This window comes from Symphalangus syndactylus, chromosome 19 (genome assembly GCF_028878055.3).
Source record: "Symphalangus syndactylus isolate Jambi chromosome 19, NHGRI_mSymSyn1-v2.1_pri, whole genome shotgun sequence".
Taxonomy (NCBI): domain Eukaryota; kingdom Metazoa; phylum Chordata; class Mammalia; order Primates; family Hylobatidae; genus Symphalangus; species Symphalangus syndactylus.
In genome coordinates, this window is record NC_072434.2 from 39,836,381 (window position 1) to 39,980,559 (window position 144,179).

The 144,179-nt window shown below is 40.4% G+C and overlaps 3 protein-coding genes and 1 long non-coding RNA gene across 9 annotated transcripts; 2 read left to right on the forward strand and 2 right to left on the reverse strand.

Moving 5' to 3' along the window:
• Nucleotides 1-2,094: 2,094 nt before the first annotated feature.
• Nucleotides 2,095-51,271, reverse strand: DHX9 (DExH-box helicase 9). Of its 2 annotated transcripts, XM_055233494.2 has the most exons (28): nucleotides 51,127-51,271; nucleotides 47,895-48,027; nucleotides 47,119-47,259; nucleotides 37,898-38,009; nucleotides 36,471-36,583; nucleotides 35,717-35,865; nucleotides 33,310-33,356; nucleotides 31,650-31,786; nucleotides 31,251-31,340; nucleotides 30,996-31,157; nucleotides 30,777-30,854; nucleotides 29,715-29,906; nucleotides 23,330-23,471; nucleotides 22,884-22,966; nucleotides 17,417-17,573; nucleotides 14,989-15,089; nucleotides 13,678-13,891; nucleotides 13,408-13,502; nucleotides 13,051-13,124; nucleotides 11,778-11,930; nucleotides 10,528-10,688; nucleotides 9,314-9,425; nucleotides 8,501-8,662; nucleotides 8,279-8,406; nucleotides 6,491-6,720; nucleotides 6,224-6,339; nucleotides 5,038-5,238; nucleotides 2,095-2,791 (listed from the first exon to the last, which is right to left on the reverse strand). In XM_055233494.2, the coding sequence occupies exons 2-28, from the start codon at nucleotides 48,003-48,005 to the stop codon at nucleotides 2,410-2,412; spliced, it is 3,843 nt and encodes a 1,280-aa protein (XP_055089469.1). In that variant the 5' UTR covers nucleotides 48,006-48,027; nucleotides 51,127-51,271; the 3' UTR covers nucleotides 2,095-2,409. The 2 variants fall into 2 exon arrangements, with proteins under 2 accessions (XP_055089469.1, XP_055089471.1); XM_055233496.2 differs by lacking the exons at nucleotides 35,717-35,865; nucleotides 36,471-36,583; nucleotides 37,898-38,009; ... (1 more) ...; nucleotides 47,895-48,027; nucleotides 51,127-51,271 and adding an exon at nucleotides 34,174-34,310.
• On the forward strand, nucleotides 50,791-60,375 carry LOC134731942 (zinc finger protein ZIC 5-like). The gene is made up of 2 exons (XM_063613590.1): nucleotides 50,791-51,271; nucleotides 60,292-60,375. Exons 1-2 carry the CDS (start codon nucleotides 50,791-50,793, stop codon nucleotides 60,297-60,299), a joined length of 489 nt encoding a protein of 162 aa, XP_063469660.1. The 3' UTR covers nucleotides 60,300-60,375.
• On the forward strand, nucleotides 51,361-53,365 carry LOC134731982 (uncharacterized). The gene is made up of 2 exons (XR_010114755.1): nucleotides 51,361-51,604; nucleotides 52,617-53,365. It is a non-coding gene; the product is annotated as an uncharacterized lncRNA (long non-coding RNA).
• On the reverse strand, nucleotides 60,067-101,356 carry NPL (N-acetylneuraminate pyruvate lyase). Of its 5 annotated transcripts, none has more exons than XM_063613782.1 (14): nucleotides 101,266-101,356; nucleotides 99,753-99,857; nucleotides 98,812-98,866; nucleotides 96,657-96,826; nucleotides 87,340-87,413; nucleotides 84,863-84,950; nucleotides 78,926-78,983; nucleotides 75,972-76,047; nucleotides 74,023-74,115; nucleotides 72,141-72,289; nucleotides 71,971-72,017; nucleotides 68,611-68,695; nucleotides 65,045-65,084; nucleotides 60,067-61,808 (listed from the first exon to the last, which is right to left on the reverse strand). In XM_063613782.1, exons 4-14 carry the CDS (start codon nucleotides 96,749-96,751, stop codon nucleotides 61,624-61,626), a joined length of 990 nt encoding a protein of 329 aa, XP_063469852.1. In that variant the 5' UTR covers nucleotides 96,752-96,826; nucleotides 98,812-98,866; nucleotides 99,753-99,857; nucleotides 101,266-101,356; the 3' UTR covers nucleotides 60,067-61,623. The 5 variants fall into 5 exon arrangements, with proteins under 5 accessions (XP_063469852.1, XP_063469853.1, XP_063469851.1 ...); XM_063613783.1 differs by having other exon boundaries at nucleotides 96,657-96,740; nucleotides 101,175-101,297; XM_063613781.1 differs by having other exon boundaries at nucleotides 101,175-101,293.
• Between the last annotated feature and the right edge of the window lie 42,823 nt (nucleotides 101,357-144,179).

The following is a 144,179-nucleotide window of genomic DNA, read 5'->3' on the forward strand; positions in this document are numbered from 1 at the left end:
GAATTACCTGAGGTCAAGAGTTCAAGATCAGCCTGGGCAGGTGAAAACCCGTTTCTACAAAAAACACAAAAATTAGCTGGGTGTGGTGGTGGCAGGTGCCTGTGGTCTCAGCTACCCACTGCTTACGAGGCTGAGGTGGGAAGACTGCTTGAGCCTGGGAGGTAGAGGTTGCAAGTGAGCTGAGATTGTGCCACTACACTCCAGCCTGGGTCACCCTGCCTCAAAAAAGAAATTAAACAGTGGTTGACGTCTCAAGGTATTATTATGTCATAAAATACTCTATATAGCCTTCTGCTCTTTTAAGTCTCATCCAAGAAAAGGAATGATTTCTGGATCTTATAATGGATTCTTTGGTAACTGAAGTGGATTCCCACTTACAGTTATGACAAGTACAAATGGCACTGAACTTTTCCTCCCATGTAAACTAGTGAAACAGCTGCTTTCAGACATTAGGTAAAAGGCAATGCAGAACTGTGATCCCCCAATAAGGAAAACAAATGAGACAAGTCCACGGCTATGTGGAAGCACTTTCTGGGTCATGGCAGAGGGACAAAGTACCAAGCAGAGCACTGCAGTTAAGAGACAAACTGGAGTTTAGGGAGGACAGCTGGAATATGTGGGGCACAAGACGGGGGGAGCTACATATGGAGCTCCTCAGGTCTTGAGCTGAATATGGTAACATTAGAACTATGCCTTAGTGCTTCTTTCAACCTTTAGAGAATGCACTTTGACAACTTTTGGCCATTTTTCAATTTCACATTTCTAATTGAATTTGTTGGAGGGATGAGTACCATTCAAATGAACCATTATTGATTTTATACCTTTTATGGGAGTTTTCACAACTTGCAAAGGGATAGAAAGCTCATGATCCATCGATGGTGCTAGTTCAGTTTGGCTAGCTACAGCTGTACAGCAGAAATGAAGGTAGAGCCAGAGTGAGTGGCTAAGGGAGTTTAGCCTCTGCCCTGACGGCAGTTAAGAACCATTGGTTTAAGTCAGGAGAGGGGGTATGAAACTGGATTTGTTTGGGAATGTTTACTGTAGCTGTAGTGATCAGATTGAGGCAGGCCTGTAGGCAGGATCAGTTAAGAAGTTGCTGTGGCACTATATGTCCAAACTAAGACAATAGAACAGAGGCAACTGATCTATAAAAGTATATTGAAAGACGTTTTGAGCTGACTAGAGGTGGTGGCTTAAGCAATTAAGCAGCTGAAACTCCAAAGAGCAGAGCAGAGAACACAGTACTGTCAGGACATAGGGTAGGTTGGGAGGGGAAGGAGGTCAGTTTGGAAAGCACTGAGATTTTTTTCTGTGGGATATTTAAGCAGAGATGGATGTTCAGTATGCAGTTGTTTACATAGCTCAGAAAGGAAATCTCGGTTGGAGACAGACTTGTGAGTCTGCAGATAGGTGCCATCAGCTTAACAATAATTGCTGAAGGTGATCTAAAACATATATGCAGGATAAAGGACTTTGAAAAGGAAACCAAGACAAAAATACGCCCAAGATCATCCACATGGTTGAGAACAGAATTAAGACAAACCCAGTTCTGTGTAATCCAGTACCTTTGCCCTCTCCACTGTACCTTGCTCAAATGAGAAATCTGAAAATTCACTAGAAACTGTAAAGTGTTATAAATGTATGAACATCTCTATTAAAACAAAGTAGCTTAACAAAAAAACCTTTTGCAACACAGTAAGGTAGGTAAATGTGTCACATCGGTGAAGCTTCATTTACCTTTTATTCAAGAGTTCTATGGATTGATTACATTGCTTTTAATTGTCATCGTGGAAACTAACTTAGAAAAGAAAATGCTGGGCTTGGTCTTATTCAAAGACAGAATACGGGAGGAAGCCAAATGTTCAACCCTAGGTCAAAAGTTTTATTCAGGTTTATGTGGCTTGTGCACTTGCCAGTATTTACTTCAAAAGGTAACAATTCAATTTCAAGGTGATTTATTCTATTACAAGTAGTATCACTTAGTATACTTTTGAAGCAGGGTACAACTTCTCTGACATTTAAAATGAACAGATGTAACTGGCATTGTAAAATTTTCTAATATACAAGGTCAACAAACAAACTACATGGCAAGTATTCGGTGTAATACTTTATTTTCTACTGTATTAAACGAAAGCCAGGAAAATACCAGGTTATTTAAAGGCAAATCTTTACTCCTTAAAGAAAAAATACAAACTGTGGTATTTTTAAGAGACTGTTATATTTTACATAATATAAACAAAATCACTAATGCATCTATAAGCTTGGTTTCCTTAAACTACAATGAACCACAGAATGGGTGAAAATGCATTTACTTTTTGGTGGCAAATAAACATACTGGAAAAAACACATAACACATAGCATGCCTTTTTTTCCTTACTGTCTACACACAGGAACTGACATAACCGAGCTTTAATAGCCGCCACCTCCTCTTCCCTGTCCGAAGTAGCCAGTTCCATAGGCCCCCCTACCACCTCCTCGCTGGAATCCCCCAGATCCTCTGTAGCCTCCACTAGGCCCTCTGTAGTCTCCTCCAGAGTTGCCTCTAAAGCCACCTCGGGGAACTCCTCTATAGCCTCCACCAACACCTGCACCATATCCTGCCCGAAAGGAGTTGGCGCTGCCACCATAGCCTCCGCTACCATAGCCTCCGCTACCATAGCCTCCGCTACCATAGCCTCCACTGCTATAGCCACTGCCATAGCCTCCACCACTGTAACTAGAACCTCCCCTTCTATATCCACTTCCATTGTCATATCGGGCCATCTTGGGAGGACGTGGACCATCTCCATACCTAGGAAAAACACAAAACCATCACTTTAGCAAAGCATTCTTATTATTTCCCAACGACTCACCAAATGTACACATTTAGTTATATTTGAAAATTTAATACATAAAGGGAATGAAGCCAAATGCACAAATAGAAATTGAAATAAAATTGATCTGCTATTCTAAAACAGTCATCAATTGTATCCATCTGTTTTTCTGAAGTTTTTTCTGATTCAATCTCAAAGGTTTTGAATTTTGGCAGTATGTCATTAGAACTTTAAGACAGTCCTCTTACTCAGTTCAATAACAGTGTTCCAAGAAGGCAAGCATTAGGAGCTGCCAATAAACTATTTGGTCTTTATCACCAAATGTTTTCCTGCAATAATTCTGAAATATGATTTTGAAAAATGTCCTTGGTAATGCCTAAATCTGTTTCATGTGGCAAATAAGGAAAATAAAGCTAATGAAAAATTGCAGAAATGACCGTCAACAACTTCAATTAAACATATCCCCAATCTGCTTATTACTCCTGTGCGGCTTTTCTTCAAGAATAACACTACCAATTCAGCAGCTAAGTCAGAAATATGGCTGTGTGGCTGGGTGCAGTGGTTCAGGTTTGTAATCCCAGCACTTTGGGAGGCTGAGGTGGGTGGATCACCTGAGGTTAGGAGTTTGAGACTAGCCTGGCAACATGGCGAAACTGTGTTTCTACTAAAAATAAAAAAATTAGCTGGGCGTGGTAGTGTGTGCCTGTAATCCCAGCTACTCGGGGGGTTGAGGCAGGAAGATCGCTTGAATCCGGGAGGCAGAGGTTGCAGTGAGCCAAGATGGCACCACTGCACTCCAGCCTGGGCAACAGGGCAAGACTGCCTCTCAAAAAAAAAAAAAAAAAAAAAAAAAAAAAAAAAAAAAAAAAAAATGAATGTAATCTCTCTTCCTTCTTTCATTGCACTATTCCATTTTAGTCCATCACGAATTCCTATTGATTCTACCACAAATCTGTCTAATCCAGTCACATCTCCCCATTGCAATTCTATCTACTACTGTAATTTAGGCCACTACATATTCATACATCCTAAACTCTCTTCATATATCCCTTTCTTTCTAGTTTCCGGACTATTATTCTTCATAGGAACAGATTATATACACAGAGGCTCCTTGCTTACCAGCCCTCCTACCAAAAATATTCTGTCTTCTCCTAAACACCCATGAATATGTCATTTGTTATCTGCCTATGACGCTTATTGAATTATTCTATACATTTAGCCACCTAGGAGGGACACAGAATAGCACAGTAAGAGCACTGTTTCAGGAGCCATGTTGCCTGGGTTTGAATCTAGTTCTATCTAGTTATTAGCTGTATGACCTTATGTATGGTCTTAACTTATCTGTGCCCGGTTTCCTTGTTTCTATTAAAGAGGATGAGGATAACAATCTACCTGCCTTACAGATAGACCAAATGCAATACATAATTTTTGATGACGAATTAGAGGTCATTTTTGGGTAACTGGAAGAATTTTAGTACATTAGTATATTATAGTATTACTAAAACACTTCAGGTTTTGGGGTGTGATTGTGGTATTGTGGCCATGTTCTTAAAAGACATGAAGTGTATTGACGTAAAATGTGGTAATGCCTGCTGCTTCATCACAAATGATTAAGCAAATGTACAAAACGCTGAAAATTAGTGAACCTAAATAAAGACTATATGGCTATACATTGTATCACTTTTCTGCCTTTTGGTATCTTGTAAATAAAAATTAGTGGGCAAAGAAAAAAATTTTAAAACCTGAAGCAAATAAAAATTTTAAGAATTAAGATAAATTTCTCATTTCTTTGCTTTAAGATATCCATGCTCTAGTTGTTTAAGATAAACAAAAACACATACACATTTGATAAAGAAGCAATTTAACATCTCATCAATATTTTTCTTTAGAGATGCCAAAACAGTACCATGGAAAGGGCTATCTGGGCTGTGTCACTTCCCTGTCATGTGACCCACTCTGAACTATATATGTGTATTTGTAAGATCCTTTTCTAACACTACCAACATGCAATGATGCAGTAGACCAATTACTAACAAAAGTAAATGACATTCTTTGTTCTGAGTATGTTAGCTGGAACTAAACTCTATCTATAGCTCTATCTATAGCTCTATCTATATCTAGAATTTTACTTAATAGGGCTTCTATCACTAACTTTAGGAATTCTAGGCCTACATAAGATCTCTCCCCTCTACTTGGTTCAATGAGAAGTTAATATGGTACTCACCGTGTACTGCCAATCATAAGGTTGATACCAGCAGCTGAGGGTCTAGAGATTTGACGGATCATGTTCAGCATACGTTCATTTACGGGGTCCAACTGGCTGATGATAGCAGGTTGTTTGGTTACTTCAACAACCAGAGCCTCCATGGCTGCCCGGAGACCGGTGATACAGGCAGCAGCTTCATGAGATATTTGCAGTTTAATCCTAAAGTGGCGAAATACATTAAAAATAAGAGAGGGAGTATATGTACAAAAAGACCATTATCTCTCAACTTCATACATGGCATGTTATAGAATAAATTTAACTTCTTAAGCATTAATATTTAAAAAAAACTACTTATAATGGCCCCAAACTTAGGCAAACAGATATGAAGAGTAGTAATAATCAGCACTAGCCTCTTAAAATTCACTGCTAGCTATGAGCAGGAGTCTTAAGCCATAAAGTCTATCAAGCCAAATAAAATGTAATAAAAATACATGTAATATATAATAAACAAAAAACAAAGTCCAGCAATATGGATCATTCAGACTTTTTTTTTTTTTTTTTGAGACAGAGTCTTGCTCTGTTGCCCTGGCTGGAATGCAGTGGTGTGATAGCTCACTGCAACCTCCAACTCCCAGGTTCAAGTGATTCTCCTGCCTCGGCCTCCAGAATAGCTGGGACTACAGGTGTGTGCTACCACACCTGGCTAAATTTTTTGTATTTTTTGTAGAGACAGGTTTCACCATGTTGTCCAGGCTGATCTTCAACTTCCTGAGCCCAAGTGATCTGCCGCACCCAGCCAGATCATCCAGACTTTAAAATAATGAATTTAAGAGACCCAGAATGCTGGCATTTTCTAGGTTTTCAAGAATATGATGGCTGAGCCTACTGGCTGTCCATTAAGCTCTATTCCATTTTTGCCCAGTGCTTGCCACTAGTTTTGAATCAATATACTGAGTATGTGAAAGGGTACTCAAGCTTCACTTAATCTGATTCCATAGTGGTGGTGTGCCTAGTGGTAGACATGGCTCAAATTCCTAATGCATTTGCTTCTACTAGTATCAATTTAACATTAAGTATATAATTTAGATATAATTAGTATATATTTAAGTTATAATTAGTATAATTAAGTTAAGATTAGCAGCTGAATTCCATCATATTGTAATTCTAAGAATTCAGTTTGGAGTTCACATCTGAAAATCCATACCAGTCATCTACAAGCACAATCTGCCCATCAGATTGGACTTTCTTGGAGGCAAAGAGAAGCAACTGCAGGGGGGTGACTAAAGTCATGCCTTTAGCAGAGATGGCTCGAGTTCGAATCTGCAAATGGAGAAAGAGACAATACAAAATGGTTGACATTCCAACTTCCAAATACCGCTATATACTGTGCTTTGAAAATCAAAATTCATGTTCCTAATGATTGTAAAGACAAGTTCAACTTTCAATGTAAACTTTTCTAGTCTTTTCTTACCTTTTCACCAAACACAAAGAAGGGAGATGGGTACTTCATGTCTTGGCTACTAAAAGGACAATTAACAGATGATTTGTGGATAAGTGCATTACGGCCTTCAGTGGTGAGAATCTTCCTCTTTTCCTTATGATAGCATACATTGGGGTATACACCAAAGGCCAGGAGGGAGATGACAACATCCAAATTATTATCTGGTCCAGTGTTAGTAAACACTTGTGTCAACAAACAATCTGTTAAGAGGAGCAGAGTGAAAAGAAAAATCAGATAACTGGCTGATCTTCACATTACATGCAAACTATTCAAGATAATTCAGAGAACTGACACTTCCTCACTCTTTTCACATAACCTGTCTGTAAAACTTTCTCTTCTCAGAATCCTTATACCCAGATTAAGTTCAAGGAGAAATGTTACTGAGTTTCCACAGTAAGAAAACGAAAACGTCTCTGTTCTCTTATAGACTCAACCATAAATAAGCCTGGGGTGATTACTTTTTTTTTTTTTTTTTTTTTTTGAGACGGAGTCTCGCTCTGTCACCCATGCTGGAGTGCAGTGGTGCCATCTTGGCTCACTGCAAGCTCTGCCTCCCAGGTTCATGCCATTCTCCTGCCTCAGCCTCCCAAGTAACTGGCACTACAGGTGCCCACCACCACGCCCGGCTAATTTTTTGTATTTTTAGTAGAGACGGGGTTTCACTGTGTTAGCCAGGATGGTCTCGATCTCCTGACCTCGTGATCCACCCACCTCGGCTTCCCAAAGTGCCGGGATTACAGGCGTGAGCCACCACGCCCCACTGGGGTGATTACTTTTTAAAGTCCCCCAATCAACCATCTACTCTGAGAATAAGAGCTTGACTGATAGGACCACAAAGTATTTATCTGCTACTCTTAAATAGCTGTTAGTTGTAGAGAAGATGGAAATCATCTAAGAGGACACCTACTGGAATGAAGGCTGATTTTTTACCCAGTCTACACTTTGAGTACTTAGCTACTGACTGGAAAGCATGACAGTCAACCGCTGAAAGCACAGACATATTTTGTTCTAGACAAACGAGTTCTAGTCTTATAGCCTCCTAATTGGATGAATTAAAGACAATTTATACCTTGGTGCCTGTTTCATTACCTGTAAAATGCATCTCAAGACTCTAGCACATAAAGTTTTCCCTTATAATTTTGAGGAAAAACTAAAATTTCAGCTGGCTTATGACAGAAGAGAACCACTCACTACTTTGTTTAGTTATTCCAATCACAGCCTTTAAAAATTTACCATCTTGCCCAACTACCTTCTTTCTCTCAACAGTCTTATTTCTGGTTATGCATTCCAGTTCTCAATGTTTTAGGAAATAATTCTATATTTTAACCTAGTTGGAAAAGAAAAGTACTATCATCTCATCTATCAAGAGCTTGACTGATAGGACCACAAAGTATTTATCTGCTCAGAGAACAGGTCATCTATCAAGAAACATGAGTTGGTTTTTTTCCACGTTAGATGTCATAAAGTCCTTTAATCATCTGTACACCGAAAGTATAAATTAAAGCCATTTAAAATTTAATGTGGTAGAATTTACTTCAAGTCTAAATGCTAACAAATTACTTCGCAAACCACTATAAGGTTATCAGCAAAGTACTCATTCTGGGAACTAGACCAGTGTTCACGAGAACTAAGAAATAGTTGGGAATATATAAAAATCATAGGGTCTAAAATTTGAAACTAAAATACACTTTGCTGTCAATTTGCAGGTACTATATAAATGTCACTTTAAAGATATCTTAAGAATGGAAGAAGTCTTACCTTCTGGAAACCCAGAATTGATCAAAATCTCTTTGAGCTGAACTTTGGCTTCCCAGGTCATTCTTAGTGTAGCCATATTAAGTCTTTTGTGCTCACAAAAACGTATCTCTGCTTCTTCTCCACCCATTCTAAAATAAATTGATATGAGAAATCATTCTCTAAGACCAGAGAACTAAATACAAATGAGAAACTACAGACAGCTCACCCAAATCTTACTCATACCTAGCATCATCCCAGGCTTGGAATACTGATAAAAGGGCTACGTGATCAGAAAATCTGTTTCCAGCAAAATTTCGATGGATATAGCCCAGCCGCTTTCCTTCATTGATGAAAGGCTCTGGAAAGCAGGTAGCAGCAGCAATGGTACAGATAGCATCTCCCACGCTGAAATACACAAAGACAGTTAAATCCAGACTAGATCACAATGTTGTTGCCAGCAGCTCAGGTAGTACTGTCGACTAGAGGATGCAGTCTTTCTTTATGGCTATGATTCTACTTTTATTTGCAATGAAATTGGCTCAACGAAGAACTTTTTAGCTGCTCTCTTCAGAATCAGAAAGAAAAAAGTGCTCTGATGCTCTAATGGCCACATATTTAACATAAATTATGACTAAGTATATTTTTCCTTTTATAGTCTCTCTTCCCCATCATACCAATTCTCTTAATCTTCAACATTTTCTGATAAAATAAACCTCTTTTCCTGACGCTGCTCTTTCAAGACCAACTATTAATAACAAGGGACCCTCCCACCCTGGCCTCCCAAAGTGCTAGGATTCAAGGTGTGAGCCAATTGCCTGGCCTGCTTGCTTTTAACTTTTGAGAAATCAGTGCCCTTTTCCCCATGTTGGGCCCGGATATCCATCTACTGGAACTGTTCATTTTTTTAGTGTTACACTTCTCTAAATATCTAGGTATGTTACTTCCCTGAAGAACATTTAGGATTTTTTTCATCTATCTGAGCCAATACTGCTTTTACAGGGAGGAGAAGATTCTGAAATTATTCTACCACTTAACGAAGAGAAACAAAGCACTTACTAGAATATACACCCCATTATCATCATTTTGCCAAAACGAGGCTCAATGGGGAGTTTAGCCAGGATTCGTCCCAAAGGAGTCAACTCATCATTGGCATCTAATGCATCAAGCTCTGTGGGGAGATAGTTCTTTGTGAGTAGAAACAAATGAACACTAATTTTAGGCAGACAAAACATTACTCTAAATTAAGGTTAAGATGGTTCAGAGTTCCTCTTTTGTCAAGCCAATCGCTAATACCATGTCTACAGCCAACAATTCTCTGTACTCAAAAATAGAACAAAATCAAAATCTGGAGCACCCAACATAAAGAAGGTATTACAACTACATCCTATAGGTTATAAAAACAAATACAATTCATATGAAGTCTATAAATACAGTATTAACTATAATAGCAGCATAAGTTTCTATATGCCATAAGAAGTCTGACACCCAGCTGTTAATGTTTAAAAAAAGGTAAAATCTAGAGAAAATTCTGAAGTTAACATAGTAGATAAATGCTAGATTCAAAATTCAAATTCAGATCTAGCTCCAATGCCCTTAATTTTCACTGTACTATTTTCACTGCTTCTATAACAAGTTTAGCAAGAAAACATAAATGTTCCAGGCTGGATGCAGTGGCTCCCGCCTGTAATCCCAGCACTTTGGGAGGCTGAGGTGGGTGGATCACTTGAGGTCGGGAGTTTCAGACCAGCCTGGCCAAAATGGTGAAGCCCTGTCTTAGTAAAATACAAAAATTAGTCGGGTGTAGTGGTGTATGCCTGTAGTCTCAGCTACTCGGGAGGCTGAGACAGAAGAATGGCTTGAACCTGGGAGGTGGAGGTTGCAGTGAGCTGAGATCACGCCACCGCACTCCAGCCTGGGCAATGGAGCAAGATTCCATCTCAAAAAAACAAAAAAGTTCTAAGAGATTCATATGAAATACTGTGGGTATCATGAGAAAGTTATGTTCTGATCTTAAGTACACAGTTAAGAGATGCCTTTTTAAGTTTTCTTTTCTTTTTTAAAGTAAGGCTCACATTGTCCCTTTCTTCCTTCTCATTGCTCATTAGAACAGTAACTATACTAACTACCTAAGGTAAGACTGGAGGCCTTAATATTATCACAGCCCTGTTGACTACATCTTCATCTTGATTCATTTGTTAAGTGTTATCTGCCAGGATAAGACAGATGGTATGATTAATATCTGTGTCAAGTAGGTCTGTATTTGTAAGTACCTCTAAGAGTGTGTTCTGCTTCAATCACAGCATCCAAAGGGGGAGGTTCAATTGCTTTGGCCAGAAATTGGCCAATTCCTCCTAGACGCAGAAGTTTTATGCTAAGAGCAATTTCATGCAATGGTGTTCGGAACATCTCTGGTGTCATGTGGGTTTCAAGTCTAAGAGAAAACAAGCATAAAATAACCATCCTCCTTGTGTATACACAGATGTTAGTTTAATGAACTTTTTGCAGCAAGGTAATCAGGGACACAGAGCTGCCCTTTCATCATCCTTTCATTTTACAGTTACCACCGAACCTTTTATCATTCACTATACACACTGTTGACAAAATTTAATCTGGTTGCATAGTGGTTTCTGACTTATCCTCACAGCTTGATGGCCTTTTAGGCTGAGAAGAAAAATGAAAAAATTATCCAAAATCTCCAACGTTATTAGCTCCACCCATGGTCTCTTCAGGCCTTGCCTGTTGACAAACGTGGGTTAAAAACGACAATGACACTTTTTGTAGGATGATTACTCATACTAACATTTCTCTACAACCTCCCCACCTTCCTAGTTCATGTAATTTTAGTGCCACTAGAAAGGCTCTTATAGATGTAACTCTTTAAAATCCAAAACTTTTTGACTTCTGACACGACACTTAAAGGAAATGCTCATTAGAGCGTTTTGGATTTCATGTTTTCGGATTAGGGATGCCCAATTGGTAAATACAATGCAAATATTACCAAGAAAAAAAATCCAAAACCACTTCTGGTCCCAAGCATTTCAGTTTTAAAAGAGATATCTGACCTGTATGAATTAACAACTGCAAACACTTATTGGGAGATCATGATGTGCCAGACACTGTTCAAAGTATTTTACATTATTAACTCATTTAATACTTATACCAACCCTATGGGTTAGGCATTATTTACCATATTCTTTTTACAACGGAGGAAACAAGAGACGTTAAGTAACTTAATATTTTATAGAATGAGGGAAATGCAGGCCTAAGGAGTAACCACTTAGTGTTATACAATGTATTAGGCACAAATAATATTAAAATCTAGGTCTCCGTATTTCTAATTCTGGCTTATTCTCTATAAATGATTTGTGATGAAGATCCTTATGAAACATTTACACCTGATTCCAACATGGCTAGCAAGACTTAGATCAGCTTAAACTGGCAGGTTTACATAACTGCACACATCTGTCCCTACAGAGAACAGAACAAAAATCCCTTACTAAAGGTCAAGAATGGGTCTTACCTCTCAAAACGAGCTCGGCTGCACAGGTGAAAGCAGAATCCAGGCCGTACTCGGCCAGCTCGCCCTTTCCGTTGCTCAAGGTTTGTTTTTGATGCCCATACGGTAGCATAGTTGGTCATATTGTTGTGAGCAGTGAAGAGTTTCACTTTCTGCCTACATAGGAAAAAGTTGTTAATTCTAAGACTCATGTATTATCAATAACTATTACATATCCACTAAGTAGTGAATGCTTTCCACTACGTAGTTAAAGCCATACCTGCTTGTGATGTCTATTCATGAATGGCACAAGTAAGAATCAGCAATCTGACTGCAAACTCCTAGTTGTCAACCTACTAAAAGGCAATGTAACATCCACCTGCCACTTACCAGCTGAACTGCCTTGGCCAAACTTTCCATGCCATTATCTACCTTATAGAGTTTTTTTGGTAAACATTACATAAATTAACAAATGCAAAGCCATTTAAATGGAATATGGCACATACACAAAAGAAAGTAATTATTTAAGTCATCTCTATTCCAAAGTTTAGTGTAACTTTTAGGATATCTGTATCTAGTGATGCCTGTGTGGTCCTTTTGAACCCCCAAGTAACCTCAGATTCCTTCAATGTTACATACAGAGACAGCTGCCACTAAACTACTGGGATTAGCACAGAATGCTATTCATCATTTCCTAAAATGGATGTTGGCAGCAAATTGTTTTCATTGTCAGGACAGACTAAGGAATTATATAGAGAAGTCATGGGGCACAAGTTGGCCAGATATAACCAAGTTTCAACTTTTTTGTCCTTTCAATTTATCAATTACCATGTAATTCCTGTATCTACACAGAATGTCTCCTGGTATATTTTCCAGGCTCATCTCATACCAAAATGAAGACCTTTAATCCTTAAAGGAGTGTCCTTCAAGGTAGGATATTTGTCATGTGCTAAACACTGGTCATCTTTATTCATCAAACAGCATGCTATAGTACGGCAGTGATCAATGGAAACACCCAATGGGAAATAAGTGAGACACCAGCAGCCAAGAGCAATGAGAAGTAATCATCAGTTAACAGTTTCAAGCTTTGTCACTTTCTACCATAACTGATTTGCAGTAATCAACAGAAATAATTACTCTTAATTATCAATTACCTATAATGCTATATAGACGCAAATAATTTTGGAGATTTAAGAACACAGGAGTTTAAAAATAAAGTGTTTTTGATTCTGTTAACTGGTAAGAAGTTTCCAGTTAGTAACACTGGAACAGGCAAACAGGTTTCCCAGTAACTTACTTGCAGGAGTCAATGACATAAACAACATCGTTTATGGTAATGCTTGTTTCAGCAATATTTGTGGACAAAATAACCTGTGAAGAAAGAAAAATTACACTCCAGAAAATATTCTTATTAGTTACTTGAAAGGACTGATTTGCTTATGTAACAAATGACAAGAAAATTACAGAAGTCCTAAAAAGATCACCCAATAACTGATTAATGAACGATCTACTAAGCTCAGAAAGAGAAAGACTCCTTTTTTCTTCCTCAATTTAGATGGGTTACCATTTTTTGGGTAGCTCTTTGAAGACCTGTAACATTTGTTTAGTATCTATGTCACCTTCCACTCCCATCATTGTAGTGTTTAATATTTACCTTGGTTACTCCAACTGGTACTGGATCAAACACTTTGCGCTGTTCCTCTCGAGGAATCTGAGAATGCAGAGGTAGAATCTGATACCGATGGCTTCCTATATAACAATACAGAACAATCAGGGACTAAAAACAGGAGCTGGTTTCAAACAGCTCTCCATTACACCTTTTTTTACTCAAAAGTAAAATTTTGTTTTCACATACTGGCTAATGCACTAGCAAAACATTCATTTTCACTCTCAAATATGTGAGAATTCAAACAAAGACTCATACCAAAATGTGGATTCATTTCCAAATGCTTCTGCATAGTATAAATCAGATTCCAGCCAGGCAAAAAAACCAACACAGCTCCAGGAACATTAAGGGTTTCAATGTACTTAAGTAGAGCTTCGATGAGTTCAAAAGGAGTTTCCTTTTCGTTCAATTGAGACATGCTCAACCTTGTTTCTGGACCATATTCATCACCACAGATCAAGTTGCAATTTGCCTGTAAACAACAGGGAGACATATTTTTGGATTGTCTCAGTTACTACGGCTCATGAGATAAGTCTTCTAGATTTCTTCTAGTGACTCTAATTACTTGTAATGTCATTATTTATTCTAGTTGACTAGTCACACACTATAGAATACAGAAGAAATTTAATTTCCAAAAATGTAGAGCTTACATCAATATACTGAACTTTTCTAACTCATATTTCTCACAGGATAGGACTAAAATTCAAACACAAACTTAAATTTGACTCAAACCTCTCATAGAGCCTTCTACTGAGTATATTTCTATTAATGAAATAATGTGGTATTTTCCAAAAAGTTTACATTAGAATCAATGATAAAACAAGTTGAGAAACGGTTGTTGCAATTGGTCTTTTTCCTAAATTTTCTAATCTGCTGTTCATTTACATCTTCAGATCTTTTGATTAAAAAGATATAATCTTACGTTTTCTAGCAAATTCTGCATTGCTGGCTGTCTCAGTCTATTTCCAGATAATCCATTTTTATACTATCGTTGTCCAACTCTCAAGCACTACAAAGTAAGTCTTTTCTTTCCTGTTTCTCCTAGGAAATCCCTCATTGCTCCCTGATTTAATACTCTGTCCACCTGATAATGTCATCTCCCGTCTCCTGTAGCTAAAGCTATAGCTGCTGTTTCTTAAACTTTATTGTATATACAGATCACCTGAGGATCTTGTTAAACTGTAGATTCTGACTCAGCAGATCTAGGGTGGGGCACAGGATTCTGCCTTTCTACCAGTTTCCCAGGTGCTGCAGCCTACTGAAAAACTTTGAGTAGCAAAACCTTATACAACAGTGTTGTCCCTAACCATGCCTGGCCTTTAAACATCGTATTCTTTCTTCTTTTTCTTTTGATCTTTACGCCAGAAATAATTTGTGATAGAAATAGCTTGTCACTGAACCTGGAATTTTTTTGCAGTAAAATACATCAATTAATCCAAAAGCCGACATTACAGTCAGTTTTTAAGAAAGTTTGCTGTAATGCTAATACATTGCCATGTTATATTAACTCATTTTTTTCTCGCATTGACAATTTGCCCATAATGGAAATTCTTCTTGAAATTCACTTACATCATCATCCTCACCACCATCATCATCTTTATCCTTCTTCTTCTTGTCTTTTGGTGGAGGAATAAAGTGGGTCATCTGAATGCAGTCTTCCAGAAAATATTCTGCCAGGGACAATCCAGTCAGGTTAAGTACTATCAACTTTCACAATGGAGCAGACCCAAATTCATTTGCTAATTCATAGTTCAAAACTACTTTAATACCCCTCTAGTCTGATTCTTCACAACTGCCAAAAAATTCCAGTAGCAATAACCTTATTTTCCGCATCAAAATCAAGTGTTTCCCTCTCTTAGACCTCGAAGGAGGGTGAGGTGTCTTTTATACATGTTCCCACAGAGCCAGTTGGGGTATCCTCTGTGTATTAACATTCAGTCAAACATTTATCTATACACTTCCATTGTGTGGGAGTTATACATGGAAAGAAGTAACTTCAATACAATCCACCACAGTCCATCCTTCCTCTGTCAGTATGCACACACAAAATGGCTTCTAGTTAATCTGAAGAAGGATCTCAATGCAAGGACTGGAAGATCTGTTGATCAATTATGCCCGAGATTCTCAGATGGCCCCAGAATGTCTTTATAATCGAAACACCCTCTATATCCAAAGACTCCCAAAGTGCCAGTCTCATCACATCATATTAAGGGCATATCCTATCAATGTGACTTACTCCTCATGATGTTAAAACTTCATCACCTGTGGTAGTGCCTGCCAAGTTTCTCCGCTGTAAAGTTACTCATTTTCCCTTCTTCCCACACTGTAGTGGGAGTTCAGTCCCACTTGTTTGAAAAATGGGGAGACCATTTACATAAATTGTTTAAAATTCTTCTGTAGGAGACATTTGTCACTATTCTTATTAAACCACTTATTTACATATCAATATAGACACATAAATATTTTATATTTTGGTAATCTAATACCATGTTTTTTTTTTTCCTCAAACTGTTCCAGCTTTGGCCATTGGGAGCTCTTTCAGGTTGGCTCCTGTGTCCCTTTATTCCCATCGTCATGGGCTTCTTTTAGGCACCTCCTTACTTTAAGGGACAAGATATTCCAGGCTCATTTTTGTATATTGTTTCATCCTAGAAGCAGCCATTTCTCCAGGAATATCTGGCTCCTTTAATTGGAGAACGGCATTAAAAACAAAATCTGGATGTGGGGCATATCCCTATCTACTGGGTGTCACTGCTTCTACTCCCACTCAGCACACAGAGCTACAAAAAAATGTGTATGTATACTAACACATGTATCCACACCTATCTATAATTATTTCTATACCTATCCATTTGTATCTCCATTTAGCTAAACACAAGTTCATACTGATCTCTGAGTGTAATCCAGTACCATATGGTTTGTTCTAGCAATCCCACTTATCCTTAACTTCTCTTTCTAGTAGTAAGAAACTGAGCTCCCACCACTTGCCATCCATTTACTTGTATGTCATTTCCAGTACACATGTACAGCAGTTTTAGAATTAACCTGTACCCCAGTGAATTATACTGGCTTAGCATGCTGGCATAGCCATAACATCACTTTATATCTATCTACACTGTTTCTCTCTTGTTTTCATGCCCTCAATTAGAATGTGCCATAATTCTTTTTTCCCCCCCACAGCTACCAGATGACTATCCTAGAAAACTGTGCTAACAACTCCTAAACACAGTAAAGAAGGCTGGGCGCAGTGGCTCTAGACTATAATCCCAGCACTTTGGTAGGCTGAGGCAGGCTGACTGCTTGAGTCCATGAGTTTGAGACCAGCTTGGGCAACAGGGTGAGACCTTGTCTCTACAAAATATACAAAAATTAGCCAGGCGCGGTGGTGTGCGCCTGTAGTCCCAGGTACTCAGGAAGCTGAGATGGGGAGGACTGGTTGAGCCTGGGAGCCAGAGGTTGCAGTGAGCCAAGATTGCACCACTACACTCCAGTCTGGGGGACAAAGTGAGACCCTGTCTTAGAAAAACAAAAAGATACTCAAGAACTCTCACTTATCAGAAATACATAACCTTGATACACTTCCCTTAATCTTAATTCAAAATCAAGTTGCTCAGGCTCTAAAAAGGATTCTTAATTTGATCCTGGCTGCTTAAACTTTTAATAGTAATTGCCATAATTACCTATACACCACAGTGATTTCCCTTTGACTATACTTTATACTTTTTAGAAGTTTGGCTTTATAATTAAAGGCCTGGAAACTTACTGGATATGCAAACTACTCAAGTAGTAAATGAAACCTGGTCTCACTTCTCAGACTGTACTCACTACTGTATAAAATTACAGACGAGAAACCCCTCAAAAATGCTATGATACATTTGATACTATAATTTGTCCTGCATTTTAAGTATTCTTTAAATTGTAACTCTAATCTCCAGGATTAAGAAAATACAAACCCTATTGCACAAAAGATGTTCCTATACCACCCCCACAGTATTACCTTGAACTGGGTAAGTCCTCCCATAAACTTCAATGATGGGGCAATTGAAGAAATATTCACAAAACATGCTGGTATCAATAGTAGCGGACATAAGAACAATGCGAACTTCAGGATAAGCCTGAACAACATCACGCAGTACTACCAAAAGGAAGTCAGTCTATTAAAAAACAAACACAAAATTTTCGAAATTACGTTAAGTTTATATAACAAGCTATGCAGTTATACAGCCACAAGACATCAATTAAATTCAGTTTCTTAGATGACTCATAGAAGTGCCAAGATAAAGGACCACAGTGGGTCTTTTATCAATTTTTAAGATAACAATAACAATTTTTAAGAACAGTTGTAGCCTAATAGTTGTGGAGATTAGAAATGAGTGCTATTGGCCAGGCCTGGTGGCTCACACCTGTAATCCCAGTATTTTCGGAGGTCAAGGCGGGCAGATAATCTGAGGTCGGGAGTTCGAGACCAGCCTGACCAACATGGAGAAATCCTGTCTCTACTAAAAATACAAAATTAGCCCAGTGTGGTGGCACATGCCTGTAATCCCAGGTACTCAGGAGGCTGAGGCAGGATAATCACTTGAACCCAGGAGGGAGAGGCTGCAGTGAGCCGAGCCATGTTGTCCAGGCTGATCTCAAACTCCTGGCCTCAAGTGATCCATCCGCCTCGGCCAACTATATTTTTAAATTTCACTTACTTTATGGGCATGCATATTTTATGTTGTCTTGGGATTTCCTTTTTTACATACAACAGCATTGCTAAGATTCATCCACACATTACTATACTCATCCTTTCTGATGACAGTTTACTGTCCCAGTGTATGAATATATCAGTTAATTCACTTACTCTTACACATATGTGGCTTCTTTTCAAGATTTACTAATGTGAACATTTGCTACTATGAGGATTCTTGTTCAAGTCTAAACAGGAGTGCTAAACATATCCAAGTTTCTGTAGGTTAAGTGTGGGTATGGAATTGCCAAGCTATAGGGTATGTTAGCTGCTGAACTTCGGGAGATAATGCTTAACTATTTTCCTAAGTGGTTCCATTATTTATATATCCCCATGAGCAGTGGATAAGTGATCCTGCTGATACACATACTCTCCAACATTTTTAGTGTCATTTTTTATTAAATAAATGGATATAAAGCAGTGTCTTGTTGTGATCTAGATCTATACTTTCCTATTAGTCCCAATGAGATTATCTCCATGTTTATTAGCCAAATATTTCCTCTTCTACAAAATGCCTGTGTTTTTGCTCATTATTCTACTAAGTTGTTTACTTTTCTTACTGATTTGTAGAAGTTGCTTATATATTCCTATACTAACTTATTGGAATCTTTGAGCTTGTGGTTTTCCTTAAAGTAAGGAAATAACCTTTTGATTAAACAAATAACCTTAATTTTAACATAGAATAACATATTGATCTTTTATTTCAAGGTTAGTGCATTTCATGTTTTCAGCAATCCTTTCAGAGGGTCTAAGACTATGCTGCCCAATACAGTAGCATTAATCTGAATTGAGATGTACTCTAGTAAAACACATATCAAATTTTGAAGACACCATATGAAGAAAAATAATGCAAAATATCTCAAATGCAACTTTTAAAATTAACTGCGTGTTGTAAATATTTTAGATATTCTGGGTTAAATATGTTTAATTTCACCTTTTCACCTTTTTAAATGTATTATTAGAAAAATTTAAATTATCTATGTGACTTACATATTTCTTTTGGGCAGCACTGTCTAGAAGATGCTTATTTATATTTTTATATTTTCTACTTCAGTGTTCGAAAAACTCATGCGTCAACACGTTTAAAGTTCTCAATCTATATGGAGTTGATTTTTGTACTTAGTTATGAGGCAGGAAACCGATTTCAACTACTTTGAAATAAACATTAGTTTCCAGTTCCATTTACTTAATCGCTCATTCCCTTTCTCACTGATCTGAGGTGCCACCACTGTCTCCTAACAATGTTGCATGTAACATGTAACATACAATGTGCTTTTGTGCCCTGTCTTATCCCATCTGTTAACTCATGAACCTCACTGTCTTGATTATTTTAGCTTCAAAACAAGTCTTGTTATCTGTAAACCAAGATTCTCTGTTCTGCTCTTCTTTAGAAGTACAAGCTATTTGGGGCCATAAATCAATCTTTTTAAGTATTTATAATCACCTCATCAAGTTATATGGAAAACCTTCCTGGGATTTTAATTAGAATTGCATTCAAAATGTGGACCAACTTGAAAATAATTGATATGCTATTAAATCCTTCTATATATAAAACGTGGTCTTTTCTTTTTCAGTGTTTTGTAATAAAACTTATTTTTCTTGTAGAGATCTTGCATTTTTTTTTTATTCTTAGGTACTGAATACTTTTGACTACTGCACTGGGATCTTTGTTTGTTTTTCTAGTTATTTGTCTAAGTATAAAAAATGCAACTGCCTTTGGTATATTAACCTTTTATCCAGCCATACTGTTAAATTCTATTATTTGTAGTAAATGGTCTGTAAGTGCACTTGGGTTTTCTATGTAAGGTGACAGAACTAGGTAAGATTTATCTTGAAAGAGAACATGAAAAGTTTCTGCAGGCTGGGCACAGTGGCCCACACCTGTAAATCCCAGCACTTTGGGAGGCCGAGGCAGGCGGATCACCTGAGGTCAGGAGTTTGAGACCAGTTTGGCCAACATGGTGAAACCCCGTCTCTACTAAAAATACAAAAATTAGCCAGGTGTGGTGGAAGGCACCTACAATCCCAGCTACTCGTAGGAGAATCGCCTGAACTTGGGGGCGGAGGTTGCAGTGAGCTGAGATGCAGAAACTTCACTCTAGCCTGGGCGGAAGAGTGAAACTCCAAGACAAGACTGGACTGGACAAGACCAAACCAAACTGGACCAGACCGGACCAAACCGGGCCAGACTGGACTGGACCAAACCAAACTGGACCAGACCAAACCGGACAACACTGGTCAGGACCAGATAAGACCAGTCAGGACTGGGCAAGACCGGACCAAACCAGACAAGACCCCGTCAGGACCAGATAAGAACAGACCAAACCGCGGCAAACCAGGTAAGACTGGTTGGGATCAGACAAGACAGGACCAGACCGGGCCGAACCAGATAAGACTGGTCAGGAGTCAGGACTGGCCCAAACCGGACAGGACAAGACCTATCCGCACCAGATTAGGCCAGACAGGACTGGACCAAACCAGACAAGAGCAGACCAAACCGGGTAAGACTGGTCAGGACCGGAGAAAAACGGACCAAACAATACCGGACAAGGTTTCACTGTGAAAAGTACACAGACCTCAAGAGACCCACGCACCTCAGCCTCCCAAAGTGCTAGGATTACAGGCGTGAGCCACTGTGCCTGGCCCAGATTTACATCTTAAGTTGCTTAAGCTGACCAAAACTTACTGTTTTAGAAAAATACCAACGATAATCCATGACATTATTCCAGTGTTTGGAATAATTTAAACCCTAAGAACATTGTTACATTAACAAGCAAAGATAATATCGAAACATTTGTCAATTAAGTTAATCAGGAAAAACCTATAAAGTTTCCAAGAGATTATAAAGGACAAAAGAGCAAAAATTTTGCCCTACTGAAAAGTTACATGATTTATAGTCATGATAAACCACCTAAACCAGTCTTATTTGCTTTAGCTTAGTTTTGACAAAACTGAAGACGTTTAACAAAAACAGATATAAAAGTAAGAGGAGAAAATCTTTAAGAAATGCTTTGAGGTCAGTAGGGTGGATCACCTGAGGTTTAGAGTTTGAGACCAGCCTGGCCAACATGGTGAAATCCTATCTCTACTAAAAATACAAAAAATTAGCCAGGACTGGTGGCAGGCACCTGTAATCCCAGCTACTTGGGAGGCTGAGGCAAGGAGAATTGCTTAAACCTGGGAGGCAGAGGTTGCAGTGAGCCGAGATCACGCCATTGCACTCTAGCCTAGGTAACAAGGGCAAGACTCCCCCTCAAAAAAGAATTAAAATAAGTGTTACATATTATCATAAGATCTAAAATCCAAATCCTTTTATTAACCTTATTTTTAATTTTATTAAATAGAAAATACATCAAATAATGTCACATTTCAAGCATAACAGTTAAATTTTTTTTGACTGTTATGCTTGAAATTTGGAAATTCCCAATCCCTGGACACTACTGATTTGTCACCACAGATCAGATTTGCTTTTTTCTAAAATTTCATATGCATAAAATTATATGGTAGGTATGTCTCCTCTAGCTTATTTCTTTTAGAATAATGTTTTAAAATTTATCCACACTGATGGATGAATCAGTACTTTCTTTTTGTTGCTGAGTACTATCCAATTTTATGACTTACGATATTATGAAATATATATTTTGGTCTTTGACCCCCTTTCCTGGCATACAACTCCTAAAATACTTAGAAACTCTGAAGTGATGTCTTGTGTTTGCTAATGATTGACTGAACTTATGGCTGGTAGCCCCTGGATAACTTCAGGATGGGGGATGGGAGAAGAAAAAAGAAAAAGAAAAAAAAATAGAAATGCTTTGAGTTATGGTTGACAGTTTAAATAAGCATGCTGCCCATGCACTGAAACCTTTGAAAGTCACTATACTACTTAGCTTGGATATCATTTCATATCATTTAATTGCACAGCAAGTTGATTTTACAGTTTTTGTCAAGGACCAAATGAAGGAGGGGTTGGAAATAAATTCTAGTTTCTTCCTACTTTTTGGCATGATTCTCATTAACATCTGAAAAGACCAGAGCCGAAAACATCTAAGAGGACTCTTAATTATAAACATTATAGGCTGGGCACAATGACTCATGCCTGTAATCCCAGCATTTTGGGAGGTTAAGGAAGGTGGATCACCTGAGGTCAGGAGTTCGATACCAGCCTGACCATCATGATGAAACCCAGTCTTTACTGAAAATACAAAAATCAGTCGGGCATGGTGGTGGGCACCTGTAGTCCCAGCTACTCAGGAGGCTGAGGAAGGAGAATTGCTTGAACACGGGAGGCGGAGGTTGCTGTGAGCTGAGATCGCGCCACTGCACTCCAGCCTGGGTGACAGAGCAAGACTCTGTCTCAAAAAAACAAAACAAAAAACCATTATAAAATCTATCATAAACTTCCAAATCAAAGAAAAATGAATCATAAAAATTCCATCAGCTATTTAGTCATAAATCATTAGTTCAATTGCTGAATTATGCCAGCTATTACTGATTAACTGCAGTTATACTTTACAACATAGGTCTTCACCTCCAGAATGCTTTCTATAAAGTTTAACAACAAATAAAAAAAAAGATTGAATAATCTCGCTAAAAAAAGATTTTCAACGTCTTAGTGACTGAAGTTCATGGTTTTGATAATGATAAAAACGGGGGAAAGGGAAAACAAAGACATTCTGATTTCTCTTAGAAATAGCAGAATTAAGTACCTTACTGTACCTCTCAAGTTACTTACATTAATATCTCTTTCATGTATCTCATCTACAATTACATGACTGATTCCTCGAATGCCTGCTTCTAATTTTCTTAGGAGCACACCTTGAAAAGAAAATCAAAAACAAAAGTTCAAAGTAGTAAATCTCTGGACAATTATCTATATTTCAACTAAAAGACCCCAGCATCATTTTAGAAAATAATTGCATGTACATTTAAACTATTAAAAAGCGATAGTGTACTATGAAATATAGTTTTTTTCGCTGATTTTATGATTTCATTTTCTCTAAGCTACAAGATCTAATGGGTATATCATACTTTCCATGAAGGAAAAAACTGCCAAAAGTTTTATTTAAACAAGAAATCTGAGACTGGCTCATTATTTCTTTCGTCATTCTGTTCTGCTATCAAATTTTCTTCACAACCACAATATAAACCCCAAATGAAAAATCAAAATACATTACTGACCTACAGTACAAAACATTATACTGGCATGAGGACGAGGAAGTATAGACTCAAATCGAACACTGTAGCCACAGCTTTTTCCAGGCTCTTCTCCTCTTTCAAATGCAACTCGCTCTGCCACAGAAACTGCACTGATTCTTCTGGGCTGAGACAGAAAAAAAGAAAAGTGACTTAACAACTACAAAGTTAGATACACTTGTTTATTAGCATTTTTGGATTATTGTAGTAAATCTGTCCTACTGCCAGCTGAATAACAAACAATAAATGTACAAAAAACACTATCTGATTCTATGGCAGACACTTAAAAAATGTTTTTCATTTTGCATATAAAATGATTCTATAATTTGTCATTGCCTCCAACTCTTAAAATAGTATTCAAAGGGATTTTCCAGTAGGAAACAGGGCATAGCATACGTAGGGGGGTTTGCTTTTGTAACTGATAGCCACACTAAAAACACAGTTTTAGAAAATTATTTAACTGAGACGTATGGGAATCAGGAAGGTGAACAACTGCCTTCTTTGCCATATGTACTGTGATCACCTTCTGCTCACTTATTAACTCAGTAATCAAACATTCAATGCACTTTTGCATCAGGTGCCAGAGAAGGTGCTAGAGATAGGAAACTGAAATCACTGTTTTTGATGAGCTCACATAGCAGGAAAAACTGTGTGAATTGCTATGTCCAACAATCAATCTGCAAAACTCTAAGGGGAATGCTATAGATTAATGTTTTAAGTGTTGGATCTTTTTATGAAAACTCTTCTGAAGTGTTCCATGTCTTCTAAGTACAAAAACAATCTTTACTTGGTGGATAGTATGAGGACATGCCTAATGTACAGCTACAGAGGTACACGAAGATTTATATACTGCATGCTTTTAAGGTGCCTTGGATTTGATTCTGTCTGTAAGTTCCTGATGACAGGCTAGATTTCAGTTCCTTGCTTGTGTATACTATCACCTGGCTCATATTTATCCTGCCCATAAAGATAAAAGATTGAAAGCTACTTTGTTAAACACACTGTGTAGAATTTTGGTAGCTTTTACTGACCACTATCTTCTTTGTACTAAACAATCCTTTCAATAATCTTATTTAGCAATGGATAAGGATTTTTCAAGCTATGTCTCCATTTTCTTGAATTTCTCTATATTTCATAGAAATTATCAAAGTTCTGAAGGTTTAACTCCTGTAAGTCAGATCAGCTGTTTAAATATCAACATGTCATATATATATGCACTTTCATCCAGAGATTTAATTAGTGAGAACAAAATGAGATACAGACACAGTGCTCTGCACCTGTCACCCTGAAAAATAGCGTTACATGAAAGTAGGAGGTCTGTATCTGTCCATCAAAAGAGTTCTACATACTTGAGTCAAGGAATGTGAAAATATTATTTCACTAAAGGTACAAAATGTAACCACCAAGTTTTCTGCATCCTTTCAAAAAGTTGCTTGTATTCTACAACCTATCATCTCCCTTTTCTACTACTGTCTTTCCTATAGTTTTTTCTTTTTTTCTTTTCTAACACTTTACTAACAGCTGGCTTCTAGAAAGACTTAAAATATTAGGATATTTGACTCTTCTGAGGTGTGTTCACATGCTACTGGTACTCAGAGATTGCTTTGTCACTTTGGGGTTATTTTCAAGTCTACGATCTTTGTGGTTTCCAGATTACTCCTAAACTGAATATGCGCAGGAGATGGTCAGTTTCCCAAGCGATTATCTATTTTAGTTCTTAACTACCCACAAAACACAAATGTCTTAAATCCCAAGAAAGACATGATAGAGGTTTTAAATACTAATACAGGAGGTGCTAAAAAACCATGATCAGAAGCACTTTTTTGCTGCATTTCTCTAAGTACGACTAGAACATTAATATCAAGACAACTATTCCAACAGCAAAGAAGTAAATGACCCCGTAATCTCTTTCCCATATTTTGTATGCTTCTCTGATTTACTAACTTCCAGTTTCCTCAATAGCCTTTGACTTAAAACAAACAAAAAACATTTAAAATACAAGTGTTTTTCATCCCTAGTTGATTTGACTAGAAATCTGTCATTTTTCTTGAGGGGAGTGTGGCAAAATGCATAAAACTTAAAATATGCATACCCTCTGACCCAACAATTCTGTGTCTAGGAATTTAATCCAATTATGTTCATCCCAGCACACATATCAAAATATCAGAAACAATCTTTAAGTCCGGTGCGGTAGCTAGCCAATGAATTCCAACATTTTGGGAGGCCAAGGCATGAGTAATGCTGGAGGCAACAAGTTCAAGACCAGCCTGGGCAACATCTCTACAAAAATAAACATCAGTTAGGTCTGGTGGTAGAGGCCTCTAGTCCCAACCACTTGAGAGTCTGACGCTGGCCGGTTGCTTGACCCAGGAGTTTGATGTTGCAGTGAGCAATGATGGTGTGTCACTGCAATTCCAACAAGAGTAAGACCCTGTCTCTCAAGAAACAAGAAATTCCTCCCAGGTTCAAGCGATCCTCCCATCTCAGCCTCCAAAGTACCTGGGACTACCCTGGGGTGCCATCACACCTAATTAATTTTTGTATTTTTTGTAAAAATGGAGTTTCGCCATGTTGCCCAGGCTGGTCTTTAACTCCTGCACTCAAATAATCCACCTGTCTTGAACTCTCAAAGTGCTGTAATTACATGCGTGAGCCACCAAGCCTGGCCTGGGTTTTGGATTTTTAAAAAATTATTCTATTCTTAAAATTTCCCTAAGGTGTATGTATTACTCTTGTAGTACACAAAAAGCAGTAAAAAAAAAAAAAAAAAAATTCTTCTAATTCTTAATTCTTAGCTCATTAGAAATATTCACAGGACAGGCATTTTGTGTGGGATAACAATGCCTAACGTGAGTGTATCAATGAATATTTAAACCTTTCTCAGACTGCACGCCATCTTACAGTGTATGAAGATGCTCTACTTATCCCTTAAATAATCTATCACTTTTCCCTTGATCTTCTGTGCTTCAATAATTATTTTATATATTCTGCCACAGTGAATAACTACAAGGCAAGGCTCATAGGTAAAACAAGTTCTATCTATACCTGCAGGGCCACTTCTATTATAAGGAATAGATACATATTCTATATTCCTCAAATATAAATAAGAACATAGAGACATCTAGAAATCATATTTGTGTAATATAACAGTAAAAACCATGGCAGCATATATGCCTTATTTATGCTTCAGAATACTAGTAAAATCTTTTCCTGCTGCATTCTAGTAGATTAAAAACACAAGTTCAAAAAGGTTATTTTGCCTAAGGACACATAAATGACTTAAGACTTCAAATTTCCTTTACTCCCAATACAATCCTTTCTCCAAGTATTTTACTTTTTATTATTTTAACTATGTTACACTTGGATTACTAAATATGTTAAAAATAAAACAATAACCGGCAAAAGTGAGACTAGTTAGAAAGTACCAGTGATGAAAGCAAAGGATAATATTTTTCCAACAGAAAGGTGGAAGAATAGTTCCAACTGTCCTCCAGATATGTGCTTTTCTTTTAATTTTCATTGCATATATCTGCTTATCTCATTTTCTCTTTAGAATTTTACTACTCTTGCCTGAAGTCCAGCCATAGTAGCAGGTAATTTCAAGTGCTAACCTTTTCCTCACACTTCTGTCTGGTTTAACTGGTAGCTCTAATAATATGTACTGAGCAGTCACTGAAATCACTATGTACCAGGTGCTGGGTAACACTTTCTATACCATAAGAGGTTGGAGATCTCTCCCAAACTGTTATTTTGTAGTATTCTAGAATCCATACCTTTGATGTACACCTCTTGCTATTTACCAAGAACTACAGCGATTTCTTCCATCTTTCAAAACTGAAGTTCTAAAAGGTCCCAACTTTGCTTTTTCACATCTGAGCGTTAAATACACAGTAATATGACTAAGCTGCCACAAAATACCAAGATTCCTAATGCACTAGATACTACAAAATGTATCAGGCTCCACCATCTCTATCTTTTAAGGTTCTGAATGTATTTTATATAAAGAACCTCTCTTATCCTGAAATGATGGTACTATGGGGTAAGTACAGGATTGATAAAATTACATTAATATACTTGATCTACATCCTACAATTACAATTCACCTCTTTCAAATAACTTTAAAGGTAGAAGACAGCTATTTCCTACTTAAAATTTTCTGCATACAGCCCACCGGTTTTAAGTGGCTTGAGTATAGATATCCCGAATGATAGAATTCAGTGAGTTTGGTTGAGAATTTACACTAAGGCTGATGTCATGGTTTGAGCTACTCATTCTGTTATACTCCAGTCCATAACTCTAAACTTGTGCTCTGTGAACTGAGATAATACACTTAAAATCAGGAACATAAAAAAACTTTCTAATACTTAACTGATGACTTCATGTGGTTTCCTATAGATGGCTACAAGTGCAAGATAAGGAAAAAATGATTCAACAGTGGTATTACTACAAAAATAACTAATGCTATGTCAGACTGTGCCAACAGAAGTACAGTATATTAAAAACAAAAATAATAAAAAACTGTATTCTATAATAACCAATCAGCGTGCTCAGGCCTACTTTTCATATTACAGGTAGGTGCTGATGAATTTGAGTGTGTTTAAATCTTAGACTTACTGTACCTTCATGGCTGAACTATAAATGTTTAGTTGAGACTTTCGAACTAAGTACATACTAGGACACAATATAGGTTTTTAAAATTTTGAAGACTTGTTACAGGTAAGAGGTATGAGACTGATTTTGGGACAAACACTAGGACAAAAACATGCAAGCCACAGAATGTAGATGCAATATGAGTTGTAAGTAATTCACCCCAAATCAGAAGACACAGGTTTGCTAATACATTTCCATGCCACTGAACTTTTTAAAAGACAGTGAGACAAAGCACTTCTCACTTGGGCAGGAACTTTTACTCTATTTATGACATGCAGACAACTTGAGACTCCTGTCTTCAGCTCGCTTGTTAAATTCTGCACTTCTTTTTGCTATATGCTGGAATTGCTTTTGAGATTAGAAATGCATAGTGGTAGGAAAAGGGAGAGGAAGGGAAGAGCAGAGCAGAGCAGAGCTGAGCTCAAGGCTTCTCTTCTGTAAAATTGCACACTCTTAAACAATGTTCTTCCTGAAAGATGAGGTAAGAATTAAGAGTAAGAATATTTTATTGGAGTATGATGACATCTGGGGCTGCAGCCTTCACTGTAAGTCAAAAAATCCATAGCCAGTTTTAGGGGTGAGTCGGAAAATCAAAGAAAATTTTGTGAACAAGCTAGGAATCCTTTCCCAAAAAAATGTCAATTTATCATATTTTTTCAAGCCTAAGGTATCATCAGCCTTAGGATGCAACATGATTCCTTCATAGCAATTTTTTTTTTTTTCAGGAGAAAACCCAATTCTCACATAAAATATACAATTATACTAATTATACAATTATACAATTATAAAAATGTATCTCACTTTCAGAAATGTTAAAAAGTTTCAGATATATGCTTTATACATGCAAATGTAAATGAACATGCACACATTTCAAAGTTGGTAACTCTCCTCTGAAAACTGATTATGTTTCCCAGGTTAAGCAACATTAACCCATTGGGGAAAAAAATAATTTCTAAGTCAAGATGTAAGCCTACCTGAGAGGTAGGAACCTGGCTATTTGCAATGCTCTCCCACAAAGTGCCAGAAGTACAGGGTAGAGCCAACGGAACTGCTTTAACCTCAGAGCACTTAGAAGAGCTAATCAGTTCTTCCCTAAGTACTGGGACAAACTTGCAGGCGCTGCTCACTGCTAGTAAGGTAATACAGTGTTAGTTAAAAGGAAGAATCCTAAAAGGCAGATTGCTTGGTTTTTTAATCCTAGTTCTACCACTTTCTGTGTTAACCTTGGGCATTTTATCTTCTTTGTGCCTTAATTTACTGAAAGAGAAATACTATGTGAAATAGTACTTAAATCTTAGGGTCATTATGAACTTTGAGTTTTTTCTAAAAAGCTACTGCTTAGAATAGAACATGGCACACAGTAAAAGTTAACCATTACCTGTCTGACTGGTTTTTATTCAGTATCAAGGTGGTAAGATAGAGATGACCAAGATTTGGATGAACTTTAGGACAAAGAATTCTTAATCTCGACAGTCTGATTCTAGGCCCAGAGACTCTTTAGACAAGATAAAAAGAATCCCTCACATAGTCCAGTTTAGCATACTAGTGTAGCATACTGGAGATTAGAAAAAGACTAAGTTCTTTTTATGTTTTTTTTTTTTTTTTTTTAATTTAATTTCAAGGGCACAATGCTCTCTCAATCTTAAATAATTACAAAAATTAGTTAAAGAACTAGAAATAGTCTGGTCTCTAGGTATTTCATGGTTGGTTTACCACTTACCTGAGTTACTACAATGTTACACTCTGCTGCTCGGTCATTCTGGATAAAGTCATCTAGAATGAACTGGGGAACCTGTGTGGTTTTCCCACATCCAGTAGCCCCTCTAATAATGACAACCGAATTTTGACTGATTGCTTCCAGAATCTCACTTTCAAATTTCTTCACAGGCAGTAACTCTCTCTCCTGCAAGATCTGCATTAGAAAAGTCACAGTTTAGTCAAATGTCACCAACACATTAGAAGCAACTGTCTTGATCCTTTAAAAAACTTCTATCTCTAGAGACCAGGCGCGGTGGCTCACGCCTGTAATCCCAGCACTTTGGGAGGTTGAGGATCATGAGGTCAGGAGTTGGAGACCAGCCTAGCCAACATGGTGAAACCCCATCTCTACTAAAAATACAAAAATTAGCCAGGTGTGGTGGCGCGTGCCTCTAATCCCACCTACTTGGGACGCTGAGGCAGGAGAATTGCTTGAACCCAGGAAGCAGAGGGTGCAGTGAGCCGAGATTGCACCACTGTACTCCAGCCTGGGCAACTGAGCGAGACTTTGTCTCGAGAAAAAACAAAAAAACCAAACTTCCACCTCTATAAAAACTTACTCATTTCCATTGGCTTAGGGATGAAAATGTTTTTTTCAAAAAAGAATGTGTATATATTTATATCTCTAATAGGAACTACTTCTTTTCACTAAACTTCTGAAGAATGTATCTTTTGGTGTTGTCCAAAAACTAAATTTTCTCATTGTCCCTGAACATTGCACATGCATTCTTTTTATCATTTTAATTTTTTATTTGGAAAACACTAAAACAAAAAAACCAACAGCAAAAGGAGTTACTGCCTTAAATTTCTCCACTTTTATTAAATTACATTAAGAAGTGAAATTCTCTCACAGGCCCTCAACTCACAGCCACTAACTTCAGGGGTAACTACGATTAGCAGTTTGGTACATATCTTTTGATATGCCCTCCTTAAAAGGGCAAAATGTATTGCTCATTGACTTTTTACCCATACCTAGAACATTCTGAAGCTCTGAGCACTATATGTCTAAATAATTCAGACTTACTCCTTGCAAATCATGATCCTGTTCCAACTGGTACATCAATTCATTCTTGAGGTCCATGCTTATTTGCTCTGGAGTAGCCTGTAAAACAAAAAGCCAACATAGTCAAACAAAAACATAATTCAGCTTCAAAATAAATCCATTTTTTACCTAGACATACTAATCAAATATAGTCAAGAGTAAAACACAAGAGTCCAATCTCAAAAACAATATTGCACTCACAAAAGCCAGAGGCCCCTCATCAATGTTGCTACTAGTCCAAGGATTCCAGTTGGATTGTGGAGGTGACCAAGGAACCACACCCACTTGGTTTTGTCGCTGAGATGGTTCAAACTGAGCCAATTTGCCAATGTTGAGTGCAACTGGCACAGAAGGATCTTCAGGCTATTAAAAAATAAGAAAAACAAACAAAAAAATATGATTTGCTTGTCTACTGAGAGTTCTATGTAAATGTGAACTAAACAGCTTTATGCTTACCGGGGGCAAAATCTCAAGATTTAGCTCTTGAATGATGTTTTGCAGCTGATGCTCTAAATCTTGAGAGAGGTTTACTTTGTAAGGCTCCACCTATGGAAAAAGGATAACACATAACAACACTACTCAAATCTACTATAATGGGGCTAAGACTATACAGTCAACATTAGGCCTACAATATTCCTAAACCAATAGTCAGTTCCCTTTAGTGAGAGAATTACTTCAATGATTATTTACTCACTGCCTATTATGAACATCATGCCAGACACAGAGATGATTAGCAGGGCCATTTTCATTTCCTGAGGTAAGATTCTTAAAATTAAACTTCTTTAGCCAAATACTAAACAAGAGCTAAACTGAATCTCACACTATCTCATAAGTCTATTAAATCTAAAGACTCACTGTCTCTCCTTCCTTCTTCTTTGTAAGTCCAGAGTAAGCTTCAACCACTCCAAGATGGTACAGTTGTCTGACAAGTGACAGGGCACAGGACTGTGCTGCCAATTTCTTATTTGATCCATGTTCTCGTGCAAAAATCCCTATAATGTAAGGTCAGGATTATCAGACAGAAAGAAATCACCTGAGTAAAGAAACATCTTATCACAAGAAACTATGGGCTTACGTACACAAGAAGCCCTAAAATACAGGGTATGCCATGGCTTCTAGTTCCTTTTTATTCTATTAATATCTGCTAAACAAAAGAAATTGCCAAACAGCGTATCAACTAAATAACCAACAGTTTTGATTACTGGCTGATACTAGGACTCATACAAATCAGTATTAGGAAAGCAAATAACCTATTTCAACGAAGTTGTTCACTGTTAATATCAGACATTAAAATAGGGGAAGAAAACATAGTTTGAAAAGACTAAGAGTAAAAAATAAACCAGTAAAAGTAATTGGGTCCAGAGTGGTTACCTAGACCAAGATTTGGGAAACTTTTTCTATAAAGGGTCAATTAATATATTTTAGGCTTTGCAGGCCATATAGTATCTTGTCGCAACTACTCAACTCTTCCTTTAATGTGTGAAAGCAGCCACTGACAATAGAGTTTGACAAACCACAGGCCTGGGAATGGCTTCACGTTTTTCAAGAGTTGTAAAAATAAAATGAAAATAACAATGTGTGACCTGTAAAGTCTAAAATATGAGTGTAGCTGTTATAATACAACAGTTCTTATAAAAACAGGCAGTATGTTGGATTTGGCCAGAGGGCTATAGTTTGCTGACCTCAGCATTAAACTAAAGCTAAGTTACTCATATCCTTAAAGAAAATATTAATAGAAAGTTTTCTCTCCTCCAGTATCATTCATCTTTAGGAGAGATGAATATAAAACAAAGGGGTACAAAGGTATCTTTCTGCCTAACTAGCCAAATTAACCTCAATAAGTGAGCTGACAGAAGTTAGCCTGCCTTTATCCTCTCTCCCTTAGTACTACCCATCCACTCAAAATAACTCATTGTATACATAAAAATGAAAAAATGTTTTAAGACCGGGCACAGTGGCTCACGCCTGTAATCCCAGCACTTTGCGAGGCTGAGCCAGACAGATCACTAGGTCAGGAGATAGAGACCATCTGGCTAACATGGTGAAACCCTGTCCCCACTAAAAATACAAAATAATCGGCCGGGCGTGGTGGTGGACACCTGTAGTCCCAGCTACTGGGGAGGCTGAGGCAGGAGAATGGCATGAACCCGGAAGGCGGAGCTTGCAGTGAGCCAAGATCATACCACTGCCCTCTAGCCTGGGTGACAGAGCAAGACTCCGTCTCAAAAAACAAGAAAGGTTTAAAATTATTTGACACTGGCAGACTCCTAATCATCCCACTGTGTCTTATCTTTGAAAGATTACACTAACATGTCTGTTTTCACATGCAAACTGGGAGACTTTGCCTCTAATTTATATAATTACTAATATTCTAATATTCTAAGATATACCCTAGATGCTGTCTTATATCATGTGCTCTTTCAATACAGCTTCTGTATATGTGGCTCAATACTTAAAATGTGAAGATTCCTTCTCTATACAAAGACTTGGAATATTGGGGAAACAGTACACTTACTTCTGCCCAGCTGCTTGATATAAATGGTCATTTCTGCAATAAAGCTCCTGTAACAACATATACAAGCAAGGTTAGAAATTTCACTGTTAGAAACCGGCAAATCCAGGTCTCCCAAGTCAGGCAGGCTTTCCAACTGCTTAGGCAAATCACAGAAAAAAAAAATTACCAACATTTATTTCTGCCCAACCCTAGAACAAATGAAGTATATAAACTTCAAATAATATACAACATGGCATAAGACAACTATAATCAAAGTTGATGAGCCAATTGTTCATGAAAGGAAAACGTTAGGGTATTAGATTTTATATTTACTTACTCTTATTCCAAAGGCTGGAGTCTCAAGAGCTAGAATACATTCAATGAAAAGGAATTTTCCACTTAGCTTGGAGCCAAGAAATAAAGTAGGCCCCGAATGTTTTACATTACGGTTATAATTATTTTAAGATTCCTTTGCATAGGCCACCCATTAATGACTGCGATCTATTAAGCTAATATATGCAAACTCACACATGCACCTACACTTTGCGCATATCAATGGCTCCTGAGGCAGAGTTCTCACATCTGCCTGCAGTTGGAAGCAGCCCTGGATGACAAAAAACTTAGCCTATTTTTATCACATTTATTTAAATCAGGTCCTGGAGAACAAAACACATGTTGTAACATTATATCTAAAACTGCTAGCAGAGTCTAAAAAATGAATTTAGGTTTTAGCAAGGGAAAAACTGCCCTTTGATAACTATGCATTCTGGTCCTTTCACTGCTCAGATACATTCTAACCTAGACTTGGTGGTGTGAATAAAAGCTGGGTGAGGCTTAAGAAAAAAATAAATGTTAGACTCCTTCCTATACCTCGTGTGAACTGACCTTCAGGCACAGCGGCTTCAGGGGTCAAAGGCCACTGGCTTTCAGGGGAACAACATCCACCCTTTCATTAATGACATCGATGCCAGTATGTTTCTCAGCCAGGCTTAAAGTCAGCACTCAATCTCATTCTCCTCCACCTAGGGGGAACAGCGACACCAGAAATCAGTTTACAATAGTTTCCCATGTGATTGCTTAGTTCAGCCTAAGCAGCAGCACATGTGTGTATGAACACAGATCTCTGGTGTTGCTGTCTGTTATGCCTTTAAATAAAAGGACATACAAAGAGCAATGCTGTCCTGGCTCCCCCAAATGTCTGTGCCTCCCACATTGTCTTTTCCTGAATTCTTCACTGCTTTGTATCAGAAATCTATGATAAGATACTGATAACAAAAAATGTCTGCAACGATGAGCTTCAGGCACACTTAGGTATCTCATTGTTCTTAAAGTCACCAAGTGCTACCAAGCCCAATCCGTTCAGAAAGACAAAATATGAAAGAAAACAAATCATCAACAAATGTATCACTCCTTTGCAACCTGACGGTTTTAAAAAGGCTGACACCAGAAATATCTGAGAATTCAGGATTGAACAAAACAGTGGGAGGAAGGGGGAACCATGCTCTAAATATCATTTTGATCAGTGACAAAATTTTGTATTAATATTAATTATTTCAGGGTCGCTAGATGCATCCAAGGGAGAACACTTTGATTTTCGAGAAAAATATTTTTAATGTATTTGGATAATTTATTTCGTAAGTACGGACAGCAAACGGAATCATTCAAAAAGGTTTCCATTACAACCTCCCCTCCGTTCTAATAAAAATAACATCGCTCCCCAGAAAAGTCTAACCCATATGAGCCTTCCTGGGAGTAATAATTACTACACCCTGGAATGCTCTCAGGAAGAACAGCAAGCAGGCTGAGAAACATACTGTTAAAATGACCTCCCTTTATATTCAGTTTTATACATTTAACAGGAAAAAAGGACACCCCACATGCAAAGACCAAGGCTGTTCCTTTTCGACCTTACGATAAGCCCTTAAATTTCACTAGGACTCCTAGAAAAGCTGGCAGTTTTCAAAGCTTAAGTGAAATGTGGATGTAGATGCAATACAATTTACTTCTGGGACTCAAAACTTAAGTATCTAACCTGACCCATTAAAGAAATAGTAACTGCCTCTAACAATACGAAAGTGAAAAAAAAAATCACCACCTTTGGCTGGCTTTTAAATCAACTAGGGACAAACCAGCACTTGTGGTTATGACTTTTGCCTTTCAGATTCAAATGAGCATCTTAAATGTGTAGCACGACAAAAAAGATTTACGCTGAACTTCTTACACAGCTAAAATGCACTCATATGAAAACCATGGAAACTGCACAATACAAATCAGGAATTATTCTTCTGCAAATTAACGTTATCTTTTAACAATTCACTTCTAATCCACACAATTAACCAGACAACGTACAAAAATAGATTATATTCAACAGTGAATATCCAAAACCACCTTAACTTACTACAGAAGGAAAAGAACGAAACAAGCAAACCTGTTGTGATCAGGACCCACTTGGGTGTACTTATATTCTCCTTGGATCTTTTCTTTCTGAAAATATTGGTTTAGACGAGCTTTAGCATTTTCCAAGGTCCAGTTTCCATGAAGCCCAGCATTTAAATCCACTTCTTCTGATTCTAGAGTCTGTAGAATCAATGATAATTAAATTTGGCTCTGTTTAGTTATACAAACTTAAGGCACAGAAATTTTTAATGTCGTCTTTGTACTATCCTTTATGATGCAAAAGCTGTTTTTGATAGTTTATAGTCCTAGTCAAAAACTGAACCAGAATTAGTTTTTATTGCATCTAAAGGCCCTATTATATAAACAAGCTATTAGTTAATAAATTGCATTTAAATTCTTCCTAAAAAAAAAAATGACAACTTCTTTGTGCTTGTTTTAACACTCTGAATACATGAAGTGGAAAAATAAGCTATACTACTAAAGACATTTTTTTTTACTCTAAATGCTCATAAAATAAGGTCCCCTGAGATAATTACATTTCCTATAAATCTGAAGAGGAGATCTTTTTATTACTACCAAGAAAAAATGCTTTTTCCTCCATAGGCAATGTGAATAACAAGAGTAAATGAGTAGTTTAGCTTTATGATGACTTGTGCTAATAAGCAGTCTCAAATAACCTTTTAAAAGATGCACCCCAATTATTAACTTGTGAATATCCTAAGCCTTGGTGTTAACTAAGTCCCAAATCACATTCTCAGAGACGTAACCTAGGGTGCTGGCCTTACCGCTTGCACTTCTTGTTCTTCCTTTCTTGAGTAGTAATCCTTCAAGTTGGCTCCTCGGTCCCAGGTGGGCCCAGGAACACCATAGCCAGAGGCCCCTACCTCAGAATTATTTTCTGTTAAAAGAAAAAAAATTGTTCTCTTAATGAGTCATAACTGTAGAAAAATCCTAAATACACGAAAGAATTATCCTAATTTATGGCCGGGCATGGTGGTTCACATCTGTAATCCTAGCACTTCCGGACGCTGAGGTGGGTATCACTTGTGGTCAGGAGTTTGAGACCAGCCTGGTCAACATAGTGAAACCCCGTCTCTACTAAAAATACAAAAATTAGCCGGGCATGGTGGCGTATGCCTGTAATCCCAGCTACTAGAGAGGCTGAGGTAGAGAATTACTTGAACCTGGGAGATGGAGGTTGCAGTGAGCCAAGACTGCACCACTGCACTCCAGTCTGGGTGACAGAGCAAGACTCTGCCTCATAAAAAAAAAAAAAAAATTATCCTAATTTATATTTTGGCCCTCCATGTTTAGAAATTCATGGTTTCAACTCGGAGAGGGGGGAAGCTATCTCAGTGTTGAATTACAGGAAATGGCTGATAATTTAGCATGTATTATCAATATAGCTTTCTTTTAAACTTGTTACATTTGTAACAACACATTAAATGATAAAACCATTTCTTTGATAAATATGACTCTGAAGAGATAGCTACCCGCTAGGACTAGTGATGGAAATAAGGTAACTATTGATGAAAATTCCAAATAAGCAAAAACAGCAGCCAGCACTGACTATTAACTCTAAGTTTATTACGTGCATTTAAAAAAGTTTATCCCTCAAAGCAATCATATGAAGTAGACACTACTGCTATTTAATAAACAGTAGATATGAGACTTAAGCAATATGACCCAAATCCTAATCTACCATATGGTAGACATCCCAATAAAAGCTGTGACTATACAGTAAGTCCTCAATTAATGTCACTGCTAGGTTCTTGGAAACGAAGACTATAAGCAATGTTGTAAGATAATAACATTGAAGGAAACAGTTATTCAAGGACCTACTGTAAGTCATTCTGCAATGGCCTGGATCCACAGGGTAAACAGACAAGTCAACAATATATTTAGTAAGAATAAGGAACAAGAAAAGGCAATTCATAAGATTCTTTCACCAAATATTCTAGCCTGTGCAAAACCTATTTATTCAGAGAAAAATTTAGTAAAAGCTAATGACAGCAAAGAACTATGCTGTATCACATGTTCTATGAAAAAAATAAATGATCTGGTAGTATGTGCAAATTTATGAAGGCCTTGGGTTGTCTCTTAACATCAAGAGTTTACTGCAGTTCTTTCTACCCAAAATGAGAAACAGAGATGGTGATCAAGATTGTGTACATCTTATTCTCCACCACGTGCATGCATTCAAGTCCCTTACCTGCTTTGAGAGCCAGATGTGGAGGAAGAGGTCCTCCCATGGTTGTTGGTAAATCTCCTTCAGCATTTGCTGTAGTGTCAGGAGTATCAGTAAGTGGGGGAGGAGATGCTACCTGCAAAAGAAAAAGTCAAGGCAGTTGTCAGTGCTTTTGCCTTCACAGGGACTAGTAAATTATTTTAACATTTAAAAGAGACCCAGGTGTCATACCTCCTTTCTTTGTAATATTACCATCTTTGTTTAGAGGTTAAGTCTCTAGAGCAGTGCATCTCAAAATGTCTGCAATGAAGAACTGGCTGTTTCCCCTAATCCACTGGGAACAACCTGTCACAATACCGTATTTCTAAATGTTTACTCATTTCTGTACTTACCACCTCCTCACAAACTGTAACATTTTGAGTAACACTGCTCTGGGGCTCATTTTTATTTAGTACAGTGTTTACTATCTTAATACCTTTTAAAGCAGTCAAGAAAGTATTTTTCTACTCCATTTCTTAAGTATTTTATTGGTCATTAGTGTTTAATTTTATCAAATGCCTTTTCAAAAACCTTTATTAAGATGATCATGGAGTAGATATTTTTCTCTTATAAAGTCATTAATGCGATGTATTAAGAAAGTTTACGGGGTTTTGCCTTGGATGTGCTGTTACATAAAATATATTAATTTTCTAAACTAAGGAAAATTCTGAATTCTTAAACCCATCTAACCACATGGGTTTTAGGATGAAGAACTGAGATCTATGCAACCTTTTCCTTAACTAGATGGGATGGAATATTTCTGTTTGCAAAGAACATTTAAAAATTTTACTTATTTTTACTTTCTAATTCAGCAATTTCTGATTTTACTGCTATTAATTTCTCCTGTTTCATTCTGAGATGAAAGCTAATTCATTCAAAAAGCTGCTTTTTGTGCAATAGTATAACTAATATTATTTTGAATAAATGACTGTTCCTCTGACCACTCCAGAGTTTTGACAGACACTGTTATCTAAATAGTCTATGATCATAATTTAAAATTTTCACTTAGATCTAAATTGAAATTTCCAATTGTCTATTAGGGTTTTTTGGGCGCTTTGTTACTTTTTCACATTACCACTTTGCTTCTGCCAACATATACAGCAGCATTTCTAATGCTAGGTGTTACTAGTACATTGTGAATTTTTTTCTTTTCTGCTTTCTTCTAGAGAGCTTATACCTTGAAGGATAGTGTTCCTCCAAGGTTGGGGTTATGGAGACAAAGTAGAACCTACTCAAGGGTCAGCCCTAATAACCAAGGCACAGGAAAAATTCAGTGGGCAGTCCTGGCACCACAATGCTAACTTGTCCTCCTCTTTCTACCACCTTGCCACTCCAGGACCTCAAATTCCTCTCTACCTCACTCTCTATCTACACCAACCTAAAAGAAAATTCCTAACCTATGAGAACTGACGTGTCTGATGTAACTTCTATTTTCCAGTGATGGGGAGGATTTCCTTTTTTAACATTTCAAAATCAATTAAAATAGGTGAGGTATAAGAGTATTGAAAGTGTCACAGTGCATAATCTTGGCTCTGCCTAAGGAAGAGTCAGCAATATGAGAAAATACTTTTTCAAGGTTATAAAATAGTATACACAATATATATTTTATCACATTAAAATATACATTTAACTATCTAAACAAAAATACACAGATTTTAGCAACATTGGCAATGCTAGTCCATTTATTTCTTTTTCTATTCTCACAATCTGTTCCCATTTAAAAACTTTTTTTTTTTTTTTTTTTTGAGACAGGGTCTCACTCCAATCACCCAGGCTGGAGTGCAATGGTGCAATGACAGATCACTGCAGCCCCAACCTGTTGGGCTCAAGTGATCCTCCCACTTCAGCCTCTCGAGTAGATGGGACTACGGGCAGCCACCACCATTCCCAGCTAATATTTCTATTTTATTTTTGTAGAGATGGGGTCTATGTTGCTGAGGCTGGTCTTGAACTCCTGGACTCAAGCGATCCTCCTGCCTCTATCTCCCAAACTGTTGGTATTACAGGTGTGAGCCACCATGCCATTTTTCTTTTTTTGAGACAGGGTCTGGCTCTGTCACCCAGGCTGGACGATTTAGCCTAGGTAATAGTCAAGTACTGATGTATTCATTACAAAAAGACACAAGTATCTGACAGAATACCCAAGCTTGTAGTAGTATTATGAATGAATACTTAATACTTAACGATATGGTTCCACATTCTACCAAGAGGAAGATTAAAAAAAATTAAGGAGCAGTCAGAGACAGAAAGGTAATTAGAGAATCTGGTGCCAGAGAAGACAGAAAAATTTTGTTGGGTTGGAGAATGTGATCAATAAAGCTGAACGCTGATGAAATTAAAAAGGGGGGGGGGTGGGTACGTGTGTACACTTTACATCGAACCAATTTTTTTGATATGGCAAAAAACACAAGTAAAAATAAAGTTATAACGGGCAAACTGAGAAAAAATATTTGTGACACATCACAGATAAGGAGTTAATATTGCGAATATATTAACACAGAGGAGAAGACCAAGAATCCAATAAAAAAAAACAGAAGATATATGTAGAGGCAGTACACAGAAATATATATGTAAATGATCCTTAAAGCCCAAAAGATGTTTGACTTCACTCATAATTTTAAAAAGCAAATTAAAAGAATACTAAGGTATCTAAAACTAGTGGTGAGGTTATAGACCAACGTTTCTCAACATTAGCACCACTGACATTTCAACCGGGTAATTATTTGTTGCAGAAAGCTGTTCTGAACACCATAGTTTTTAACATCCTTGGCTTCTACCCACTAGATGCCATCAGCACACCTTCTTCAAGTTCAAACATCTCCAGACATTATCACATCTCCCATGAGGGGTAAAGTTTATAAAACCATCAGAAAAATGTAAACATTAATTGGATATTTCATTATATTAAGACACTATTCTTAAATTTTTCTTTTAGGTTTGATTATAATACTTTTTTTAAAAAAAAAATTATGTTTTAGTTAAAAACTGAAATATTAACAGATGAATAAGATGTCTGGGATGCTCCAAAATAATCTAAGAAAGGGGAGTAGTTAGAAATGAATAAAATTGAAAGTGTTGCAGCCAGATGACGGAAACATGGAGTTTCACTATATTATTCTTTTATACACATCTACAATTGTCCACAGCAAAAAAATTTTAAAATATCCTCTACTTGCTCACTTTTGGCAAATGCAATTTATGGCATGAAAGGGTAAGTTCCAGATGAAATAACTGATTATGAAAAAGGATTTCCCTAGAATGAGGAGGTAAGATAAAGATGGTAGCTGGTAACAGTTTGGTTACGTCTCCCTGCCCAAATCTCATGTCAAATTTTAATCCTCAATGTTGGAGGTAGGGCCTGGTGAGAAGTAACTGGATCATGAGGTGGGTTTCTCATGCATGGCTTAGTACCACTTTCCTTGGTACTGCTATCCTAGCAACAGCGAGTGAGTTCTCTTGAGATCTGGTCATTTAAAAGTGTGTGGCATCTTCCCCTTTACTTTCTCTTGCTCCTGCTATGTAGGACATCCCTGCTTCCCCTTCACCTTCTGCCATCATTCTAAGTTTCCTGAGGCCTCTCCAGAAGCCAAGAAGATTCCAGTACCACGCTTCCTGTAAAGCCTGCACAACTGTGAGCCAATTAAATCTCTTTTCTTTATAAATTATGCAGTCTCAGGTATTTTATAGCAATGCAAGAATGGACTAATAATACAGTGGGGTTAAAAGTAGAAATGGGTTGTTATAATTTTTTTTTTCCAAATTCATCCATTCATTTATTCAGTCAACCAAAAAACATTTAAGTATCTGCTATAGACCAGGAACCATTCTAAATGTTGGAGACACAGCAACAAACTAAAAACAAAAAAATCCCTGCCCTCACGAACTTACATTCTAATACAATCAAACAAAAATAAATTACGTTGGAACAACATCTTGGTGACATTTTAGGCTGGTTAATTCTTTGTTGTAGGAGGATGTCAAGTGCATTGTAGGTCATTAGCAGCATCCCTGGCCTTCACCTTCTAGATGTCAGTGGCCACCTCGAGTTACAACAAAAATTTATCTCCATACATTGCCAAACGTCCCTTGCAGGGACAAAATGGTCTCCAGTTGAGAAACACTGAGTTGAAAGTAAGTGTTATGGAGAAAAATGAAGCATTGAAGGAGTTTAGGAAGTAACCTGAGGGTGACAGTGAATTTGTAATGTTAAATAGGACAGCTGGGGAAGAGTCCTTCAGGTAGAAGAAACAGGTATGAAAGTTTTGGGGCAGAAAGATGAGGGCACATTTGAAGACCTATGAAGAAGTACAGCTACTGTAGCTGGAACAGAGGAAATAAGGAAGAAAGTAGGAAATCCACGGAGCATTTAATAGAAAACACCTGAGCCATGTTAAAACACTAATAAAAAAAATCACATAGGGGATTACTTCTGGTTGTAGCCAAGTAAGTTCCTGTAAGACTGACCCTCCTGCGGGTAACATAAACTTTAGGGGGAAAAAAATACAAACACACACACAACACACCAGAACTATATGCAGGCAATAAAAAATGAACGAAAAAAAGCAGGTAGATTCTTGAGAGAAGTTAAAATGGGGAAGCATGGAGTATCAAGGGTCTAATTCCAGTTTACTGTAGCTTTTAGCCCGAGAAGCCATCCCAGGCAGCTAAACCTCCAATGAAACCATCTTTTTGGCCTGAAGAATCAGAATTAGAGTTCAGGGAAAGCAAAGCTGCTAGAAAGGAGGGAATGCTGGAAAGGAAACAGCCAGAGAGGAGGAGCCCCAAATTCTGTATATGAAATCTCTGGCTAACCCTTGAAAACCATTCATGTACAGGGCAGATTCCAAGCTGCCCAGCAAAGGAGACCTGAAGGACTCTTCCATGGCTGTCCTAAATGATCAGAAAACTGAGGTGAGATCTGAGTTAACATCCAAAAGACAGCATTTGCAGTTTGAGTCCAAATTAAATGCCTGATTAAAAACAAAACGAAACAAAAAAACCAAATCAATGCTCTCTGGAGAAGCGTAACATTATTTAGAGTCTCCACAGCATAATATTCCAATGCCCAGAATCCAATAAAAAATTATTTGATACACAAAGAGGAAAATGTGATCCAACCTCAAGAAAATATACCTATCAACAGAATCCAACCCTGAGATGACTCAGATGTTAGTAGCAGTAGGCAAGGATTTTAAAGCAGCTATTAGAATTAAGGAAATCCATATTTACATTACAAACATACACTTATAACGAATGAAAAGAAATGCCACCAGAGAAAACATATACAAAAAAAGAATAAGCTGGAGATTTTAAAAGTGAAAAAGGTAGTGTCTGAAATACACTGGGTGGGCTTAGCAAAATGGAAGGGACAGAAAAAACTATCAAAGAATGTGAAGATAATCAATGAAAATTATTCAATTTGAAGAACAGTGGAAAAAATGATAGGAAAAAAAAGAGAGCCTCAGGGACCTGTGGGATATCAAGTCTTAAATATAAACACCAAGAGGAAAGAAGAAAAAATAAAAAATACCTTAAATAATAGCCAAGTCTCTCAAAGCTGGTGAAATACATAAATCTATGGATTCAAGAATCTCAGCAAACCTTGAACAAGTTAGAAAACACACATACAGGCCGGGCGCCGTGGCTCACGCTTGTAATCCCAGCACTTTGGGAGGCCAAGGCAGGCGGATCACGAGGTCAGGAGATCGAGACCATGGTGAAACCCTGTCTCTATTAAAAATACAAAAAAATTAGCCGGGCGTGGTGGCGGGCACCTGTAGTCCTACTCTGAGAGGCTGAGGCAGGAGAATGGCATGAACCAGGGAGGCGGAGCTTGCAGTGAGCCGAGATTGCGCCACTGCACTCCAGCCTGGGTGACAGAGCGAGACTCCGTCTCAAAAAAAAGAAAACATACATACAAAAAAACCCATGCCTGGTCACACAGTCAAACTACTAAAAACCAAAAATAACAGGAAAAGATCTTAAAAACAGAGACTACCACATTACATATGCGAGAGAGTGATTTGATTATAGCTGACTTCTTACAGAAAACAGGAAGTAGAAAATGTCGTATTATCTTTAAAGCGTATCTGGTCTCTGGCTGGGCACAGTGGCTCACGCCTGTAATCCCAGCACTTTGGGAGGCCGAGGCGGGCAGATAACCTGAGGTTGGCAATTGGAGACCAGCCTGACCAACATGGAGAAACCCCGTCTCTACTAAAAATACAAAATTAGCTGGGCATGGTGGCACATGCCTGTAATCCCAGATACTCCTGCCTGAGGCAGGAGAATCGCTTGAACCCAGAGGCAAAGGTGGCGGTGAGCCGAGATCATGCCATTGCACTCCAGCCTGGGCAACAAGAGTGAAACTCCATCTCAAAAAAAAAAAAAAAAAAAAAAAAAAAGTATTATCTGTTCTTCAATCCCATTTCCCCGGCATAGAACTCCTAAATCCTTATAATCTCCTAAGTGGAGACTTTTTGTATGCTAACGAGTTGACTGCTGGCTAGCAGGCCCTAGGTAGCTTCAGTGTGGGGGATGGTCACCGGAACCACCAAGCAAAGATTAGAGGGCTGAAACTTTCAGTCCCACCTCCCAACCTCTGGGGAGGTGAGAAGGGCTGAAGGTCAAGTCACCAATGGCCAACGATTTAATCAATACTGAATAATGAAGTTTCCATAAAAACCAAAGGGCAGGGTTTGGAGGGCTTCCAAATGGCTGAACACGTGGAGGTTCCTGAAGAATGGTGTTCAAGGCAGGGCATGGGAGTTCCCTGCCACCTCCGCCATATATTGCCCTGTGTATTTCTCCAACTGTATTTTGTAGTATTCTTTATCATAAACTGGTAAATGTATGTTTTCCTGAGTTCTGTGAGCCACACTAGCAAATTAACTGACCCCAAAGAGGCAGTCATGAAAACCCTAACTTGAAGCTAGTCAGTCAGAAGTTCTAGAGGCCCAGTCTTCCAGGTGGTGGCTGAAGGGGCTGGGGAGTCTTGTGGGACTGAGTCCTCACTCTGTGGGATCTGACGCTATCTCCAGGTAGTGTCAGAGATGAACTGGAGGATACCCTGCTAGTGTCTGCTGCAGAACTGATTGTTTGCTTGGGGTGTGTGGAAAAAGCCCCCCAACCTCCACCCCACATTTAGTCACAGAATCTTCTGTGTTGATTGTTGTGGTATGAGAGAAGAGAAAAACTGTTTTTTTTTTCCACTTACATACCAAAAGGGGGAAAAAAAAATCCGGCACCCCAGAATTCTATATCCAGTGAAAATATTCTTAAAGAAGGTAAAATAAAAGTATTTTCAGAAAGAGAATAAGAGAATTTGTCACTAGCAGATCTACAAGACCGTAGAGCCTAAAAGATAAAGAATAGAGGGAGACTTCAAACACGTAAAAGATATCTGCAAAACTGCTTTCTCAATCAGAAGGCATTTTCAAGATGATCTTGCCCAATCCCTTCATTTTACGGATAGGCAAACCAATGAAATTAAAGACTGTAAGACACGATAATCACCCAGCAGTTAATCTACTGGAAAGTAAGTCTATCGAGTTCTTAAGTCAAAGGAATGGAAGGAAATAAGATTTCTTTCATAACGAGTCAGAATACTGTCATAAACAATTCAGAATACAAAAATTCAGTAACAGGACCCTGTTAAAACTGGCATAGACAGGCTGGGCACAGTGGCTCATGCCTGTAATCCCAGCACTTCGGGAGGCTGAAGGGGGCGGATCACTTGAGGTCAGGAGTTCAACAGAAGCCTGGCCAACACAGTGAAAATCTGTCTGTACTAAAAACACAAAAATTAGCTGGGCCTGGGCCGGGCGCCGTGGCTCCCCCCTGTAATCCCAGCACTTTGGGAGGCCGAGGTCAGGAGTTCGAGACCAGCCTGCCAAAAATGGTAAAATTCCGTCTCTACTAAAAATACAAAATTTAGCTGGGCATGATGGCAGGTGCCTGTAATCCCAGCTACTCAGGAGACTGAGGCAGAAGAATTGCTTGAACCCAGGAGCCGGAGGTTGCAGTGAGCCCAGATTGTGGCACTGCACTCCACCCTAGATAACAGGGCAAGACTCCGCCTTAAAAAAAAAAAAAAAAAAAAAAAAAAAAAGCCTATTTCTTAAAAACTACTAGAGCCCAGTGTAGAGGCACACACCCACAGTCCCAGCTACTTGAGAAGAGCTGAAGTGGGAGGATGGCTTGAGGCCAAGAGTTTGATGGAGCCTCAAAAACAAAAGGCAGAAAAACAAAACAAAAATCCCAAAAAACAACCTACCAGACAGAGATAGTTGTTGCATACTTACATAATATAATTAAAATAATCATGATATAAAAAACACAAAAAATACTCCATTGCATAAAATACTATTTTGTTATATAAGGACATGTCAGCCAGGTGCAGTGGCCCACGCCTGTGATCCCAGCACTTTGGAAGACGGAAGTGGGTGGATGGATCACTTGAGGTCAGGAGTTCAAGACCGGCCTGGCCAACATGGTGAAACCCCATGTCTACTAGAAACACAAAAAATAGCTGGGTATCATGGAGCGTGCCTGTAAACCCAGCTACTTGGAGGCTGAGGCAGGAGAATCGCTTGAACCCAGGAGGCGGAGGCTGCAGTGAGCCGAGATCACTCCAGCCTGGGCGACAGAGCAAGACTCTGCCTCAAAAAACAAACAACTTGCCAGAAGTGGTAGCACGCACCTGTAGTCCAGCTACGAAGGGGGGGTAAGGATGAAGGACTGCTTGAGCCCAAGAGTTTGAGGCTGCAGTGAGCTATGGTTGTGTCACTACATTCTAGCCTGGGTAACAGAGCAAGACCTCATTGCTTACTTGGGGCGGGGGGGTCAATGGGAGCAAACGTGTTTAAAATATCACTGATTTTTCTATTCTATTTAAAGTATTATCATTGGTAATGAATGGAACATAACAAACTCTAAAATTTCTGGTGTATAACTACATGAAATAAATAAAACCATAAGACACAAAGATTAATGGAATTTCTCAAGCCCCTAGGACAGGTATATAATGATGCAATCCACATCTTCAGAAATTCTGTCCAGTGCTGAGAGAAAACAAGATGTCAAATTTCATTATGAAACACGATATATCTGAAAACAGTGAAAAATTACTATTTTGAGTCTTAACAAATATTGAGTTTGTACAACTTTACAACATACATCTCAAGTGCTTCGCCATAGGTACTTACCCCAAAAGCTGGAACTTCTTCACTCTTTATTTCATTTATTCGAACCAAATAGTTAACAAAGTCTCTGGCAGCATTGCTTTGTGCATCTTTTTTATTGGTGGAATTTCCCATGCCAGTGTAATTATACCCTTCCACCTGAACCTTAAAAAAAAAAAAAAAAAAAAAAATACTAAGAGACTGACCTGGGTAATTCTGAGATTTTAAAAATTCGTAATTCAGTAGTCCATTAAGAGACAACAAACAGCTAACTTTAGGAAATATACTCTATAAATACACTGAAAATAATACACCTAAGAGAATTCATGAGCTACTGAAAGAAAAAGCTTGAATTGTGTTGTATCCAAAAATAATGTTTAAGTGGTTCAGATTTTTTTTTCTCATATAACAGAAGGTTCATATTAAAATCTGATTCTGTAATATCCACGAACAAGCTCTCCATTTGTATTTAAGCACTTTGATTTGAAGCAATCAAGAATTGCTCTGCTTTCTAAAGGTGCTTGTAAAACTGCAAACAGTTGATCCAACTTTTCCCATCCCCACTACTGGTACTGAGGAAGCTGAGGAAGATATAGGCTCTAATTAGAATAATTTACCTGTCAGATTGTTTTAAGAGTAATGCTGACTTGAAAATGATTTAGAATAGCAGTCAAGTCACAATAAAGAACTGTCGTTTCCTAATGTGCAACACGTTAACATCTCCAAACAGAAAACATTTTTCTTTTAACCCCAAAAGGAACCCCGTAAATCACATAAATGCAAACTGTATTCTTTAGTACCTCACACATGAATTTCTGCCTGTTTTTGTTCCCCACTGCTCTAATTTCATAGGATGGGGTCATCTTCCTCTTGCCACACCAGGCATACAGAAAATTTTTAACGTCACCCATGATTCAAGTGTCTTCTTCAGATCTAAGAAAACAAAAGTCAGTTAAAAATAGCATTTATAATAGCAAAAACTGCGAGGAACCAATTATCTAGATTACTGAATCTGGGTTAAACAGGATATTCTATCATGTTGCTATTAAGACTCCCCATAAATTTTATTGACATATTTGGAACGTTTATATGTTGTAAGAAAACGGATACAAAACGGTATGATTTGAACTTCATGAAAAGGACATATACATGATCAAGACTGGAAAGAAATACCCCTTAAAATGGTTATCTTTGCGGACTAAGAGTGATTTTTATCTTTTCTTACAAAGTATTTTATATAAGGCCCTATATTCTACAACGGGCACCTTATATATTTAACTCAGTTCATCCTCACAACAATGGCACACAGATATGGTGGGTACTATCATTGTCTTTTCAGGAAGTAAGAAACTAAGATTTAGAAAGTAACTTCCAAGTCACCCACAGTGGAGGCCTAAATTAAAATCCAAACTACTATATATTAAGAAACAAGTTATCATTTGCATATAAATTCAATGTTTTATTCTCATTCTGATTATGATCACTAGCACATTGTCCCCAAAGTTGTAGGCCATGTATTAATAATATAATAAAGTTCAAATACATTAAGCATTCAGTACTGAAGACAGTAACCTATTAACTTAAATGTTCTATACCAAATCTCTCCTTTAGGCCTTATTATTTATTAAAATTTGAGGATATTGAAGTTTTCTTGAAGTGCAACAAGTCTATAAAATACCACAAGATATGGAGCCTATCAGTCAAAATGTTGACTCTAAACTGTAAGGTATGTGAGATCACATTTATAACCAGAGAAAATAAAATATGCTATGAATTTAGTTTGCTGTGAGAAGAAATCCCATTACCAGCATTAAACCGTCTGCTTCACGTTTCACGTTTGATGCATTTTGTTAGCACCTAAGTCTAACGTCATCAAACTACACCCCTAGCATAAATTTGTTACGTCTGAGTGGCCACAGTCTAACTCTGGTCATCCATTTGGCGAAGGGAATGTCCTATTAACAAAAAAGCCATGGAAAGCTGAAAACATTTATCTGGAAATTCCACCTCGTGAATAATTAAACAACAAGCCCTCATGGTGAATGAATAATATGAAATACAAAGGACTATACTATCAAACTCCTGTCTCCCTAGTCTCATACAACCCCATAATGCTCAATACCAACTACATGCTATCGATGACCAAATATATATATTGAAAGTTTAGTCTTTTCTCTTTTTTTGAGATGGAGTCTCGTTCTGTTGCTCAGGCTGGAGTGCAGGGGCGAGATCTCGGCTCACTGCAACCTCCACCTCCCAGGTTCAAGTGATTCTCCTGCCTCAGCCTCCCAAGTAGCTGGGACAACAGGCGCCCGCCACCACGCCCAGCTAATTTTTTGTATTTTTAGTAGACACGGGGTTTCACCGTGTTGGCCAGGATGGTCTGGATCTCCTGACCTCTTGATCGGCCCGCCTCAGCCTCCCAAAGTACTGGATTACAGGCGTGAGCCACCGCGCCCGCCCGTCGTTTCTCTTTAAAGTCCAAAATCAAGTTCGTCCAACTGTGGCACTAACTCACCTATTTGCATGCTAACTTGGCATCTCAGTCAAAACAGAATTTTAAATTTCCCCTCAAATCTGTTCCAACACCCTACCCCTTGCATTTCGGTTTCCATAAACGGTACAACATCCACCAAGTTACTCCTGGCACAAGTTGAGAGTCGTCCACTCCCTGAAGATTTTCCATAGGTATCCCTTGTAGAACCCTTAATGTGTGTCAAACAATATCCATAATAGATCATCTAAATGGATGATGGACTCTTTTACTTAATCCTTAGTAATCTTGTATAGGTAAGATCACTATCCCTTTAGAGAAGGGAAAACTGAGACAAAGAATATCTTGCCTCAGGAAGACAGAGCTCCTAATTATAAGAGTAAGAATTCGGGCGGGCGCGGTGGCTCAAGCCTGTAATCCCAGCACTTTGGGAGGCCAAGGCGGGCGGATCACGAGGTCAAGAGACCGAGACCATCCTGGCCAACATGATGAAACCCCGTCTCTACTAAAAATACAAAAATTAGCTAGGCGTGGTGGCGCGCGCCTGCAGTCCCAGCTACTCGGGAGGCTGAGGCAGGAGAATCACTTGAACCCGGGAGACGGAGGTTGCTGTGAGCCGCCATCGCGCCACTGCACTCCAGTCTGGCGACAGAGCGAGACTCCGTCAAAAAAAAAAAAAAAAAGCACAAGAATTCCAGAAAACGTAGCCTGCCTCCAGATCTACTACCTTCCACCACTACGCGTTTCTGCTTCAAAATACGTCCCCTATCCATTCGTTTCTCCCCATCTCTCCTACCACCACTACCGCACACCCGGGCTACTGAAATATTGTCCTACACGGTTTCTGTTTCCACTCTTGCCACCCTAAAACACATTCTCCTTTGAAAGCCTTCTCGCCACACTCCAGTCACATGGCCTGCTTTCAGCTCCCGCCCAGTTTCTGCCCTTAAGCGATAACTAATCCCTTCCGCTTCTGCAGGCTCTGCTTTTCCTTCGCGTTGGCCGAGGTTATCAGCTCAAAGCCTCCCTCCTTCGAGACGCCTTACCTCGCTATACTAGCCAAAGGCGCTCTCCCTTTACATTCTTTAATTTCTTTTTGCCCTACACACAAGGCCTGTACGACGGCGCCAGTTATTCGTGGCTTGAATGAATGACTGAAGGGCCCTAGACTAGCGGCGCCCCGGCGGCAACCACCACAGGCGATGCACCCCCTTCCCTCAGCCGCCGCGGTGCCCCGGCGTACGCAGGCCAGAGGAGGAAGCGGGCTTTGGCGGCTAGAGGCAGCAGCGGAAAACGCTGGGCGGAGGGGAGGGGAGGGGAGGGGGCCACAGGCTGCCCGGACGGCGCAAGCGCATCGCGGCGAGGCGCGCACACAACCCGCAATCCGGGGACCCGCGGGCGGCTTGTCCCTTCCCCCACCCCCAGCCGCCGCCGCCGCCGCCCGCGCTTCGCAACAAAGCCGGCTGCGGAGCCATGGTCCACGCCGCCCGCCCGCGACCCCGCCGCCCCGCACGGTAGCCGGAACATCTCTCCCTTACCAGCCTTCGCTTCCTGGTGCCCAGCTGTTAGGACCGTGTGTGACTTTGGCCTTCTACCGAGACAACAGAGAAACGCACAGCAACTCGCATGGAGGAATCGGCGAAATGGCTCCGACCGCGGCGCGAGGGGGCGGGGCCAGCGAGCGTACGCATGCGCAGAACGCGCGCCGGGGCGGGGGATGACGGGTGCGCGCCAATGGAGGGGGCGGGGCTCAGCCACCTCGCGGCGCGGAAGGGCTCCGTTGCTAGGGAGATGCGCAGAGCCGGGCGGGCAGCGCGCCAGACCTGGTACTCTGGATAATCCACTACCCTGGATAATCCACTACCCTGGATAATCCGCTACCCGCTTTTGCGCATGTTAGGGAGTTGACGGCCTGTAGCATTCTGATGCAGCAAAATATTTCGCAGGGTCTGTCATAGGGATCTCCGGTGAGAGGAGGTTCCCTTCGAAGGCAGAACTGGAAACCTTGCTAACTTGGTAGGGTTGTTGAGATAATTACATGAGATGGCATATGAAGGGGGGCTTGGTTCAATACCTGGCACGTAGTAGGTGTTCAGTGGGCGTAGTTACCGGATTGATTCAGAGAGTCTGAACGCCACTGTCCCTTGAAAGAAAGAAACTGGCCGGGCGCGGTGCCTGTAATCCCAGCACTTTGGGAGGCCAAGGCGGGCGAATCACTTGAGGTCAGGAGTTTGAAACCAGCCTGGCCAACGTGGTGAAACCCCGTCTCTACTAAAAAAATACAAAAATTAGCAGGGCTTGGGGGCGGGCGCCTGCAATCCCAGCTACTTGGGTGGCTGGGCGGGCTCCTGCAATCCCAGCTACTCGGGAGGCTGAGGCAGGAGAATCGCTTTAACCTCGGGGTCGGGGGCGGCGGCGGAGGTTGCAGTGGGCCGAGATCACGCCATTGTCTGGGCAAGAGAGCGAGACTCCGTCTCAAAAACAAACAAAAAATCATGAAAGAAATAAGTTCAGTGAAGGCGGGCATTCTGCCGGGCTAACGCAGGTCGCTCCTTGCTGTGCCTGGAACATTAAGTGCTCAGCAAACTACTTTAAGGTAGGAATAAAATCCGCAAGGTTGCTTTTGTTTAAATTGGATAACCTTTTGTGTTCCAAGTCTTTGGAGTAATTTTGTGTTCCAAGTCTTTGGAATAATTGTATCCTTAAACTAGTCACTGTTAAATTTTGAACTCCAGTGCTTCCCATGAAGGTAATGATACAAAACATTTCCAGCTGGGATTGTTCCAGGGAATCCAGACTAATCAATTATCTGGGCTCATTATATCTATGGATCTTTATTTTTCACCTCTTTCCTTATGTTTTTCTTAATCCTTCTAGCTGATAGTGATCACTCCCTTTAAAACTGTCATTCTTAAAATCAGAACAACATAGTTTGGCATTTACTCATTTTCTTCATGTGATTGTTCTCTTTAATTAAGAATAAAATCATTGAAGGAAAGACCTTAATTTTTTTTTTTGTACCCTTCAGGGTGTTGAAAGCAGCAGGGGCCTAGAAGACATTAAACCGATACCACAGAAATACAAAGGATCATTAGAGACTATTATGAACAACTATATGCCAACAAATTGGAAACTAAATGGAAATGGATAAATTCCTGAACAGATACAGCTTACCAAAATTGGACCAAGAAGAAACAGAAAACCTGAAAAGACCAACTATGCGTAATGAGGTTGAATCAGTAATAGTCTCCCATCAAAGAAAAGCCCAGGCCCTGATGGCTTCACTGCTGAATTCTACCAAACAGTTAAAGAAGAATTCATACCATTTGTTCTCAAACTCATCCTGTGAGTGCAGCATTACCCTGATACCAAAACGAGATATGGACACAAGAAAAAAAATCTACAGGCCAGTATCCCTGATGAACACAGATGCAAGAATCCTCAACAAGGCCAGGCGTGGTGGTTCACGCCTGTAATCCCATCACTTTGGGAGGCCAAGGCAGGTGGATCACCTGAGGTCAGGAATTCGAGACCAGCCTGGCCAACATGGCAAAACCCCGTCTGTACTAAAAATACAAAAATTAGCCGGGCAAGGTGGCGGGTGCCTGTAATCCCAGCTACTTGGGAGGCTGAGGCAGGAGAATTGCTTGAACCTGGAGCGGGGGCAGAGGTTGCAGCGAGCTCAGATCGTCCCACTGCACTCCAGCCTGGGTGACAGAGTGAGACTCCATCTCAAAATAAGTAAATAAATAAATAAAGAGACTCAACTAGCATAAATGAATTGCAAGTGTTTTATAGTATATAATGAGCACAACAAAAGTATCAATATATTATATGGAAATACATTTTTCAAAGCTGGATCTTTAGCTTCCAAGGATTAAGGAGAATTTTGTTACTGAGTTGGTTCTTAATTCAGGCTCTGCACCTGAGACCTAGAGTCCCCTGGGATTTGGGTCCGAGGACTGGCATTACCTTTGTAGGTGGCCCTTGGCAACTAGCACTATCTAAGATCTTAACATTTGCAGATGAAGCCTTAAAACATGTCCCAAAAGTATGGAAAGTGGGCCGATTTCAACACAACCATTACCTGTTCCCAGTAGCTGACCAACTAGGAGATTTCAGAGGTTAGTCAACTGGGACAGAGCAGGATAGGGAATTTTTTTTTAAGCTTTATTATAAAACAGGTAACTGTCCCTATCTTAAGAATTTGGAACTGAGGCTATAGGTCACTCAATGATCAAATAATGAAAGGTCTGCTTCAACTGGACTACTTAACATTTCACATTTACCTTTTTGACTAGAAATAACTGATGAAAGTTCACTTAGTTTGGTGGGAAATAAGAGATACAAAGATATCTTCTCCTCCAGGATGAGACTCCCAAAGGCAAATGTTCTCTGAGTACCACTGTTGCTCAAATTTAAGACCTTTGGAGTTCCTCTGAGCATAGTTCTGCTCTCATATTTCTGATCACTCCATCTAGACTCCTACTCAACTTCTCTTCCTCTGTGTGCACTCCAATTGCAAGTCACACCCAGGTTCTGTTCTTAGCACTCTATATACCCTTTACCTGGAGAGTCTTATTCTTCCTATATTCCAACCACCATCCATATGCTGATATGGACTGAATATTTGTATCTCCCCCAAATTTGTATGCTGAAGTCCTAATCCTCAATGTGATGGTATTTGGAGATGGGGCTTTTAGGATATAACTGGGTTTAGATGAGGTCATGAAAGTAGAGCCCCCATGATGGGATTAGTGCCCTTATAAGAGGACAAGACCAGAGCCTTCTCTCCTCTGATATAATTACCCACATAAACCTTCACATATTGAAGAGTTGGTTGATCTCTTAACGAAGGGGTCTCCAACTCCTGGGTTGCAGACCACTACTGGTCCATGGCCTGTCAGGAACGGGGCCGCACAGCAGGAAGTGAGCAAAGGGCGGGCAAGCATTACTGCCTGAGCTCCGCTTCCTGTCACAGCAGCAGAAGCATTAGATTCTTACAAGAGTGTGAACCTTATTGTGAACTGCAGATGCAAGGGATCTAGGTTGCGTGCTCCTTATGAGAAAATGCCTGATGATCTTAGGTGGAACGGTTTCATCCTGACACCATCTCTCCCAGGCCCCTGGTCCGTGGAAAAATTGTCTTCCACGAAACCTGTCCCTGGTGCCAAACAAGTTGGGGACCACTGGTTTAAAGGACTGATGACTCTTTTAATGCAATGAGTGACACAGATGAAGTATATAATCTGGATTCCAGCAGAAATGGTAGTCTAGATTTTGAGAATGAAGAATAGAACCTATCTGATACTTTTAAAATTATTTTCTTGTTAATAATTACGGTCATTCAAAAGCCAATTTCTATTAGACTTCTTCCTTTTTTATTGCTTGTTGTACATATGTATAAGTGAATATTTGTCTTTTCTATAAGCAGTTGTAACATTGGAAGTCATTTTTCTGTCTCCATTGTACCAGTTCTTCTTGAACCATTTGTTAATCTACAAGTTCTATGGCTATATAGAAATCTATTCACATTCACAGCATTTCGCAACGTGTTTTGCTCCATTTTTACAGTTACATTTGCTTTCTCTGTATTTATTCTACAGGAATTAATTTATTTTATAGTTTGGCTTGCTTCTTAGTTATGTAGTCTTGAAATGCCATATTCACATTTGCTTTTATGGTTCCCATATTAAGGTTCAGGGCTTTATTTACCCATGCATTTGTATATTTGAGCATTTTTGTTGCCTGCTTTATACAAGCTTTAACTGAGACTAATACATGTCTTTCTTTTCTTTTTGTAGAGACAGGGTCTTGTTATGTTGCCCAGGCTAGTCTCAAACACCTGGCCTCAACTGATCCTCCCACCTCAGCTTCTGAAAGTGCTGGGATTACAGGCATGAGCCACCACAAGAACAACACATTTCTATAAGGTTATGGGGTTTTACTTTTTTCCAGTGTTAATTAGTTTCACATATCTAGAATTTGTAATTTCTTACTGGATACTAGTATAGAATTACTGTATTTATTTACCTGAACAAATTAATGTTTCCCTCTACAAACTACTTTAGATTTTCAATAAAGGTAAATGGGATGTAATAATCTATTAAGAAAAAATGACTCAGAGTGGAACCTGTAGCAAAATATAAATTTGCTGTATTTAAGAGTAATTGAAAGCAAAAGATTCCAAAAGCTTGAAAAAAATGGAGATGCCCTCAATAAACTTACCATTGAAAAATAACAGAAAATGTTGAATACAAAAAAAAAAATGTATTGCTGTGCTGCCAAGAAAGAAAATGCTTTAGAGGTAAACATAAATGAAGTGAATGAATGAATCCAGAGAGGCAAGAGAACCCTGACGTAAGCACCTACCCTGAAAGGGTCTGCCGATTTTTAATGAACTTGAGCTTCCTTTTAATAAAAGCTGCATTGGGCCTTAGGAGAAAGGAGACAAAAGAGACTGCCCAACATGCAGAGGCTGACAGGAGACCTACACATAAGCCAGAATGCCTTATATCTTCAGTGAAAAGTGAACAACAATAGCAACAATGAAAAACCAAACCAACCAGAAGAGGGGTATAATAAGGAAACTTGTCTATCAAAAACTAGATGCTAGGTAGAATAAAAAAAGACTCACTTCCTATGATATCCAAAAAAACCTCAAGCCAATTATTTAAAGTGGTTATTAGTCAGCAGAGATAAATCACTTAGAAGGATTAAAATTATATTCTCTTTGGTGGAATATTCTTCTATCCAGACCTCAAATAATTCCTATAAAAGCTCAAGTTCAAAAAATCATAGAACAGGTAAGGATCTTAAGTACCTCTGATGAGTGGCAGGGTATAAGTGGCTCATGTGGGTGATCCCAACACTTTGGGAGGTTGAAGTGCGGGATCACTTGAAGCCAGGAGTTCAAAACCAGCCTGGCCAACATAGTGAGACCCTGTCTCTGTTCTTAAAAAACAAAGTCCAATGAGTTGAGTGCCAGCAGAAAAAGAAAACTGACAGAATTATATATAAATGTTTTAGATACTAGAATTATCTGCTACTGAATAGAAATATACCTTTTCCTCGTTATTATGTTTAATTCACTCCTGAAAACTCTACTGCTAAGTGAAAAGCCACTAAATGAAAATAATATTTTAACTGGAAAATCATGATGCATTCTGTGTAAACCCAAGAAAACTAAACAATTTCAGACCAAAAAAATCAATTTTTCCAGAGACAAGGTTATATCAACAAGTTGAAATAATAGACAGTTTATTTACAAACTGTAATGTAATGAAGGCTTGTTGTAAACTTTCTTCCTTCTGTACCAATTTTTCAGTCTTTAGAGGGACCTATAGTTATTTTACACTCTAAATTTATAGCACTTAAAGTTACAGCACAGAAAAACACTGTGAGTTTAATGTTCCTATGACTTACAACACCTTACAGGAGCTGGCTCCTTTGCAGTCCCTTTAAATTAATCACTTCCTACTCCTCCCTGGTGTCTGAGCTCTGATTCATTGGCTTTTGTTCAGTTTTTCACACTCCAGACTCTCCCATGGCTCAGAACTGTCAAATATGTGGGTCCTACCACCTGGAATGCACCCTCTGCTACTCTTCACCTGACTGATTTCTTTCCAACATTCTAATTTCAGATTAAGTCTAATGGACCCAGAGAAGCCCCCTCTCACTACCTTGTGGAAATTGGTCCCTCTTCTGCACCTCCATCCCCCACCACTTTCCTCTGGCCATACTGAAGGATCTTGAAAGACATACAGATAGGTGCAGTTCTATATAGACAAATGAAAGAGCAAAAGGCAGAATATACTTAGCATTTTAACTGAATGATTCTGGAGTTCTGCTCAAATTGGGAAGTCAAACCTGATTGAGGTTATTACCTTAGGAAAAGGACAGTACTAATTGGTCAATATTCAGGGGAGTTCAGATAGTAACTGCAACCTGAAGACCAGCTAGGCCTGTGATATGGTTTGGTTGTGTCCCTACCCAAATCTCATCTTGAATTGTAGTTTCCATAATCCCCATGTGCCGTGGGAGGGATCTGATGGGAGTTAACTGAATCATGAGGGTGGTTACTCCCATGCTGCTGTTTTCGTGAGAGTGAGTTCTCACGAGATCCGCTGGTTTTACAAGGGTGCCTTTTGCTCAGCACTTCTCCTTGCTGCTGCCATGTGAAGAAGGATGTGTTTGCTTCCCCTTCTCCCATGATTGTAAAGTTTCCTGAGGCCTCCCCAGCCATGCTGAATGGTAAACCTCTTTCCTTTATAAATTACCCAGTCTCAGATACATCTTTATTAGCAGCATGTGAATGAACTAATACAACCTGTGAATATTATTTGCCACTCTAACATGCTTTAAATGTGTCCACTCATTCAAGCTCTGAGGGTGGATCACTTTGTTTCACCCTAGTCTGAGGATTCTCAAGAATGTAGTAAGTGGTCATTATCCCACCTCCTTCTACCTGAGGTAGGATAACCTTAAAATGGTGCAAACTGATCTTGGACTGTAGACCACACTGAGATGCTGATGCACGTGCCCGCTTGTGGGAACCCACTTCCCCATGACATCAAAGATAACCTTGTTATGTGTGCTTGCTGATAGATGAGAAGGCTTGTCTCTCACACCAAAGGCTGGCATTTGTGACAATTTCTGTGCCTATAGGGCCTAACCCAACATCTGGCTCAAACGTGGGATGCTGATATTCATTAACAGCATTCTAGCAGAATATATCAGAGAAAATATATCAGAAGTGAATGTGTGATTGATGTATAATCTCCTTAGGTGGTCCCTCTGGAATAGAACTTGAACACTCTCTGTAACTGGTCTACAGATAAAGGTAACACATCCTGCTGGATATAGTTCTCTATGTATTTTGTTGAATCCATTCCATTATATTTATTAATTGTGTGATTAAGACTTAAGAAAATGCTTTAGGGTTTTCCTTCTAGTTGTGTAACTTAACATGCTAAAATGTATTATGTATCAAACAATTTCCTAAGAGTCACCAAGGGGGTTCACAGAGAAACTATGATTTGGGTTTTTTTGTCCACCCAGATAGCCATTTCTCAGCCCCAGAAACCAAGTGTGAGGTAGTGCTCTGCCTCTACCTGGGGCTTAGCTCTGCTATTTGCATAATTTTGGTTCCAAGTTTCCCTCTTACTTCCACTGGAGGAAATTGAGGGTTGAGTCAGCATGTGATAAGGAAATGGTTAAATGGCTTGGATATGTTGTTTCCCCTACTTGATTTGATGGGTTTGTAGATCCCACTCCATTTCCTCTGTATTAAAAGCCTTGGTGAGCCCAGGTGGGTACCTAAACTTGGGTTGCAGTCACTCTGCAAAGCCCCTCGACCCAGCCTTAGACATCAGCCTCCTAAGAGTTTGGATTTTCCGTGCCCTTCAGGTGATCAGAAAGAAGAAATTTCTCTCAAGTTGTGGCAAATACCCTTTCTAGGAAAGAATATACATTACTCCCACTGCCCCCCAACCCTACTTCCACCTCACCCCCATGGCATTTTCCTACATCTTTCAATAAACCCAAGAGAGATCTTCTTTTTTTTTTTGAGACGGAGTCTTGCTCTGTTGCCCAGGCTGGAATGCAGTGGCGTGATCTCGGCTCACTGCAAGCTCCACTTCCCGGGTTCATGCCATTCTCCTGCCTCAGCCTCCCGAGTAGCTGGGACTACCGGTGCCCGCCACCACGCCCGGCTAATATTTTGTATTTTTAGTAAAGTCGAGGTTTCACTGTGTTAGCCAGGATGGTCTCGATCTCCTGACCTCGTGTTCCGCCCACCTTAGCCTCATAAAGTGCTGGGATTACAGGCTTGAGCCACCGCACCTGGCAAGAGAGATCTTAAGTAAAAACAATTCCTAAAATCACTCCTGTCCCTCCAACCATCCCCAGTGGACTGATCTCAGATTTCTATCTTGAAACAAAGACGTTGGAAATCAGCTTTTAGTACTGTGTTGAATGAAATATTTCACATGCCATTACTGTAGTTTTAATGTTAAAAACAATTTAGGAATAGATTATAAACAAAACGATAAGTTCATAGTATTCCAAAATTTTACTTGTTAAGTGCACTATTAATAGCCTAGTGCTATATGATATTCATTTCTTCTCTCTTCTTTTTTTTTTTTTTTGACACAGAGTCTCACTCCGTCACCAGGCTGGAGTGCAGTGGCGCAATCTCAGCTCACTGCAACCTCCGCTTCCCGGGCTCAAGCGATTCTCCTGCCTCAGCCTCCTGAGTAGCTGGGACTACAGGCGTGCGCCACTACACCAAGCTAATTTTTGTATTTTTAGTAGAGATGGGTTTCACCATGTTGGTCAGGCTGGTCTCAATCTCGTGACCTCATGATCTGCCCGCCTCGGCCTCCCAAAGTGCTGGGATTACAGGCATGAACCACCGCACCCGGCCATGATATTCATTTCTAAGCTACTGGATGTTAACAGAGCTAAACTCAGACCTGGTCATTTTAAAATCATATTTCTCTTTATGTTCACAAAAGCTCATTAACCATCTTAAAAATCCTCTAAGCATTGACTTCACAAAAGCAAAAATAGAAAAATAGTTCTTTGTTTATTGGATACCCAAGATTTACTTTTAAAATTTAAATTTGGCTTACGTATCATTAAGTAAGGATAGCACATCCTCAGAACCAAAAACTAACAAAAAACTCATTTTCTTCTTTCAGGAAATTAACAGCTACAAAGGCAAAAAGAGGGTTGAGGATATATGAATATAACAACTTTTAACTAGCTGACTAATTAAAGAGAGGATTAGCAAAGATAATTGAAGTCTACCTATAATTTCAAATTTGCATTTTGAAGAAGTTTTATTTTTAATTCAAAGAGATTAAAATAAGGAGCAAAACTGATATGAATTTCAAATACTCTTTCTCTGCCAATGATCAAAACAATTAGAGATGAAATGAAAACAAAATCTTAGGTAATTAACAGACTGGATAGTCAAGTTTAAAATCTGTCAATATACTTTGATATCAGAAAGCTTACATCAAGGTTTGTTAGAAGGGAGATTAAACAGTTGTTGATACATTACACAGAAAGAAAAGAGTAAAAGGAGGTATGGAGAAAAAGTTGTGAGTCCTTTGGGTCCTCCCCAAATCTTCTATCACTAAAGAAAAGTAACTAGTTGCAAGTGTGACAGGATAATAACAGTAGCCCCCAGGCTCACTGCAGAAAGGAAGTCGGCCTTCGATTTCAATAATTCAGGGTCCTGTGGGAGAGACGGTCTTCTCAGTGGAGGAAGGGGAAGTTTGTGGTGCCTAGAGGAAGAGCCCTTTGGTTCTTTGAAACTTTGAGTTTTCTGTATAGCAAAAAAGTGGAGACTTAAATTCATCTTTGGGGAAGACCTTTTCCTTTGTTATGAGAAAGCCGTCGTTTACTTAGTTATAGGAACTGAAACAAGTCCTCACCTGACCCAGTGTTTTCGAAGAGCGAAAAGTGGTGACGTCGAAATGAATTCAAAAGCATCCATTCTAGAGTTAGACTGAGCAGCCAAATGAGCTGGTGTATTTCAAGTTGTATATAGTTGAGACATGTTATAGTTTGGTATTAAAGTGCCTGCCTAAATGCAGTAGCTCAGTTTTCCTAGATTCCAAATGAATATTTATTAAAATGAAGACATATTATAGTGGTTTAAAATTAGACAACTTTAAAATAGGATTAGGAACCAGACATCGAGATAATGAGAGCTCCTAAAGACAGATGGAATTAATCAATTACAATTTTCCTCTTGATTCCATTTCATCCATATAAACAGAAATTTCTCCACAAAAAAATTTGTGAAATGAATGACTGAGAGTTGTGACTCCCAGAGTTTTTGCCCCTTCACAAAATAAGACTTTTTAAGGCTCACAATAGGTACCTCAATGCTTGTTGATTGATGTGAGATTTCATTTGCTAGGAGAGTTTATTCAAGTTCATCTAAAATTCCCTGAGAAAAAAATGCACTATTTAAGGTAGATTATATCTCAAGGTGCAAACCCTGATTTGATAGAGAGGCACTAGCTACCAGCTTCCAAGTTTCCATCCTTTAAATCAGTGAAAGAAAGGAAATCCAGGCTCTTCAGTTTAGCTTCAGCACTATCAGTAAACTCCCTGGAGGCTTTCTGCAGTGGAAGCCGGGGTGGGCCCATTGGAATCCCAGAGACCAGAGTCATGATGGCTTTGGTCTGTGACACTCCAAAACCTAGACGGGAAAAATAAATGAGGAAACATGACTGGTACCGTCTATCTCTCCACAAAAATCCCAAAGAAGGAGATCATATGCTAACAGCAACTACTACAACAGGAAAAGATTAAAACAAAAGATGGGAACATTTCTAGTCAATATGACAGATGAGCAATCATTCAAAATCCCTCTTCCTGCTTCAAACACATAGAAACGCTGGAAAATTTTAAAAGTTGATCACAGTAAAAGAAAACGAAGACTCAAGGTTAACCTTAAACCCAAGAAGGTGAAGCCAAAGGTGTCAGGAATAAAGAGGTCAGAAGGGTGAGGAGAAGCTGATGCCAAACAGCCCTTGAGGATAATCCGATTTAGGAATATACTATTGTTGATCAAAGGAGGTAGGACTTTATTGTCAGGATGAAATTTAGTTCAAGCTTGTTTAGGAAGTCCCTGAGAAATGCAGTACTTAAGGTGGCTTATGACTCAGCGCTGCTGTTTTCATGCTGGTGTTATACGGCTGGGATGGGAATGGAAAATGAAGCTTTAGATCTATGCATGGTGAGAAGCTGGAATTAAACTACCTATGTAAAACTGGTAGTCAGCGTTCTATGAAAAGCAATAGAAAAAAACCCAGCCCACTGGTCTGGGGATAAAGAAGAAAGCTTGACTTCTACTAGGCGTGTGGATGGAAACAGATCTCATGAAAGAAACTCAAGCCTGAGCCAAAGGTGAATGCTGGATCTCAATGTACGTCACACACTTAGTATAGGTACTATACTAAGAAATTAACCCAAAGACTGGTTAGAACTGATGGAACTACAGTGTCCTAGCAGAGGCAAATGTAAACTCACTTGATAGGGCACCTTACAACCTAATGTTCAATGGGTTACCCAGAAAACAACAGTCTCTGAAGACAAGCTCAAAGCTAAAAATTACAAAACCCATGAGGAAAAGCAGCAGCTTGAGAACTAGCACATTCAAAAATAACAAAACTCACATCCTGAGAGTAGATGACAGAAAATTCTGAAAGAGACTTCTCAGAGATAAAAGAAGGAATAGAAGCCATAGGCTAAGGAAGTAAAGAATGGTAGAGTATAAAACAACAAGAAATACTGAAAAAAAATATATATTTAGCGGCCGGGCGCGGTGGCTCACGCTTGTAATCCCAGCACTTTGGGAGGCCGAGGCGGGCGGATCACGAGGTCAGGAGATCGAGACCACAGTGAAACCCCGTCTCTACTAAAAATACAAAAAATTAGCCGGGCGTGGTAGCGGGCGCCTGTAGTCCCAGCTACTCGGAGAGGCTGAGGCAGGAGAATGGCGTTAACCCGGGAGGCGGAGCTTGCAGTGAGCCGAGATTGTGCCACTGCACTCCAGCCTGGGCGACAGAGCGAGACTCCGTCTCAAAAAAAAAAAAAAAAAAAAAGAAAAAAAGAAAAAGAAAAAAAAAAATATATATATATATTTAGGGAAATCAAACAGTAAAAACATAGCTAAAGAAAGAATTAGTGATTTTCAAGGTATATCTAAGGAAATAATCCAGAATACAGCATAGAAAGATATGTTAAATGTTTTTTAAAATTGAGATACATATTGAGAAAATCCAAAATACAACTAATAGACTTTCAGAATGAGAGATTTGAGTAAATGTAGTCAAAACATTCTTTACAGATAACAGAGAATTTTTTCAGAACTAAAGAAAGACAAAGCCTTCAGATTGGAGAGGCAGAAGGAAGATCAGGTATACTGTTAATATGTAAAAAGCATAACTAATAATTATCCATCATAATCCCCAATCCCCATCTTCTAAAATGTCTGTAATTTGTTTTCTTAGCTGGCTATTGCTTTCAGATTCAAGATATAAGAAATAAGTTTCTTTTGCTAAGTTAACTTAGTTACAGTAAAAACTGAGCATTGGGAGGGAAAATATTAGCATGATTGAATATACAGTAGGCCTCCCTTGTCTGCAGTTTCACTTTCCATGGTTTCAGTTACCTGTGGTCAACTGCAGTCCAAAAATAATAAGGTATTTTAAGAGACAGACAGAGAGACTGACCATAGTCATATAACTTTTATTGCAGTATATTGTTATAATTGTTTTATTTTATTATTAGTTACTATTTATCTCTTACTATGCCTAATTTATAAATTAAACTTTACCATAGGTATGTATGTACAGGAAAAAACATAGTATATATAGGGTTTCATACTATCTGCAATTTCAGGCATCCACTGGTCATCTTGGAACATATCCCCCTGAGATAAGGGGGGACTACTACACACATCAATCTTTTAGTTTGTCTAAAATTTTAACAGTTCAATACCTATTTTAATGTACTTTAGGAACATAATAATTATCACACCAAACCCACAATTTTGTGAAAACATTGCTTAGAACAAGGGAACAATAATAGGTAGTTCATAGCACTGGCAGCACACAAATGTGCAAAAATCATGAAAGTGGAAAAACAAACAGAAATGTCCTTGAAGGAGTAAGAGAGTGGGTTGAGAACCCTGCAAGAATGAGGGGCATAACACAAGAGGTGCTTGGGGGAGACGGAGGAGTTGCCAGGATTATGCAGGACTCTGACAGAGAGCAGGGAGGTCTGCCAAAAATAAACTTAAAAATTTTCCTGCATTAACGCAGATTCAATTGGCCCAAGGGCCAATCTCTTGCAGAAGAGTGGATAGTGGCATTTGTCATTTGTTATAGATGATTTAAGACACTCTGGAGAGGTTTCTCTACTCAAATTCACTGTATTTCTCCCCACAACTGCTCCCCAATTTTACTTTGTCATATTATCCAAACCTCCATCCATTTAGGCTTACTTGTGATAATAAACTCTGTTTAAATTGTAAATACTCTTGGGAGAGCTGTCAGTCATTCACAATTTAGTAAAATCTGTATTTAGACTGCCTTCCTCCAAGCACTTAGGCTGAAATCAACCTCAATGCAGTAGTAGAATTTTAATGAGCAGAGGCAAGTAAAGGGAGGGAGTGCTAACGGTTTAGGAGAGAAAGAATGGAAAATGGGGTAGGTATGTGCTAAAATGGAGAAGGCTGCCAAAGATTTTCCAACTAGGTTTACTTCACAGTTTTATATGGTTGGCCCCAAGGGTTAATAAGGGAAACAGAACTCTGCTTGCAACAGACCATTAAAAGGTATTCTTGTTGAACCCTCAGAGAAAGTGATGGTATTCCATTTTCTTTACAGTCTCCAGCAGCAGACAAAGCAGAAGACGGGTGGCACTTACCTAGTTTGACAACAAAGTTGATAAATCTCTGGATACAAAACTAGAAAAGAACAAACATATCTATAGTTAGTATTATTGAACTGTGTAAACAATGTAAAAAATGTAGAAGTCAGATTACAGAAACCCTAAAAAGTCTGCACACCTTCATTTACTGAAGGTCTGTCAGAGTGGAGAAAAACAGCCAAGTGAAGATGACTGGGATCCATCCAGGCTAAGATAAGATCTTTTCATACATGTAGGCTTTACAGAATGGGCCCATGCAGAAAAGAAGCTTCAATGATGGAATTCTACAAGAGAGTAAAGACGGGAATCACACCCCTTATCCATCTGGCTTACGTAGGTAAACTTATCAGCTAGTGCAGTGGTTTCCAAACTCGGGTGCATATAAGCTCTGGGGCACCTTCCAGGATGCCTAAGGAGCACGTGGCCGAGGCTAAGATTTATGGGAATCAATTTCTAGATCCTCAACTTCCATAAATGCTGTTTTCTAAAATTGATCAGCATAAGAATCTGCATGAAATGGAGGTGCAGGTTGTTCTTTTCTGCTTCCCCTTTCATAGTCTTTTCTACTTTTGAAAAAAAAAAAGACATGCCTTCTATATCATTGCCTTGGGATACAAATCAAAATGTCAATATTGGTATTGATAAAGAGAGGGACAGTGATTCCTCTAATTAATAGGTAATAAGTCCTCTAAAAATCAGAGGTTTTTCAATGATTTGCTTTCTACACTGCTACTCAGGTTTCAGCTGGAAATCATTAAAGCATTCTGTGATTTTGACATGACTCAAAAAATGTTCAAAGAACTGGGTGACACTGCTGTAACAAAATTCCTTCCATTATTATCTAACTTACATGAACACAGTTTTGTAGCACTTATTTCTCTAAAAACAAAAATAGTATTGATGCCGAACCTCAACTTATCCTAGCATTAAGTAACATTCATCCACGGATTCCAGACAAATTGATTTTTTAAAAAAGAGCCTCATGCATCTTTTTTTTTTTTTTTTTTTTTTTTGAGACGGAGTCTTGCTCTGTCGCCCAGGCTGGAGCGCAGTGGCATGATCTCGCCTCACTGCAAGCTCTGCCTCCCAGGTTCATGCCATTCTCCTGCCTCAGCCTCCCAAGTAGCTGGGACTACAGGCGCTCGCCACCACGCCCAGCTAATTGTTTGTATTTTTAGTAGAGACGGGGTTTCACCATGTTAGCCATGATGGTCTCGATCTCCTGACCTCGTGATCTGCCCACCTCAGCCTCCCAAAGTGCTGTGATTACAGGTGTGAGCCACCGCGCCTGGCCTTAGAGCCTCATGCATCTTATTAAGAGATGCATTTTCAATAACATTTTACTTTATATTTAAAAGTATTTTTCAAAATGCTTAACATATTTGTTTTAATTGACTGTATACTAGAAATAAAATTTAATGTAGAATAAAATTTTAATACCCAGAGTCTTATAAACATATGTGTTCTACCCCATGAACAATATAGCACATTACATTTACTATCTTATACTTTGCTGCTTTTTTCCATTTAACATAGCATGTAAATCTTTCCAGGTCAGAATACATAAAGCTATCTCATTTTAAGAGCTATATATAATTCAATTGCATAATAAAATGTATTTAACCATTGCCTTATGGATGATATTTGGGCTGTTTTTATCTTTTGCTGTTACAAACAAAGCTGCAAAGAATATCTTTGTACATGTGTAATTTCACTCATGTAAATATAACAGATGGCACTTAAGTACATTAAAGTGAATGAGATAAATTTAGCCCTAACTTTTTGTCTGCTTCTTCACTTGACTAAAAGCTCTTTAAGAGCAGAAACCACCTTTACTGAAATTATGTACTGAGCAAGTAAGACTCACTCACACATGCCTTAAGAAGAAACAGAGAATGTGGTAAACTAAGTTCCTTACCAACATTGTTTTCAATAGGATGATTTATTTAGAGTGGGACTAAGAGGGGAAAAAAGATGGAGACTGCATTAACCAATAAGAGAAGCCATTGAATGGAAGGGTCAGCATTATAGCTGCTTCAGTCTACTCCATCTATGATTTCCCTGTTCTGCTCAGAACAGTTTAGAATTTTCAGAAATAACCTTTTCTAGGAAACTGGGCAGGGTGGGGGGAACCATCAATGCAAGGAGATGGCAGAGTCTGCACAATTCATTCTTCTTACCCTTATCTAAACCAAAGTCTTGTCAATGTTTAGTTTATTTGGCATAGCTTCCTAGATCCCTACCCTGTTCCTGTTCTTAGCTTCACTTGGTCTGAGGATAGACAAAGGTGAATATTACATATGGTATTTAAACTTTAAGGAGGAAGTAGATTTATGATGGCTCAACTGTGAGGCCTATGGGTAGGGAATAATTAACCACTCTCGATTCTGCTTCTTCATGTTCTCTTTGGGTTGGGGCTGCAGGTCACTTCCTTTAACCCCCAGGATACTTTGTACTTCTGATCTGTAATCTCTGGTTACCCTGATGGCAGCCTGTCCTGTTCAGAAAGATCCCACAGCCAAGCTTTATTAGGACCAACCACTTGCTCCAATCTTGCTTCTGTCTTTCCATTCCCACTTATTTTCTTGGGATACTCCTCTCAACCACTTATACTATCCTGAAAATCCTCATGCCTCTCAGACCCCAAAAGTCTTGCTCTCATGTCCACCCTACTTTCTTCCAATTCATTCCATTTACACTTTAGAACCATGTGTTAGAACCAGATGTTAGCTGGGCATGATGGCGCATGCCTGTAGTCCCAGCTACTCAGGAGGCTGAGGCGGGAGGACTGCTTGAGCCCAGGAGGATTCAAGGCTGCAGTGAGCTATGATCACATCACTGCACTCCAGCCTGGGCAACAGAGCAAGAGCCTATCTCTAAATAAAAGAGAACCAGTTGTTGAGACTGTTCCACCCTTCATTGAGGCTCTTCTTTCCCTGGATGGCTAGGCTGTCCTCCATGGAACATTCACAGCAGCCACTATGTCCTCTGGGGTCTTCCCTGCAACATATCAGCTTCTGCTGGTTTTTCCTTCCTGTCTCAAATCCTGTATCTACTTTGGATCACCCACTAGGCTCTTATTTCCTTCCTGGTGGATGTTCCTAGTTCTCAGCACATTTCCGGGGTGGACAAGACTGACCTGCCCTGACTTTGAATGAAGCCTTCCCCATTTTAGGTTACCATCTTCATAGCTTCCTCATATTCTGTGATAACTCTGGTGTGATGTCCTCAAGGGGACAGCCTGTGGTCATTTTCCCAGAAATCTATGACCATTATATTATAGTCACAAAAGTACTTTGAAGATAGAGTAAAAATAAGATCCTTTCTAGGAGGAAGAGAGGAGCCATCCCCGTAGGGGTCCTGTCCTGATTAGACATGTCGGGAACACAGACAATGGGGACAGCTTTGGTTTTAAACAAGAAAAAGTACAAAATAGAAGAAAGGTAAAGAAAGAAGTGGCTGGGCAATTTTAATGAGGGCAGGCATAGTAGAGAGAAGAAAAAGAATCCTCAAGTGGGGAAGAAAAAAGGCTGTGATTTATGGGAAGGGAAGAAAACGTTTACCTGATAGTTCAGGGCTAAAGAGAAGTCCTTTCGTTCAAAAGCCTCCAACATCTGGTTTGTCTTTTTTCCCAGGTAGTTATAGGTACTGGCAAGACAATAACAAATACTGCAGGTTCAGTAACTCAACCGGAAAGGTCCAGATCTTCAAATCCCTCTGCTCTTTAAAAGGGAAAAAATACACCTAGTCCTCCTAAAGTCTGTTTTTGGATCCTAATCTATTAGGGGATCAGACTGTCTTCAGTTCTGAGTTTTCCAGCAATACTAAGCAGTACTACAGAGAAGGAAGACAGGCAAAAGGGGATAAACGAAGAAAAGCAGAAAAAAGATAAAAAAAAGATGGAGGTGTACTTGCTAGGAAGCGACTGCAGCCAGCTCTTGCCCTAGGGTACACACAGGTGCAATGCTAGACAAGAACTGTGGATAAAAGGTAGCATCTGAGGTGAGTCCTAAAAGCCTTATGCTGAAAAACTGGGTGGATAGAACACCATGAAAATAGGGGCAAATCCCAACAAATTACCTATATTCCTTGCTAATGTGTATATTACTTAAAGACTAGTTTCTAGATAGTAATATTAATAATGATGATAATAAAATGAGGGATCATTTACTAAGTGCCTATTATATTATAGGTGCTTGACATAAATCATGTCTAATCCTTGTAAAACCCTGCAAGGTAGGCCTGGTTTTTATTTTGATTAAAGAAGGGCTTCAGAGTTTCCATGAAAGCTTTCCATTGCTTCATGTTGTCTTCTATAACAATTCAACAAAAATGGTGAGAATTTGATCTGACAAAATATTTCTGTGGACTTAAAAAACTCTCCAACTCTACCTATAAAGATAAATATCTTAAATAAGTCACTGAATTCTTAGAGAAACCAGCAAGGTAGAAGGTTATAGAAACTCATAATAAGGACATTTCCCCAAGTTCTTTAAATTCAAATGGCTTCTCTCATAGTAAGTTGGTATCAGAAAATGTATTCATCTTGATGTACCAATAACAGAAATGTTGTTGGACTTGTATATATAGAACCGGGGTCAACAGCAAGGGATTCCGGGAATGTGAAGCTCATGTTATCTTCTGGCAATAGAGTAAGGAAGAACAATGTCTGAGGAGTTTCAGAATACTAACATTTGAATCCCAGTGGTCTTAGGCGTATCCTTGGTTAGACAGAAAGATGATTGTAACTAGGGAGAAACGAAGTCTAACCAAATGTACTTTGATTGTAGATTATGTTAACAGAATTAAAATGCCTAGTATGGAGGCCAAAAAGCAGGAGCCAAAAAAGTAAGAATTTCCAGGTGGAAAAAGGTTTAATGGTGATATGGTTTGGATCTGTGTCCCTGCCCAAATCTCAGGTTGAAATGTAATCCCCAGTGCTGGAGGTGGGGCTGGTGGGAGGTGATTGGATCACAGGGGCAGTTTCTCATGGTTTAACACATCCCCCTTTGTGCTGTTGTCATGATAGTGAGTTCTCGTGAGATCCAGTTATTTAAAAGCGTGTGGCACCTCACTTCCTCTCCCTCCTGCTCTGGCCATGTAAGATGTGCCTGCTTAGCCTTCCGCCATGATTGAAAGTTTCCTTCAGAAGCCAAGTACATGCTGCCACGCTTCCTGCACAGCCTGCAGAACTGTGAGCCAATTAAGCCTCTTTTCTTATAAATTTCTCAGGTATTTCTTTATAGTGATGTGAGAATGAATTAATACATATGGTCAGCAAATACAGCATTCAAATTTCCTCAGTAGAAATACCCCTGTAGTTACAATGGCTGTCATAGGCCATCTTGGCTTGGTGAACAAGCCATTTATATTATTCAACTCAGTCACTCTTCCTCACAGCCAGGCTCACCAAGACATGTTATAAATGTTATTTTGCTCCCCTGGTACCTTTCAGTTAATGCAAACATTTCATTCAATCTGCTTGGAAGCATATTCTTATGAATCAGGTTAACATGTACAGTGGACATGCTAATTGAATTGCCTGTCTTTTGCTAAGTAGGCATTGGGCCACATGATTCTGGTTGAACCTGACATGGACACTTGCCTAGGTAGTGCTATCTAATGATGTCCCGAGATGCCACGCTTGGGCAGCCATGGCTGGCCATGTGCATGCTGAAGCAGAGAAAGCCTATCTGGATACACAGAGAGAGAGAAGATAAATAAAAGAGATGTGCAGGAAGATGTGGAGGTGAGTCTCTCCAAAAAACCACATAGAAAAGATAATCTGCCTTGGCTGTTGAGATTCTGCAGTTCTTGGCTTTCATCTTCTCTGAGGCCTGGTTGTACATCCTTCTCTTGGGTTCTATGTGATTTCCCAGTATTTTATAATAACATATCTTCTTGTACATAAGCTAGTTTAAATGGGTTTCTGTTACTTGTAACCAAATAATTTCTGACAAAGATAGAACTCACAAAGTGTTAGTCCATCCTTGAGACACTGGTCACCAGTGACTACAGCACTAACGGTCAGCTCCTGCTAAGGTGTAGGCCCTGTGCGTGTACTCAATTCATGTGCTCATGTATCTCACCCCTAACTGCAACAGATGCTTCTAAGCAATGACTGAATTTTTTTTTTCTTTTTCTTTTTTTTTTTTTTGAGATGGAGTCTCGCTCTGTCACCCAGGCTGGAGTGCAGTGGCTTGATCTCAGCTCACTGCCACCTCTGTCTCCTGGGTTCAGGTGATTCTCATGCCTCAGCCTCCCGAGTAGCTGGGATTATAGGTGCCTGCCACCACGCCTGGCTAATTTTTTTTTTTTTTTTTTTTTTTTTTTTTTGAGATGGAGTTTCGCTCTTGTTGCCCAGGCTAGAGTGCAGTGGCATGATCTCGGCTCATTGCAACCTCCGCCTTCAGGTTTCAAGTGATTCTCCTGCCTCAGCATTCCAAGTAGCTGGGATTACAGGCGCCCGCCACCACTCCTGGCTAATTTTTGTATTTTTAGTAGAGACAGGGTTTCACCAGGCTGGTCTCGAACTGCTGATCTCATGATCCACCCACCTTGGCCTCCCAAAGTGTTGGGATTACAGGCGTGAGCCACTGTGACCGGCCCATTTCTTTAAATTTTTAGTAGAGACGGGGTTTCACTATGTTGGCCAGACTGGTTTTGAATTCCTGACCTCAAGTGATCCGCCCACCTCGGCCTCCCAAAGTGCTGGGATTACAGACTGAGCCACCATGCCCAGTCCAATGACTGAATTTCTAACAAACAGCTAAGCACTATTTAATTCCCTTTCACTAGAAGAATGTGGAAAAGAAAGGAAACTTCTATTAGAAAGGATACACATGCAAGAAATACAGCTACTTTGGTGATGAATGCCTTTATGGGGGACTTTATAACCATTGGGAAAAATGAGTCATGCTTACCTGCCCACTGCTCCAGTTGCTCCCATCACCAGAGCACTCAACAGTTGCTAATCAGAAACAAAGAATATTCGCTTTTATGAAAAAGAGAAAGAGAAGAGATGCTACTATATAGCTACACAAATTGTTTTGGAGGGAACTGACCTGCTGCAACATGCTAGGGGGTGACTTACCTCATCCACCCCAAAAAGGAAAGCAAACTGTTGCTGGCGATTCTGATCAACACATTGCCCGAAGTCTAAGAGATCTGTATCACTGAATTTCAGCCCTTGGAAGGTGGGGATCTTATCCAGAATCCCATCCAACAACTCCTCAGCACGAACTGCTCAAAATAATAAGTGCCTCATTAATCTGCACATCTCTAGGAAATAACATCTCATATAGTGCCATGCATCTGCAGTGAGCTGCCACATGCTGCTGTCAGCCAGAACTGACAGCAGACTAGGCATAATCACTGGTCCCTGACTAGCAGCTCCTATGTGCTTGTCCAATTATAATCCTAAACTTCCCATTCCTTGAAGCAGTAGATGGATATTTGTGAAGTGTAAATATATATTTGGTCTTAGTCCCTGGTTTCTGAGACAAAGTACCCAAAACCTTGTAGACAGGGGTGCTAGGAGAATATTTTATTCTAATACTTGGTCTTTGACCCTGATTCCTGACACAGAGCTCGCAAGACCTTTGTAATTTCCTGAGAGATAGAAGCATCTGACACAAATCTCCTAAATCCCTTGGAATCTCCAAAGTGATATGTATATTTCTGTATGCTATGAAGTTTACTGATGGCTAGGTCGCCTAGATAGCCTCAGAATGAGGGCTGGTTGCCAAGGGAACCAACCATGTACTTAGAGGGGTGGAACTTTCAGTCACACCCTTGACCTCTGGGGAGGAGAGCCGGGCTAAAGATTGAGTTGATCACCCATGGCCAATGAGATACTCAATCATGCCTACATAATGAAGCCTCCATAAAAACTCAAAAGGACAGGGCTTCTGGGTTGCTGAATATGTGAAGGTGCCTGGAGGATGGCTTGTTCAGAAAGGGCATGAAACTCCATGCCCCTTCTCACATATCTTACCCTATGCATCTCTTCTTCTGGTTGTTTATCTGTTTCCTTTGTAATAAATGGGCAATAGTAAGTAAAGTGTTTCTTTGAGTTCTGTGAACTGCTGTAGCACATTAATTGAACCCAAGGAGGAGGTAATTGGAACCCTGATTTGTAGCCAGCTGGTGGGAACTACAGGCCACAACCTGGGACTTGAGACTGGCACTGAAGTGGGGGCAGTCCTGTGGGACTAAGCCCTTAATCTGTGGGATCCAGTGCTAACTCCAACAGACAGTGTCAGAACTGAATCCAATTAGAGGACACCCAGTTCGTCTCTGATGAAGAATTGGTTGTTGGTGGGGAGAAATGCCCACATACATTTTGGTGGCCAGAGGTAAAATGTTTTGCGTTGAGTTTGCTAAGTATGAGAGTAGAGAATAGGAAAAGCAGTTTTGTTTTTTTTTCCTCAGAATGTTTATAAAGTACAGTCTCCATTTTTCCTCTTATGGAATTTAGAAAAGAGTGGGATTTTAAAAATAATCTAAGAAATTTCAGCTAATTGTAAAACTCTTCTCTCTGGAGAAATACAGTAATAACAAAAGAAAAGCTAGAAGAGAAGTCAGAAGAGATCAGAGGACTTTCCTATGTGCTATAGGCACTAAGAATACAACAGGTTCAAGGTAGACACACTCCTGTCCTAGTGAGGCTTACAGACTCATGTCTTCTCAATAAGAAGAAGGGTTGTGTGTGTGATAGAGATGAAAGGTATGTGCTACAAATACCCAGAGATCAAATTTCCTTTCATACCTAACAACTTCCATTATATGGCAGTGTGAATGATTGATAAGGGCTGGGACTTTAGAGTGACATTTAGAAACAACTGGAACTGCCCAGTCAGTGGTGGTGTGCTTTTGGGGTATGGGGTAGGGTGGGATGGAGTGGAGTTTCTTAGCATAATAGGGTAAGATGTGAGAGTTGGAAGGAAAGAAATATCAAAAGAAGCAGTACTTACTCTTTACCCCTGTCAAGGCAGGAATGTGATAGTAATAAAATGGCAGGGCAGGGGCAGCAGCAGCCACTTCCTTTAGGAAATTAATCAGGATATCTGAAAGAACAGTAGAACAGTCACGGTGTGAACAGGTGTAAAACAGTGGCTTTCCCTAGTAAAAAAGAGAATCATCTGATGAAACACAACCATGTTTCTCAGAAGCCTCAAATTCTCAACCACTTTTACTATCCCTGCTACTGCTACTGCAATGTTTTTGCAACTCACTTCCTTCGAGTTTTATTTTCCTTTCTGCAGAAAGCCCAAAATAAGACGATTATTCTCCTACCATACTAAATTCTATTAAAAAATTGATGAAAACCTTCCCATATATTAAGAGATGATCATGAAAAACATAAGTCCATCATGTGAGACTCTTGTCTTCTTACCCCAAAAAGGCTAAGTGTGAACAGTAAACAACAGAGACTACTATAGGATAATAAGAAGATTTTAACTGAGAAAATCCTGTAACAAAAAGATAACAATATCTGCTTCAAGAAGGAAATTATAGCAGTAGTGGCACATTTTGCAAGAATTCCAGCAAAATTTGGTACTTTTCCCTTTGGGGAGAAATCCAGACACATCAAAAGAGAGCACACTCTGGTTTGCTGAGGAAGTGGGGTTTCCTGCATCATCTCATGTGAGCTTCGCCTGCAACACTACTGCAGATGATAGGTCCAGTAGCACTCCTCCTGCTTTGGATGCCACTGGGTAATAGGAGATTTTTACGTACTCATCTTAATACTGTTACGATGTATTCAAGTCTATGATAATATTTCTGACAAATTATTATGCATATATTATTTTTCCTTTTAGGAAAAATATTCATGTAAAAATTTGTAAAGCCATGTGAAAAAATTTTTAAATGTTGGGCTGGACACAGTGGCTCATGCCTGTAATCCCAGTACTTTGGGAGGCTGAGGCAGGAGGATCAAGGCCAAGAATTCAAGATCATCCTGGGAAACATACCAACATCTTGTCCCTACAAAAAGTTTTTTAAAAATTAGCTTGGCATGGTGGCATGTGCCTGTAAGTCCCAGCTACTTGGGAGGCCAATGGAGGAGGGTTGCTTGAGCCCAGGATTTCAAGGCTGCAGTGAGCTATGATCATGCCACTGTACTCCAGCCTGGGCAACAGAGCAAGACCTCATCTCTAAAAAATAATTTAAAAAATTTTTAAAACTTAAAAAATGTTCACTTTAAATTCCCAGTTTATAAATATCAAATTGCTTAACTAAATGAACTATTTTTTACGTATCAATAATAGGTGATATTTCATGATGATTTAGACCTATTATGCATTTAATTATGGATTTATTTAATCATGTAGGCAAATAATGTCTGTTTTTATCCTTCTAAAATTTATACTTCTTTTTTTGCTAATCAAAAAGGATTAAAAAGACTTGGTATCCTTAGACACCATAAATAGTTTCCGCAGAGAAGACAGTAGAGAAAGAGAAAGCAATACTTTTGTATTCTAGAAGGCAATGAATATTTCTGTGAAATCTCTTAAAATTCATCATTCACTCAACCTTGAATAGGGTGTGTAGTCTCAAAATGCCCATCACTTATATTCTTCTAAGAAAAATGGTCCCATGCTTTACCATGTGACTGACACCCTATGCAACTCACTGGTCCAGGAGCAGACACTTGACCCAAACAGGCATCTACAGATCAACCAGGCTCAGCGGATGACCCAATCAGATCAATTAATGGGCAAAAGAAATGAAGTACTTTAATGCAGTCTCTTTTATGGATCCAGGGAGAGCAAATATTTCAGAGAACCACTGTACCATTGCAACTTCAAGCCTCCAATCTATACTGCTTTACTTTCACAAATTAAATATAACCATTTTGAATGGAGGCAAGAAGAAGTGGACCATGTGAAGTGCCATGCATTCAGATCTATCCACTTACCTTTGGTCCACGGCTTGAAGAAGAACGGTGCAATGACAGCGATGCCATCAGCTCCTATTTCTGCTGCATGTTGGGCCTTTAAAGGAAGAAAGAAGACCATATTGGAGCAAGTGATTTACTACAGTCACCTATAGCTTAGATACTAAGATCAGTAACAAGCTCTTCAAATTTGCTAACTGATGTACCACTGGAGAGTGGGAAAATTAACCAAATTTAATGAATGTCACTGCCAGGAAAATCCCAGGTCACAAAGTAGAGCTCCCTGATGAAGGTGAGCTGTGCACTTAATCTTATACTTCATATTTTGTCAATACAAAAAACCTTGCTAAGGAGACATAAGTGGTTCATTTTGATAAGTTATAACCATTAATCGAGATATCTGCTCATGTAATTTCTGTTCTGTTCAGTCCATTGATGATACTGTCTTTTCTGTCCAATGACATGACAGTCATATTGTAAAATTTATATTAGATTGGGAATGAAGTTGAGACATTCTGAAAAGGAAAAGATTATATACATCACAGAAGATACTCTGCACCATGTTTCTGATATTTTCTCAAATTCCTCCAGAAAAAAGTAACATTTCCTCTTGCTGGACCCTTATAACACTATGTATCTATTTCAAATAAAGTACCTAAACCTACCAGGTTCTAAGGCAGTTGTGTATGGTGACTGTCCTCCAATTAGAGTGTAAGTCCCTCAGGGCAGGGCTCAGATCTTGCTCACCCTTGAGTCCAGGTTAATCATGATGCTGGGCACATAGCAAGGAACCAGTAGATACTTGTTGTTTCAGAACATGCCCCACTATCTAAAAAGGGAAATGGGCCTTCCTTCTGAGACTTTGACTTGTAATATCTATATCTAATAGACGTGATTATCTTTCTGCAGAAGTAAACTAGAATAGTTAAAAGGAGAAGACTGGGATATAGCCCGATTAAGGCACTGGGAATAATTTCATTAACACAGGATCAGAATGTGACATATTTAAATCATTTGCTTACTACTCTGTTTAGAAAAAGAGTAGAAAGCAAGGAAAGAGGAAACACCTAAGAGAGTTGATGGCAGTGTCCATTCAAGCATCATCCAATAAAGAGTTATGGCTAAGCAGATGCCAATGTTATCGTCTCTTTGGCAAGACTACCCCTATACCAGGAGATTATCCCTATTCCAGAGGATTATTCATTCCAAGATTACCTCTATACTATTCGGTGTTCAGCCCAATGGATGATACTGTCATTCATGTCATTACATGATAATATTTTAAAATTTGTATTATACATTGGAAAAGCAGCAATTGAAAAGAGAGAAAAAAGAAAAATATACCCTACACCACACTGCCTTAGTTGAAAGACCTTTTGTAAGAGAAGCAAATCAAATGTAAGAGGAATAAATCAAGTCTCTAAATTCTGATTCCACACTTATTATGGCCAATGATAGATATTCCTTTGCATCTTGCCTAGAGCACTAAGTTGCAATTTTTTGCAAATATATTATGTATCCCATTTCTAAATCTAAATAGCCAAAACAATCAAAGAAAACCCATTAAGAAGAAGCTGAGGCTGGGAGCGGTGGCTCACGCTCGTAATCCCAGCACTTTGGGAGGCCGAGGCGGGCGGATCACGAGGTCAGGAGATCGAGACCACGGTGAAACCCTGTCTCTACTAAAAATACAAAAAATTAGCCGGACGTGGTGGCGGGCACCTGTAGTCCCAGCTACTTGGAGAGGCTGAGGCAGGAGAATGGCGTGAAACCGGGAGGCAGAGCTGGCAGTGAGCCGAGATTGCGCCACTGCACTCCGGCCTGGGCGACAGAGCAAGACTCCGTCTCAAAAAAATAAAATAAAATAAAATAAAAAAGAAGAAGCTGAGCCAGAAAAAGTCATTGTAATCTTTGGAGGTAGAGTATCTAAGTTCTGGAAACTTGGTTAATTTGTAGCAGTCCAGGTACAGGGCCTTCTGATAAACAATTTTAAACATCTTTGTGCTTTTCTTTTTCTTTCTTTTTTTTCTTTGTGAGATGGAGTCTCACTCTGTTGCCCAGGCTGGAGTGCAGTGGCATGATCTCGGCTCACTGCAACCTCCACCTCCTGGGTTCAAGCAATTCTCTTGCCTCAGCCTCCTGAGTAGCTGGGATTACAGGCGCCCACCACCGTGCCTGGCTAATTTTTGTATTTTTAGTAGAGACAAGGTTTCACCATATTGGTCAGGCTGGTCTCAAACTCCTGACCTCATGATCTGCCTGCCTCGGCCTCCCAAAGTGTGTGCCTTCTTCTCTTAACCAATTCACCCAGGCCTCAGAATCACCACACCACCTGCTTTTCTGCCAGGAACTTTAACCCCTTCCTCTCTTGCTTCTGCTCCACTTAACCTGCTAATCTCTAAAGTGGGAGCAATCCAATTGTCTGTGTTCTTGTTCCTATATTCTGGCTAAAGAGTGTACCCAGAAAAAAAAAATCCATAACTGTGCTGAAGGGTGGTATGACAAATTTATAACTTACAACTTAAGTTGGTCTTCAGCACCACCAAGCAATCCTTTTGCGTTTTAGCTCCCTCCTCCTTTCTCCAATGCAGAATTCACATTTGCCATTCTTCAAGCCTTTACTCTATCCTTTGTCCCTCTGTGCCCTGCAGATGGCACTGCCTTCTACTTCCCAGAGAAAATTGAAATTGGCTCAGTTCTGCTCCTTACCTGCAAACTCAGCTATAGCTGCATCCATCCTTACTCTCCTTGGAGGAAGGTGCTTCGATCTCCTATCCTACAGTCATCATCACCTGCAGCTACAACCTTTTTTTTATGGCTCAATGCCTGCTTCTAGGCAGTGAGCCCCTGAGATCCCACACCTTATTTTTTCAGGCACACCATCCACTTCATAGCAAATATAGTACTGATTTTAACCGCAGCATAAAAATGGAGGCCCCTTGAGTAGTCTCTCCCAGATTGAGCTGCATACATACCAGTTCCTGTGACTCCTTCAAGCTCAGTGCTCCTACGTGAATTATTACCTGATCCAGCCTGCAAAAGAAAAAATACTGCTGCATCGCTTAGAGTTTAGAGGCATGCAGAAGGGCTGCACTATCCTGATTTGTGCTGGTTTTCGCAGTTAACTGATGCCTTATTAATCTCACTTATTAAGTTCTATAGCAATATATTTAATCTACCTAAAGGGGCTTATGGTGATCTTTTTAACATAGGTCATGGATATCAAAGTCTTGTCATATTACTGAGAGGTTGGTTGTGATTTGACTGTGCCTAGGATGATTCTGATTTCACAGCAGAGAATATTCAGCCCCCAAAGGAGGTATTTAAAGGCAAGGTTAAAATGGTATTCATTTCTTCCTTTCTGTAGGAATACAGCCATTTCTGCAATGACTTCATTTACAGCCAGTGGGAAGGTGGTATGTTTATGCAGTATCATGGAGGTTTCATATTACCAACAGCAGAAATATATGCTGAAAATCGTTAAACGTGTACAGAAATGGGATTCATCTCTCATTAAGTTACAGGCAGAGGATCACAAAGATAATTTAGTCCAAGCCCATTATCTTAAATTGGAGTCTATAGAAATTCGTCTTATATACATGCTTACATAAAACACTTCTAAGTTGTGATAAAAGACACAAAATTTAAAAATCAATTATAGGTTAGGTGCAGTGGCTCATACCTATAATCCCAGCAGTTTGGGAGGCTGAGGTGGGCGGATTGCGTGAGCTCAGGAGTTCAAGACCAGCCTGGGCAACATGGCAAAACTCCGTCTCTACCCAAAATACAAAAAATTAGCCAAGTGTGGTGGTGTGTGCCTGTAGTCCCAGCTACTTGGGGGCTGAGGTGGGAGAATCGCTTGAACCCAGGAGGTGGAAGCTGCAGTGAGCCAAGATCACGCCACTGCACCCCAGGCTGGACAACAGAGCAAGACCATGTTTCAAAAAATAATTAAAAATAAAAATAAAATAAATAACAAATAAATTCTAATGGAAAGAAATGACCTAATTTAATCACGTTTAGAATCAACTTATGTGTCAGATATTACATATGATTTTTTTAAGTAAATGATATTGCATATATTTATATAAAAGTGCTTTGCATATATCTGGCACTGGCTAATATTTGTTGACTTAGATCAAATGTAAATTAAAAAAAAATCAAGATGCCAATGGTGAATCAAGCACTAGGGAAGAAATCTAATTGGGAGGTGGTGCAACATAGCTGTTAAGAACTTATATCCCAGAGTTAGAGTCTTGAGCTTGAATCCTGACTGTTACGAACCAGCTGTGAACTCCTCAGAAAGGCACTTAACACCTTTACACCTCAATTTCCTGGAATAATTCAGATAATAGCATTACCTGTCACACAGGGCTATTGTAAGGTTTATGTGAGTTCATGCAGGTAAAACACAGCATGGTACATGGCACAGTAAATGCTTAATAAATATTAGCAGTTATTACTGTTAAGCCTTTAGAGACTTAAAGAAAAAAAAACAAGTTTGGGAGAATGAAAAAGAGAAAAAAGAATAGAGCCTTTTAATGCTGCAAAAATATAGAAAACAGTAAAGATAAAGAATCATTAGGGATTTTAAAAAATGTCTAGGGAATAGAATTTAAGGTTCAAACAAGCAGAACTTGAAAAGCAATAATTGATTAATCAATACATGAGTACTTATTTTGGTTAAGCATTGTTTAGATGCTGTATTTGGTGGTACCACATAAATGAAGATAGGTATGATACTGGGATATTTTTGGTTGGAGAGAAAAATAGTTTCCTCACAACCAGGAACTAGTCCTGTGAGAAGTGAATTCACTATGAAAGGCAATTTCCTATTTTGCAAATCTCCTCAGAATTTGGCCAAAAGAGGATATTTGCTCTGATACCACGATGTTCATTTTTGGGGGTACTCCATGTTCCTATCTGGGAAGAGAAAGGCCAGTGAGACTGGTTTTCTCAAACTGGGATTAATAATGTTCAGCTGTGAATGCAGTCATCCCAGTGAGTCTTCTGAAGGACCTTGAATAACACATGCCCTCATGAGACAGAGACACCACATTCTTGTTTAGGCCCAATCAGAGTCCTCCAGGGGTTCTTGGCTAGCTATGTCTTAGGTAAAACAGGACCTAGCTGAGAAGTGACATGATCAGGTTTGTATTTATAAAGGATAATAGAAGACTTCTGAATGGAGAAAGGAGGGCTGACTGTCCTGTTGAACTCTCACCAGCAGTTTTACTGCACGACCCCTCCCTTCAATACCCCTTTCTCTTGGCTTAGGTGAAGCCAATCATCCATTCGCTCTTCCTCTTTCTCCTGGGCTGCTAGGCACAGCTACCACTGTTGGAAACTTAAAATACACATTTCCTAGTAATCTCCCAATCCAGGAGGAGGCTCCAACGAGCCTTCTGGCTGTCATGACTCAGTTCTGTGGAGTGGCTACTCCAAATCTTGACTATTCCTGTCAAGCTCTAAATTCTACCCAACTCCTTGTTCTGGGCAGATGTCCTAGAGTCCCAGAGACCAAAGATGAAGAAGCTTTCACACAGACTCCCTTATTCTTCCTCCTCTCCACCTGTGTGCGGGGCTATATCACTATTTGCTTTCCTCCGAGCTTCTCAGCTTCTTTTTTTAAGATGGAGTCTCACTCTGTTGCCCAGGCTAGAGTGCAGTGGTGCAATCTCAGCTCACTGCAACCTCCACCTCCAGGGTACAAGCGATTCTCCTGCCTCAGCCTCCTGATTAGCTGGGATTACAGGTACCTGCCACCATGCCTGGCTATTTTTTGTATTTTTAGTAGAGACGGGGTTTTGCCAGGTTGGCCAGGTTGGTCTCAAACTTCTGATCTCAGGTGATCTGCCTACCTCGGCCTCCCAAAGTGCTGGGATTACAGGTGTGAGCCACTGTGCCAGGCCTTCAGCTGTCTTCTAAAGCTACTCTGTCTACTTTGGGTTGTGCGGATGGTCCCCAACTTACGATGGTTTGACCTTACAATGGGGTGAAAGCATCATTACACTCCCTGACTTATGACAGGGTTATGTCTTTAAAACCCAATGTAAATTGTAAGTTGAATGAATTTCTGATCAATCTATCAGGATGTAATGCTGTCATTAGTGGAGGAGCATCTGTATGTCAAACCCCTAGCCAAATCCCCCTATCCAAGACCTTCCATCAAAGGTATCAATTCACCACTTTTTTTAAGACAGGGTTTTGCTCTGTCACCCAGGCTGGACTACAGTAGTGTGATTTTAGCTCACTGCAACCTCTGTCCCCCTGGGCTCAAATGATCCTCCTGCCTCAGCCTCCCAAGTGGCTGGGACCACAGGGGCATACCACTATGCCTGGCTAATTATTATTTTTATTTTTTGTAGAGACAGGGTCTCCATATGTTGCCCAGGCTGGTCCTGATCTCCTGGGCTTAAGCAATCTGCCTGCCTTGGTCTCCCGAAGTGCTGGGATTATAGGCATGAGCCACTGCACCCAGCCAAGGTTTACCAGTCTTTTCTGTATCTTTAATCTCTCATTCCATGGCAGTGTCCTTTCAGCATAGAAACACACTCAACATTTTTCCACTTAACAAAACTATCCTTCTTTCAATCTTGCCTATTCCTTCCTTCCTAATGTATGACTCCATCTCTCCTTCCCTTTGCCAGAAAACTTCTTGTGAGGATCAGCTGCACTCACTGCTCCCACTTGCAGATGTCTGCTGCATTCTATAACTCACTGCAGTCTGGCTTCTCTACAATAACCTGACTGGCCCTGCTCTTTCAGAGGTCATCAGTGACTTCCTATGATATGTCAAACCTAATGGTCTTCTGTCTTTTGTGTGCTGACTTTCATGGCATTTAAGAGTTATTATAACAAATGTTATAATGAACATAGCATCTACTGCATCTAAATAGTTACAATGAATTCTTACATTAGTGTGAATGTGTTGTGTGAACTGTGCCTGCCAGGCACTGTTCTAATCCTCACTACAACCTCATAAGTGAGGTACGATTATTACTTCTATTTTAGGGATGCAGCACACAGAAGTTAGGTGATGTGCCTGAGTTCCCAGAGCTGATAAGCAGAGCTGGGCCTCAAACTCAGGCAGTCAGGCTCTATGGCTCCTGCTACACTGACAGTCTCTGAAATCATACTCTTCCCTGGCTGCAGTGACAGGACTCACTCCCAATTGGCCTCCTACCCTCTGAGGGCTTTCTGTCTCTGCCTACTTCCCTGTCCCTCATTTTTGGTACTGTTCTTTTTTCTTTTTGAGACAGAGTCTCACTCTGTCACTCATGCTGGAGTGCAGTGGCGCGATCTCGGCTCACTGCAAGCTCCATCTCCTGGGTTCATGCCATTCTCCTGCCTCAGCCTCCTGAGTAGCTGGGACTACAGGCGCTTGCCGCCGCGCCAGGCTAATTTTATTTTTTTGTATTTTTAGTAGAGACGGGGTTTCATCCTGTTAGCCAGGATGGTCTCGATCTCCTGACCTCGTGATCTGCCCGCCTCGGCCTCCCAAAGTGCTAGGATTACAGGCGTGAGCCACCGTGCCCGGCCAGTTCTTAATGTGTGCCCTTAGCCCTCCTGTTTTCACACTCTGCCCATGGTCCTTAATCTTTTTGGACCCTAGATCTCACATTAACTGAAAGCTGATGGCATACCAGAAAATGCTTCTGTGGATATGCACTCAAATTTGGCACATAATTTCAGAGTACTGGAGGTGCCCTGAAGCCACTAAGGATTCCCAAGGACATCATGGGCTTCACACTGACAACTTCTGCTCACTTGGAACTTACCTCTAATCTTTTACTCCCACCTAAGACAACATCAATTACTCCCTTTTTGTTTATACATTCATCAGAAGGGCTGGGGTGTTAGTTTTCTTGATCTAACACCCCTACTGGATGGTCAGCAACCTGAAGGCAGAGCCCTTACTTTATAATGCTGGTGTCTAGCACAGTACATAACATATAACAATGTAACAGACAAATCAATAAAACTTAGTTGGCCAGATGTGGTGGCTTACGCCTGTAATCCCAGCACTTCGGAAGGCCAAGGTGGGTGGATCACGAGATCAGGAGATGGAGACCATCCTGACTTAACACAGTGAAACCCCGTCTCTACTAAAAATACAAAAAATTAGCCAGGCATGGTGGCATGCGCCTGTAGTCCCAGCTACTCGGAAGGCTGAGGCAGGAGAATTACTTGAACCCCAGAGGCAGAGGTTGCAGTGAGCCGAGATAGCGCCACTGCACTCCAGCCTAGGCGACAGAGCGAGACTCCATCTCAAGAAAAACAAAAACAAAAACAAAAAAACAAACTTAGTTAACTGGAAGTGCTTATGGAACTGATACTATCCTGTTTGTTGAACCATGGCATGAATTGGGTGTTACAAAAATACATCACTGCATGGAAGTTTATGGGCTACAGAAAGTCCTCCAACAGTGCAAGAGGAAGCACCATAAAAGAACACGTTGAGTTGGATGCACAGAGACCTGTAAGCAGAAGTGGGCCAATACAAGCATCAGGCGCTCATCCCGAGAAGGGAAGGGGTGTGAGTTGCTCAGTGGAAGAGCCAAATAACCAGCAGAGTCCATCACCACCCTCCCCTCTTACCCTTCAGCCCAAGGATGGGTAACTGTGAGGGGATTGATTGGCCTTGTAGACAGGTAAGAAGCAGTTTCCCAACGGAACCTCTGGGTGGCAGGTGTGTCTAGCAGTTTGGCTGCTCTTCTGCACAGAAAGGGAGGGGGCTCTTCTCCAAGAAGCCAGGATCCCCGGGGCCCTGCTCATCTGAGGTCATCATCACCAGCTGACCTCAAGCCCTGGCTCTGACCAGAAAGCAGGGAGGGCGTATCCTCTGGGGAAGAGGCTCACTGAATACAGCTGTTGCCAAAGGGCATTTTTATCCTCATGCAGCCACTCACTTGTTCTTCCCTTTTGTCACCCACTCCTCTGCGACCTGGCGACGCTCTGAGATGCTCAGGGACAGGCCTTCTCCCGTTGTGCCATTCACTGTTCAAACAAAGAGTAAATCAGTGGGACCAAGGAGCACCTCTGCTCCTCCAACCCCGAGTCTGAAAGTGCAGGGTCAGAAACCGCTGCACTGAGGATGGTCAGGAGGGGAAAATGCCATGTTTCCATTTTCATTTCAGGCACTTTTTTCCACTTTGACCTTGTCAAAGGCAGTGGGAAGGTTAACTGTGACTTGTAATTATAAATCTGACCTTGATATTAAGGACAGTCCACAAATATTTTAAATAAAGACAGAGATGACTGCCCACATTTTACGTCAATCTCCAAACACATTACCCAGTTTTATATCTGGGCTTGAATGGCAGGGAAATCAACACCATCCAGTACCAGGATGTTAAATAAGTGGGAGTTACTCATGCGGGTGCTTTTGTATACTACAGATCTCAAACTATCTCCATTTACAGTTTGACATGATGGTAGTGCTGTAGGACAACTCATTTTTTAAATAAATATTTCATAAATAAGCACAAAGGATATTAATATTTCTTATACCAAGTGCTCTTACATATCCACTTACTCTCACAACAACCCAGCAAAGAAGAAATTATTTTTCTCATTTACAGATGAAAAGATAAAGTCCAAAACAGTAAATAATTTAAGTTTGAATCCAGAGTTGCGTGATTCCAAAACTCATCCTCTTTCCTCTTTTCCTTCTACTACAATCATTTCTTTTTTATTTTTTTGAGACAGAGTTTTGCTTGTCGCCCAGGCTGGAGTGCAGTGGCGCCATCTTGGCTCACTGCAACCTCTGCCTCCCGGGTTCAAGTGATTCTCCTGCCTCAGCCTCCTGAGTAACTGGGATTACAGGGACCTGTCACCATACCCGGCTGATTTTTGGTATTTTTAGTAGAGATGGGGTTTTGCCGTGTTGGGCAGGCTGGTCTTGAACTCCTGACCTCAGGTGATCTGCCCGCCTCAGCCTCCCAAAGTGCTGGGATTACTGGTGTGAGCCACCACACCTGGCCTACTACAATCATTTCTTAATGGATCACAGAAAGATGCCTATGGTAGTAGGATACATTACTGAGGTCTCATGCATGTGGTGGCACTCTGAATCTCTAAGCATGCAGCACTGGGTTGGAAGAGGGGAGGTTGTGGAGGCAGGGGAGGGAAGTCGGAAAGTATTTTTAACCACTCCTTTGAGGTCTTGACTTCAAGTGTGCTCTGGTCATAGGGATGTTCCTGCTTTTTCCTTATACCCAGGGGAGATCTGCTGCCCTTTGCGGAGTAAGAATCTGCCTTCTCCACTATGGCTTAGCACTGTGGAGGGACATTGAGTGGTTTTGTAATCAGGTCTCGGTTTTGACATGTGGCCCAGGACACTTTTTCACACAAGTTTTAATCTGCTCTGATTATTATTACCAGGTACCTCTGGCTCTGGAGGGGCTCCTGTTGGTAGAGCAGTAGGTCAGGGCCAAGGTGTAGTGTTCTCAGAATAAAAATGCATCCAAGGGTCCGAGAGCCCAGAACACCAAGCAAGGGACAGCTCAATCGCAGGTAAGTATAGTTGTCAGGCTTAAAATGTTCAAGATCTAATTTTTTTAAACTTTCACTTCTATGAAATAAAAGGGGATAACTACTAGTCCTGTGATTTCTTTGTGTGCTACATTTAGAGTCTTTGTTCCATTCACAATTTGAAAGGCCAGGGGAAGACAGAATAAAGCCCATTCTTAAGAGAGAGAAGAGGCTGGGCACGGTGGCTCACACCTGTAATCCCAGCATTCTGGGAGGCCGAGGCGGGCAGATCACCTGAGGTCAGGAGTTCGAGACCAGCCTGTCCAATATGGCAAAACCTTGTCTCTACTAAAAATACAAAAATTAGCTGGGTGTGGTGGTGTGCGCCTATAGTCCGGCTACACAGGAGGCTGAGGCAGGAGAATCACTTGAACCTGGGAGGCGGAGGTTGCAGTGAGCCGAGATGGCACCACTGCATTCCAGCCCGGGGGGGCGACAGAGCAAGACTCCATCTCAATAAATAAACAAACAAACAAACAAACAAATAAATAAATAAATAAAAGAGAGAAGTGGGTTTAGTTGTTACTTAAGAGGGTTTAGTTGTTTGCCACTTCTTGACTGAATGGCCTGGGGCAACCTAGAGTATATCTGAGTTATATATTTTCATCTCCAAATGGGGATAAAAAATAATACCATAAGGGTTGGCACACTATCAAATGAGGCAATCTCTTGAGGTGCTTTGTAGGTCTAACATTGGTGGGTCTACAAATTCACAAATTTTAGTTAGCTTAGCCAGGCTCCATCATAACCTGTGACCCCATGACTGTGTGACCTCTTGGCTGGTAACCAGGTGAGATATACCTTCTAAAGACTGAGCTGGAGACATGCAGAGACATCCCCAAAGTTGACTTACCAAAAATGTTCTTCACTCCCTGTTCTTTCACAAGATAATCCACATACTGACCAATTACTGAAAAGTTGATTTCTCTAGAAGACATGGGGAAAAAAAGGCATATTTAGTCTTTTTCAGATTATTATTCAACAAATCCTCAGGTATATAAACTGCTCCCTCTTGCTAATAGTTATTAAAAATTCACTCAATTTGTGAAATTCTTAGCCTGCTGTAAATAATGCCTGGGTTTTTTTCCCCCCTGAATCTGGTGATTTCTTCACTCAGCCATGTATGCCTCACTTCTATGAGCAAAACACTATTAGTTATCAACAGAGGCTTTACATTTACACCTCATGACAAGCAGTATTTAAAAAGTAGTTATCGAACTATCTTTTGCTCAATGCTCTCTCTTTAAAGTCCACATGGCCACACATCTTTTGCCCTTTTGGGGGAAGAGTGATCGTTGGAGACATGGTTGAATGAGAACTTAACATTTGCCATTTGATCCCAAGTGCTAGGATTACAAATATGAGCCATCATGCCTGGCCTGTCCTTTCTTGTGTTTTCCCACCCTACTCTTAGGGTAGTTAGGTCTATTTTCATCACTGGAGGCCATTATCCATGATCAGTTATTAGGAAGTCATTACAGAGGATGGAAACATTCATTTCTAAGGCTCACAAGATAGGAAAAGTCAATCTTAATATTATAAGAATTTTAGCACTTAATATTTGGGACAACGCATGGAGTCTTAAACCCATCAGTATTTGCTGGTTTTACATTGAACAAGGTTAGCAGTTAGAAAGGAACTTCGTCATCACTTTGACTCTCAAAGGCAGAACAGCAGCATCAGCATCTGGGGGACTTTATTAGACACACAGAATCCCAAGCCCCACACAGTCCAGCCCAGTTAGAATCTGAATTTTAACAAGATCGCCATGTGATCTGCATGCACTTGGCAATTTGAGGCACACTAACCTTGTAAGGATCTGATGCCTAAGGTTAAGGTCTCTTAAAATCATATTGATTTCAAAATCTAGAAACTCACTCACAAGTTGTATTAGGCAACCTATCCTCAATCAAAATGCAGGAGGGGAATGACGGGCAATGAAGAGTGAAATCCAAAGGAAAATGGTGCGGAAAGCCTGGGTTAAATGGTTACACTGTGCCCATGGTTACCCTGCCAAGAACACAGAGTGCTAGCTGGCTGCCACTGCACTTTTGTCCGTAGGGCCAGAGAATCCTAATTGAAATTTGGCCTTATTAACATTCTTTTCACCTTTACCTACTGTAATTCCTTAAACAACAAAAATAAAAAAAAATCTGATGCATCTAGGAAACAAAGACATCAAATTGTATATGTCAAAAGGAATAAGAACAAAAAGAGGAAAGATACAGAACAGCTGACTCTGAGGTTAAAAGGAAAGCTACTAAATGCAAAGAATGCACAGGCAATCATGCCTATAACAAGCTCAGAGAAAAGATAGCAGGCCTGAGCCTGCCGCTTGGGAAAAGGTGTGTTAATACAATTATAAAGCCCATAAGCGGAGCAGACTCCCTCATTATGGCACATGCCCCCATATCCTAACACTGCTCCCTCCAGGCCTCAGTCTGCACCTGGAACAGCCCAGGTGTTCAGCAAAGGCTGGACAAAGGAGTGGTGATGTGGGAACTTACAACGATGAAATCACCACGAGCTCTGCCTTTACAAGCTGCTTAGCACCACGCTTGCATAATATTTTGAAATTTCACTATTACATTAATTGAGTAAAGAAGATAGTATACGTGATTAAAATAGCAAAATATAATGAAGGTTATGACTGAGGCAAAAATTGTATGGGGGCTCAGAAGAGGGACTGATAAATTACAGCTAGGGAGGCTGGAAAGAAGACATTGGATAAGTAGGACAAAACCCTATGATCCCCCTTCCCTCCAACATTTTTTTTTTTTTTTTTTTTTGAGACAAGGTCTCACTCTGTCGCCCAGGCTGAAGTGCAGTGGTATGATCGTGGCTCACTGCAAGCCTTGACCTCCTGGGCTCAAGTGATTCTTTTGCCTCAGCCTCCCAACTAGGTGGGACCACAGGTGCAGCTAACTTTAAAATTTTGAGTAGAGATGAGACCTCACTATATTGCCCAGACTGGTCTCGAACTCCTGGGGTCAAGCGATCCTCCTGCCTCAGCCTCCCAAAGTGTTGGGATTACAAGTGTGGGCCACTGCGCCCGACCCCTCCAACATTCTTGAGAGATACTGTTTGCTTGGTCCTATTCTAGTATCATCCTCTTTTTAGGGAGTTGGCTGCACCCTTAGGCAGGTCTAGGCCAGTATGTGAAACTGGAAGCTCCTTTTTCCTCCATGAACTTCACAGTTTTGATGGCCTCAGTGGAGAGTGCTTCGACCTACACTCACCTCTCTCCCTCAGGCTTTGCTGGGAGACAGGCTATTCAGCTGACAATTTCACTCAGGGTTAGAGGTCTAATGGGTTATGCATTATCTGTCCCTTCAAGAAAGGAGAAAGTAGGTTGCTGCTTCTTATAAAATGCCCCTAACCTACAAGAGTGACACTAATGGCAGAATTTTGGGGGCAGTGGTCATCATCCAGAAAATGTTCTTGGACTTAAGTCCTTTTGGAACTACCAGACCTCTTCAGAGAGATCTAGGTTGAAAAGGGGCTAACTCTAAATTTAGTGTTTGACTTTGATATTATATTTTTTCTTTAAAAAAAATGAGTATTTGAAAAGCCAGAAAAATCTAACAATGTCAGGGCTGCTGGGCATAGTGGCTCATGCCTGTAATCCCAGCACTTTGGGAGACTGAGGTGGGTCACTTGAGCTCAAGAGTTTGAGAACAGGCTGGCCAACATGGTGAAACCCCGTCTCTACTAAAAATGCAAAAATGAGCCAGACGTATTGGTGGGCACTTGTAATCTCAGCCTGGAATAGGGATGCTGAGGCAGGATTGCTTGACCCCGGGAGGTAGAGGTTGCAGTGAGCTGAGATGGCACCACTGCACTCCAGCCTGGGTGACAGAGCGAGACTTGGTCTCAAAAAAAAAAAAAAAAAAAATGCCAGGGCTACATTTCCATCGATTTGGAAATTAGAAAGAGCAGCAGTAGGCCCTACTTTAGAGGACTAGATGCCCCCAGGTCCCTCAGGCATTTCAGATCCCTGCCTGACTCTCCAGGTGCAAGTTTGCAGCCTTGGGCTGGGATGCACAGCAGCTCCAGGCACAAGTGGGGGTGAAATCATCCAGGGCTGCTACCACATTTGTTACATAGGCACCCAAAAGGCAGGGTGAGGGTGAAAATAATTCTCCTTGAGGACTCTGTCGGTTTTTTTTTTTTTTTTTTGAGACAGGGTCTTGCACTGTCACCCAGGCTGGAGTACAGTTGCATAATCACGGCTCACTGCAGCCTCAATCTCCCAGGCTCAAGTGATCCTCTGGCCTCTGCCTCCCCAGTAGCTAGGACTACAGGTGTGTGCCACAATGCCTAGCTAATTTTTGTATTTTTTGTAGAGACAGGGTTTTACCAGGTTGCCCAGGCTGGTCTTGAACTCCTGGGCTCAAGCAATCTGCCTGCCTCAGACTCCCAAAGTGCTGGAATTACAGGTGTGAGCCATCATGCCCAGCCTGTCCCTTCACTTGTTTTCCCACCCTACTCTCCGGGTACCTAGGTCTATTTTCATCACCGGAGGCCATTAACCATGATTAGTTACCAGAAAGGCACTAGAGAGACCAGAAACAATGAGATTGGATTATTCTTCTGTCCACCCACTGGGCACTTGGAGCTCAGTGCTCACAGAAGTGAGTTGACAGAAGTCAATTCACTCGAATAGGCTGCACTGCACCTTCTCTTCTTTCATGAGCCCCAAGAACACATCTAACAACTGGGCACATCAGGGGAGACTGACCCAGAACCAAATTCCATGCTTGCTGTAGTCATTTTTATATTTAAACCCAGTTTAATGTCTTAATTTCAATTCCTGGGGATTCAGATTCTTTGTGTTGTGTTTAGATTCATACCTTGGGGCTTTTTTTTTTTTTTTTTTTGGAGACAGGGTTTTACTATGTTGTCTAGGCTGGCCTCAAACTCCTGAATTCAAGTAATCCTCCCACATAGCTGAGACTACAGATGTGTGCCACTGTGCCCCATTAATTTTATTTAACTTTTTTTTTAATTACCGGAGCTATATCGTTTACTTTAGAAAGTACATACAATAAAAAAAGAAAACCCACTCAGGGTATCTCTGGAGATGACTCCTCTTAGTTTGGTATTTTTCTATTCACAAATACACATTATATCATTTTCTTGTATAAATATGGCCATATTAGACAGTTTTATATTTTTCACTCAGCATTCTAATTTTAACATCTTCCCACATTTTTAGATGGTCCATTACTATACCGGCTAAACAACATTCTATTTTATGGATGTATATAATTACTTTTTCTAATTGTCTGCTCTAATTCCTTTTTCTAATTGTCTGTTCTTAGACATTTAGTTTGCCCAAACTATATAAGCGGAAGAAAGTCTTCTGTTCTTTTTGCCACAAATTGAGGTCCAGAGTGGGTGGATTGTGAAATTGCAGGTAGACTCTACAACTCTTCTCTTAGGGTAAAAGGGTAATAGAATTTTTCTGAAGTGGCTTTTCAGGGAGAAATCCCTATTGCTGTTTGTTTCCTCTCCTGGTGCACGAACCACCATGAAAGACTTTCACTTCATCTGAGAAGACAGAATCCACAGGACAGGCTATTTTTTCATACCTGACATGATGTGGCATGCATATCAGAAAACCTGATTTTCCATTTTCTTTTGCCTTTTATACATATCTCTCAGCATTCAATCAGATAGCAGTTATACGTACTCTTGGCAAAATAGCCACGGGTTATTTTAAAATTCTTTCAGCAGGGAGGCAGGCAGGGATTAACCTGCCCACCCTGTTGGAGGTAGAAAATGTTCTGTTCTGGGAGTCTGGGTCCCCTTGTCTCCCAAACACTGTTAAAAAGACAATAATCTATGCCAGTCTGACTCTAGCAGGCCAGGCCTTTTCTCACTGGGGTAACAGATTTGTTTTTACCAGAGGGTGTTGTGAAGATTCCCCAGGGTGATGCCAAGAACATTTGAGGGAAAAAACACAACTTTTTTCTTGACATTCCAGATCTGAAATGGACTTTCTGGTCTAATGACTGTGAGCCTGCCCAAAGAAAAAGTGAGTTCTTAGAACAAATAAGGAAAGCAAGTCTTGGCTGGCGCGGTGACTCACGCCTGTAATCCCAGCACCTTGGGAGGCCGAGATGGGCGGATCACTTGAGGTCAGGAGTTTGAGACAGCCTGGCCAACATGATGAAACTCCGTCTCTACCAAAAACACAAAAATTAGCCGGGCAGGGTGGTACACGCCTCTAATCCCAGCTACCCGGGAGGCTGAGGCAGGAGAATCGCTTGAACTTGGGAGGGGGATGTTGCAGTGAGTCGAGATTGCACCACTGCACTCCCGCCTGCGAGACTTTGTCTCCAAAAAAAAAAAAAAAAAAAAAAAAAGCCAAGTCTTTCATTAGACTTGCTAGTGTATAAAAAGGCAAGGGTTGGATAGGTAGAGAAATCCTCCCTTTCTAGCTGTGTGGCTTGGGGCAGCTGGGCTAGCCTTTAGGATCTCAGTTTCTTCAACTGCCAGGACAGAGATACCTATGGCTCCCTCACATAGCTGTTGTCAAGATTAAGTGGGAACATGTAAATGAAAATGCAAGCATGATGACTGACATAGTAGCATCAATCAGTGTTCGCTTCCTTCCCTTTTTGTCGACTATCAGCACTAGTAATTCCTGCAGTATATTCACTCATAAAATAACAAAATCTACCACAACTACGCCACATGCTTAAGATACAAAGATAAATAAGATAATTTCTCAGTCCTTGTGTATTATCTGGCATTCAATATCTATTGAACAGGGCTAAGCAGCTCAAAGCCTGCTGGAAGACATAGGCAAGTAACAAAAAGTTATTGTAATAATAATTATAAACAAATAATTTTGATGCAATACAAAAAGGGTGCTATGGGATCACAGGGGAAGAGTATGGACAGGGTACTATAGAAGGGTCATCTAACTCCTTTTAAGAGAATTGGGGAAGAATTTCTAAGGATGGTTTTGATTGATGAGTAGAAGTGTTCACGTGGAGCAAGAAAGAAGAGGATGGTGGTAGAAAAAGGCAGAGGAAAGAGAATGAGTAAAGGCATGAAGGGCAGAAGAGGTATGGTGACAAAGAAATGAAGCAGGAAAGGTAAACTGTGAAGGACTTCCTATGCCATCCCAGGGAGTCTGGGCTTTAATCTTTAGACCGGCTCATCTCAGACTTTAATGTGCTAAAGAATCATCTGGGACACTGTTAAAATGCAGGACTGATCTGTGGTATGATACGGCCTGAGATTGTGCATTTCTACCAAGTTCCCACAGTGGTAGGGCAACTGGTCCATGGGCCATATGATGGGTAGTAAGGCTTAGACAAAAGAGAGTCAAAAGATTCCTAAAGAGGAGAGTGACATGATCAGATTTATTTACTAGGAAGCTCACCGAGCTACAGTGTGGACGATGGACTGGAATTATAGGCACTTTATACATTCTTACTGAATGGTGATCCCCACAATATCCCCAGTGACATAACATGAGAGGACTGCAGACTCTTAAGAGTTGGAAAGGGTCATAGAGATAATGTGGTTGAACTTTCTTTGGAGAATATGAAAGAGGTTTTTTTTTTTTTTTTGAGACAAAGTCTGGCTCTGTTGCCCAGGCTGGAGTGCAGTGGCATGATCTTGGCTCACTGCAACCTCTGCATCTCAGGTTCAAGCGACTCTCCTGCCTCAGCCTCCCGAGCAGCTGGAACTACAGGTGCATGCCACCACGCCTGGCTAATTTTTGTATTTTTAGTAGATAGGGGGTTTCACCATGTTGGCCAGGATGGTCTCAATCTCTTGACCTCGTGATCCGCCCACCTCGGCCTCCCAAAGTGCTAGGATCACAGGCGCGAGCCACTGTGCCCAGCCAAGAGAGCTCTTAAAAGGTGACAAGATCTCCCCAGGGTCGGAGAGCTAACTGGTGGCAAAGCTTGGGATCCAGGACGCAGATCCTTTCGCTAAGATCTACTTACCCATGTTCTTTCTGCCAGCTACCCTACTCTAGGACATCAACTTATATGCAGAAAGCTGAAATGTTACTGAGCTTTCATTGGAATTGAGAAGAAAAAAAGATGAAGGGAAATAGTCCTTGTTCAGCCACTCAGCATTATGGAGGATATATATACGTACATGCCACGTTAGGAGAACTCCCACAATGGCAGGTCACCTAGCAGTATTTCCAGGTATTAGATTCCATGTGCCCCTTCTTTCCATCTCATGTCTTAGAAACATGCCAGAAGTGCAGATTCCCTTGTGGGTAGGTACATTAAAGCCTATGTGTTCCTGGTGGGTGTTCCAAAACTACTTTGTACCTACAGGAATGTTTGACGAAGCAGGTGGTGGGAGAAAAGGGAACTAACATGGCTCACGTGCCTACTCTGTGCTATACACTGACCTACACTATTTATTTCTTAAAGAGCCTAAACATAATGCATTCTTTTTTTTTTTTGATTTCACACCTCAGGAAAGTAAGGTACCTAGAAGAAAAACACAGAATTGATGAGAAAAGAGTAAAATGGATGCAGCAGGACCACCGGTTTTTGGGAAACGGAAAAAGATCCAGAAAAAGTCATTTTAGTTATCTCTAATCGTGGGATCTGGCCTTCCAGGAAAACAGCAAAACAGGGAGGAAGAACACACTGACATTGTCCGTGGGTCCCTGATGAACAAACAAGACTGTTTTAAGAAGCCACTTTCAGGATAAGAGGGGTCTTATTAAAAGGTTAAAGTAGCATGGACCAGATGCAGTGTTAGGAGATTACAGGAAGGATCTCACTCTGTAACAGGAAGTAAATCCTGCCGATTCATGCAATCACATGTTCTGTTTGATCTGCGAACAAGTAACTGATGCATTGAGAAACAGCTGATGCCAGTCTTTCTTAAAACTTGTGGAAATGGGAAGTAACAGAAAAAAATTATTATTAACCAGCTGAGTAATCTAAATGCCATATCAGCAAGAATCTTACTTAGACCTAGTAAGGATGTGATTTTTCATGGATCTTAGAAGCCAGAAGTCTTGGACTCATTGGAGAGTCTCTAAGGCAGAACTGCAAAATGGCCAACTTTGAAGGAGAATACTAAAAGACATAAGAAATTTCATCTCCTTTAAAGGGGTAAGATGAACGTTTATAAATTCAGCAACAGAAGACCAAAAAGAAAGTCCCTTGTAAAAGGTGTATTAAATACATCTTCCTTTTGCCTCTGCCTTATGCCATAAAGGCAGTTCAAACTTTCTGACCTAAGCGCATATTGACCCTGTGCTAAGCACTGTTGTATGAATTATCTCATTTAATGCTTATAATTCATTATGTAGGTATATTATTATAATATTACACAGAAAGAAAGGAGAAGCTTAAATAAGCCAGCATTCTAACTTTTTGGCAGCCTGACTCCTCCGATGGGTCAAAAACATATAGATCCAGGAGGTGGATGAACTTTCTTTTGTCAGGGGTGATGTTCAAGGAGGAGTTATACACAGTGCATGGCTCCCTATGTCACAGGGCCTTTTTGTTATCTGATTTTTTAGCAGAAGGACTGCCACTGTATTCATCTGGAGGTCAAAATACTTGCTTAGGGTAATGATTAGTCAACAATGAACTGTTGTTACTTCCCTTCCCCCGCTGCCCAACATCTAGTCAATGTTGAAATGAGGCTGTAAACAGGAAAAAAGAGTCCATCTTGCAGATAACCTCCCACTTTCCTCAGGGTAGGGCATTTTTATCAAGTCTATGAACAGCCTTAAGTGGAATCATGCTGATGTCTAGAGACAGCATCCTGAGAGGGCCTAGGTCAGTGCTTGAAATCTAATTATGCTAAAATGGGATTCTCATCCAATGCTACTGGCCCTGTTTAGAAAGGCCAGGGCTGTGGTGAAATCCAAGAAGAATTTGCTCTGTGGCGCTACAGACACTGGGAGAAAGGCAAGCTGCCATTTCTCACCTTCTCCCTTTCTGCAAGGTGATACAGTGCTTCTCTGACTTTGGGGTCAGAGATATAATGCCTCCTCAGACTTAGGGATCAGAGACAGTGCAGAGGGATGACAGACAGAAGCTGCCTTTTGGCAACAGTTCCACAGAGGTGCAGGGTCTTAAGTGACTGTTGTTACAAAGAACTTCTCTCCTTTTTGGTTGAACGAGAACTGATCCCCTCAAGGCCCCAAATGATAGTTACCCATTCTCAGTCATTGGCGTGATGGTTGCAGCCACAAGACCCTGAAGTTTCTTCTTTGGGAAGGCCATTGAGCTGCTGGTAGGTCTGGAAAACATACAATGTAATTTCTCTCTTTCTTCAAGGAATGTCAGTGATAAAACTCCCAGGCAAAGTCCATTTCTTGTTTAGAACTGTAAAATGTGCTTACAAGTACACAAACACACAGAGCAAGTACAAGATGGTAAAATTTTAGAGCTTAATTCTATTGAGGAGGAAACTTTAAGACAGGAGAGGGTAGACCTGAGGAAATACTATGTGGATAGTCTCCCATTTTATCTATACAGATGATGGAAGTAATCTAAAACCTCAAAGGATAGAGGTTAACAGCAGCAGACCCAAGAAAGAGCTTGAACCTAACTCAGGTAAGTAAAACATACAGTGAATTATAGTCATGCCTCAGTATACACAGAAGATTGATTCCAGGACCCTCATGTATACCAAAATCCATGCCTACTCAAGTCACACAGTCAGCCCCAGCCTGGCATATGAGAATTCTGCATCCTGCAAATACAGATTTTCTATCTGTATTTGGTTGAAAAAAATCTGTGTAAATGGACCTGCACACTTCAAACCCACGTAATTCAAGGGTCAACTGTACTATTACTTAAACTGAAATATGGTCATAAAGGGGGACATTTTCTCGTTCCATTGTCTTCATTCTTAGAATGTCACCTAAAACAAGCCTGTCTTAAGGTTTCATCATGATTTACATAACTACCTTCAGATTTACGTATCTTTTCATATCCTAATTTTGCCCAGTTTTGTCCAGTTTTCCTAGTTCTAGTTAACCATGTAGACTGCATATTCACCTCCCTCTTCCCCACTACAGCAGGCTCCCAGGACAGGGATGTTTCATTTGCCTTTGCTCTCTGCAGTGAGCCCTCTGCTTGACACCAGGTGTTCAATTCAAGAGCGAAGAATATATGGGTGACTGAACGAGGTGTTCAGACTGTGATTGGATGATGGCTTCCACAGATGGGGAGCGAGCGCACTGCTGGAAGAGTCAAACTCACACCACTCATTTGGGGCCAAAGGATCTCTCACCATCTGGCAGAGAGTGTCCCTGCCCATAATCAGTGTAAAAGACTCTGGATGGGCCACAAGAAGCAACAGAGCAGACTGGTTAACAGCCTTGGTTCCACAGGCAGACCACCTGGTTCAACTCGCAACTCTGACATTTGCTAGTTCTAGAAGCATTATTGTTTTTTGAGCTATAAGACATAAAAATTCACAAATGCAATTTCAGACCACAAATTTAATGTCTAACAATTGAAAATGAAAATAAAATAGAATCAGATAGTATTTGATGACAATTCTACAAGATAGTGGCCTTGTAGCAAATAAAGTGACGTCTGTAGGTGACCAACAAGAAGGGTTATGCTATAGTTCTGACATTACTGGCACATTCAAAAACCCAATGCCCACTATACTTAAATCTAACCCACATAATGTAGTACTTAGTTATGAGCTATCTTGTTTTGTTTGCTCTTCTAATTGTTCATCTTATCTTCCCAAATAGGAGAATAAACTTCTGAAGTATAGAGACCATATCTTCTATTTTTCTTCCCTAAGAGTCTTGGCTCAGGCAAGCCCTTGAGAAACACTGACTGCTTTCAGTAGAAAGACAACATGATACTTTCCTTGCAAACAGACATGTTCTCAGCAAGAGTTGCTCCTAAAATCAAGACCACGTCCTGCATGTAGCTTTGCTCTGTATTTCCTAGTTCAAACATGAGACTAAAATCAGATTGGAAGTTTAGAAAGATGAATCCAATAACCTGGCCCATGGGAAAACACAAAATAAGAACTCATAAGATGTGGCTCTAATCACTCTTTGAGCTTCATGTGACCACCCTCAGTACAATAAACAGGCCACTTAGCCTCTGAGCCTTAAAGGCCCATAACCTAGGCCATCTCCCCCCTGGAGGGATGTTTAAGCATCAAAGGAGATTGATGCTATGCCTGCTGTATATCTTCACCTAGCACTCCCACAAGCATCTCAACTTAACATGCCCAAAGGGAACCTGCCATCTCCTTTGTTCCTTACTGTAGAGGGGTGAGAGGGCCAGCTCTGGAGTCAGACCTCATGGATCTGCATCCTGGCTCCACCACTTACCAGGTAGGTGACCTTGAGCCCATTAAGTAACCTCTTTCTGCTTTAGTTTCCCCTTCTGTAAATGAGGATAATAGTAATTATATTTCACAGGGTTGAGAGAATTAAATGAACTAATTCATGTAAAGTGATTAACAACAATGCTAGACACATAGTGAGTACATGTTCAGTGCTCTCCATGAAGTCTTGCCTGATGTGTATAGGACGGTAGAAAATACTATCATGCCCTTACCGCATCATCTTCCCAGTCATCTTTGCTCTGCTGGTGCCTCCTTTCCAACACTCACTACTCTTGTCTATTTAGGGACTAAGTCATTTCAATTCTGTTATCTTCTTCCCCTGCTATTCCTCCTTTCCTGCTTTCGCCTTTATAATTTTTCCCTTCGTTATCTCTTATCTAGACAAATAGGCAAAACCCCAGATCCACAGGGCCCAAGAAGGTTCCAGTGATAAGTGTCCTGAGAGCTTGAGTCAGCATTAAACATCTCCTAAATACAACACTACTAGGCTGTTCAGGCTAAATAAAACTCCGTAGTCTTGTGCTTTTGCCTGCATTTATTTGACACTAAGGACAGTAACACTGATGTTCTTAGAATCATCAGAAGCTCAAATTGGCAGTTTTATATGTGTCTTTGATGGAAAGAAATAAAACTAGTTACCACAAATGTAATTTGATTAGTTCAAAAATTCAAAACAAGGGGCCGTTGGGAGTGTAGGATAGGGGTTAGGAATCACTGTCCTAATCCCTCTTCTCCTTCAATCCACACCAGCTGTCAGATTAATCTTCCAGTAACACCAGCATTTCTGGTCTTGTCTTTGTCCTGTTTAGAAAATGCCAGTAGGCTAAAGACCCAACTCCCTGGGGTCTGGGTCTCTATTGAAATCTTCGTGCCTGCACTGTACTTGCCCAGCTGAACAAACTGTTTGCTGTTCCTCCTACCTACCTTTCAGTGTCTGTCTGCTTGCCTTTGTTCCTGTGGTTCTCTCACTTCAATCTCTTCAGTCTGATCAACTTTTAAAGCTCACTTTATCCATTCCAGCAGGTATAGCTTAAAAACAAAAACAAACAAAAACAAAAACACCCCTCATTTTAAAAGCCAGGGGATATCCTGATACCCCAGCCGAAAATAATTTCTTAAACCTCAGAATTCTGCCAAACACTGGCTTTTCATCAAAAACCTTACATCAGAGTTATTAAGCAGGGTGGTTTTGGCTCCTCTCCTACACTGTCTGCCATCTGGGGGCAATGGCAGCTTGGAAAATTTCTTTGCACAGATAAATACACTAAATAAAAGTTTGCTGCCTTTGCAAACTGTGAAACGCCTACAGGAAGAAATGGGATAAAAACGACTTTAGCCGGGCGCAGTGGCTCAAGCCTGTAATCCCAGCACTTTGGAAGACCGAGGCGGGCGGATCACCTGAGGTCAGGAGTTCGAGACCAGCCTGGCCAACAGGGCCAAACCCCGTCTCTACTAAAAATACAAAATTAGCCGGGTGTGGTGGTGCGCGCCTGTAGTTCCGGCTACTCGGGCGGCTGAGGCAGGAGAATGGCGTGAACCCGGGAGGCGGAGCTTGCAGCGAGCCGAGATAGCGCCACTGCAGTCCGGCCTGGGCGACAAGAGCAAGACTGTCTCAAAAAACAAAACAAAACAAAAAAACGACAAAAAAAGACTTTAACAGAGAATGATTAGTATTTTTAAGATTCAAGTTTTTAATAAACTTGGGAATGTTATGCTTTGAAGCATAACAGAGAATTATCAATATTTTTTAAGATTCACGTTTCAGATAAACTTGGGAATGTTATGCTTTGAAGTTTTCAGAGCTAGTAGCTAAAGCGAATGGCTCAAATGTTCTCCAGCCTAAGGCTTAATGTGAATTTAGATTATTACTGAAACATTGGGAGGGGCTATTACTCTTGAAATCTTATACCTCCATCCATGGATAAGAACACTTAGTGCAAAGAATTAAAGCTGCCTAAGTCAAATTCTTTTTAAAATGGCAAAGTTGTTTTTTTAAGAGACAGAAAGTGGGGGCAGAATGTACCTCTGGGCAGAGAATATCTTGAGGGACAGGTATTCGGAGAAGAGGAGACACAAATAGGGATTTTTAAAAAAGCAAAAAACCACCAATTTCTCCTAAAGTGAAGGGGGATGTATCAGATTTAACTTTAAGCTCTCTTCTGCTCAATTGCTAACTCTATTTTGAGGAAAGGACCTGGCAGATATGCTGTCTGCAAACAATCCGGGGGAGTAAGTCCTTCTGCCCCCGTCTGTCCCTAAACTTTTCGCATTCACACCTTCCCCAGATCCGTTTCCCAGCGTATCTGCCCTTCCCCTTTCCTCCGGGTCCGTCACCGTCTCACCCACCCGCGAGTCAGGCCCCAGCGACCCTCCGCCCGAACGCCCAGGTCGTCGGGCGGTCTGCGTCCGTCGGTCCTCGCCCGCGGGCCGCGCTCACCCAGGCCTCCGCTCTGTCCGTACCGCCGCTCCGCCCGGCAGCCGCCGCCGCGCTTTATATCCGCGGCCGCCCGGCTCGGGCCCAAGTGCCGCCACGCCGGGGAGCCTGGGGGTTGTAGTTCTGCGCCGCCGCCCGCGAGGCGCGCCCGGAACTGCTGGCCCGGAAACCCGAAACGTTTTGCACACTGGAGTCTGCTCTTCCCCGGGTGTCACCTGAACAACGTGAGCTGAAGTGACTCCGGCGCAGCGCCCCGGCTCCCCGAGGATGGGGAGCATCCGAACTGGCGGCCGGGTGCCCGAGAGCACGCCGCTCGCCCGCGCCACGCCGAGTGCAAACCTCCCCCTGCCTCGTCTGCACGCCAGTTCTTCCCGCGTGCGGGCACCTCCTGGGCTCCGCTGCGTCTTAATTTTCCTTCTCTTGCGCAGGGCTCTGCAATTCCCGCTATCTCGTGGTTCTGCGTTGTGAGATTTGGGCTGCTGTTTCCGAGGCGTACGGAGAACCCCAACTGCCCATCGGCATTCAGCTCGCCGGGTTGACGCCGCTGCACCAGCCTTGCAGACTCTCGTGTTAAAGAGAGATGAGCGAATTTTAAAGTGATTATCTACTCATACAGGAGCTTTCCTGGCTTCTTTTGGAGAACATTTGAAAGAGTTTTGAAAGGGAGAATTATTTTTAACCCAACCGCCTCTACTCTCAGGAGTATCAGGAGTCTTATTCTAGGATCATGTACTGTGTTAATAAATCAGGAACAGAGCCAGAGATAAGTCCTCAGTCTTCTCTTGCTGATGTGATTCCACCTCAATTTTCCATAAAAGGCGATGGCTGATGCTTATTATTACATTTAGAGGAACTAAATTGTTCAAAGGGCTTTCCAGTTTGCAAAGTGCTTTTAAATGTATTCTAATAGTTCTTTCATTGCACACAGCACCAGAGATAATAGCTAATAAGTACTGTGTTCAGTGCTTACTCAGCCTGCACCATTCTAGCCGTTTTAACATTTAATTCATAAAATAACCCCATTGGTGTGTCCTGTTTTATAAATTTATATATTACAGATGAGCAAGGATCATTCCATTTTACAGATCAGAAACAGGTTTAAAGAGTTGAAGTAATTTGCCAAAAGCCATAGAGCTGGTTAAGCTATGGTTTGATTTCAAGTAGTCCAGAAGCTTGTGCTTTTAACACTATGTTATCCTACAGGAAAAAATAAATAAATAAATACAAAAAGAAAAGAAAAAGAAAAACCCTTCGTTACATGAAGCAAGTTCTCTTAAGGCTACAGCATGGTTTTTTGTTTTGGTTTGGTTTTTGTAATATTAACAAGAATCTTCTAACGGTACAATGAAAGTTTTTTTTTTTCTGGAAAGTCACAGTTTAATAAGTATAAAATTAAGTATGTCGATATCCAAAAGGTGTAGGTGATTAGGCTTAACATTGTCAACCAACAGACCAATATTCTAAATGCATGAACTAACTACTTTTTGTATAAATATGGTAGTGCAAAGTAATTCCTTATAATAATTTGTTAGTGTTTACCAAAAAGAAGATGCTAAGATGGGATTAGATGTGCAAGAGACTTATTGGGGGAGGGAGTTGGAGCAGACAGGAGCAGCCTGCAGACTGATGTAGGGCTGACATCCGTGGAACAAAAGAAGGAAGAAAGGAGCATGGAGTAGGGAGAATCTCACTGCATTCTTACAGTATCCACTCTGTGCCCTTATGAAACTCAGAGCTTATACTGTGAAGTGTTGGGGAGACATTGTTCTTTTAAAATATGGTAAATGCAGTGATAGACCTGTACAGAGATATTACAGGAACACTGAGCTCTAATCTGGGTTGAAGGGGGTGGTGTGTGTGTGTGTGTATGTGTGTGTGTGTGTGTGTATGTGTGATAAGGCAGGAGGGTGTTCCAGAAACGTCTTACTGGGGAAGGTCACAGCCAAGCTAAATATCAGACAATGAGTAGGGCTTAGAAGAAGAGAGGCAGCAAAAGGCTCAATGCTGAACTGCAGGCCTCTAACCCTCTTCTGATAAGCAGCAGCCTCTGTGAGATTTCTTCTATTATTATGTAGTATTATTTAATCATCATTACTTTTCTTGCTTTTATTTCTTGCCCCCAACTCCACTGCAAGGTGTTCAAGGCAGGCACCATGTCCTATTCCTTTGTTTTTCCCGCAGTGCAGGACATAGTGTCTATCCAAGTGCAGGCCAAGAGGGTGAGATTTGGAAATATTACTACCATCAACTCTCCTTTGTTTAAAACAAATGTATGCCAGGGTTTCGTATCAGATTTTGTTTGCTACAATTCAAATTTGAAACCCACTGGTGTAGGGGAAAGAGCTTGGGAGATATGGTGCAATGAACTTGGTCAGAACAGTCATATGTTCTATCCTTGGAGCTGGATGTGATGCCCCCATCACAGGCTCCTGAACTGACTGTGGGTGAGAAGTGGTCCCCCAGAAAGTTTCCCCTTATCTTCTGGTAAGGCTATACTTACCAGAAAAGAGAAAACGGATTTTCAACAACTGAAACACTGCTAAAGTGCGGAACACTTATGAAGGAAGGAGACCTAAGTTGGATCTTGAAGTGTTGTTACTCATTGTGGTCCAGTAAAAGGTCTGTCCACAGGTGAACAAAAGTCTGTTCCATTCACTGTGAAGAACGCGTAACCGGGTACGAGAGTCACTTCTGGAAATTCTGGCTTGTATTAGTGTGTCAATGGGGCTGATGGAAAAGGTAGGGTTTATTTTTTCATCAGAGTCCAGAGGTCTTCAGAGGAGGGAACAGGCCACGAATAGAAGTTGAACTGATTGCTGGCCCTGAGACAAAAACCCTTGTCCTTTAGGGTTCATCTTCTGAGTGTGAGTGCTAACTAGGAGAGGGACATCTCTTGAGAAGGGAAGAGTCCTGTGCATAAGCTTGGTTTTAGAAGACCCTTTGGAATCCCAGGAGGGGGCAGCATAGTGCGGCCATGCTCAGCTGTCTTTTGGCTTAGCCCTTTAGTGAATGCCTACTGGGTTCTTAAGGAGAAAGAGCTAGAAGGAAAAAAATGAGTTGAACACAAGAGATATACTTCCATATTTGGCGTTCTTAACCTAAGATCTGTGACTCTAGATTTTTAAGTAATAACTTTATTGAGATATAATTCACTATGATACAATTCATTTATTTTAAGAGTATAATAGTTCAGTAGTTTTTAGTATATTCACAGAATTGTGCAACTTGTGTCACAATTTTAGGACATTTTCATCACTCCCTCCAAGAAAACCCTAGCCATTAGTAGTCACTCATTTTTCTATTTCCCCCTCCCCCCGCCAGCCGTAAGCAGCCACTAATCTATTTCTTTCTTTCTTTTTACTTTTTTTTTTTTCTGGTTTCCCAGGCTGGAGTGCAATGGTGCAATCTTGGCTCACCGCAACCTCTGGCTCCCAGGTTCAAGCGATTCTCTTGTCTCAGCCTCTGGAGTAGCTGGGATTACAGGCATGCGCCACCATGCCCACCTAATTTTGTATTTTTAGTAGAGGTGGGGTTTCTCCATGTTGGTCAGGCTGGTCTCAAACTCCCAACCTCAGGTGATCCGCCCGCCTCAGCCTCCCAAAGTGTTAGGATTACAGGTGTGAGCCATTGTGCCTGGCCGCCACTAATCTATTTCTATAGATTTGCCCGTTCTGGACATTTCATATAAATGGAATTATATGGTGTGTGTGTGTGTGTGTGTGTGTGTGTGTGTGTGTGTTTTGAGACAGGTTCTCGCTCTGTTATCTAGGCTAGAGTGCAGTGGCATGACCACAGCTCACTGTACCTTTGACCTCCCAGGCTCAAGTGATCCTCCCACCTCAACCTCCTAAGTAGCTGGGACTACAATTGTGTGCATCTGGCTAATTTTTTGTTTATTTTTTGCACATACAAGGTCTCACTAAGTTACCCAGGCTGGTCTCAGACCCCTGAGCCCAAGCGATTGCCTGCCTTGACCTCCCAAAGCGTGGGATTACAGGCATGAGCCACTTCACCCAGCCATGCTATGTGGTCTTTTGTGTCTGGCTTCTTTCATTTAGCATACATAACATTTTCAAGATTCATTCATATTGTGGAGTGAGTTAGTATTTCATTCCTTTTCATGTCCATTGTATGGCTATACCATATTTTATTTATCTTTTCCATTGTATGGCTATACTACATTTTATTTACCCATTAGTTGATGGACATTTGAATTGTTTCTACTCTTTGGCTGTTATGAATAATGCTGCTATTGTGACTACAGATTTTAAGCCTCCTGGAATTTTGTGGTGTTCTTTATTTCTGTGGAGTTAGTTTATAGCATCTGGCCTCTGTTCAGTTCCTCAGAAGCCCCAAGTCCTTACCAAGATTAGGGCTTTGACATGTGACAAGGATGCTTTTCATCTGGCTGACTTCTACTCAGATGCAATCATTCTAAAAGGGACCTCACTCAGATCTCACCAATGTAGGTGACAACCTCTCCTCATAACACCCAGTGCTTTCCCTTCTGATCACAACTTCTTGGTGTGGATGTGGTCTATCTGCTCTGTTTCATGTGACACATGTAGTGCCTATACTGCATAAATGCTTGAAATAGTATGGCATGCAGAATGGATGTTGATAACAGAGAGCTATGTGCTGGCTCTGTGGCCTGAACATAGACTTTGTCACTGATGGGAGCAGGGTGCCTCCCTGTTGACTAGGGTTAAGGCAACAGTAGGAACCCTCCTGGCCAAGAGGGCTGGTATCACACAGAGAGTAAGGACTGGACAAAGAGGACTGTAATGCCTCTTTGTGACCAAGCAGGGTGGATTCCTGTCATAGATTAGATCTGGGGAACATTGTCTTGTTGCTGAGTTTGTGACTTCCTTGTTCTGAATTGTATCTCTAGGCCGATGTGGCCAGTGGGTTACATACACTCTTTTGTCACCACCTAAAAATGGAGAAAACTTTAGAAAATATGGGCCTAGTTTGACCATTAGCAAGGAGAACATTGAGGGTGCTATGAGTTGTAAACAGAAGAGAAAGTTACGAATATTAATTTTGTCTACAGGGCTTCTTTGACAATATTCAAATAATTACAGAGGCAAAACTTCCTTTTGAAGGATGTGCAACCTGTTTTAGCTATTGCCTACAAGGACATTAGACCTTTGGGGAGCACAAAAGTGAGTTACATTCTGCTTGTGACGTATTGCAAAAGGTTCCCCGGAGATTTTAAAGAGTAAAGAGCATGTGTTAAAAACATTCCAAAGCTCAGCAGCTACTTATATTGTGAATAAGGTAAAAACCTACCACTAGGTGACAGTCTATCAGCACAAATTGCTCCTTTATGACTTTTTCTAGACTGAAAATTTCTGGGGACATCAGGGAACAACAAAAGTATTAGATAATAGTTTTCTGTTCCCATTCTGTGTACTCCTCCTATGCACTTTACTCCCTCAGTTTTAAATGTTCTCCTTCAATCTCTGCCTCGCTCTCATTTATATTAAAATAATGAAAATATGTTGTATAGAAACATAGAAATGAGACATGGAAAATTAACACTCTTGCCTCCTGTTCCATTCTTTTTTTTTTTTTTTTTTTTTTTTGACATGATCTCGCTGTGTCGCGAGGCTGGAGTGCAGTGGTGTGATCTCGGCTCACTGCAACCTCTGCCTCCCGGATTCAAATGATTTCCCTGCCTCAGCCTCCCAAGTAGCTGGGACTACAGGAGGGTACCACCACCATGCCCGGCTATTTTTTTTGCATTTTAGCAGAGATGGTATTTCACCATGTTGGCCAAGATGGTCTCAATCTCCTGACCTTGTGATCCTCCCGCCTCGACCTCCCAAAGTGCTGGGATTATAGGTGTGAGCCACCGTGCCCAGCTGGTTCTTTGGGTTTTTAAAATAAACATACCTGGCTGGGCGCGGTGGCTCACGCTTTTAATCCCAGCACTCTGGGAGGCCGAGGCGGGCGGATCACGAGGTCAGGAGATCGAGACCACGGTGAAACCCCGTCTCTACTAAAAATACAAAAAATTAGCCGGGCATGGTGGCGGGCGCCTGTAGTCCCAGCTACTCGGAGAGGCTGAGGCAGGAGAATGGCGTGAACCCGGGAGGCGGAGCTTGCAGTGAGCCGAGACTGCGCCACTGCACTCCAGCCTGGGCGACAGAGCGAGACTCCGTCTCAAAAAAATAAAAAAAATAAATAAATAAATAAAATAAAATAAACATACCTGTAAGAAGAGTACACCTAGTGCTCTTGACTTTTCAATACATAGAATATACTTTAAAATCCGGTTCAACTTTAGTTTATAAGTATTTTCTCTCTCATGAATAAAACTCTATGTGTCCTTCAGCATTTGAGGTAAAAATGGAACAATTAGGAGAAATAAATTTTAGGTCTTTTATGAAGAACTTCATTTTATGTGTCTTTTGAATGAAGGAAAAACTCCCTGGAAAAAGTTCAGAGTGTGACATTTGAAATTTAACTTGGTGCCACCCGAGGCTGGTTTGATTCTCGGTAACTGCTGTATTTAGGCACTAAGAGTCAGGGCTCTAGGAAGCTTAGATCCCTCCTGGGCAAATGTGACTGATCTTGTCCCTCCTTTTCCCTTTTGCCTAAGCCTGCAGGGCGCTGTTAGCCTGGACCAGCGCACTCAGATTCCATCTTTCAGAGTGGTTTCCCCAGTTGCCATTGTGTCCTGGTTCACTGGTGCCTAATGAAAAGCTCCCAGAGGTTATTCCAAAGTCTCTCGTGTTACTCCTGTGCTCCATTTCTCAGTTTTAGGTATTCTGTTATCTCTGTAACCTAAATTCTGTTATTTCTGAAAGAAAAACATACAATATATATTCATGCATTTAAAGATAGACCAAGTAGGCACAAAAAAAGGCAAAGTGTGGAATGCTATTTATTCAGTTCTTCCATTTGTATGAAAAGGAAGAAAGAGGTGTGTGTAGGGATATACTTGTATATGTGCACATATTTCTAGAAGGATACCAGTGATGTTCAAAATATTTAACAACTGGTTCAGCACTGATACACAGAGATGGATACTGGTTTTAGAGCTCTAGGGATCCTGGAGGTCCCCTGACATTTATGCTTTCACCCTGTAATGACGGATCAAGACTCTGGGGGGCAGCACTCCAAGGCCATGCCAGGCAGCCACCAACTGCTTCTCTGGGGAAGGGGCTGAGGCAGGAGGGACTTATTTTTCAACGTGCCCTTTAGTGCTGTTTGAAAGGTTATTTTTTGTTTGAATTCTATTTATGTGCACATAGGTAGATTTTCATTTTGTTTAGCTTAGGAGATAAGTCTTATTTTTAGAATTTGTTTGTGGACATTTCTGTCTAGTTATTTGCCTCCAGCCTGTCTCCAGCCTCAGGGCCATTTCCTTTAGTTCCGTTTTGCTGACTCCTCCACTGACAGCTCTCCTTAAGCTTCTTAAGCCCCTCTGTTTGAGGGGAAGGGAAGGCCTGGCTGAACTCCCTCTCATCATCTCTCCCCAACCCCAACACTGGTGTCTGAGCCTCCTTTTATTACTTATCTTGAGCCTCTTGTCTCTCCACCTACCAGACCTCAATTCCATTATTAACCAGTATAGGCATCACTCTGCTTAATCTTGTGATCAGAAAATAAGTGCTGTTTTTTTTTTGGTGTTCCCACAGCTTTTGTGCACATGGAGAATTAGGTTTCCTATACACACCAGCCCTAATGAGAATAGTTATTATATTAGTGGTAATACTCACATGGCATTGGCTTGAGCCTCCATCTGTCTAATGCAGACACACTGCTCCCTTCCCGTTATTACCGGGAGGCACGATATGGTGATCCCTGCAATGTGCTTCCTCTCTTGCCTGTTCTTCCACTTTGAGCTTCTTGTTGACCCCCCTGCCGCGAGGCCACTGGGGGGCAGTGTCTCGTCTCAGTCAAAGTTGCTGTCTGCCTGCGCCCCAAGGCCATCAACCACACTGTTCCTAAGTTGTGGAGAGAAGCCTCTTCTCTTCCACTTTGCCTCACATTTTTTCACCTGGGCCCCCAAAGAGCATGACATGTGTTCATTGTCTCACTTGAGCCCCTTCCCTGTCTACCTGCAGGTTCTCTCTGCAGAGGTCAGGCATGAGTCTGGAGCAAGTACAGGGAAGCAAAGTCACCCCATACCCATCCCAAGGCTGCCCTTTCCCACTCTCCTTTCTCCACCCTAAGATACCACGAGACCATCTTCAGCAGTCCTGCAGAAAGAAACAGCCCATCTTTGCCAAAAGGATATTCAGGCAACACATGCAGAGGGAGAGAAGTTCTTCTTAAAGAGGATCCACTTTCTTATAGAGCAGCCACTCATAGCTCTCTAGACTCCTTGGACCCTCAGGGTTAGAGAAGACCCAGGGTTAGAACCGCACTTTCGGGGGAGGTTTCATTGACCTTGTTTTGAAACAATAACATGTTGAACAGCCAGATGACTAGTTACATTTTATTGTGTACCTGCCAGTTGAAAAAAACAAGATCAAAAACACAAAAGGATAGAACATGGCAAAACATACTGATTAGACAGGGGAAAGCAGATGATACACAGGGACAGGACATTTTATTTGTGTCATTCCAAATTCAGAGAAATATAATTAACTCAATGCTCAATTCACCTAAGTTTTTATAGCAGAAGTGAACGTGACAGATTGAGGCACAAATTGTTAATGCTGAATATTGGGCATTTCTTCTCTTATTATTTATAGACATAATCTGATGTCATGTGATAGACCATGATATGTAAATGACTTCAATCAGGAAAAAAGATGACTTAGGTAAGTCTATCTGACTTTATTCTCTACACATACTGAGAAGCAAACCCATTAATCACAGCCTAGGCAGAAACTCTTCAAGTAGTGTGTGAAACAAACACAGGTATTAATTATGGTAATAATAATACTTAACGCTTTCTTAGAGGCATGATAGTTACAGAAATTGGGAAAAATAAGAATACTCCAGCAGGCTTACATACACTCAGTGGCAATATCACAAATAATCATAATCACAATAATTTCAGAGATGAGGAAGCAGAGAGAGGGGGAGAGGTGTTAAACAATTTGTTGAACATCACACAACTGGTAAGGAGCCTCTCTAATTCCAAAGCATGACTTCTTTCCTCTACACAGCAGTGCCTCCCCAATTAGAGAATGTTATAGTGTAAAATCATCAGAGGAAAAATGTGGTTTCCGGTGATTTTTAAAATGGTATTGTCTGGTCACTTGTTCTTGTTTCCCTGTTCTACATAACAGTTATGCACCCCATAAGGAGGTTTTGGTCAATAATAGGCAGTATATATGGTGGTGGTCCTGTAAGATTATAATGGACTTGGAAAATCCCCATTGCCTAGTGACATAGCTATTGTCACATAGCACACTCCCGTGGGTGTGGTAATGCTGGTGTAAACAAACCTACCACACTGCCAGCCTTATGAAAGTACAGCACATACAATTATGTACAGTACATAATACTTTATAATGATAATAAGTGTTCCTTATGTGTTTACTATACTTTTAATTGTTATTTTAGAGGGTACTGCTTCTACTTATATTTTTAAAACTTAACTGTAAGAGCACCTCAGACAGGTCCTTTCACAGGTATTCCAGAAGAAGCATTGTCATCATAGGAGATGACAGCTCCATGTGTGTTGTTGCCGCTGAAGACCTTCCAGTAGGACAAGATGTGGAAGAGGAAGACAGTGATATTGATGATCCTAACCTGTGCAGGCCTAGGCCAAGGTGTGTGTTTGTGACTTAGTTTTTTAACAAAAGTGTTTAAAAAGTAAAATAAATAAATAACTAAAATACAAAAATGCTTATAGAATAAGGATACAAAGAAAGAAAAAATTTTTAAAGATTAAAAAGTTTATAAAGGAAAAAAGTTACAGTTAGCCAAGTTTATCATTGTTGAAATGTTTTCTAAAATAATGAAGTACAGCCTACGTGTACAATGTTTATAAGGTCTGCAGTGGTGTACAGTATTGTTATAGGCCTTCACATTCACTCACCACTCACTCACTGACTCACCCAGAGCAACTTTCTGTCCTGCAATCTCCATTCATTGTAAGTGTTCTATGCAAGTGTACTATTTTAAATCTTTTGTATTGTATTTTTACTATACCTTTTCTATGTTTAGATAAACAAATACCATTGTGTTATAATCACCCACAGTATTCAGTACGGTAGCATGCTATACAGGTTTGTAGCCTAGGAGCAACAGGCTATATACCATATAGCCCAGATGTGCAGTAGGCTACAGTGTCTACATTTGTGTAGGCACACTCTATGATGGTCACACAACAATGAAACTGCCTAATGATGTGTTTTGCAGAATGTATCCCTGTTGTAAGTTATGTGTGACTATATACAGAAAAATTTAAGTGGAGAGAACCAAATGACTTACTAGGCAACAAAGCAGATCGGACAGATGGACAGTGGGTGGAATGACCATGGTGCCTGAATCTTCTGTTACCCAGTACCTTATCAATTAATATTTCCTACTCTACCTTCCAGATAACTCAGCCTACTTAAAGCCCACCAGAAAGTCAGTCAACAAATCTCCCAACCCACTCACCCACCATCAACCCATAAACTCACCAGCATGTATTGAAGGCCTACCTTGCTGTGCCTGGCACAGTGTTTGGTGCCATGTGAAATGGCAAAGCAGGACCAGACAGCGTCCCTGCCACCCTGGTGCTTGTAATCTAGTTGGAGAGATACGATAAAAATAAATGACACAATTACAGAAACTGACAGAATGTAATAAAGTGCTAAATTGTGTGGTACAGACAATTAGAGAACAAGACAGTATATAATAAAGTGCTAATTGTGTGGTACAGACAATAAGTATAATAGGAGTTCAGTGAAGGGATAGATGAGTGTGGGCTGCAGTCTTCAGGGAAGGCTTCTCATCATGTCAGTGCTGCCGTGTTTATCCAGTGCATGACGGGAAATGGAATATGAAATAGAAGATGGATTATGAGCAGAATAATGGTGCTGAACTGTGGTATCTCTTCTCAGGCTGGATGAACACAGAAAGAGAAAGAGTCCTTTGAAAGGTAGCATTCTCCATTAAAAAAATCAAATAGAGAAATATTTTATTTTCTTTATTAGTTGTGTTACAGAAAATGTCTACAGAAACCTAAGATCATATTTTAAATTGAATAATGTGTTAAATGTTCCAGGAAGCTCACTGTTTAAAGGAGCCATGTTGTAAATCCTTTTCATAAATGAAAAATACTTTTTCATTATTGATGATCACTTAGTTTATACAAAATTCCTCAAAGCTAATAGTAAATAGGTAGTCTCATATACTACTGGTGGGATTGATGAACCTTTTACAAGGTAACTTGGCAACGTGTGCCTAAAATTTTGACAATGTGCATATTGTTCAACCAATCAGTTTCACATCTGGGAATTTATCCTAAGGACATAATAATCATAGCTGACTGCAAGAATAACTTTACTACAGTGATAATTATCACAGAGTTAGGAGAAACTGGGAACAATCTAAATGCCCCCAAAGAGAGGACTGATGAAATAAACACGTATTTATAAAATGGAATGTATAGTCACTAAAGTGGTACTGTAGAAAAATACGTAATGGTGTGGGAAATGTTCACAATATATAGATAAGTGAAAAATGCAAATTTGAAAACTTGAAGAGTATGATTCCGTTTTGTTAAAATGTGTTTTATGCATAAAAACATGTTTTATTCACAGAAACATATTTGAGTGGTGAGGTGATATGTGATTTCCACTTCTTTATGCTTTTGCGAAATTTCCAAATGTTTTCCAAGTTACATGGTTTATTTTGTAATAAGATATATATTAAAATTCTACAGTTCTCTGATTTAATTTGCTTTGAAAGTTGGGATAGTCATAATTTAGACTGCCATCTCGTGATTTTTCTTTGAGTGGCATAGACCTAGAGGGAGTTATCCTACGAGGTGATTAGAGCCAAAGGTCTTGTGGGACAAGTAAGTTCTGGGACAAGAGACAAACACGAGAAGTATTTTTCTTTTGAATTATAAATAATTTCTATTAGCAAAATGTATACCTTCTTTTCTTAAACTCATATTCATGTGGGAGCTGTTTGGGAGGGACACACACTCTTTAAGGCTTATACAATGTGAATTTTTAGCAGCAGAGCCTGCCAGAGTGGGTGGAAAGCCCAGGGCATGGATTAATTTTTAAGACGTCTAGAATACTAAAAATAAAAATAAGAAAAATGTAGAAATAATTGTAGATGTGCTGAAACAGAGTTTCAAAAATTGTGATGACTTTAAATGTTTATCTTGAACAAACTGATACCTTAACACACAGTATACAAGAACAGAAAGTAAAACTTCATTGTGACATTATGTCAAAGGCTTGAATTTGAGATCTTTGGTGCATGCAGGGTCAAGGCCAAATTAGGCTCTGCCTGGAAACCATGCAGAGGATGTGGAATTATTGAAAAAAAATCAGAAAATATGCAGAGAGGATTTTGGAATTTCTGGTCCAGGGGATTTTCCATGTGTAAAGTGAAAACAAAATAGTTTTCTTCTGTTCCAAGAACTTTATTTAGAATTATTTTGAAAGGGGCCTTTCTCTGAAACATTTCAATACAAAACCACATTATTTTCTCATCCTATGACTCTATGTCTTCCATTCCCTAGGTTTTGACTAATTTAAGGTCTTAAAATAGACGTTTCAACCCTTTTTAGTTAATAATTTTCTATTTTAACCTCATCATCTAGCCTTTCATCTATGACTTGGCCCGGTAAAACGTAGCAAGTCAGAATTTTACTTCCTTCCTGTGCCCAAAAAATATAAAGAAAATCCTTGAATACCCAGGTTTTTGGGAAGTCCAACCTTAGCCAAAACTGGGAACTGTTTGCCTTTCTTTGGAGAACCCATCCTGTAGAAAGAATGAACTGGGCGGCATCCCTGAAGTACAAGTCAGGAGGACTTGTTCCTGGACGTTCCCTTGTCTCCAACTAATTTGGGTGAATTCACCACTCTGTGCTTCATTTTTTTTCATGGCATAGTACAGTGCTCACGTGGAGGATGAGGGCAGATGTGAAGTAATTAAAATATTTCTGACGGCTAGCAGACTAGCTGACATGGATAAGCCTTCCCTCCACCACTGTCACATAGAAAATCTAGATAATATGTGGCAGCAATTTAAAATATACAACCATGGTTTTTTTTTTTTTTTTTAAATTTGAGATGAAGTCTCACTGTGTCACTCAGGCTGGAGTGCAGTGGTGCAATCTCAGCTCACTGCAACCTCCACCTCCTGGGCTCAAGCAATCTTCCCACCTCAGCCTCCCAAATAGCTGGGGCCACAGGTGCATGCCACCATGCCTGGATAATTTTTTGTAGTTTTGGTAGAGATGGGGTTTCACCATGTTGCCCAGGCTGGTCTCAAACTCCTGAGCTCAAGAGATCGGCCCACCTTGCTTCCCAAATTGCAGGGATTACAGGCGTGAGCCACCACACCCGTCCATTACAACCAGTATTGAAAAAAGTAAGGGAAATCTTCTAGTTCTCCATGTGAAAAGAAAACTCAGAGCCAGAGTAATAACTGTGGCTGATGTTGCTAGAACGGCACATAGGTCCCAGGATCTGGGGTCTTGGGTGTGGAGGCCCATCTGGAGATAGGACATGGGGCCTCAGGCCAAGTTTAGGCAGGACACTATGACTAGACTTGTCAGATTTAGCAAATTAAAATACAAGATGGCTGGTTAAATTTGAATTTCAGATAAACAATGAATCATTTTTTAGGGTAAGTATGTTCTACAAGTTGAAAGGAACATATTTATGGTAAAAAAAAAAAAACCGTTTATCTGGAATTCAAATTTAACTGGGCTTCCTGTATTTTATGTGGGAATCATGTGACAGGGTCTTGTCAATAATCTCTGGAGCCTAGGAGAAGGGGTGCCTCATCCGTGAGGAAGGGACTATGGAAAATACTGACAATTGTTATGAAGACGAGGAAGGAAACTTGTAGTTGGTCTACGGCTGTGAGTGGGAAAAATGTGTTTCCCAGGCATTTACCATGAGTAGATGTAGGATTTGGGAGATACAGAAATCTCATTCTAAGAAATTACCATGAAATCTGGTCCAGGACAATTGAATCCTTAGAATTTCACCAGAAACAAAGTGCCGTGTTGGGCTGTTTCTACGATTTAGGTACACAGGTGTATGGTCGGATAACAAGCTCTGCTAAAGATGAACTCTTAACACAAAATTAAGAACGAAATGAATCACCCTGAAGGGAAACCTGAAGATAAAATAAATAGAGAAATCAGCAATCCAAGAAGTGGGTTAATTTAAAAACTCTGAATGAGGCAATGAAATAAGTATTGTCTTGGTGTGTTTGGGCTGCTGTGACACAATACTGTAGACCGGGTGGCTTACAAACAACAGACATTTATTTCTCACAGTTCTGGAGGCTGGAAGTCCAAGATCAAGTGGCCCACAGATTTGGTTTGTGATGAGGGCACTCTTCCTGGTTCATAGAGGACAGTCTTCTTGCTATGTACTCTCATGGCCAAAAGGGTGAGGGAGCGCGCTGGGCTCTCTTTTATAAAGACACGAATCTACCAAAGGCTCCACCTCCAATGCCATCATGTTGGGGATTAGGATTTCAACATATGATTTTTTTTTTTTCGGGGGGGAATATAAACATTTGGCCTAATGCAAGTATCTCTTAAATGTCAGAGACATAAAGGAAGTAATAAAACAGAAGAATATTTTGTCATTAAAAAAGACCAGGTTTATTTGTAAAAGAACCAAATAGAAAGTGTAGAGATTAAGAATATATTTGTTGACATTAACAACTCAAAGGGACATGTTAAATAGCAGATTAGACTTCTGAAGAAAGCAAGTGAACTGAAAGAATAAACTAAGGCAATCACCCAAACTGCAGCACAGAGAAATAATGAGATAGAAAAATACGACATAAAGAGGAGAAATTGAAGTAAGAAGGAGGTCACGTGCATTCATGTATTCACACACCTATTGTTTTGTCCTACCCAACTGGTGGCTGGAGTCACCCCAAAAGCAGTGTTGGGGAGTTCTCACAAGAGAGTGCCCCAAACCATCTTTGGGATTCCAAAGAAAGGAGCACTAAATGCCAGGGTGACCAGTCCAAAGCATTTATCAGGGGAACTTGTGTACGGAATGGGCTGCTGCAATCCTTCCCATGAACAGCGAGAGGGAAGGGATGTTCTACTTAGGCATGTCAGCAGCAAGGGGGTCAGGGTATGGAGTTTATATGAAGGTTTAAGGAATTTGGCTCAGGTTCAGGACCAGTTTCTTTCTAGTAAGCCAAGATACCTTTATCAATACCTGGGAATGTTCAAGGCCCTGCTTAGGGTTAAAATCCGCTGGGAAAAAACTGCAGCTGGCCAGGTCACATAGCAGTCAAGGCACTCTGTGGATTTTGGTTAGGACCCAGAAATAAAAGTGAAGGTGGGGGTTGGGAGTGTGTACCAGGGGACCGTACACATCTATATTGAGGAAGGCGTAAGGAAAGGAGAGAGCAAAGCAAACAGGGATACAACTGCTAAGACATAGTAGACATTTTTTTTTTTAAAAAGGATAGACCCCAAAATATAGAGCCTTAAAAGAGATAGAAATTTATTTCTTTCCCATGTAACAGTCCAGATGTCAAGGGCTGATAGAGTGGCTCTGTTACTCTCAATTTGTGGCTTCTATTTTAGGATCCCACATGGCTACTTTAGCTGTGTCCCTCAGGTCTGCATCCCAGGCAGCCTCAGGAGCAGGGTAGTTTGCAAGGAGTGCAGAAGGGCCATACATGCCCATCTTTTAAAGATACTATCCAGAAAACACACATCATTCAAGAATGAGGCAAAAATAAAGGCATTTTCTGATAAATAATTGAAAATAGACCCTGGCTGAAAGAATTATTAAAAGATGTACTTCAGTAAGATGGAAATTGAATACAGAGAGGTGTGGGATGCAAGAAATAGTGGTAATCTCTGTGTAATATTCTTGAACACAAATGCACTTAAAAATTAGTTTCAAAATACATAAAGCAAAATGTGATAGGATTATGATGATGAGAGGTGTCACAGAAAGCACATTAGATTACACAGCAAAAGATTTAGGTTATGGACTCCACTTGATACTTTATTATTCAGAGCTTTAGGTTAGACTAGATCTTTCTATAATTTATACTAACTTTAAAACAACTCAAGCACAATTCATTAGTTTTATGACCTTATGGTATACTCTTTCTGCATCAGAATATGGGCTTGAGATTATGACAGTCCAGGCACAAATCTTTGCCCTGTCATTGACTGACTTTGTCATCTTGAGCAATTTAACCTTTCAAGACATAAGTTTTCACATTTATAGGAAATATAACTGTATTAATCAAAGTTCTTGGCTCCAAACAACAAACGCTGATTCTTGTTGAATCAATAGAAAAGCGTTTTATTTAAAAATATTGGGTGGATCACAGGACTGTTGAGTGAACTGGAAAACTGGGCTTGAGAATAAGCCTTGAGGAATAATATCCCAAACTAAACAACAGATTTAATGGAAAAATGCTGCTGTTCCACAGCTATTGCTTTTATGTCCAAAATACCCTATTGTAATCCCTGGGAAACAGCCACCACAAAAAAACCCAGATACCTCTGCGTCCCCTTCACCAGCAAATTTGCAAAGGTACAAGGTCCTTTTTCTGCAGAGCCTTTTTCTTCTTATTGCTTCCTTCTGAATCAAAAATATTTTAAAAAATAAATTGCTGTCATTTTATTTTTATTTTATTTTATTTTTTATTTTTATTTTTGAATCTCACTCTGTTGCCCATGCTGGACTGCAGTGGCACAATCTCAGCTCACTGCAACCTCCGCCTCCCAGGTTCAAGCAATTCTCCTGCCTCAGCCTCCTGAGTAGCTGGGATTACAGACACCCGCCACCATCCCTGGCTACTTTTTGTATTTTTAGTGGAGACAGGGTTTCACCATGTTGGCCAGGCTGGCCTCGAACTCCTGAACTCAAGTTTTCTGCCTGCCTCGGCCTCCCAAATTGCTGGGATTACAGGCATGAGCCACTGCAGGTGGCCTTGAATCAAAATCTTATAATGATATGGTGTCCTTGATTGACACCAAGTAATTCATGTCCCTGAATCCTAGCCGCAAGGGCAGCTGGAAATTTGCTTCGTAAATCCTATATAACAACTCATAATTTGGATATGTCTCCAAATATAGAGAAAAGACTCAAAAGATGATAGGCTCCCATGGGTAGAATAGATGCTCACTATAATAGTAATAATAATATCTACTCTTCTGAATTTAAACTTCCTCCTGTGTTTGGAGAATGTACCGTTTTGTGTCTTGTTAGATGAAAGATTTTCATTTCACAGCAGAAGCCCAAAATATACAAGGTGCTGGTTCACTTGAAATCTCGCCAGTTAGTGCATGTACAAGAGACCTAAGCCTGATTAAGCAGATGTTCTTGTTTTGAGTTTTATGACTGTAAGAGCGATGCAAAGAAGTAGAGAAAATTTGACCATCATTCTAGTGGCAGCATTATCGATGGCTGTAACAGTCAACATCTAATGTCTAGGAACAATAATGACAGCAGGGTCCAGATTCCAGTAGCTCTTCCTATCATGTGAGTGTCTTTTTCCTTGTCTGAAAATGGGTATGCCTTGCCTTGGAGGGTGTGTATAAGAATTAAATGAGGATTGCATATAAGAAAGGCCTCTGAGAAACATCAGGCACCTTACACACACAGGCATTATTCTCTTCCCCTATCATAAGCACCAGCCTTGAAAATCTAGCATAATGTTTGGAGTTCCAGAAGAAAAGGAACAATCCATTTAAACTATAAAAAGAACAAATAAAATATGCATGAGGAAACAATATGACCATAATGTATTGAAAAGTTATAAATGCAATATTACTTTAGCTCATTGGGATAGAAGACAACCAAGAATGCATTTTTATTCCATCCCGATCACCTATTTGACAAGCTAGTTGTTCCACCATTATATTATCCTCAATATGCAATCAAGATATTTGAATTTCTTCTATAATATGACTTTTGAATATATTCATTTGAGACTACAGATAAGGCTGATTCAAAATTCTCTGGCATATTACAGTTATTGTTAGTTAAAAAAAAACAAAAAATACCCCAAAAACCCTCAAGATACTTCATTGTCAGATCTCCATGTGGTAGGAATGTGCAGTTGATATACTAAGATTTTTTGGCTTTTTGTTTTTACTCTCTCCTCGTGGTGTATCTTTTCAGTGTTTCCCATCTAGTACTTACGTGTATGGTCAAACTTTCATTTTTGTGGCATTTGTAGTGGAGAGTGATGGCTGGAGGAATCGAGTCCTGTGGACCTCAGTCAGAGGTGTGCTCATAAGCAAGCTCCCGGAGACAGAGAAGAAAAGACACCCTGATTTGTAGCATTTGTCAATTACCATGAGGTAAACACTTCTACCAGGGCCAATTTCAAGGATTTGGGAAGAGATGTGCGCAGTCAGCTCTTGCTAGGTGGGGATAGCAGCTCCAGCAGTGCACCACAGGCAGTTTGCATTTTTAATGCTTGAGCCTAACATAGGAAAGTTCCTCATACGCTGTAAGTCACACTGTGTGGGTTTACATAGTGCCTCCCAAAAGCAGATTCCTAAGCAAATTCCTAGGAAGTTTTGTCTCATGAAAGCTTCCAATCCTGTTGCCCACCCTCACTTCTTAAGAACCTGCTAATTTAAATGAAAAGGAGGCAGAGACATCCCTTTCAGCCCTCAAGTGGAGAAGATGGAAAGACCTTGTTCAGGATGGGAACCCTTTCTATGAATTACTGTGTGAAGGGGCCTTTCTAACAACACAGGATAAATTTTTACATTCATATTGTGCTTCACAGTTTTCATTGTTTCAGTCTCCATTTTATTTATTTTTTTGAGATGGAGTTTCACTCTTGTTGCCCACGCTAGAGTGCAATGGCATGATCTTGGCTCACTGCAACCTCTGCCTCCCAGGTTCAAGTGATTCTCCTGCCTCAGCCTCCCGAGTAGCTGGGATTACAGGCATGTGCCACCACACCTGGCTAATTTTGTATTTTTAGTAGAGGCGGGTTTTCTCCATGTTGGTCAGGCTGGTCTTGAACTCCCGACCTCAGGTGATCCGCCCGGCTCTGCCTCCCAAAGTGCTGGGATTACAGGCACGAGCCACCACAACAGGCTGGGTCTCCATTTTAAAGAGGAGAAAGTGCGTTCATCAAATGGAAGAACTGAGACTTGATTGTTCAGATTCCAAATCTGGTGGCTTCCCTGCTGCTCCATGCTGCCTTTCCAAGGTGGCTGGAGCCTTCCCTGACTCCCCTTCCTGCAATTCAACTCAGACAGGATGTTTTCTTTTCACTGCCAGTAAGCTTCTTATTTCATCATCCTTTCTTTCTTTCACAAGGTGAAGTTCCCTTGGCCTTCAATGAACTTGCTATTTTCAGTGTCTCCTTGGATCACTTTCTGGCCAAAACCCTTCTCTGATTGCAGATTGACTGTGACTAGCCACTGGGAGATCTCTTCTGGGAGCTGTGACATGTCCCATATCCCAGCAATGCTGGAGGGATGCACTGCTGGAGAGCTGCCTAAGGAAACTCTAAGAGTCCACTCTATAGATGACACATGCTGGGCCAAGACACTGCTGTCCCAGCAAGTATACTTATCCACTCTATTAACAGGGCTAATAATGAATTTTTATGATACCAATGATTATTGTACAGTCTCTGAGATAACTCAAAACCTTACCTCGTTTGGCTTTAGAAGCAGCTACAGAAATAGCCATTGCTCAACAGTTTCATACAGGGAGGGGAAAATACTGACTTCACGAGAAGCTTGAAAAGCTTGAGTAACATTTAATTAATGATTTCATACATTAACCAAATATTTATTGTGCATCTGCTATGTGCACAGCTCTGTTGTGAGGCTTGAAAACTCTAAAGGTAAAATGGGCTGGGTGTGGTGGCTCATGCCTGTAATCCCAGCACTGTGGGAGGCTGAGGCGGGCAGATCATCCGAGGTCAGGAGTTCCAGATCAGCTTGGCCAACACGGTGAAACCCCATCTCTACTAAAAATACAAAAATTAGCCGGGCACGGTGGCATGCACCTGTAGTCTCAGCTACTCAGGAGGCTGAGGAGAATTGCTTGAACCTGTGAGGTGGAGGTTGCAGTGAGCCAAGATCACACAACTGCACTCCAGCCTGGGTGACAGAGTGAGACCCTACCTCGAAAAAAAAAAAAAAAAGGTAAAATGACTGCCTTTGTATTTCTTATAGTTTTGACTAGTGGCAAGGGAGACCTACACACTAACCTTTATGACTGAATGTGATACATATTACAGTAGAGACGAGTACAAGCATGGAGAAGGAGGTGCATAACCCTGCCCAGGGGAATGAACAAACCTTCAAGTTTCTGTGAAACTGGTGCTAGGACTTGAAGGACAATAATGACACAACTTACGTAATGCTCACTATGTGCCAGAACTGCCCTATTCTATGCATTTTCCAAATATTAAGCTATTTAATTTTTTCCGAAGCCCCACAAGGTTGGTATAATCATCATCCCTATAGGAAGCTGATTAACAGGGAAGTTAAATAACTTTGCCCAGTGTCACTCAGTCTGGGAAATACGGAACTGGGATTTGAATTCAACTACTAATCTCTGCACTATACAACTGTGACTCGCTGGGATTAAGGGGCTGGGTGAAATGGGAGGTGTGGAGGACATTCCATGCTCAGGGAACTGTATAAAGATCTGAGAAAATAAGGCATGTTTGTGACTTTTGTTCTGAATTTCAGTGGGAAGGCAACATAGAGGGACTGAAGATGAATACATGCTTCATTTTTCTTTCATCATAGGAGTTTTTCTAGAGAATATTTGGAAAGTGATTTGTCAACACAATTTCTTGAAATTGGAGCGTTTTCAAATGGCTGCTGTCCAGCTGGTCTTCCTGTTTAGTTGTTGGCTGAGGGTTATTTTATTTGTTTTTTGTTTGTTTGTTTGTTTTTGACACGGAGTCTTGCACTTTGGCCAAGGCTGGAGTGCAGTAGCACAATCACGGCTCACTGCAACCTCCGCCTCCCGGGTTCAAGCAATTCTCCTGCCTCAGCCTCCTGAGTAGCTGGGATTACAGGCATCTGCCACCATGCCCAGCTTATTTTTTGTATTTTGATTAGAGACAGGGTTTCATTATGTTGGCCAGGCTGGTCTCGAACTCGTCACCTTGTGATCCGTCCACCTCAGCCTCCCAAAGGCTGAGGGTTATTTTAAATATATCCCCAGAAGAAAGACAACAAATTTATTGATTTTCCATGATTCCCAGAATTGACTTACTCTAATGCTACCTGAGGCCAAAAGTGAAAGATTGAGTGCCACAGAAAACAGCATTTTCAGAATAATTTGCTTTGGGTATAACCATAACCTATATTCCTCATCATGGTCAAAGTTTTTGCTAATGTTAACTATTGGTCACCAAGTGGGACAGCAGACATGACTCCATGTAGCACCTTGCTAATACCTCAGGGTATGTGAGAAGTACCTGAATGTATGTGTCTTTTTTTTTTTTTGAGATGGAGTCTCGTTCTGTTGCCCAGGCTAGAGTACAGTGTGGCATGCGATCTTGGCTCACTGCAACCTCCACTTCCCAGGTTCAAGTGATTCTCCTGCCTCAACCTTTCCAGTAGCTGGGATTACAGATGTGCACCAGCACGCCCAGCTAATTTTTGTATTTTTTAGTAGAGAGGGGGTTTTGCCATGTTGGTCAGGCTGGTTTCGAACTCCTGATCTCAGGTGATCTGCCTGCCTTGGCCTCCCAAAGTGTTGGGATTACAGGTGTGAGCCACTATGCCTGGCCTGAATGTATGTGTCTTAATAGTAAAAACAAGGTGTGGCAGAATTTGGTCTGAAACAGCACCTAAATAGAGAATAATCTGGTCAATTTCTTATATAATTTTCTGCTCTTGATGGACCAGAGGGTAAGACAATCATTCATTCATTCATTCATTCATTCAGCATTTTCTAAGTGCCTACTATAATAAAATCTAGTAGTAACAGTTAACGTTTAATAGAAAGCCTACAATGTGACAGGCACTGTGCTTAAGCACCTTAAAATGAACGCAATTACTCCTCACTAACCCCATGAAGTAAGAGGAACATTATCCCCAGATAAGAAAACAGGGGGATTAGGAAACTTGCTCCATGTCACATAACTGGCAGAGCTTAGTTTCCATCCCAGACAGTCTTAGCTAAGAACCTGTGCTCTCAACCACTGTGCCATGTCATTTCCCTATGTCCAAGGTTCTGAAGTAGGCCTGGTTAGGAATGCAAATAACAAACTGTAATTACAAACTGTAATTAAGTCAGAATGGAACAGACAGAGAGAACTGGTTCTTAGGCATTTGCCCACTGAAACATGTACCAGCTGGTATGCTTCATGAGATGCATTCTCTGGGACAACACCAGCACTGTCATTGCTCCACCCTTTCCCCTCCACTTTTTGCCCTAGGAAAGCATACTGAAATGCATGTCATACATGTGAGTAAGAGTGACAATATTATAGGAATGACATTGAATCAGTACTCATTTATGAAAGTGATGTATCCTTTGCACATTTTTGAATAAGATGATAGTGGGTATAAGTCTTAGGACACAAATGAAGGCATTCAAGAAATATAATTTTTTTTTGTTTTTATAAATCAACTTCATTTTGGCTCTGGACACCCAGCCTTTTGAGCTGGCAGGAAATTTAGTATCTGCCATTCTGGGCTGATCTCCCTCATGCCCTGTGAACGTGTGCCAAGATCTGGGTCTTACGCAGGGCCAACATACTGTGTTGGACAATTATCTACATTGGTTCCACTGAGACTGCTGTGGTCTTTCACTTTCCCTTTGGCTCTTGGAACCCTGAAACCTATGAAACTGGGAGCCCTGGACCCAGAATCCAGGTGCCCAGCTTCCCAAGGCTGCACATGGCCTTTCTTCCAAGGCACCTTAGATCTCTCTTCCCCCTAACCTAAGGCTTTTCTTTTTCTAGAAGGAAATCCCTTGCTCACCTTCCATCTGAGGCACTTTCCTGTCAGCAGGCCCTATTCTCCTCAGTGGGTTTTGCTCTTTGAAAAAAAGAAAGCCATGAGGTAAAAAGTATCTTTTTTGTTCTCTTTCTTGCTGCAAACCTTTTGCAAGACAAGTAAGTAAAAATCTGCTTGAATTAGGAGAGGAAAATAGTAACAAAAATAATAATAACTGGTCTTTAGAGTAGAGTTTACCTGGAAACAGATGTCTTTCTTTTCTTATTAGCCTTCTCTCCCTCTCCTTCTTTACAAAATGTAAGTAACTTTTTTCCTAATTATAAAAGTTGCCATTGAATGATTTAACAGTAAACATAACCGCAGTTTGGTATTTATTTTTTCAGATGTTTCCCCCTGTATGTATATATTTAACAATATTCAAGAAACATTTGTAGAATGTTTACTGTGCCTTGTAAGCTTCAATAAGGGGGCTGATTGTATTTGAGGTATCAGCCCTTTGGAGAGTTTGCAGGGCAATAACCTGATCATCTTTACGTGTTTGAAAGATCACAATGGCGGTCCCATGAAGAATGGATTGTAAGGACAAGAGGCTCTTACGGTGTCCACAGAAAAGATGCTGGTGCTGGGGATAGGGTGAGAGTCATGAAGGTGGAGAGATAAGCAGGGATTCTGGATCTGGTTGGGAGGGCAAGCAAGCAGGACTGGCTGGAAACTGGATATGGAGGTAATGCGCAATGAGGAACTGAAAATGATTTCCATGTTTGGGGCTTGAGCAGCTTTGTGGATCTGGGTGCCATCTACAAGAAAGGGAGAAAGGCTAGCAGGAGGACAATATCTTTTACTTCTTAAAATGCTTCTCTAGAAGGGCACTTCCTGATTTCCAGGACCTCTTGGAGTCTAGAGTAGTGAATCCAGGGGGTGAATCCTGACCATGGGAGGCACAGATGATCCAATGGGCTGCAGGAAAAACAAAACTTCTATTTAATCTTGTTTTTCTCATCCTTTATAATTTATATTTCTGTATATGCCTTATAATATGCATATTAGTACAGAGTTTTGTATGTATATACACACACGTACACCATTTATAAATAAATAAGAATGACTGAATAAAGGAATGAATAAATTGAGAATGTGGCAGACAAATAGCTGTTCACCAAAATCTGTTTTTCATTTCAGAATATACAGTTTTAGCTGGCAAGCTGCTGCCCAGCCCAAGGCAACTTTTTCCAGATTGCTTGCATGTGGGCGTGACTAGTTCTGTAGTTATTCCCAATGGGAGGTGAGTGGAAGTTATAAATGTCAGTTTTGGACCAAGGCATGCGTTTTTTGCACTCTTTCCCCTTCTGCTGGCTTACATGCAGAAAATGAACAGGCCCTGGGAATGTCGGAGGCCTGAGATAGAAGGAGACTTCATCCCTGAAACATTGCTGGGAGGAGACTGCCGACTTACCAGGAGCATTCACTTCATGCAATTTTATCAGCTAGAGATAAACTTCTGGGTATTTCAGTCATTATACACATTTGGGTCTTTTCGTTACCACAGCCTAGCATATACGGAGCATGCTTAACATTTTTCTGTTGGCTTGGGGCATGTGCAAAATATATGGAGGCCACTGGTCTAAGCACTTGCCAAATGCAAATGAAATAGGATTGCTTGTTTTGTCAGATCCAGGGGACAGAAGCTCATCCTTTCAAAGCCATCCCCTCATGTAATCAAAAGCTATAAGGATCATAGATGGTGTTTAAGACAGCTGAGTTTTATTTTTGCAAAACTGAAAAATAGTGAAATTTTTAGGAAGATTCACAAATTTAGATTACCGTTAATTAGAAAAAATGAGAAGACTTAGTGGTAACCCAAGGGTTGTCTTAGAAAATGTGGAAATATTTGATGAATGTTATTAAAGAGCAGTGAAATCCAGCAATTGTTCGGCACAGAGTTTGCTCAAATTTGCAACTACTTTAATTTCCCCAGACTTTAGCTTAAATTGTCTTTTTTCAAGGCTCAAGGACTTTTAAGATCCAAGTGTTTTCCAGTTACCTTTGCAAATGAAATAAGAGTTCACTGCATTCCTCTCACCCTCCTCCCTGGGGTTTAGATGCTGAAACTCAGAAAGCCTTCCTTCATGCATTCAAGTTAGAGAAAGAATAGAATGATACATCAAGGCAATATTTCTGAAAGCTGAGATCAACAGACTATGATTAAAGTCAGCTTGCAGTTATATTGGCTGAGAATGTCACGCCAGCTGCTCGTAAACCCCACAAGATGATGGATGCCTTACTGTTATCCTTACTGCTTTCCAGAATTTATTAGTAGAAAAGAAAAATGGGGAAAGGTTATAACTCTCAGAGGTCCAAAATTCTCTTTGCAACAGTGAATAGTGAAGGCTTGGATGTCAGTTACAAATGAATCACTGGGCATTTGTGTGGCACAGGGAGGAGTGTCAGAACCTCAGCACTCTAATCAAGAGCGGCAGGAGCACCTGCACAGAGGGTCAAGTGAGGTGTTAAGAGGGCTCGTGTTGCAGGTGCATTCATCATTCTACCCTGAGAAATTTAGCTAGTTGCTGTTGAGAAAAAACTCTTTGTTAACATTAGGGAAACGAAATTCCATGGCCCTCATTCACTGTAGGGGAATTAATGGTTATAGGGAAGGGAAATCCTGCTTGGGTTCAGGAGTGAGGTGTGGGAGTTCTAGCATCATGGAACTGGTGAAGGACTATGTGGCTGAGGATCTGGGAGCAGCTGCTTTGGGAGGCAGAAAGATAGATTTGGATCCCTCATCTTGGGTCTTGATGCTAATTTCCTTCCTTTCTCCTGCCCTCTCCTTTCTCCTAGTGAGCTAAGAATAAAAACTCTGGAACCTGCTGTTTTATTTTTTTCACTCAAGAAACTGATTAATGAAAGCTGCTGAGTTTAATAAATGGCTGTCTATTTCAGCTTAGAAAACACTATTTTGGGGAGTGGAAAAATAATGGCAATCATTCACCTTGTGGAGAGCTGCATTAGTTTGCAAGTTGTTAAAGAAATAGACTTTGGTATTAAGGAAGCTTTGGTTAGGATATGTGTTCCTCCACCTGGGATATGAAATTTAATAGCTGTGTGACCTTGAGTGGTTACTGCACATTGTATGAGCCTTAGTCCTCTCACCCAGGAAATGGTGATTAATAGTACACACCTCTGAAGTTTGCTGTGGAAATTGAGGAAGAGATTTTTAATAGTAAATGTTGGATAAATGTGAACACTCTACATGACCTATTTATTTTCTACTTTCATATTTTCAAAAGGAAGATAGAGAATGTATTTGCTTATGGGAACATTGCTTTTGAGCTCTTGCTCATGGTTAAATTTCCTGCTGAGTATTTTCTGAACTCCAACTCATCATTATTGAATCTGGACAGTTAACATCACCCCTATTCATTTCTGTCTGGAGCAGTCCCCTCTCTTTCTTGCCTTAGGAAGTTAAAAATGAACTGATGTGGCTAGAAAGATTCCAAAGGGGGAAAAATGAACTGATAATGTGGGGAAGTTTGCTTTAATTTCCTGAAGAAAAGCTTTGGAATAATACTTTGAATACTTATTTGTTGAACCTGGTCAATGTTAGGCATCCCATGCAGCTTTTCTAAAGGCGCCATCTTTGTCTTAGGACTATGTAATCAAAATGAGCAAGGTAATCCCAGATGCACAAGTCAGTTTTGTGTTCGTGGATGAGGTGCACTAATAGCCTAGATAGTGTATGCGATTGCATGAGCACCTCATTCAAGCACTGTCCCACTTTAACCTCTTGCAGCCTGACTACTCTCTGTACCTGGAAAATGGAAAAACCAGCCAGCGTTTAATCCAGAAAACAAACTACTCTAGGTATTTTAGATACAAGGGAGAATTATCTGGAGATTAGGTTCTTAGGAAATTGTTGGAAGGGTTAAAAGGAATGGGCTGTAGGCTGGCTAGAGCTAAGAATGGCTCCTGGAATATGATAGAACTGAATTACAAGGGAAATGACTACCCGAACCCCAATTAGGAAGGGCAAAGATTGGAACCATTGACTTTAAGGACACAAAGGCACAGCTGTGATCGAGAGATCAGAAAAACAGCATCTGATCTGTTTGGGGGACCAAACCGTGTGGACAGTGGAATGTGGAGTCTGGTGATCTTCATAGCCCAACTACCCCTCAACACTCACAAAGGCAGAGACTAAATACTGATACACAAAAATCTTCCCTGCCAGCAGAAAACAGCAAACAGCAGAAAGACAGCTTCTGCCCTCTTCCACCTTTTACATTTCTGATGAGTGCATTAACTGACAGAACCTAAGTCATATCCAGTCTCCTAACTAGATTCCAGAAAATGTAGTGTTTATTTATTTATTTTACTTCCAGCCTCTGCAGCATTGGAAAGCACCCTGGAAATGTAACCATGGGACCAGCTCAAACTGATTACCATTGCTTTAGTTTTTACAGGTGACAAAGGACCAAAATTGCCTGGGTATGCACAATAGAAAGGGCTTTGACCTTCTAATTTAACACCACCAGCCTGGCAGACCAGCTGCATTGGCATCACCTGGGACTAGTTAGAAAGGCCATAAAAGCTGGAGCTACTCCCAGTTTGGAGAGACAGTTATGAGTGTTGCCTCCTATCTCCTTGCCAGTTGACTTGAAATAAAGTGTTTTATTTTCTCCAAAGGTGGTGCCATAGTATTGTTTTCTATGTGCATTGGGCAGTGAGCCCATTGCTTGGTAACAATAGGTGAGAATGGACATTGAGCCACAGTCAACCAATTCCTGCACACTGTCCTGCCTGAGTCCCATTATTGTGTGTTCATCTGTCTCTAATTCAACCACATGAATTCGGCAGAACCAAACCAGTTCACTAAGGTAGAGAGAGAGAGAGAGATTTAAATATGGGACCAATTTTGTTGAACATTCAACTCAAGGAATGAGCATCAGATCTGAAGTGAGTATGAGCCAGAAGACATGAACTTCTTATTTCCTCAGGTGATGTCAGTACTGAGGTACCTCTCACAATATGAGTCTATGTACTCTGAATAAGTGAATAGAGTGATTAAAAAGCCATATCTAGGGCCTCCACTCCTGAGAGGGATAATGAGAGAGGAGAAAGGAAGAAACCAGACAGGCAGGCAGTTAGGGTGGGTCCTTGGTTGAATTATTTCAAACAAAAGAACAGCCTGCAGGCATAGATAAGGGAACTTGCACAGGAGGACTTGCCTAAGACATGCTCCCAGCCACACAAATAAGAAAGGCTACACAGGGGACTTGCCTAGACATGCCTGCAATGGAAAATTACATCCCCTAACACATGTACACTAAGGGGAGCAAAGCAATATGGAGTAACTCAAGCTAAAGGCCTGCATATGCAATAGGAGGACAGGGTGGAGCTACCAGAAATTCACACCTTATGCAAATGAGATTCTCAGTCCTCCTCGATTTCTTATAAAAGCCTTTGCATTCAACTGTGAAAATGGCAACCCTCTTCCTGGTCTTCTCTCTGCAGCAGAGAGCTTTCTTCTTTCACTTATTAAACTTTTGCTCCAACCTCAAAAAAAAGAAACAGCCACATCTTAGTCAAAATCTGGCCCCTAACAGAAGGCCAAATCCCTTTGTGTTTATAAGATAAAATGATAAATACAAAGAATACTCTAGGGAAGTAATTTTTTAAAAAACCTGTTTATAGATTTTTGCCTTCCTGGCTGAAATTTGAGGCCCTTCCTCCTCACCCTCCCATAAGACCTAGCTTCACTGTATTTCACTGAGAATTCAGTGATAATCAATTCAAATGAGCAGTCATGTGAAAGGATGTTGTCAACTGTAAAGTCCTACATATGTCAGGTGTTATTATCACACATAGTGCTTTACATGTAATGGGTACTTTCAACTTTTTGCCAAATTTTCTTTATTATTTCCCCCTCTCTTCAGGCAATATATATATATGTATTATATATATATTTTTTTCTGAACTATTTGACAAGTTTTAGAAATCATGTCCCTTTGTCCTTAAATACTTCTGTATAAATTTTCTAAGAAGAATATTCACTCAGAATATTGACCATTGATATACTACTATTTAATCTACAGACCTTATTCACATTTTGCTAATTTTCTCCATAAGTTTTTTTATACCAATGCTTTTATTCCGTCCAGGATTCAATCCAGAATTATGCATATCATTGGGTTTTCCTGCACTTTCTCTGATTTTCAGGACCTTGACATTTTTGAAGAAATCAGGCCAATTCTTTATAAAAAAGAATTGACTCTATAATAGAGTCACTGAAATCGGGTTTTGTCTGATGTTTCCTCATCATTACATAATTAGAGTCAGGTTATGTGATTTTGGCAGGAATAGTAAATAAACAGTTAACATTTCTTGAGCTAAATAAGAAGCAACCCAAGGTGGATTCACTAAGCAGTAGTTTGAAGGTCACTGGGCAGAGTCAGCCAATGTGGAAGCCGAAAGACTAGACCAACTTCTGCCGTTAACCAGGTGATACTGAGTAACAATAATAAAAAGGATGATGTTGATCATCGTAATAATAATGACTTTATTTAGCAGCATGGAAAGTGCTTTTATATGCATTATCCTATATAATCTTTCAATTGTCTCATGAGGTAGAAATGATTCTTACTCTATGGATGATAAAATTGAGGCTGGGAGAGATCACATAGGGGGAAAGTGGCAGAGCCAGAGGCCAAATCCAGGTCTCAAAATCAGACTCTGAAGCTTTTCTTTCTAAACAAATATGCTGGAACAGAAGTCACAGCACCTTCTTGGGAATTCATCTCTAAAATGAGAGGAGTGAATAAAACAAACATGTAAGGCAGCACTTCTCAGTATTTTGGACTTCACAAAGCAATAAAAATAATTTTTAAAACTGGAAAACAGACACAGGATTTATAATACTTTACATTGCCAAGTAAGGATATTAAAATACAAAAATAAAATTTTCATCTAGCATCAGTACTGTTTCATAAAAGAAAGGACATTTTAATATAAAAATATAGGACAGTAATAATCTCAAAAAAAGAACATTCTTTGAAATTGGATGTATTAGTTTTGTAACATACTCGGTACCTTGTCATTAATTTTCCCACTTCACTGGGGCCTCGTTAAAGATCTGACCTGAGCAGCCCTGATCTGTGGCCTGGCATCGGGAGAACACTGCTTTATGGTGTCTTCCTGCTCTAGTGTCCAGCGGGTTTATTCTAAATGACAAAAGTACGTGAGCAGGGAGAAGAGCAGTGAACAATGATACCCTCCCAGGGTCTCTTTTCTTGCTTCTCTGCTTCTTAGCCCTCACTTTCAAGGGATAGGAAAGAGTTGGCAGGAGAGCAAATACAACATAATGATTTGGGTATAGTAGGAATGGAATAGCACCTGTTTGTGGCTGAGGGCCTAGGGTAGAAAGTTCCAGAAAGCAGCTTCTGTCAGTTAAGTTAGGCACCCATTCTGACACAGTGATTTTTTTTTTTTGGTGACTATTTCTATTTATTTATTTATTTATTTATTTATGACAGAGTCTGGCTCTGTTGCCCAAGCTGGAGTGCAGTGGTGCGATCTCCGCTCACTGCAACTTCTGCCTCCTGGGTTCAAGTGATTCTCCTGCCTCAGCCTCCCCAGTAGCTGGGACTACAGTTGCACGCCACCATGCCCAGTTGATTTTTGTACTTTTAGTAAAGATGGGGTTTCACTGTCTTGGCCAGGCTGGTCTCAAACTCCTGACCTCAAGTGATCCACCTGCCTTGGTCTCCCAAACTGCTGAGACTGCAGGTGTGAGCGACTGCACCCAGCCAGGTGATTTCTATTAATGCGTTAATTAACCAGGTCTTGAAGTGGTTCTAATAACTCCCATAATTTCAAAGTAGTAATAATTATAAACAATATTTTGCAATATTATCTGTATTGTGATGTTAAAATACTTGTGACTATTATAGGTAACAAAGTCACAGGTACTGTTACCACTACTGAAGTGTGAAGCCTACAGTCATAATTGAAGAAAAGGCACAATTTCAGTTAGAGGTCAGTGAAATCAAGATGTAATTTTTTTCCCATCTGAGTTCATAGATTCCCTGACTTCTGTTTGTTTTTTTTGAGATAGAGTCTTGCTCTGTCGCCCACGCTGGAGTGCAGTGGGGTGATCTCAGCTCACTGCAAACTCCGACTCCCTGGTTCAAGTGATTCTCCTGCCTCAACCTCCTGAGTAGCTGGGATTACAGGCATGTGCCACCACACCCAGCTAATTTTTGTATTTTTAGTAGAGATGGGGTTTCATCATGTTGGCCAGGATGGTCTCGATCTCCTGGCCTTGTGATCTGCCCACCTCGGCCTCCCAAAGTGCTGGGATTACAAGTGTGAGCCACCACACCTGGCCGATTCCCTGACTTCTATCCATGGGTCCCCTGGAGGGGAACGGAGGGTGGGGTGTAGGAGGAATCTGAGGACCCCAGATTAAAACCCTTATTTTACAAAATGTATTTTTATAAATTTAGAGGGTACATGTGCAGCTTTGTTCCATGGTATATTGCATAGTGGTAAAATCTGGCCTTTTAGTGTACCCATCCCCTGAATAATTTACATTGTACACAATATGTAATTTTTTACTCCTCACCCTCCTCCCAGCCTTCTCATCTTTTGGAGTCTCCATGTCTGTTATTCCACTCTGTGTGTCCACATGTACCTCTGTTTAAGTCTATATTCCCTGTCTATTTTTTAATCTTCCATTCGTGTCTCAATTTTATGATCCCTCAAATATCTAACTGTGTATAAGAGTAAGCAATCTTTGTAGTATGGTTTTTGCCCTCATGACCCAGGGTGACTATTCTCACCAAAGTCACCAATGTTCCCCCAGGTTTGAAGGACCTTTTCACATTTTTATATTACTCCATCTCTCTGCAGCCTCAGACACCAAACCATTCCCTCCTTGGAACTTTCTCCTTCCTGAGGTTCTGCAATATTCTTCTCCATGCCATGACACAGTGGTTTTAAGCCCTCATAATGGTGGGAGTTTTTTCAAAACACAGGGCTGGGGCTCTGTTCTCTGAGTATTCTGAGAGGGAAGGTTTGGGGTAGGGCCCAGGCATCTGTTTAATGCTACATAAGGAGTTCCAGTGTGTACCAATTGAGAATCACTGCCTTTGTTATTTATGAGTGCTGGATGTATGTTTTCCACTGATAACTATAATAATAATAATAATCATAGCCATAGACTTAGTAATGTTCTTCTTCCCCACTGAGTTTTTTTTTTTTTTTAAGGTGAAGTCTCACTCTGTCGCTTAGGCTGGAGTGCAGTGGTGCCATCTCAGCTCACTGCAATCTCTGCCTCCCAGGTTCAAGCGACTCTCCTGCCTCAGCCTCCTGAGTAGCTGGGATTACAGGTGACTGCCACCATGCTCGGCTAATTTTTATAGTTTTAGTAGAGATGGGGTTTCACCATGTTGGCCAGGCTGGTCTTGAACTCCTGACCTCAGGCAATCTGCCCACCTCGGCCTCCCAAAGTGCTGGGATTACAGGCGTGAGCCACCGTGCCCAGCCTCTCCCACTGAGTTTTAAAGCACAGCTCTCATTTAATCTTTTCTTAGCTTTATTTCTGACCTTAAAAATAAGAATAAAACAAAAACTCCACTTCCTTCAACAAGGAGATGTATACATTAATGAGGAAATGTCTGCAAAATGTTTGCAATATCTGGAATCAAATGTGTTTTGTAGGAATAAAAACAATAATTGCTTTTCTTTTTTTCTTTCTTTCCTTCTTTTTTTTTTTTTTTTTTTAATGAGGTAGGGTCTCACTCTGTCACTCAGGCTGGAGTGCAGTGGTATGATCACAGCTCACTGCAGCCTCGACCTCCCAGGCTCAAGCAATCCTCCTACCTCAGCCTCCTAGGACTACAGGTGCGTGCAGCCATATCTGGCTAATTTTTGTACTTTTTGTACAAAAATTTTCGCCATGTTGCCCACGCTGGTCCTAAACTCCTGGACTGAAGCAATCCACCGTCCTTGGCCTCCCAAAGTGCTAGGACTACAGGCATGAGCCACTGTGCCCAGCCAATAATAACTTCTTTATTTTGGAAACAAACAGGGAGAAGGCAGAGATAGATTATACATTCTAGGGGTGGTTTGTAAACTGCTGATTTATGGCCAATGATAAGCAATGTTAGTCTATGTGTGAGGATGTGAGACAAGCAGAAAGTGAGTGTTTGCAGGTGTGAGTTTATAGCTAGGGGATATAGATAGCAGAGCATTGTCATAGAATCTTAAAGAAACATTGACTCAAAGCTGCAAGGAATCTTAGAGTTTTCCATCTTCATTCTTTATCCCTGTGATCACATCCAGTCAGGGCCACATTATGACTTTCTTGGAACCCCGGCACTTCTGCTTTTGCTTCATAGGCCGAGATGGGTGGATCACGAGGTCAGGAGATCGAGACCATCCTGGCTAACACAGTGAAACCTGGTCTCTACTAAAAATACAAAAAATTAGCTGGCATGGTGGCACGTGACTATAGTTCCAGCTACTCAGGAGGCTGAGGCAGAACAATCACTTGAACCTGGGAGGCGGAGCGTGCAGTGAGCTGAGATTGTGCCACTGCACTCCAACTTGGGCTACAGAGCGATACTCCATCTCAAGAAAAAAAGTATCTAAAATTATATTTTATGACTGCATTGGCATAAAATCACCTGTAATCCAGGCTGGATTTATTATTACATATTCATTATTATATTTATGTTTCCTTTGGCTTAAAAAAATTAAAAGTAAAACATTTTTATGGGCCCCTAAAAGCATCATGGGCCCCAGACACTTGCCTCCTATGTCTAATGGAGGAGTCAGCCCTGCCTGAGAGAGGGAATGCACTATCTTTTGAAACAGCCCATATATTTCCATTTAAAAACCATTTGAATTGACAGAAAGTTTATAATATGTATATGCACTTCTGTCATGTTTTTCTAGTTCTTTTCCCTAGAGACAGTCTCTTCCCTCTGTCTCATGTCCTATATACTAGATCCTGGCTATTCAAAGTGTGGGTTGTGGACCAGAAATATTGATATCACTTGGAGGCTGGTTGGACATGCAGAATCTCAGGTCTCATCCTGTAACTACAGAATCAGAATCTGCATTTTAACAAACTCCCTAAGTAATTCATATTCACACAACATTTGGAGAAGCACTGTACTGGAGAGAATAATAATAGCCAATGTTTATTGAATACTACTGTGCCGGACATCATTTTAAGTGCTTTATGTGGATTGTCTAATCCTTTCAACAACTTTATTTATTTTTCCCATCTTACAGATGAGTAAACTGAAACACAGAGAAGCCAAGTGACTGTCTTTATCCAGCGAAGAAGTGGTGTGCAGAAATTCGGACCAGACAGTGTGACTCCAGGATCTATGCTCTTTATCTCCATGCCAGTCTGCCCATTCTCCTGTGCCCTTCTCATTTGAGAAGTTGCTGCTTGCTGCCCAGCTTACAGTTCAGGTTGCTAGGGTGGGAGCAATATTTTTCATAGCACTTAGTCTAACCCTCTTGTTACAGCTGATTGGGTGACAGGTAGATAGATCCCTGATCAATGGTAGTCTATGGCTATTCTGCAATCTGTCACTCAGGTGGGCTCTCACTCTGTGGTATTTAAATGAAGCAACTTGGAAATAATTTGCTAGCTGTTAAGGAACAGGAAAAAGTGGATGGGTGGCCTGTAGATGAGTCATGTTTAAAGTGACTTATCAGTAATAAAGGTATTAGTGCTTCTGCTACTTGAGTATCTAGAGTACCTTCAATTCAGATCCACTCTCCCACTCATTTATCCGGGATTCCCAAGCCTATTATGGCTCCATCTTTTGAATTTCCCTGGGAGTCCTTTCATTGTACCACAAGAAGCCCTACAACAATCTTGCTTTACTTGAGCTAGCTCGAGTGGTTTTCTGTTTGTTATCCTAAAAGCCAAACTACAAGAACACACATTCACATATTTAAAAGCACTTGTGCATCTCCCTGAGCTACCCCTTCTCCAAGGGAAGCATCCCCAGTTCTTTCCATTAATCTGCCATGTGTTCACTCCCTCTCTTGCTCCTTCCCCTCTAGACTGTGCAGTTGTAGCCTTTGGAAACAGACTAATACGGAGGCTGGAATTGGAAGCCACTTTTATGGAACAATTTTATGGGTAAAGAGTGAGCCTGTCAGCCTCAAAATTTCTTTCTTAGCACCTGGCAAGACTCTTCCATGGAGCCTTAAAATTGGTTCTGCTTACAAGAGGGCATGCTGTAACTGGAGCTATGACTAACAGCTGAGCCCAAGCCCCCTCCCAACTGCCCTCCACCTGCAAATGGGTAAGAGTAGGCCCCTTGAAGAAAAGCATCGGAAATTGGGGTGGGGAGTTTTTCCCAAGCCTGTCCTAGCTTGAAGGCATTTCAAAGGAGAAACCCTGGTGGACTGTGTCTCCCCAGCTCTGGGGAAGAAACTGCAAACTGGCAGGCAACCAGCTTGCAGCAGCGGAGAGGAACTCCGGCCCATTCCCCTTTGTGGTTGTCGAGTTCAGGTCAGTACTAACTTTAGCCCTGCAGTCCTCAAATGGGGACAGTCCACTAGTGGATTAAATCCTCCTTAAATGATTAGAAGCTTTTAGCCAGAGATCAGAGGAAAGGAAATTATTTCATTTATTCTCTGCTTGTACACGATGACTTCCGGGGAAGCCATTCTCTAGTGTTTTGCAGAATAATAACACTTTCTATTCATATATCATTGATCTCCCAGGAGCTCAAAGTTCTCCACAAACATCTTATCAGCTAATTTCACCTGGGGTGCTTGGGAAGGAGGGAGGAGGCAAAGACAACATTGCTTTCTTTTTTTTTTTTTAACCTTGAAGTGCAGGGGTACATGTGCAGGTTTGTTACATAGGTAAACTTGTGTCATGGGGGTGTGTTGTAAATTATTTCATCACCCAGGTATTAAGCCTAGTACCTATTAGTTATTTTTCCTGATCCTGTCCTTCCTCCCACCCTCCACTCTCTGATAGGCCCCATTGTGTGTTGTTTCCCTCTATGTTTCCATGTGTTCTCATCATTTAGCTCCCATTTATAGGTGAGAACATGCACCCAAAGGAATATAAGTTATTCTATTATAAAGACACATGCACACATATGTTCATTGTAGTGCTATGCACAATAGCAAAGACACAGAATCAACCTCAATTCCATCAACAACAGACTAAATAAAGAAAATGTGGTACATTAATACTGTGGAACATATGCAGCCATAAAAAAGAATGAGATCAGGTTCTTTGCAGGGACTTGGATGGAGCTGGAGGCCATTATCCTTAGCAAACTAACATAGGAACAGAAAACCAAATACTGCATGTTCTCACTTCTAAGTGTTTGCTTTATTTTCTTCCTTGCGGTCATTCTTTTAGCTGAGACCTCTGCCCCTCAGAAAGAGAGGTGGGGGTAAGCAATGCTGAGGACTTTTTCATTATATAAATTGCCTTACGGTGTTGTCCCTCTACCGGCTTCTGCTGGGTGTCCAACTACCCACCACTAGGTCATTATCCTCTTTTTGTAATTTATTTACCTCGTTTCAATGTGGGGTAAATACCCTCTTGTTGAGCTGGAGAAACTGGGGGCTCAGAGAAGCTGTGCAGGATGACTGAGTTCTCATGCCAGGCTATGGGTGAGTCTAAAGCCAGTGTTATCACATGTTCAGCTACTGACATGTCCCTCTAAATTCTTCCTGCCTGCAGTGCACAGGGAGTGGTTACAGAGCTGAGGTTGGCCATAACTCTCTGAATCTGAAAAGATGTGTCCTGAAGCACATTTGAGGATAAAAGTGGGACGCACACTTGAGCCTGAAGGCCTGACCTCAAGTTGGCTGGCCGGCACTCTGAAGCGGCTCTTTTCAGACTTACATCCTGTGCAGTGCTCTGCAGATCAGGCTGCCTCTCTGGGACTTGAATGTCTCAAAAAGGATCTAAAGGGCCTTTCAAATGGTGCTGGGACATAAATAGCTTTCACAGAAGAATGTTGCCTCAGTGATGCGATGACTGAATCAGCACCACGTTGAATTAGCAGCAATCTGGTGCTCTGGGTAATGGAGTGATGGTAAATGAACATTATTACGTTTTTACCCCATGAATGAGTCCTTAATAAAAAAGACAAATGGCTTCCAGGTGTCTTGCCACAAAATTTCAACAACTGAGTCACTCAAGCTGGAGGGAAGAACAAAAGGCAGTATAGAATCTCCTCGTGATTCAGTGGCCGCCAACTTGGATTGTCCCCAGTTCCAACTTTAGCATCTTTCTTTAGTCATTCTACTGCACAGTCAGTTCCCCTTGTGCAGATGCACAACAGGAGGAAATTCTAATGAAAGGACAAAGCTGCCACTGTCCCATCTGACCAAGCGTCCCCAGAGAGAACAGGCTTCCCATACCAGGAAATACTGTTCCTGACAGGAACCACCTGTGGCTCGTCTGTGGCCGGGTCTTGAATTACTGGCCATTCCGGAGCAGGACCGGTTGATGTGCTGACTCCTGTGGCTGCTAGGATGTAAGGTAATCCCTCAGGAATGTTCTGTCAGCTGGCTCAGCCCAGCCTCTGCTGTTATGTCAGGAGGTGGGATGGCTTGGAAGTCTTGCCTCTGTCATAAACTAACACTGTGACATGAGGTGGCTTGGGATCTCTCAGGCTCTTATTTTTCTCAACTGTGGGGTTCATGGCCGAGAAAGGAGTTGGGAAAGTATCAGGTGACAAACACAAATGCCTCTGGGGGTCAGATAGGTGATAGAAGTGAAAGGATTGTCTGGGTGTAAGACAATAGGAATGGCGGCGCCTATGAGGAACTGGAGAATAAATGTCTTGCCTGAAGATGTTCAAATTCAAATAAAACAAAAACAACCAGAACCCAATATTGTAGGCCAAATAAAATGCCAAGGGGTTAAGTTGATCTGATGATTAGAGTTTCCAACGTGTTCTGGAAGGTTGCTTATAGTTTTAATGATCCAGCCTTTATCTGCAAGTATGTATTCTTGTATATCAGAATTCCTAATTCAATTATGTATATGGTATATCTTTTTGAATGTGAGAAAGTATATGTACCTAATGCTGGGAATAAAATTCAGACCAATCTAGGCTTTTATAGGCTAAATCATAGCAAAAATCATTGATCTTAAGTTGTTGGTTAGAAAAAAATATTAAATGTATGTGGTAGGATGTGACTCAGAGGTCATTTAAGCTCCTCTGAGCCACAGCTCTGGGAAGACAGGGAAAATGAACCCCTTTTTAACCACACACTCCTCCTGTTCAGAGCCTAATTACTTTTCATCTGATTTGTATGTAGGCATGCGTGCAGGGACTGTGTCTGTCTTATTAAACACTGTGCGTGACCCTGGTACCTGACACCTAAAAGGGGCTCAATACATATATGATAAATAAATGAATGAGTTAATGAAAATAGTATGCCTAAGTTTTAGTCTTTTCTCTTTTAAACTATCTAATAAGCTATTGAGTGCATAATTTATTTTAAAAGTGTAGATGTAATCATGCCAATTCTTGGCTCAAAGCCTTCTAAACATGCCACATTGCCTACACAACAAATCTCAAACTTCTTGGCATGATCTTTACTTCCATGTTCTGATTTCTTCTTTCTGTTTAGTTGTATCTTCAAATGATGTTGCTTCCCCTGCCCCCATATCATAGCCCAGCTTAACTACTTGTTCCCCAAACAAGTTCTTTCATTTTCATGACATTCCTTCTGTAATGCCCAGCTCTTCTTTTTCTCCATCAAAATGTTATCCATTCTTCAAGATGCAAATGTCCCCTCTCCAGGAAACTTTGCTTTATTTTAAAGCCAAATCAGAAATAACTTCTTTCATCTGTGCTCTTTCTGCATATCTCATATAAAGTGAGTATTACATTCTGCCTTAAGCTGTAGCTATTTATTTATATACCTACATCCTCTAGAATCTAGAGTCTAGATAGTATCTAGTCTAGTAACTAGAGTCTAGATAGCATCTAGTCTAGTAACTAGAGTCTAGATAGTAAACTTCTTAAAAGCATGGGCTATAAATTGTTCTTCTTTGCCTACTTCATAAACCTGAAGGTATTCAATGCATTTGTGTTGCGTGATAAAACTTAAAAGTCTACATTTATTGGTTGTTTTTAATTGATGGAGAAATTTTGGTGGCTATCAGTTTGCAGTTAGAGGAACCCTCAACAAACAAGTTTAGTGAGAGAACAAGATAATCCAAGAATCCATGGAAAAAGTGTCACCTTTTGTGACAGAATTGTATAAAAATATATAGAAAAATGTCAGAAGCAATTCAACCTAACACATAGGGTATAGTTTGCCAACGGGTTTAAGTATCTTCCTGTTGATTATAAAGAAAGAAAAATCATTTTTAAAGTCAAGGATCTGAACTATTGTTGATGTAAAGATGGGTAGTATTACAAAGACAAGTTCCAAAAAAGGGTGTTGGTCTGCACAGAGCCTGGAAATAAAAAATGTGGACATGGGAACTCTCACCACATCTTTATTGTTGTTCAGAAAAAAGGGTAGGCCATTTTCACTGACCAGTTCCAGTTCTGTAGAGTTAAAAGAAAAAATGTATTAGGCTTCCATAGCCCAAAAGAAAGAGCTGTTAAACATATCTCATACTATGTGTTCTAATTCTGCATTCACTAAATAATTCTCTGATCTATAATTTGTTTACTAGTTTTATTAATGAGCACCTATGTGCTTGGTCCTGTTGAGAACTTTTATGTATATTATCTTACTTAGCTTTCATAACAACCTTCTGAGGTAGGTATTAAAAGCCCCATTTTTAGATGAAGAAACAGACTAAGAGAGGTTAAGTACAATGCGAACACATGGATACAGGGAGGGGAACAACACACACTGGGGCCTGTTGGGGGATCAGGGAAGGGAGAGCATCAGGACAAATAACTAATGCATGTAGGGCTTAATACCTAGGTGATGGGGTGATAGGTGCAGCAAACCACCATGGCACACATTTACCTGTGTAACAAACCTGAATGTTCTGCACACGTATCCTGGAACTTAAGGTAAAATAAAATTTAGAAAAAGAGAGAGGTTAAGTAATTTCCTCAGTCACCCATCAGAAAATGGTAGAGCTGAAGATTTAATGCAATCTCTTTGAAAATACCAGTGACATGCTTAACAGAAATAGAAAAAAAAATCCTAAAATTCATATGGAATCACAAAAGACCTCAGATAGCAAAAGTAATCTTGAGTAAAAAGAGCAAAGCTGGAGGTGTCACACTACCTGATTTCAAAGTATACTACAAAGTCATAGTAATCAAAAGAACATGGTACAGTGTGTGGTATAAAAACAGACACATAGACCAAAGAAACAGAAAAGAGAGCCCAGAACTAAATCCATGCATTTAAAACCAACTCATTATTGAAATACCAAGTACATAATGGGGAAAGGAAAGCATTTTCAATAAATGGTATTGGGAAGACTGAATATCCACATGGAGAATTTAAAAAATTAGACCTTCCTCTCTTGCCATATACAAAATTAACTCAAAATAGATTAAAGACTTAAGTGTAAGACCTGAAGCTATGAAACGACTAGAAGACAACACAGGAGAAACATTTCATAACACTGGTCTGGGTCAGGATTTTTTGGATAAGACCTCAAAAGTACAGACAACAAATGTAAAAGTAGACAAATGGGATTACATCAAACTAAAAAGCTTCTGCACAGCAAAAGAAATAACAGAGAGAAGAGACAACCTACAGAGTGGGAGAAAATATTTGCAAAGTATACATTTCATAGAGTTAACATTCAAAATATATAAGGAGTGCAAACAACAGCAAAAGACCAAATAACCTGATAAAAAAAATAGGCAAAAGACATGAATAAACATTTCCCAAAAGAAGACATACAATGGCCAGCATGTATATGAAAATATGCTCAACATCACTAATTGTCAGGGAAACGCAAAATAAAATCCCAATGAGATACCATTTCACCCAGTTAAAATGAACAGTATAAAAAAGACAAAACAGACCAAGTGCTGGGGAGGATGTAGAGAAAAGGGAACCCTTATATACTATTGGTGAGAATGTAAATTAGTGCAGCCCTTATGAAAAACAGTATGAAGTTTCCTCAAAAAATTTTAAATAGAACTACCATATGATCCAGTAACTCCACTACTGGGTGTATATCCTAAGGAATTGAAATCGATATGTCAGAGATATCTGCACTCTTGTGTTAATCGCAGCACTGTTCACAATAGCCAAGACGTGGAATCAACCTAAGTGTCCATCAACGGATGAATGGATAAGTAAATGTGGTGTATATACAGAATGGGATACTATTCAGCCATAAAAAGAATGAAATCCTGCCATTTGCAACAATGAACCTGGAGGATATTATGTTAAGTGCAATAAGCTGGGCACAGAAAGACAAATATTGCATGATCTCACTTACACGTGAAATCTTTACAAAGTTGATCACATAGAAGTAGGGAATAGAATGGTGGTTGCCATAGGCAGAGATGGTTAGGAGAGGGGGAAATGGGAAGATGTTGGTCAAAGGATACATAATTATGGTTAGACAAGAAGAATAAATTTCAAGAGATCTATTGTACAGCAAGACAACTACAGTTGGTGAAATATTGTATTCTTGATAAATGTAAAGAGAGTGAATGTTATTTGCTCTCATCACAAAAATGATAACTAGGTGAGGTAATGTATTTATTAATTACCTAAATTTAACCATTCTACAATGTGTATGTACTTCAAAACAGCATGTTGGACACAATGCTACCTGTCAATTTTTTAAAAAGTAAACTTTTAAAAATAAAAAAAGCATAAAACATACTCAAAAATAAAGAGCCAGGAAAAGATGTAAGAAACAAACAGACAAAACAAAAAAGAAAATGATGGAGCTCTGATTTAAACACTGCCTGGACTACCTTTTTTTTTTTTTTCATATCTTTAGTAGAGACGGGGTTCCGCCACGTTGGCCAGGCAGGCCTTAAACTCAGGTCATCCTCCCACCTCAGCCTCCCAAAGTTCTGGGATTACAGGCATGAGCCAATGTGCCCTGCCAAGCCTGGACTAATTTTCAACGTTGCTTTCTTTTCTGCATGGTGTTGCCTATTGGAAGGGAACTGCTTGATGCCTCTTGCTTGTTCCACTCTTGGGTCAGAGATATCTCCCTGGCTGGAAATTAAGTAGTGGCCACAGTTGGTGGGGTCCAATCTCCCATAGCTGGCTCATTTCTGAGTGAAGTGGTTATTGTGTTTGCAAGTACAGATCAGACCTTGAATAGCAATATACCCATTAAGATAGTGTCTCTGACAGAAATAGGCTATCAGTTCTACTCCTTATATTACAGCACTCCTTAACCACTGGAAAGACTTGTGAAAACACAAAACATTCTCTGCATGACATCTTTAAATGGGAAGCACACTGAAATTTACTTTTTCTCCTTGAAAAAGCTCCAAATTAAATGGATAAAAGAAGCTTAGTATTACTGCTTTTGTTTTCACAGCTGCCAAAATAACTCTGGATCTCCTGGTTCAATTCATAATAACCCTAGCTGAAATTATATGTGTCTAAAGATAGAAGATGCAGGGCCAGGAATGGTGGCTCGGGTCTGTAATCCCAGTGCTTTGTGAAGCTGAGGGAGGAAGAGTGCTTGAGCCCAAGAGTTTGAACCAGCCTGGGCAATATAACGAGATCTCCATCTCTCCAGAAAAAAAAAAAAACAAAACAAACAAACAAAAACAACAACAACAAAAAAAGACCAGTACTGTTGACACGTGCCTGTAGTCCCAGCTACTTGGGAGGTTGAAACAGGAGGATCCAGTGAGCTGTGATCATGCCATTG

Excerpts from the sequence above, each read along its gene's own strand:
- LOC134731942 (XM_063613590.1), top strand. The coding sequence starts at position 50,791 with ATGCACCCCCTTCCCTCAGCCGCCGCGGTGCCCCGGCGTACGCAGGCC.
- DHX9 (XM_055233494.2), bottom strand. The coding sequence starts at position 48,005 with ATGGGTGACGTTAAAAATTTTCTGTATGCCTGGTGTGGCAAGAGGAAG. Across the intron at positions 36,584-37,897 it reads ACATCTGGCTCTCAAAGCAG|AAAATAATTCTGAGGTAGGG; the intron begins GTAAGGGACTTG and ends TTCTTTTAACAG. Across the intron at positions 13,125-13,407 it reads TACCAGTTGGAGTAACCAAG|GTTATTTTGTCCACAAATAT; the intron begins GTAAATATTAAA and ends CTTTCTTCACAG.
- NPL (XM_063613782.1), bottom strand. The coding sequence starts at position 96,751 with ATGTTTTCCAGACCTACCAGCAGCTCAATGGCCTTCCCAAAGAAGAAA. Across the intron at positions 84,951-87,339 it reads GGGAGTGAAGAACATTTTTG|TGAATGGCACAACGGGAGAA; the intron begins GTAAGTCAACTT and ends TTGTTTGAACAG. Across the intron at positions 78,984-84,862 it reads GTGACAAAAGGGAAGAACAA|GCTGGATCAGGTAATAATTC; the intron begins GTGAGTGGCTGC and ends TTTCTTTTGCAG.